Below are 144,179 nucleotides of genomic sequence, written 5' to 3'. Positions count from 1 at the left end.
AGCCCTTGAGCCCTTTTCATCGTATTTTCTTCCTGTTCCTCTTTGAGAAGGGGGAGTGAGAGAGTGGTTGTGGTGGAGCTTGGCTGCCCACCCGAGTAAAACCACCACAGGTAGTTACTGTTGCTTTTCCAACGTCTTCATCTTCCTGTTCCTCTGATGGCCCGGCCTTGTCTTCTCTACACTTGGTCTTAGAAGAAGTTTCTCTGCCTTCTAAACGACCTGACTCTCTGTGGTGCAATTGCCTAAAGTAACTTGGAAATTAAAACTAATATTCACATTTAAAAAAAAATGTACAGCATTGGAGAGGCTTTCAGGGTAGGGTGTAGCTGCATTACCTGAGCGTTCTCTAGGCTTCCAACCTTAGATGCTATCGTACTGGGGGAACCTGGTGTGCTGACTCTAAGGAACAGTACGGAGCCTAGAGTGGAATGGAGACACCACGGCTAGGCTCTGTGACCAGGTGGGGACTCAATTGTTCTTGTGCACACCGAAACCGATAAGCCGCACTTTTTGCTACCCTGAGCCAAGGACCTGTCATGTTTTGACAAATGCTGTACCCTAGTGTACTCTTGCTCTTTATAATATCATTATAATACCAAAACACACCTCCATCCCAAAAGCTACCCACCTCCAAGGTGCGACGACCCTTCACTGAGCATGCGCTCTGAATTTCTCGGAGCCTATTCCTTTAAATGGAGACGGGAAAACTTTTCACCAATCATAACTCAGATATGCTTGACTAGAGTCACTCAAGCTCTACCTAACAGATAGAAAATAATATAAATTGGCCTAAGAGAGAGGGGATGTTGGGGAAGATACCATTGTTCGGGAAGATACTGTTGTTAGGGAAGATACCGTCATCAGGGGAGATACCATTACAAGTGAATATACCATTACGATTGGACCTCCTGACTCCTGGGATCAGTCGACGGGCTGAGCCTCTCTTCCCCCCCCACTGGGACACCTTTGGGTGAGACTTGAACACCTGGCTATACTGGGTGTCCCCACAGAAACGTAGGAGTCTCTATAGAGTCTTTGTGCCTTTTAATGGGTTAGTTTCCAGGCTGCACACCTGTATATTTCATGCATGCTATCTTGCTTTTGCAGACATTAACTATCGCCAGCAATCCAAAGAACCTATGTACCTCTTGCTGTAATAAATTGCACTTAACTGCATTGTTCCTAGCCGTGATAGAGGAACTCTTTTGAGTGGGGCCCCGAGCAACAACAGGCCTTTGAACGAATCAAACAAGAAGTAGCTCTTGCAGTAGCCCTTGGGCCTGTCCGTACCAGACCAGCTGTGCAAAACATACTTTACACTGCAGCTGGGGAGCATGGCCTCACCTGGAGCCTCTGGCAGAAGACCCCAGGAGAAACTCAAGGTCAACCTCTGGGGTTCTGGAGCCAGGGCTATCGAGGATCAGAAGCCAATTACACTCCAACTGAAAAGGAAATATTAAGAGCATATGAGGGGATTCGAGCCGCTTCAGAAGTTGTTGGGACAGAAGCACAACTCCTCTTGGCCCCACGGCTACCTGTGTTACATTGGATGTTCAAAGGGAAAATCCCCAGTACACATCATGCAACCAACACTACGTGGAGTAAGTGAGTATCATTAATTAAACAGTGGGTTCGAATGGGGAAACCCAATCACCTGGGAATCCTGGAAGAGATCATGGACTGGCCGGAGGGCAGGGATTTCAGAGTACCGACAGAAGAGGTAACCCGTGCTGAAGAGGCACCACCATACAATGAGTTGCCAGAAGACAGAAAGCAGTATGTGTTGTTTCCTGACAGATCCTGCCGTGTGGTAGGGGCCATCGGAAAGGGAAAGCTGCTGTGTGGAGTCCCACACGACGAGTTGTGGAGGCCATGGAAGGGGAAGGCGAACCAAGTGAGTATGCAGAAGCGAAAGCTATACAACTGGCCCTAGAGACTGACAAAAGAGAAAAATGGCCAGTACTGTATCTCCACACTGACTCATGGATGGTGGCAAATGCTCTGTGGGGGTGGCTGCGGCAATGGAAACAGAGCAACTTGCACATTTGGGTCTCATGGAAACTATCTTTTAGAGAATATTCAGAACTACACTGCCTTCCTTTCCTCATCTGGATGTCACTTTATGAATAATATGAGGAATGGTACCTCCTCCTTCTTTCACAGTGAGCTACTTACAACAGTTTTTGAGTATTTTGAATATCCTTGTGTAACCCATATATTGCTATTTCTAATTTTGAATAACGGGTTTCCTCTTCTCTCTAAGATTAGTCAATTGTTTAGAATGCTTACCCAGGAATCTGTCCCAAAACAGTCTGGTGGCGAGTGGCAAGGTGTGTGGGAGGATATAGGCAGGTGCCTGTTACAGGTGTCTCCTCCAATAGTTTTGAACTTCACCCCTGAGCAAGTGCTAAATCCTAAAAACCTGGTAGAATGTTTGAGAGTTGTATGTCCTGACCCTGATAATGCCGGAGAACGACAGCTTGCAGCATTGTGCTGGGTCCTGGCTTACTCCTATCAAACACTGTTTAAACACTGTTCAAACACTGTGTCCAGCACCTTGAAGAGAGGAAGGAAGTCTCTGAGTCTGATGACCAGATAACACATGCTGTGGCTGACCCAGAGGACCAACCAACTATGGTATCAGTCGCCCCCATAGTCAAGTCAAAACAATGGAAATGGAGGTCAGCTCGTTTAGTAAGGGAAGAAGGCTCTCCTAAGAAGGAGGGAGAAGGAGAAATGGCAGGCACCTCTAAAGCACAGCCATCACAAAAACAAGAAGAAGAAGATTATGAATATCATAAAGGAAGCAGAAACCACTCGATCCCTATCCCTGACTGAGTTGCGAGAAATACAAAAGGATTATTTTTGACGTCCAGGTGAACGCATCCTGATTGCAGGATCTCGGTAATTCACTTATTTGTGGTAACACATTTGGTGCTGCTATGTTTATTGTTTGAAAATGAATACTCACAGGTGGGTCTTCTCAGTTACCAGTCAAACATAAGTGATTCAAGACAACCAATGCCTCGGACAATCGCTCATCGGTGTCCTTGATTTCTTTTAATCTTGCTAATTGTTCCTTTGAAACTTGATGTGATCGCTCGACCATCGCTTGGCCCGTGGGAGAATATGGAATACCTGTGATATGCTTTATTCCCCACATTTTCATAAATTTTCTAACCTTTTTGCTAACATGCGCTGGACCATTGTCCGTCTTCATCTGCTGTGGCACTCCCATAACGGAAAAACACCGTCACATGGTGTATTGTTTCTCCCCCCTGCACCGTTATCCATATGAATCTTGAAAAAGTATCAATACTCACATGCACATATCTTTTAGTACCAAATTCCAGTACATGCGTTAAATACATTTGCCATACCTCAAGTGCTTTAACACCCTGTGGATTAATACCCAAACCTAACCCTGGTTCATGGTGACTACAAGAAGGGCACGCTCTTACTATTCCTTTCGCCTCTGTCCAGGTAAGTCCAAACAGCCTCCGCAGACCCTTTGCATTCTGATGGAACATTTTGTGTGACACTCACGTGCACACAAAATCACTCTCAGGCCCTGCTGTGACCATACTCACCAACTTATCTGCATGTGCATTACCTTCTGCTAACCCAATTGAGAACTGATGACTATGCATATGGACAACACAGTAAGGTGCAGATCTCCCCTGAATGGCATCTCGTAGCTGCAGAAATAATGACAACAATCTATCCCTCTTAGTTTGCCGTATCAAGGCATCCTCTATCCAGTTTACCACGTTGACTACATACAGAGAGCCTGAGATGATATTAATCGGCTCATGCATCCAGCATTGACAAGCCCAAACAACTGCTGACAATGCCAATGCTTGTAACGAATCCCCTGTCTCCCCCGGAATTATGTATTTTTCCCAACTTCCGTTCTCGCACCACACACATGCAGCCTTCCTACTTGCTGCACCTGCATCAGTGTATACAGTGAGACCCACCACTGGTCGGGATGAGAGTCGTGGTACTACCTGCCATTTATATGATCTTATAACTTGCCAGAGAGGCCCCTTTGGAGTTGGGGGGTGTACCAATCCCGGTTAACCTAACACAGCTTCTTGTAGCAGTATGGATTGCTGTAAACACCATTCCAAATGATCCTGAGTCATCGGCAGAATAATATCTCCTGGTTCCTGCCCACTGATCTCAATACTCCGAGAGCGACCCTCACGTACTAACTCTGCGATAGCTTCCGCCCGTGTTTGAACACTCATTTTTGGCTGAATCGGTAGGAAAATCCATTCCAGAACTCGAAAATGCTGCCCTATCATTCCATCCTTGTTATCACCTGTGTCACTTATACTACTCCTATTACCCGTGCTGTTAGTGTCAGTGGCATTCTCCTGATACTGTTTCTGTCTTTGCCGTCCCTTACTCTCCCCCTTTTCTTTTTGCCACTGACCAAGCACCGCAAACGGATGAGACACGATTGCTTACCAGTAAGGAGAGTGCAACTTCTGCTATACGTCTACAAGCAGCACCAGCTGCAACCTTAGAAGCTATTTGTGACAGAGCCTGCTGTTGGTCATTTGTTAGTGTAATCTGCTGCTCTGCACTCCTGCCCCGCAATAAAGGTAGTAATATAGCTAAGTCGTCACTAGTAATCCGTACCATGTGGCGACCGCACTGAATATTGCCCAGGAACATTTGCACATCTGTCAAATTACGTAACCCTGTAGATATATCAACTTTCTGGGGACGAATAGTAGAGTCAAATATTTTCCATCCCATGTATAGCCATAGCTGTTTCTGTTGAACCTTCTCTGGGGTATCTTTAACCCTTTTGCTTCCAAAGTATCCCAAAGAAACTTTAAATATGAATCCTGGAAGCATTCTGGCCTACCAAACCGAATGTTATCCATATAATGGTAAATAATTACGTCACACCACGCTTTCTGAATTGGTTCTAATGCCCAGGCCACATACAATTGACATAATGTAGGGGAATTCTTCATCCCCTGCGGAAGCACTAGCCATTCATAGCGCTTTGCCGGGGCCTGTTTGTTAATGGAGGGTACCGTAAAAGCAAATTTCTGACAGTCCTGTGCCACCACATCTCGTTGCCTGGAGTGATCAGCTCTCTGTACCCATTCCAATATGTCCTGTACCGGCACGGTTCTCGGCAGTGTGACTAAGATGTTTTGAGTTTTTGGGTTTGCATTATCAAACGCAAGGATTTTAAACACACTGCTTTTAGACTCCACTGTTAGATCAGGATGATCAGGAATTGCTGCCCACAACCAATCAATACATTTATCATATGGTTCCCCAGGGGCCTGTTCTACTGATGCGAATGAAGGTGCTTTCTTTTTCCCTGGGAGACTAAGAAGAGCCCTCCGTGCGAGCTGTGCAGCTGTTTGGTGAATAATCACAGGGAACTGCAACTGAATCTGGGTATTGAGATAAGGACCCGTTCCCTTTAACATCTCTGCAGTAATCCCATACAGAAGGTCCCCCGGTTGACGCAGTTGACCTGCTTCCCCCTGTGCTAACTGCAACCTTTCCCTTTCAAAAAATAACAATGGGGAAGGAGCTAACAATAAGTGCACCAAGTTTCGACAGTCGAGTGGACACACTGTTTTTGCCTGAAAAATCCATTGAATTATCTGTCGAGCCACCTGGGATTTTTATCCATAGTCCAAAACCGTTTTTCGAGCTTGTTGTAAAAGTTTGCAATCATGTGGCTGCCACAACCCGGTGCCTTGCACAGGGTCGATAATAATAGGGCTGGCCAAGGATGTAGCATGCCTATTCCCTTCTATGAAAGCATCATGTATGACATCGGAGCACCTGTCCCTCCTTGGTGCCAATGGTGTTATAGCGACGAATAATGAGGGAGTCGGCTCTGGTGCGGCAGACGAGAGAGGAAGCTCCTCCGAATCCGTAATTTTTAAGTTCTAGAATTTCACTAGCAGTTCTTAGAACAACTCCTCCGGTGAAGGTGGATTTTCGCAAGCTGCTGCTTCACCTCTCATTGGTGAAGCATCCCGAGTGGATTTAGTGCTGCCTGGCAGCGACACAGATGCTGGCAGCACAGCTTTATCAAGATTTTTCCAAAGTATACAGGTAGACTTTACTGAGTCTACCAAGCTACCAGGACGACTATGAGAAGTTCCCATGACAGTGTTCCCACATCGCCGCATTGAGGAATTTAGAGAAATATTGTTGCCAGCAGCTGGCTTTAAGGACAAGATCTATGTGACTTCTAATCACAAGGGGGTTGTTTTCTTGCAGGTGGGGTTGTTTTCTTGTAGTTGTTTGTCTGAGTGCTTTTGACCAATAATCTTGTGTGAGACCCTATCCACCCCTGTTAAGTTCACTATAAAAGTCAGGCTATTCGGGTAATAAAACGGAGCATGATCTGACCATACTAGTGTCTGTCATATTTTCGGCCGTTCTTCCTGCAACGGGGGGGAATTATGTCTATAAGTATGTTTGTTTACAGGGAAAGAAATGGGAATGTCAGGAGGAGAGCTGCTATACAAGAATGGGAAACAGCTCATCCTCCAGGACCAGGGGTAATACCGGCAGGGCAGAAATACCCACTTGCCGATCCTGGCTGGAATAATAATAGTGTGCAACGCAGAAATCATATGAGAGACTTGGGGTCAGAATGAGAAAGTACTCGGGGATGAATCCTGAGGACCCGGTATCCCAAAGGCTCTTGAAAGTTCATTTTGTGATTAAAGGGGGAGGACAGCCTGCTCCACCAGGGGCCTCTCCACTTATCGCAGGGGGGCTTTGGCTCTGGTGCCTGGAGTGCCTCCTCCCCCTCCTTCTGCGCTGGACTTTTGTGTCTGTGGGGAGGTTTCTTGCTCCTTGCTCTCCCAGCTGCTGTTGAGCAGCAGAGTTGGTTTTTTTTGTTTGTTTGTTTGTTTGTGGATGTGCTCTCACAGAGGCATGGACTGTGTTGCTCATGGCTTTGCTCTGGGCAGCAGTAGGCCCCTTTGGGGCTGCCTGAAATTGTCCCTTATCTGCCACAGTGAAGGCTTCTGGATTTTTCTCACGGGGGCTGCCATTGCAGGCCCCCCCCCCGCAGAACCTTGCCATTGAACCCAATACACTGGGGCACCTAGGTCATTACTGGCCTGTAAAGTATCAGGGATTAAATTAACTAATGAAACCCTAAAAAGTGATGGGGGTAGAAGGGGCTGGGATAACAGTGCCACTTTTGGGGGATACCAAGCTGAGACTAGGGGATAAAATGATCACTGGGCAATTATTGTACGTACCCAAGGCAGGGACTAACTTGTTGGGAAGGGATTTGATGATGAAATTAGGCATTCAAATAGTAAATTGTTAGACTGGAATAACAGTGTTATTAATGGAGTGCTCTCAGGCCCTGAGAGCAAACATATATTCACCTCTGACTGGAAAGACCCTGAAATGGGGGCGGAAGCAGCAATACAGATGGACAGTTTTACCTCAGGGGTTTAAAGGGACACCAATTTATTTGGTCAAGTTCTAGAACAGATTTTGGAGCAATTCCAACCTCCCGAGGAGGTATTACTGTTACAAATATGTGGATGATTGTTTATTGTTAGGACAGGAGAAAACAGTTGTGAAGGAAGCTACTAACAAGCTATTCAACTTTCTGGGAAAGCAGGGCTTGAGAGTATTATAAAATAAATTACAGTATGCAGGAAGAGACGTCAGGTATATAAGGCATCTAATGTCTGAGGGAAAATGAAGAATAAATCCAGAGAGGATTCAGGGGATTGTTGAAAACTAAGAAAGAACTAAAAAGTTTTAAGAGAAAGGTTTTTTTTTTAAGGAATCAGGAGCCATGAAGTCTGAAGGATAATGGATACTCCCTGATGGGAGAGAAATGCTGAATAAAGCACCAATGAGGCAAATCTTAATTGTTTTACATCAAGAGTCATTGGGAGGTGCAAGCAATGTGTGATGTTGTGCTAAGAAAGTATGTCTGGGTAGGAAAATACACTTTAGCAAAGCAAATATGCTGAGGATATACCATATGTCAAAAGGTAAATAAAAAGGTCATCCGTAACCCACCTAGAGGGGGACGGTGGCCAGGGATTCGACTTTTCCAAAGTATACAGGTAGACTTTACTGAGTTACCTAAAGTAGAGAGACTTTACTTGTTTGTCCTAATTGACCACGTGACTGGATGGGTGTAAGCTTTCCCCTCCATATCTGCCACTGCGAACATGGTGGCTAAAGTATCACTGGAGCAAATAGTCCCTAGATATGGGAGAGTTGAAAACATTGATTCAGATCAAGGAAGTCATTTCACTTCACAAGTACTGCAAGGGTTAACGCAGGCCTTAGAGATTGAGTGGGATTTTCACACCCCCTGGCACCCCTCCTCTTCTGGGAAGGTAGAGCGAATGAACCAGACATTAAAGAAGCAATTAACTAAACTAGTGTTAGAAACCCAACTTCCTTGGATACAATGCTTACCTTTAGCACTCCTACAGGTTCAGCACCAAGCTGAACAGCACCAAGAAAGGATATAGGTATTTCACCATATGAGATGCTGTTTGGATTCCCCTATCTGGGCAGAAGGGATGAAATACCACAGTTCGAAACGAGAGTTTTCTTAAGAACTGTATTCTGGGGTTGTCCTCTTCTTTGTCATCTCTCAGGACCCATGGGCTGTTGGCTCAAGCCCCACCTTTGTTGTGGTTTAACTGTACTGGCAAATAAACACCACACAGCCGTTCACTCACCCTACCCCCTCCCACTCTGGGATGGGGGAGAGAAAAAGGAAAGTGAAGCCTGTGAGTTGAGATAAAGACAGTTTATTAAGACAGGAAAATAATAATAACAATACTAATAATAACAACAATGATGATAATAGCACTACTCATAATAATGTGTACGAAACAAGTGATGCACAATGCAATTGCTCACCACCCGCTGACCAATGCCCAGCCTAACCCCGAGCAGATGGCCCCCCCACCCTGGCTAGCCACCCCTTCAGCATGATGTCAGATGGGATGGAATACCCCTTTGGCCAGTTTGGGTCAGCTGTCCTGGGTCTGTCCCCTCCCAACTCCTGCTGCACCCCCAGCCTGTTTGCTGGCAGGACAGAGTGAGAAGCTGAGAAGTCCTTGGCTTGGTGTATGCACTGCTCTGCAACAATTAAAATATCAGTGCGTTATCAACACTCTTCTCATCCTAAGCCAAAACATAGCACCCTGCCAGCTACTAGGAGGAAAATTAACTCTGTCCTAACTGAAACAAGGACATATATCCACCCCTTATTCCATACCACTTATGTCATGCTCAGGTTACACTCTTTCCAATACATTCTAATTAATCACCATTTTCATCTAGGGTATATAGTGATGGTGGATAGTCAGCTGAATATGAGCCAGCAGTGTGCTCAGGTGGCCAAGAAGGCCAACGGCATCCTGGCTTGCAAAAGAAACTGTGTGGCCAGCAGGGCTAGGGAGGTGATCGTCCCCCTGTACTCGGCTCTGGTGAGGCCGCACCTCGAGTCCTGTGTTCAGTTTTGGGCCCCTCGCTACAAGAAGGACATTGACGTGCTCGAGCAAGTCCAGAGAAGGGCGAGGAAACTGGTGAGGGGTCTGGAGAACAAGTCCTACGAGGAGCGGCTGAGGGAGCTGGGCTTGTTCAGCCTGGAGAAGAGGAGGCTCAGGGGCGACCTTATCGCTCTCTATAGGTACCTCAAGGGAGGCTGTAGCGAGGTGGGGGTTGGTCTGTTCTCCCATGTGCCTGGTGACAGGACGAGGGGGAATGGGCTAAAGTTGCGCCAGGGGAGGTTTAGGTTGGATGTTAGGAAGAACTTCTTTACTGAAAGGGTTGTTAGGCATTGGAACAGGCTGCCCAGGGAAGTGGTGGAGTCACCATCCCTGGAAGTCTTCAAAAGACGTTTAGATGTAGAGCTTAGGGATATGGTTTAGTGGGGACTGTTAGCGTTAGGTCAGAGGTTGGACTCGATGATCTTGAGGTCTCTTCCAACCTAGAAATTCTGTGATTCTGTGATATAGTAGTCATGGTAGTGATGACATACAGTATTATATAATAATAATTAACATGATACAATTCAACTCATGGGCTATTCTCACCCAGTATTAAATCCCCTTGAGGTACACACCGGACCTCCCCATTCTTTTGCATTACCCACCAAGTGCATCCAGGACCCTGAGCAAAAGCTATTCCACGAATGGGTTTGCCTTTTCCTGAGGCAGGAGTAGCCCACACTGTTTTACCCAGCATGTTTCTTACGTGCACTACAGGAACTTTATCCCCTTCTATAGTATGTAACAGGTTTGATTGGGCAGGTCCAGCTCAGTTGGCAGATCCCCTAGTGTTGACTAACCAGGTGGCCTTTGCCAAATGCGTATCCCAATTTTTGAATGTCCCAGCGCCCATTGCTTTCAATGTAGTCTTTAACAGTCCGTTGTATCGTTCAACTTTCCCGGAGGCTGGTGCATGATAGGGGATGTGATACACCCACTCAATACCATGTTCTTTGGCCCAAGTGTCTATAACGTTGTTTCGGAAATGAGTCCCATTGTCTGACTCTATTCTTTCTGGGGTGCCATGTCGCCACAGGACTTGCTTTTCAAGGCCCAGGATAGTGTTCCGGGCGGTGGCGTGGGGCACAGGATATGTTTCCAGCCATCAGGTGGTTTCTTCCACCACTGTAAGTATGTGGCGATTGCCACTGTGTGTTTGAGGGAGTGTGATGTAATCAATCTGCTAGGCCTCTCCATATTTATATTTCAGCCATCATGAGCATCTACAGGGCATACCTTTACAACCAGGTTCTCTACCCGAGCAGCAATATCTTGCCACAATGAAGCAGCCCAGATGGGTTTTCCCTTTCACTGCCAGTTGCTCTGCTTCCATTGCTGTAACCACCCCCACAGGGCATTTGCTACCATCCATGAATCAGTGTAGAGATAGAGAACTGGCCACTTTTCTCATTCAACAATATCTAAAGCCAGCTGGATGGCTTTCACTTTTGCAAACTGACTCGATTCACCTTCTCCCTCAGCAGCTTCTGCAACTCATCCTGTACGACTCCATACAGCAGCCTTCCACCTCTGATGCTTTCCCACAATACGACAGGACCCATCAGTGAACAGGGCATATTTCTTCTCATTTTCTGGTAGCTTGTTGTACAGTGGGGCTTCTTCAGCACGGACCACCTCCTCTGATGATGATATCCCAAAGTATTTGCCTTCTGGCCAGTCCATAATCACCTCCACGATTCCTGGGCGACTGGGGTTTCCTATTCGAGCCTGCTGAGTAATCAGTGCAACCCACTTGCTCCGTGGGTTGCACATCATGCAACATGATCAGTTGCACATCATGCAACTGATGCTTCATGTTGCATCAGTTGCATGATGTGTAGAGGGGACCCTTCCTTTGAACATCCAGCCCAGTACCGGCAGTCGGGGTGCCAGGAGGAGCTACGCTTCAGTACCGACTGCTTCTGAGGCAGATCGAACTCCTTCATATGCTGCTAATATCTCCTTTTCGGTCCTCTGTATCCCCGACTACAAAACCCCAAGGGTCGACCTCGCTTTTCCCGGGGCTCTTTCTGCCAGAGGCTGCAGGTGGGGCCATTCTCCCCAGCTGCGGTGTAGAGCACATTCCTTACATCTGGTCCTGTTCGAACTGGCCCAAGGGCTACTGCATGAACTATTTCCTGCTTGATTTGTTCAAAGGCTTGTCGTTGTTCAGGGCCCCATTCAAACTCATTCTTCTCACGGGTTACTTGGTAGAGCGAGTTTACAATCAGACTGTAATTTGGGATGTGCATTCTCCAAAACCCCATGACACCTAGGAAAGTCTGTGTTTCTTTTTTGCTAGTTGGTGGAGACATAGCTGTTATTTTGTTGATCACATCCATTGGGATTAGACGGCGTCCATCTTGCCATTTTATTCCTAAAAACCGGATCTCTCGTGCAGGTCCTTTGACTTTATTTTCTTTTGTGGCAAAACCGGCCTTCAGAAGGATTTGGACTATTTTCTTCCCTTTCTCGAAAACTTCCTCTGCTGTGTCACCCCACACAATAATATCATCGATGTACTGCAGGTGTTCAGGAGCTTCCCCCTGCTCTAGCGCAGACTGGATCAGTCCATGGCAAACGGTAGGGCTGTGTTTCCACCCCTGGGGCAGCCAATTCCAAGTATATTGGACTCCCCTCCAAGTAAAAGCAAACTGTGGCCTGCACTCTGCTGCTAGAGGGATGGAGATAAATGCATTAGCGATATCAATTGTGGCGTACCACTTGGCTGCCTTCAATTCCAGTTCGTACTGGAGTTCTAGCATGTCCAGCTCCTGCAGCCGCTCCAGCTCCTGTGACTGGACAACCAACCCCCTTGTGAGATGCCACTGGCCCCCGGGTGCACCGGTGGCCCCCCCGTGATCCCCGGCGGGCCCCCAGTGCAAAGGCGGACCCACCCCTTCAAGCAACGGTGGTCCCCTGGTGCGACGGTGGACCCTGCCCCCCGGAGCCCTGGCGGGGCACCCTGAGCGACGTTGGAACACCCCCGCGATCCCCAGCGTGGCACCAAGCACGCCGGTGGACCCCTGCAGTGGGTTTATGTGGCAAGGTTTTGGTAACAGGGGGCCATAGGGGTGGTTTCTGTGAGAAGGATCTAGAAGCTGCCCCATGTTTGGGAAGGGCCCCGTTGTTGACCCGAGCCGAGCCAATAAGCGATGTTGTTTTGCACCTCGGTGAGAGCATATTTAAGACAGGGAAAAAAACGCTGCGCCACACAACAGCTGGGAGAGTGAAAGGAGTGAGGAACAGCCTTGCAGGCGCCAAAGTCAGTGCAGAAGGAGGGGGAGAGGTGCTCCAGGCGCCGGAGCAGAAGTCCCCTGCGGCCTGTGGTGAGGACCATGGTGAAGCAGGATGTCCCCCTGCAGCCCATGGAGTACCACGGTGGAGCAGGGTTCCACGCTGCAGCCCGTGGAGGAGACCATTGTGGAGCAGGTGGCCCTGCACCGACGGAAGGGAAGACCCCTGCCGGAGCAGATTCTGGGCCAGACCTGTAGTCCGTGGAGAGGAGCCCACGCAGGAGCAGGTGACCTGGCAGGAGCTGCTGCCAGTGGGAGAGCCAGGTTGGAGCAGTTTGCTCCTGAGGGATGGACCCCGTGGTACGGACCCATATCTGGCGCAGTTCTTGAAGAGCTGCTGCCTGTGGGAAGCCCACACTAGATCAGTTCATCAAGAACTGTATCCCGTGGGTGGGACCCCACAGCACAGGGGACAAGAGTGACCGAGAAGGAGCGGCAGAGAAGAAGTGCTGTAGACTGACCTTAACCCCCATTCCCCCATTCCCCTGCGCCGCTCGGGGGGAGGAGGTGGAAGAGGGTGGATGGGGGGGAAGGTGCTTTTGGTTTCTTTCCTTTGTTTCTCACTTCTCTAGCTGTTTAGTAATAAGCAATAAATCTTACTATCACCTTATGCCGAGTCTATTTTGCCCGTTACAATAATTATTGTGTGATTTTCTCGTCCTTATCTCAACCCTTGAGCCCTTTTCACATATTTTCTCCCCATTCTTCTTTGAGGAGGGGGAGTGAGAGAGCGGCTGTGGTGGAGCTCGGCTGCCCACTCGAGAAGAACCACGACAACCCCCCCCCCACCCACGAGCTCCCGGTTGCTACCTTTGCGTCCCCCCTGCGAGTACTGGCGGGCTCATGGGCATGCAGGTGGACCCTTCCCTTCAAGTGTGCTCCCTGTAGCTCCGGTAGACCCCCCCCTTCGCGATCCCCGTTGGGCCCTGGTGCTCTGGTGGACCCCCCTTGCGAGGCTCTGCAGGCCCCCGGGTGCACCGGCTCACACCCCCATGCAAACCCAGGTGGGCTTCCACTGTGGCGGCGGTCCCCCCCACTGTGGGCCACAGCAGGGCACCGGTTGCAGTGGTAGACCCCCCCCCCCCCTTGAGAGTCCCTGCCAGCCCCCGGGCACACCGGTGGACCCGCCCCGTGAGGCTCTGCAGTCCCCTGGGTGCAACAGTTCACACCATGATGCGAACCCAGACAGGCCCCCGCTGCAGCAGCAGTTCCCGCGCCAGGGCTACGAAACCCTGGCGGGGAGCAGGGCGTCCCAGTGGATCCCCTGCTGCGAGAACCATCAGGCCCACAGGAGTGGTGGCAGACCTCCACCGGCGAGCCACGGCTGTCCCCCAGCCCATCAGCAGACTCCATCCGGTGATCCCCGGCGAGCCCTCATGCCTAGTGGCGTACCCACGGCGCCCTCTCCCGGTGATCTCCCCAGATCTGTTACCCAGTTCTGTTGACACCTGCTCCTAGACAAGTACCCACACCCGGTCATGGTACCAAGACCTGGGTCCCAGATCATGTCCCCACACCTGCTCCCAGACCTGCTGACCTGATCTGCTCCCCAGAAGTGCTCCTCGGAACTAGTTTCCACACCTGGTCCCAAGATGTGCTCCCCCAGGACCTGCTCCCTACACCTTCTCCTCTCACCACAGATCTGGTCCCTAGACATGCTCGCTAAAGCTGGTCCCCAGGTACCCTACAGCTGGTCCCCACCTACAGGAGCATAGGCACGGTCTTGTGTAGCATTGTTATTCTGCCCCACCACTCTGATATCTAACAAAGTAATACTTTCTGGATGTTGTCTACGAATTCTTTCCTTCCTTGTGTAAGAGGTCGATGTGCGTGTTGCCTAGTTTGTCACAGAGCGTCGCTGATGTACTGTTTTATTTGTATTTGTGAAGACAGCAGAATCAAAGATAGCAGCTCGGTGACTCCCACCAAGATGGTCATTAAGATACAGCAGTGAAGTTTCCAGCATATAGGACTTAGCATAGCTTGTAGGAAAGTGTGCTGGAAAGAGATGTTATTTGACAGCAAGCATGAAAATGTCATCTTTTTACCAAGAACGATGAGACTGATGTGTCTGTCCTGTGTTTGGATAGGTCAGTGAGTTAAGAGGAGCTGAGTGTAGAGTTTGCAGGGGTATTGGGAAATGAATGAGATAATTTAACCTCTTTTCCATGCAAGCGTGTTTTTGTTTTGTTTTATTTTTTTTTTTTACTTTTGTTATTATCCAGAATTTTTAATATAACTCTCTATTTTTACTGGTTCGGGTTTATGGATAGCAGCTAACTATGGGAAGAAATAAGATCCTGAAGTGTCCCTGGAGCCGCTAACTCTACCTCTTTATCTCTTCCCTAAGAAGACGCCCTGGATTTAAAGACATTGTGTATATTATATGAAGTATGAGAAGAAACAGCTTCTTTGGACGCTCCTGCGCTCCTCTTCTTCAGATCGTGCAGAAGGATGACAGCCTGTCTCACTCTCGTCAGTGCTATCCCACCAGCTCCTTTAGGAGCTCAGCACCGCGTTTGGCCTGTTGCGATCTTCCCGATCCCCTCATTTCTGTGCTGCAACGCCACCATCCACGAGAAGTCAGGTAGGATCTGAAGACCTCTGACACTGCTAAAGAATCAGCTGTCAGTTGTAGCCCTTTGTACTCCAGACGTTTGCTTTCCTGGACGATGGTTTCGTTTTTGATTTTGTAATGCATTACTTGTAGACGTTATTTTAAACAGACAACTAGGTAGCCTCCTTCCCTTGGTGGATTTGTGCGAGTTTTAGCTGAGCTTTGCACATCTGAGCGATTGCCCAGTGGCAGTTTTGGTCTTGACGCACCTCTAAAACCTTTGTCTGCCTCGCCTCTCCTCTTTGTGTATTAAGATGCATGTTTGCGCAACAAATTATGTACGCCGTGCATAAGACACCCCAGTGGTTTTGGGGCATCTTCAGCATTTCAGATAAAGCTCCGTGTTTACTTAATCACTTAAGCGTAGTCCTGGCTTTAAGTGTAGGTGTAGCTAATGATTGTCACTCAAGTGGTTATAAAGTTCCAAATGTTTGTTTGCTTATATATGTATATAGAGAGAGAAAGATACATACACATATGTACATGTATGTATATACATAAATGAAACTGAGTCTGTGGAGTAAAAGACTTTTCTGCTTGTTGCATATACTCACGTATCAGCAGACTCATAAGCAAGCTGATCCAAACTGGGTGCCAAGCTGTGCCTGTTTTGTCGCCTGGAATATGCAATCTGCACCTCAGGTGTACTTTGTCTATTAACTATCTCTGACATTGTGCCACCCCATTAATATCAGTGGATGTACCCAGCACTGCCTTGGGGCTACATAGAACGTGGAAATTTCTAGTATGTTAATGTTACTCTGTTAACAAAACTGAATGTACTAGCCGCTTGCTGTTTCAATTTTATTTTTCTTTTCAGTAGTCTCCTCGGAAGTTGTTGTGGACACGTTGTGTATCTTTTCTGTTCTTCCAGGAGTCATTCATCAGGAAAGACGACCAGGAAATCCGAGGGCTCGGCCCGTCGACTGATCCCAGAAGTCAGAAATGTATCCTTTGTGATGGCATCTTCCCTAACATCCCCTTTCACTTAAGCCAATCGACATTACCTGCCAATCTGTTCTCTTCAGTTACCAGCGATAGGACCCGCAGGAATGGTGCCAAGCTGTGGCAGGAGAGGTTCAGGCTAGACATCAGGAAGAAGTTCTTCACCGAGAGGGTTGTCGCACACTGTAACGGTCTCCCCAGGGAAGCAGTCTCTGTACCAAGCCTGTCGGAGTTTAAGAAGCATTTGGACTGTGCACTTAGTCACATGGTCTGAATTTTAGGGTTGACCTGTGCAGTGCTGGGAGTTGGGCTCGATGATCCTTGTGGGTCCTTTCCAACTCAGGATATTCTATGATTCTGTGAATACAATGAATGCAGAACATCTCTCGAGTTCCATCTCAAAATAATTGTTGGATTTGCACCCACATGCCTATAAAGACTAAAAAGGCCTTGTCCCTGATTGCTATTACCAGCAGCAACTGTGTCTGGATACTCTAGATTTCTAAAAATCGCAGAACATATTCAGTCCTGGGAAGGAACAGATTTTGAAGTTGAGCTGCCTGCACATAATCCTGGCTACAACATGCTGTGTTATCGAAGGTGCCTTTTAAACAACATTGATAAAAACTCAGGGGGGCGATCGTACTGACCCTGGGTGTGGAACTATCCATACAGGGAATAATCCATAATGTGCCAAATATGGTAGCCACGGGAATGCTAATATACGTAGTGCACACCAGATGCAACATGAGAATCCTGTAACCGGATGGCCTGTCCCAAATGGCAAGGGGTGGTACTGGCTATGTGGCAATAAAGACAGGAAGGTGTTGCCCCTGTGTGGTGGTTTTACCGTGCTGGGCAGCCACCCAGCCACCCAGTAGTTGCTTCTACCATGGTGAGTATGTACCGTTTGCCTTGGCGGGTTTGTGGGAGTGGTCCGATATAGTCAATTTGCCAGGCCTCACCATATTGAAACCCTAGACATCTCCCCCTGTTCCAGGGAGATTTTACCTTCATGGCCTTCTTGATTGCAGCACAGGTCTCACACTCATGGGTAACCTGTGTGATGGCCTCAATGGTCAAGTCCACCCCTCGATCACGAGCCCATCTGTAAGTGGCATCCCTCCCCAGATGTCCTGATGTTTAATGGGCCCATCGAGCTACAAACAGCTCACCCTTACGTCCCCAGTCTAGGTCCACCTGAGCCACTTCAATTTTCGAAGCTCGATCCACTTCTTTGTTGTTCTGATGTTCTTCAGTAGCGCGACTCTTGGGCATGTGGGCATCTACATGACGTACTTTTACATCCAGGTTTTCTACCCGAGCAGCAATATCTTGCCACAGGGTAGCAGCCCAGATAGGTTTACCTCCGCGCTGCCAGTTGTTCTGTTTCCACTGCTGCAGCCACCCCCACAGAGCATTTGCCACCATCCATGAGTCAGTATAAAGATACAATGCTGGCCATTTTTCTCTTTCGGCAATCTCTAGGGCTAGTTGTATGGCTTTTACTTCTGCATACTGACTCGACTCGCCTTCCCCTTCCATGGCCTCCACAACTCGTTGTGTGGGACTCCACACAGCAGCTTTCCATTTCTGATGGCTCCCTACCACACGGCAGGATCTGTCAGGAAACAACGCATACTGCTTTCTGTCTTCTGGCAACTCATTGTATGGTGGTGCCTCTTCAGCACGGGTTACCTCTTCTGTTGGCACTCTGAAATCTCTGCCTTCCGGCCAGTCCATAATCTCTTCCAGGATTCCTGGGCAGTTGGGTTTTCCCATTTGAGCCCGCTGTGTAATTAACGCTATCCACTTACTCCACGTAGCATCAGTTGCATGGTGTGTAGTGGGAATTTTCTCTTTGAACATCCAATGTAACACAGGTAGCTGTGGGGCCAAGAGGAGCTGTGCTTCTGTACCCACAACTTCTGAAGCAGCTCGAACACCCTCATATGCTGTGAGTATTTCCTTTTCAGTTGGGGTGTAATTGGCTTCTGATCCTCGATAGCCCTGGCTCCAGAACCCCAGAGGTTGACCTTGAGTTTCTCCTGGGGTCTTCTGCCAGAGGCTCCAGGTGAGCCCATGCTCCCCAGCTGCAGTGTACAGTATATTTTGCACAGCTGGTCTGGTACGGACAGGCCCAAGGGCTACTGCACGAGCTATGTCTTGTTTGATTCGTTCAAAGGCCTGTTTTTGCTCGGGGCCCCACTCGAAATAGTTTCTCTTTCAAGTCACTCGATATAGAGGACTCACAAGCTGACTATAGCCTGGCACATGCATTCTCCAGAATCCCACAAGGCCTAGGAAAGCTTGTGTTTCTTTTTTGCTAGTTGGCGGAGACATTGCTGTTATTTTATTGATCACATCCATTGGAATATGGTGACGTCCATCCTACCATTTTACCCCCAAGAACTGGATTTCCTGTGCAGGCCCCTTGACCTTACTCTGTTTAATGGCAAAACCAGCTTTCAGGAGAATTTGGATTACTTTCTTCCCTTTCTCAAAAACTTCTTCTGCTGTGTTGCCCCACACGAGGATGTCGTCAATGTACTGAAGGTGCTCAGGAGCTCCCCCTTGCTCCAGTGCACACTGGATCAGTCCATGGCAAATGGTAGGGCTGTGTTTCCACCCCTGGGGCAGCCGATTCCAGGTGTATTGGATGCCCCTCCAAGTGAAAGCAAACTGCGGCCTGCATGCTGCTGCCAAAGGGATGGAGAAAAATGCATTAGCAATATCAATTGTGGCATACCACTTGGCTGCCTTTGACTCTAGTTTGTACTGAAGTTCTAGCATGTCCGGCACTGCAGCACTCAGCGGTGGCATGACTTCGTTCAGGCCTCGATAGTCCACTGTTAGCCTCCACTCGCCATTAGACTTTCGCACTGGCCATATAGGACTATTAAAGGGTGAGCGAGTCTTGCTGATTACTCCCTGACTCTCCAGTCAGTGAACCAACTCATGGATGGGAATCAGGGAGTCTCGGTTTGTGCGATATTGCCGTCGGTGCACCGTTGTATTAGCAATTGGTACCTGTTGTTCTTCAGCCTTCAGCAATCCTACAACAGAAGGGTCTTCTGAAAGGCCAGGCAGGGTAGACAGCTGCCTAATCTTCTCTGTGCTCAAAGCAGCTATGCCAAAAGCCCACCGGTATCCTTTTGGATCCTTGAAGTACCCTCTCTTGAGGTAGTCTATGCCAAGGATACATGGAGCCTCTGGGCCAGTCACGATGGGATGCTTTTGCCACTCATTCCCAGTTAGACTCACTTCAGCTTCCAGTACAGATAGTTGTTGGGATCCCCCTGTCCCTCCAGAGATACAGATGAGTTCTGTCCCTTGGTAGCCTGATGGCATTACAGTACGCTGTGCGCCAGTGTCCACTAGAGCATTGTATTCTTGTGGTTCTGATGTGCCAGGCCATCGGATCCACACAGTCCAATAAATCCAGTTATCCCTCTCCTCTACCTGGCCAGAGGCAGGGCCCCTCTAGTCCTGGTTGGAGCGTCTGCCACTTAATTCTTGCAAATGAGAAGCAGAAGTCCCTTCATCAGGGTCAAGAATAACATCAGCCCTTCTACTGCCTCTGGGGTACTGCCCAATGGAAACTGGAGCAGCATTTCTCTTAGGAGCCCCTCTTTTTGCTGCTGTATTTCCTTTCAGTTCACGTACCCGAGCAGCTAGGGATGAAGTAGGTACACCATCCCATTTCCTCCTATCTTCCCCATGGTCACGCAGATAAAACCACAAGGTGCCACATGGTGTACGTCTTGGGTACTCTCTCTCTTGAGCAGGCGAATGCTGATTCTTAGTGGCTGAAGTATCACTCTGTCTAAATGAGGGGGAATATACTTGTTCCACGAGCTTGTCAAGTCCTTTAGACAGTTTCTCCACAGCTGAGACACAGGACTGTAGCGGAGCAGAGAGATTGTCTTCATATTGTTGAAGCTGGCAGGACACATCATACATTGTTGGTCCCATCCCCTCCTCCCAGCGAATTGCTGCCAGGGTACTGGCATGTGCTGATGGTGCACTCCGCACAAATTTATGCCACATGGATGTTGTGCACTGGACTTCATTGGGGTCTTGAGGTGTCTGGGCATTGTCCAAATCACTATAAATCATCTCCCGCACAGCTAATTCCCGCAGATGCTGGAGACCTTTATCCACAGTGGTCCACTTGCCTATGTGATATACAATATCTCCCTTATGGGGATATCTTTCTCTCACAGCTGCCAGGAGTCGTCTCCAGAGGCTGAGGGCCTGTGCTCCTCTCCCGATTACTTTGTCGATTACCCTTTCTCTAGAGAAGGATCCCAGCTGCTTGGCTTCATTGCCTTCTAATTGTAGGCTACTGGCCCCAGCATCCCAGCATCGGAGCAGCCAAGTGAGGATGTGTTCACCTGGGCGTCGACCATAATCCTTTCGTATTTCTCGCATCTCACTCAGGGATAAGGATCGAGTGATTTCTGATTCCTTTATGATTTCCGTCTCGTCTTCCTGCTGTTTTTGTGATGGTCCTGCTTTAGAGGTGCCTGCCAATTCCCCTTCTCCCTCCTTCTTAGGAGAGCCTTCTTCCCTTACTAAACGAGCTGACCTCCGTTTACATTGTTTTGACTTGACTATGGGGGCGACTGATACCATAGTTGGTTGATCCTCTGGGTCAGCCACAGCATGTGTTACTTGGTCATCAGATTCAGAGACTTCCTCCAGCTCTTCAAGTTGCTGGATGATGTTAAACAGTGTTTGATAGGAATAAGCCAGGACCCAGCACAATGCTGCAAGCTGTTGTTCTCCGGCATTATAAGGGTCAGGACATACAACTCTCAAACATTCTACCAGGTTTTTAGGATTTAGCACTTGCTCAGGGGTGAAGTTCAAAACTATTGGAGGAGACACTCATGACAGGTATCTGCTAACATCATCCCACACACCGTGCCACTCACCACAAGACTGTTTCGGGACAGATTCACAAATAAGTTTTCTAAACAATCGACTAATCTTAGAGAGAAAATGAAACCTGTTATTCAGAATTAGAAATAGCAATACATGGGTTACAGATGGATCTTCAAAATATTCCCAAACTGCTGTAATTAGCCCACTGTGAAAGAAGGGAAAGGTACCATTCCTGATATTATTAATAAACTGGTGTCCAGATGAGAAAAGGAAGGCAGTGTAGTTCTGAATATTCTCTGAAAGATAGTTTCCATAGGACCCAAATGATAACAGCGCAGAGCCTGAATTCCAGATTAAACCCAAGGTCAGTGCTTGGCAGCACAGCGAATTAAAAAAAGTGAACACAGACTGTAGCACTTTGTCGGATCAGATATATAGGAGAAAGGAGAATATGACATGGATTGCATGACATATGAACAAAGCTATTATTAACAGGACACTGAACATGGTTACTAGCAAGCAAGTGTGTTAGTTGTATGGGTTTAATCAATTCTATTGTTATCTCAACCCTTCGAGCCCCACGTTGGGCGCCAAAAAGGACTGTGGTGGTTTTACCGTGCTGGGCAGCTAAACCCCACAACCGCTCTCTCACTCCCCCTCCTTTAGATGAGGAGGGGGAGAAGTAAAGCAAAGAACAACTCACGGGTTGAGATAAGGATAATTTAATTAAAGGGAAATAATTATAATAATTAAATAAAGACTACCATGAACTAAACAATTTAACTAAGGGGAAATAAAAGGGAAAAGGGGAAAAAGGGAGGAAAACAAACAAACAAAATAAATGAAAGCTATATGGAAGTGCAGAGGAAAGAAATTACTCTCTACTTCCCACAAATGAGCGATGATTGACCACGTCCTTGAAGCAAGGCCTCAACGCACGCAGCCGGTGTTCGAGAGGAGGACCGACGTTTTCCCAAAGAGAGCCCACCCCTCCCCTCTTCTTCCCTTCTAATTGTAGGCTATTGGCCCCAGCATCCCAGCATCGAAGCAGCCAGGTGAGGATGTGTTCACCTGGGTGTCAACTATAATCCTTTACGGTGCCGCTTCCCTGTGAGAAAGCAACCCTGACATTGCTCATGTTGCTTTTTTTTTTTTTTTTTTTTTAAAGGAGGTCCGGGTATTCATTCTCGTCAAGTATAGCTGCGAGAAAAATCTCAAATAGCTTCACAGAAGATCCTGTCTGAAGAAAATTATTTTATTCGCGATTGTGGTGGCAGGCATCCTGCCAATTAGGAGCGCATTATAGTAAACAAAGCCTAACCTTTTATTCCCTGTTGTGTCCTGGCCAGGCGGTCTGTAATAGACTCCCACAACTACATCCCCTTTATTCGTTCGTCCCTTGATCCTTACCCAGAGGCTCTCAACTTTGCCATCGCCGACCTGAAGTTCCACACAGTCCAGCCCCTGCTTCACATACATCGCCACCCCACCACCTCGCCTACCCTGCCTGTCCCTCCTGAAGAGCCTGTAACCATCTATCGCAATCTAATAGATCTAATTCTAAAACTAATCCTAACCCTAACACTAAACCAAATCCTAACCCTTTCGCTAACCCTAACGCTAACCCTAAACCTAACCCCCACGGACCTAAACCTAAACCAAATCCTAACCCTAATGTTAATCCTAACCCCCACGGATCTAATCCTAAACCTAATCCTAACCCGAAAGCTAACCCTAAAGCTAATACTAATCCAACCTTAACCCTAACCCCCGCGGATCTAATCCTAAACCTAAACCTAACCCTTTCACTAACACTAACACTAACCCTAATCTAAACCCTAACCTCCGCGGATCTAATCCTAAAACTAACCCTAAACATAATGCTAACCCTAACGCTAACCCTAACCCTAACCCTAACCCTAACCCTAACCCCCCTTGGATCTAATCCTAACCCTAATGCTAAACCTAACGCTAAACCTAAAACTAACACTAAATTTAACACTAACCCCCGCAGATCTAATCCTAACCCCTAACCGATCTAAACCTAACCGATCTAACCCTAACCCCCTAACGATCCTAACCCAACTCTAACCCCTAACCCTCTAACCCTCTAACCGTCTAACCGTAACCCTAACCCTCTAACCCTAACGCCTCACCCTAACCCTAAAGCTGCACCCTAATCCTTACATGCCCTCCTGCCCCCCTAACCCCCTAACCCTAACACTAAACCCAACCCCCCCCCCATATTAATTGTTCAGCATGACGTCAGATGGGATGGAATATCCCTTTGGCCAGTTTGGGTTAGCTGTCCTGAGTCTGTCCTCTCCCAGCTCCTGCTGCACACCCAGCCTGCCCGGTGGCAGGACAGAGCGAGAAGCTGAAAATTCCTTGGCTTAGTGTAAGCACTGCTCTGCAACAATTAAAATATCAGCATGTTATCAACACTCCTCTCATCCTAAAACCCTTCCCAATAATTGGTGCTTTAATTTTTTACTGTGACTTGTGCCCATTCTTTAACTAAGTTTTTCCCAGATCTGTCTCCCAGATCTGTCTGTCACTTTTTCTCCTGCATGGACAGATGCAAGGACCTTCCTCAGTCCATCTCCTCAATCCCCCCGTCTGGGTCCTGTGGAGGAGGCAGCATACAAATCAGGTGAATGATTGTCTGCATAGCTGGTGACATGATCAAGGTTTTGGGTTCTATGATCTCGGGCATGCTTTTGAGAGACCAGGCATGCTGACAGGGGGTGGGGTGCACCTGACCAAGTGGGACAAGAGCGTTTTGGGCAGCAATCTGGCTGGACTTATTAGCAAGGCTTTAAACTAGATTCCATGGGTAAAGGGGATGTACCTGTAAGTGACTCAAAAGAACCACTGAATGCCAGTACTTTAAAAAACAGCAGGGAAATACCTGTTAATAGTCCCATAGGAATTAGGAAGGACTCCTCCAACAAGGCAATACAGCACATAGCCCAGTTGACGTGCACCCTGGTGACCTGAACGTGCCTTTTGACCCAGGCCTATTGGCCTTCACAAGGAGATGGACATGCTTTTTTTTGGGTCTGGGAAGAACGGGATACATAAGGCCTGAAGACCGAGTTGCTTAACAACTTAAAGTGAGACATATTGTTCACACGACTAACCCTGGAATTATGGAAAATGGAGACTGTTGTTTGTAATCAGGAAAATGGAGACTGTTAAGTTATGGAACTTAAAGGATTGTTTGTTACCTATCCTGATTGTATGTATGTAAAGGCATACTCAGGTTATTATGTAAAGCAATGTTCTGTATACATGTATTTAGAATGTTTGATGTGTGTGTGTGCATGTTGATGGAGCGTAGACTCCCCGCACACCCAGCGCTGTTTACTTGCCTTTTATACCTTTTATAGCTTTTATACCTTTTAGAAATATTTGTTTTATAAATATTACAAAATTCAGATTGACTTGAGACCTCATTTATAACACTTGTAACTAATCAGCTTTATTTAGAATTAGATAAATATGTTTAAACAGATTGAAAAAAATGTTATTTTAAAAATTGAATATGTTAAAAAGGATTGAAAACCATGTTTAGAAGAAATTCAGTGTTTCAATTTGAAGAAAAATCAAAACCTATTTAAGAGGTTAGATGAGCTCAACATCCAGTTTATTGGGCTGAATGAATTCAGCCCAGTAAAAAGGTTTTCAAAAAGCAACAACTAATATTAGAGAGCCAATGGATTTCCTGTAAAAGTACACAACACTTAAGTCAAGATTCTCATCTTAAAGATTTGGTCTATATAGGAAAGTTTTAGTGCCTTTTTTTTTTTCAAAGTTCTTTGTGTGAGAAACAATCTGCAGCCTATAACACAGGCTCAGGTGAGTATCTCACTGAAATAGCATTTTTATTTGCGATTGCAATAGCAGGCATCCTGCAAGCAGGAGTGCACAGCGGAAATGTATCATAGCCCTATATTCCCTATTACCCGACCATTGATTCCTCCCGTTTTCTCACTGGCTGAGTACTACAGGTTCACAACCTACCCAACGCTTGTTATTATGCCCTGCATGTACAGTTTTATTTGACTAACCTTTAATTTCTCCTCTTTTTTTTTTTTGGTTTGTTTTTTGGTTTGTTTTTTTTGTTTGTTTTTTGTTTTTGTTTTTTGCTGTTCTGTAACTGCTTATCTTGTTTTTCTTAGCCATCCTCCTTATTTTCGGACAGTGGGATTTTCCACTGTTCCCTTATTTGCTTAATATACCCCCCACTGCTATGCCTGTGCAATCACTTTTGAATGTGCAAGGTTAGTGGAATTTTCCACTGCAAAAACACAACTTCAGTTCTTTCGAGTGTCAATTAATGATTTTATTTTTTTCTTTTTATCAATAAAATTCTTCACTTTTACCAGTGTGCTTACATCCCTTTTGTAAATGTGTCAAGGAATGATAAACCACTGAAGAGGAAGAGTCTAATAAAAGACTCTCTGCTTGGGGCCCGTATTCGTGACATCACAAAGAGGCTACCGAGTTTGGTTAAGCCAGAGGACTATCACCCATCCCTGCCCTTTCACATAGGGACAACTGAGGCCATGACAAGGAGACTCCAAAACATCAAAAGGGACTTTATGTTTCTTGGAAAGATGCTGAAGGGATCAGGAGCACACCTTTCCTTTCCTTTCCTTTCCTTTCCTTTCCTTTCCTTTCCTTTCCTTTCCTTTCCTTTCCTTTCCTTTCCTTTCCTTTCCTTTCCTTTCCTTTCCTTTCCTTTCCTTTCCTTTCCTTTCCTTTCCTTTCCTTTCCTTTCCTTTCCTTTCCTTTCCTTTCCTTTCCGTCCTAATAAACTGTCTTTATCTCATCCCATAAGCTTTCACTTTTTTTTTTTTTCCTGATTTTCTCCCCTGTTCCACAGTGTCCTGGTTTCAGTTAGCACAGAATTAATTTTCTTCCTAGTAGCTGGTGGAATGCTGTGTTTTGGCTTAGAATGAGAAGAGTGCTGATAACACCCCGATGCTTTAATTGTTGCAGAGCAGTGCTTATACTAAGCCAAGGACATCTCAGCCTTTGCTCTGTCCTGCCAACGGGCAGGCTGGGGGGTGCAGTAAGAGCTGGGAGGGGACAGACCCAGGACAGGTGACCCAAACTAGCCAAAGGGGTATTCCATACCATCTGACGTCATGCTAAACAATATATAGGGGTGGCTAGCCGGGGGGAGGGGGCCGGACTGCTCGGGGTTAGGCTGGGCATCGGTCAGCGGGTGGTGAGCAATTGCATTGTGCATCACTTGTTTGTACATACTATTATTACTTTCGTATTATCACCATTGTATCATCATTATTATTATTGTTATTATTATTTTTGTTATTTTTTTTTCCTGTCTTATTAAACTGTCTTTATCTCAACTCACGGGCTTCACTTTCCATTTCTCTCCCCCGTCCCAGAGAGGGAGGGGGGAGGGTGAGCGAACGGCTGCGTGGTGTTTAGCTGCCGGTCGGGTTAAACCACGACAGTCTTTTTGGCGCCCAACGTGGGGCCCGAAAGGTTGAGATAATGGCCTGGAAAGAGGATGAGGAACCCACAGTGGGTGAAGCGGCTAAACAACTCCGGCAGTACGAAGAAAGTCTCTCCTCTTCCTTACAGGCCTGCGTCTCAGCTGTGGAGAAACTTTCTGAAAAGGTTCACCAACTTGAAGAGAATCTATTGTCCTCCCCACCTGAACCAACCAGTGCCCACCGACCAAAGGAGAACACTTGGGAGAAACTTTCTGAAAAGGTTCACCAACTTGAAGAGAGATTATTCTCCTTCGCACCTGTACAAAGCAGTGTCTCAGCTGTCAGGGGTAGGCGTTCACCCACACAAGGAAGACGATATGGTGGGTACTCACCCCGTGCCACCCTGTGGTTTTACTTACGAGACATGAGAAAATGGGATGGAAAATCTACCGCGACCCTAGAGGCACGGGTACGTGAGTTGCAAAAGAAAACAATCAGGAAAAAGGGATTCTCCGAAAAGTTTGCTGCTCCAACTTCCAGCAGACAGTCCTTCAAACACAGAAACGAGGAAGATTCTGACCAGGATTAGGGGGGCCCTGCCTCCAGCCAGGGGGAGGAAAGGGACAATCGAGTTTATTGGACTGTGTGGATTCGATGGCCTGGCACATCACGCGCACAGAAGTATAAGGCTTTAGTAGACACCGGTGCACAATGTACTATAATGCCATCGAGCTATAAAGGACCAGAGCCCATCTATATTTGTGGAGTGACAGGGGGATCTCAGCAGTTGACTGTATTGGAGGCTGAAGTGAGTCTGACTGGGAATGAGTGGGAAAAGCACCGCATTGTGACTGGTCCGGATGCTCCATGTATCCTTGGCATAGACTATCTTAGAAGAGGATACTGCAAGGACCCAAAAGGGTTCCGGTGGGCTTTTGGTATTACTGCCTTAGAGACAGAGGGCATTAAACAATTATCTACCTTGCCTGGTCTCTCAGAGGACCCTTCTGTTGTGGGGTTGCTGAGGGTCGAAGAACAGCAAGTGCCAATTGCTACCACAACTGTGCACCGGCGGCAATATCGCACCAACCGAGACTCCCTGATTCCCATCCATAAGCTAATTCGTCAATTGGAGAGCCAAGGAGTGATCAGCAAGACTCATTCACCTTTCAATAGTCCCATATGGCCAGTGCGAAAGTCTAATGGCGAGTGGAGACTAACAGTGGACTATCGCGGCCTGAACGAAGTCACGCCACCACTGAGTGCTGCAGTGCCGGACATGCTGGAACTTCAGTATGAACTTGAATCGAAGGCAGCCAAGTGGTACGCCACAATTGATATCGCTAATGCATTTTTCTCCATCCCTCTAGCAGCAGAGTGCAGGCCACAATTTGCCTTCACTTGGAGGGGAGTCCAATATACTTGGAATAGGCTGCCCCAGGGGTGGAAACACAGCCCTACCATTTGCCATGGGCTGATCCAGTCTGCACTAGAGCAGGGGGAAGCTCCTGAACACCTGCAGTACATCGATGACATTATTGTGTGGGGTGACACAGCAGAGGAAGTTTTCGAGAAAGGGAAGAAAATAGTCCAAATCCTTCTGAAAGCCGGTTTTGCCATAAAACAAAATAAAGTCAAAGGACCTGCACGGGAGATCCAGTTTTTAGGAATAAAATGGCAAGATGGACGTCGTCAAATCCCAATGGATGTGATCAACAAAATAACAGCTATGTCTCCACCAACTAACAAAAAAGAAACACAGACTTTCCTAGGTGTTGTGGGGTTTTGGAGAATGCACATCCCAAATTACAGTCTGATTGTAAACCCACTCTACCAAGTAACTCGTAAGAAGAATGAGTTTGAATGGGGCCCTGAACAACGACAAGCCTTTGAACAAATCAAGCAGGAAATAGTCCATGCAGTAGCCCTTGGGCCAGTTCGAACAGGACCAGATGTAAAGAATGTGCTCTACACTGCAGCCGGGGAGAACGGCCCCACCTGGAGCCTCTGGCAGAAAGAACCTGGGGAAACTCGAGGTCGGCCTCTGGGGTTTTGGAGTCGGGGATACAGAGGATCTGAGGCCCGCTATACTCCAACTGAAAAGGAGATATTGGCAGCATATGAAGGAGTTCGATCTGCTTCGGAGGTGGTCGGTACTGAAGCGCAGCTCCTCCTAGCACCCCGATTACCGGTACTAGGCTGGATGTTCAAGGGAAGGGTCCCCTCTACGCATCATGCAACTGATGCTACATGGAGCAAGTGGGTTGCACTGATTACTCAGCGGGCTCGAATAGGAAACCCCAGTCGCCCAGGAATATTGGAAGTGATCATGGACTGGCCAGAAGGCAAATACTTTGGGATATCATCAGAGGAGGAGGTGGGTCGTGCTGAAGAAGCCCCACTGTACAACCAGTTGCCAGAGAATGAAAAGAAATATGCCCTGTTCACTGATGGGTCCTGTCGTATTGTGGGGAAGCATCGGAGATGGAAGGCTGCTGTATGGAGTCCTACGCGACGAGTTGCAGAAGCTGCTGAGGGAGAAGGTGAATCGAGTCAGTTTGCAGAAGTGAAAGCCATTCAGCTGGCTTTAGACATTGCTGAACGAGAAAAATGGCCAGTTCTCTATCTCTACACCGATTCATGGATGGTAGCAAATGCCCTGTGGGGATGGTTACAGCAATGGAAGCAAAACAACTGGCAGCGTAGGGGCAAACCTATCTGGGCTGCTGCATTGTGGCAAGATATTGCTGCTCGGGTAGAGAACCTGGCTGTGAAAGTACGCCACGTAGATGCTCATGTGCCCAAGAATCGGGCTACTGAAGAACATCAAAACAACCAGCAGGTGGATCAGGCTGCTAAGATTGAAGTAGCTCAGGTGGACCTGGATTGGCAGCATAAAGGTGAATTATTTATAGCCCGATGGGCCCATGACACCTCAGGCCATCAAGGTAGAGATGCAACATACAGATGGGCTCGTGATCGAGGGGTGGACCTGACCATGGACGCTATAGCACAGGTTATTCATGACTGTGAAACATGTGCTGCAATCAAGCAAGCCAAACGGTCAAAGCCTCTTTGGTATGGAGGACGATGGCTGAAATATAAATATGGAGAGGCCTGGCAGATTGATTATATCACATTCCCTCAAACTCGCAATGGCAAGCGCCACGTACTTACAATGGTGGAAGCAACCACCGGATGGCTGGAAACATATCCTGTGCCTCATGCTACCGCCCGGAACACCATCCTGGGCCTTGAAAAGCAAGTCCTATGGCGACATGGCACCCCAGAAAGAATAGAATCAGACAATGGGACTCACTTCCGAAACAACCTTATAGACACTTGGGCCAAAGAACATGGTATTGAATGGGTGTATCACATCCCCTATCATGCACCAGCCTCCGGGAAAGTTGAACGATACAATGGCCTGTTAAAGACTACCTTGAAAGCAATGGGCGCTGGGACGTTCAAAAACTGGGATACGCATTTGGCAAAGGCCACCTGGTTAGTCAATACTAGGGGATCTACCAACCGAGCTGGACCTGCCCAATCAAACCTGTTACGTACTGTAGATGGGGATAAAGTTCCTGTAGTGCATGTAAAAAATATGCTGGGTAAAACAGTCTGGGCTACTCCTGCCTCAGGAAAAGGCAAACCTATTCGTGGAATTGTTTTCGCTCAGGGACCTGGATATACTTGGTGGGTGATGCAAAAGAACGGAGAGGTCCGGTGTGTACCTCAAGGAGATTTAATACTGGGTGAGAATAGCCCATGAACTGAATTGCACCATGTTAAATAGTATATTATACTGTATGTTATCACTACCATGATTACTATAGGTGACTAATTAGAATGTATGGAAAAGAGTGTAACCTGAGCATGACATAAATGGTATGGAATAAGGGGTGGATAGATGTCCTGGTTTCAGTTAGCACAGAATTAATTTTCTTCCTAGTAGCTGGTGGAATGCTGTGTTTTGGCTTAGAATGAGAAGAGTGCTGATAACACCCCGATGCTTTAATTGTTGCAGAGCAGTGCTTATACTAAGCCAAGGACATCTCAGCCTTTGCTCTGTCCTGCCAACGGGCAGGCTGGGGGGTGCAGTAAGAGCTGGGAGGGGACAGACCCAGGACAGGTGACCCAAACTAGCCAAAGGGGTATTCCATACCATCTGACGTCATGCTAAACAATATATAGGGGTGGCTAGCCGGGGGGAGGGGGCCGGACTGCTCGGGGTTAGGCTGGGCATCGGTCAGCGGGTGGTGAGCAATTGCATTGTGCATCACTTGTTTGTACATACTATTATTACTTTCGTATTATCACCATTGTATCATCATTATTATTATTGTTATTATTATTTTTGTTATTTTTTTTCCTGTCTTATTAAACTGTCTTTATCTCAACTCACGGGCTTCACTTTCCATTTCTCTCCCCCGTCCCAGAGAGGGAGGGGGGAGGGTGAGCGAACGGCTGCGTGGTGTTTAGCTGCCGGTCGGGTTAAACCACGACACACAGGGGGGTTGAGGGAGGGTGAGTGAACTGCTCTGTGGTCCTTAGCTGCTGGATGGGTTAAAACACAACAGTGATTACTTAAATTATTTACTCAAAAATTAATTTATTCTGAGCTTTGGTATCCTTTGTTTTCTTGATTTTTCAAAGGCCAGGTTGGAGACATTTTATAAAGAAGGTTATTATTTTTTTTCACTGTTAGCAGATGCAATTCTAGACATTATATTAATTTCTAATACATGGAGCAAGTCAGAGTAGATCATAAGGAAGAGGTTCTTCATTGAGAGGGTGTTTGCACACTGGAACAGGCTCCCCAGGGAAGTAGTCACTGCAACAAGCCTTTCAGAGTTTAAGAAGCGTTTGGACTGTTGTCCTGGTTTCAGTTAGAACAGAATTAATTTTCTTCCTAGTAGCTGGTGGAATGCTGTGTTTTGGCTTAGGATGAGAAGAGTGCTGATAACACCCCGATGTTTTAATTGTTGCAGAGCAGTGCTTATACCAAGCCAAGGACATCTCAGCCTTTTGCTCTGTCCTGCCAACAGGCAGGCTGGGGGTGCAGTAAGAGCTGGGAGGGGACAGACCCAGGACAGGTGACCCAAACTAGCCAAAGGGGTATTCCATACCATCTGACGTCATGCTAAACAATATATAGGGGTGGCTAGCCAGGGAGAGGGGGCCGGACTGCTCAGGGTTAGGCTGGGCATCGGTCAGCGGGTGGTGAGCAATTGCATTGTGAATCACTTGTTTGTACATATTAGTAGTAGTAGTACTATTATCATCATTGTATTATTATTATTATTATTATTGTTATTATTATTTTCCTGTCTTATTAAACTGTCTTTATCTCAACTCACGGGCTTCACTTTCCATTTCTCTCCCCCGTCCCAGAAAGGGAGGGGGGAGGGTGAGCGAACGGCTGCGTGGTGTTTAGCTGCCGGCTGGGTTAAACCATGACAACTGTGCACTTAGTCACGTGGTCTAAACTTCTGGGTAGACCTGTGTGGTGCCAGGAGTTGGACTCGATGATCCTTATGGGTCCCTTCCAACTCAGAATATTCTATGATTCTATAAATGTTACTACCTCTGTAAAATCCCTGGATACTCTGTAACAAGTGCACCATCATCATATGCCAGCTCATTGGCAATAATGGCCTGGAAAGAGGATGAGGAACCCACAGTGGATGAAGTGGCTAAACAACTCCGGCAGTACGAAGAAAGTCTCTCCTCTTCCTTACAGGCCTGCATCTCAGCTGTGGAGAAACTTTCTGAAGAGTTCCACCAACTTAAAGAGAATCTATCTTCCTCTCCACCTGAACCAACCAGTGTCCACCAACCAAAAGAGAACACTGTGGAGAAACTTTCTGAAAAGGTTCACCAACTTGAAGAGAGATTATTCTCCTCCGCACCTGTACAAAGCAGTGTCTCAGCTATCAGGGGTAGTCGTTCATCCACACAAGGAAGACGATATGGTGGGTAGTCACCCCGTGCCACCCTGTGGTTTTACTTACGAGACCACGGAGAGGACATGAGAAAATGGGATGGAAAATCTACCGCAACCCTAGAGGCACGGGTACGTGAGTTGCAAAAGAAAACAATCAAGAAAAAGGGATTCTCTGAAAAGTTTGCTGCTCCAACTTCCAGCAGACAGTCCTTCAAACACAGAAATGAAGAAGATTCTGACCAGGATTAGGGGGGCCCTGCCTCCAGCCAGGGGGAGGAAAGGGACAATCGAGTTTATTGGACTGTGTGGATTCGATGGCCTGGCACGTCAGATGCACAGAAGCATAAGGCTTTAGTAGACACCAGTGCACAATGTACTGTAATGCCATTGAGCTATAAAGGACCAGAGCCCATCTGTATTTGTGGAGTGACAGGGGGATCTCAGCAGTTGACTGTATTGGAGGCTGAAGTGAGTCTGACTGGGAATGAGTGGGAAAAGCACCGCATTGTGACTGGCCCGGATGCTCCATGTATCCTTGGCATAGACTATCTTAGAAGAGGATATTGCAAGGACCCAAAAGGGTTCTGGTGGGCTTTTGGTATAGCTGCCTTAGAGACAGAGGGCATTAAACAATTATCTACCTTGCCTGGTCTCTCAGAGGACCCCTCTGTTGTGGGGTTGCTGAGGGTCGAAGAACAGCAAGTGCCAATCGCTACCACAACTGTGCACCGGCGGCAATATCGCACTAACCGAGACTCCCTGATTCCCATCCATAAGCTAATTCGTCAATTGGAGAGCCAAGGAGTGATCAGCAAGACTCATTCACCTTTCAATAGTCCCATATGGCCAGTGCGAAAGTCTAATGGCGAGTGGAGGCTAACAATGGACTATCGTGGCCTGAACGAAGTGACGCCACCACTGAGTGCTGCAGTGCCGGACATGCTGGAACTTCAGTACGAACTTGAATCGAAGGCAGCCAAGTGGTACGCCACAATTGATATTGCTAATGCATTTTTCTCCATCCCTCTAGCAGCAGAGTGCAGGCCACAATTTGCCTTCACTTGGAGGGGAGGCCAATATACTTGGAATCGGCTGCCCCAGGGGTGGAAACACAGCCCTACCATTTGCCATGGACTGATCCAGTCTGCGCTGGAGCAGGGGGAAGCTCCTGAACACCTGCAGTACATCGATGACATTATTGTGTGGGGTGACACAGCAGAGGAAGTTTTCGAGAAAGGGAAGAAAATAGTCCAAATCCTTCTGAAAGCCGGTTTTGCCATAAAACAAAATAAAGTCAAAGGACCTGCACGAGAGATCCAGTTTTTAGGAATAAAATGGCAAGATGGACATCGTCAAATCCCAATGGATGTGATCAACAAAATAACAGCTATGTCTCCACCAACTAACAAAAAAGAAACACAGACCTTCCTAGGTGTTGTGGGGTTTTGGAGAATGCACATCCCAAATTACAGTCTGATTGTAAACCCGCTCTACCAAGTAACCCGTAAGAAGAATGAGTTTGAATGGGGCCCTGAACAACGACAAGCCTTTGAACAAATCAAGCAGGAAATAGTGCATGCAGTAGCCCTTGGGCCAGTTTGAACAGGACCAGTTGTAAAGAATGTGCTCTACACTGCAGCCGGGGAGAACGGCCCCACCTGGAGCCTCTGGCAGAAAGAACCTGGGGAAACTCGAGGTCGGCCCCTGGGGTTTTGGAGCCGGGGATACAGAGGATCTGAGGCCCGCTATACTCCAACTGAAAAGGAGATATTGGCAGCATATGAAGGAGTTCGATCTGCTTCGGAGGTGGTCGGTACTGAAGCGCAGCTCCTCCTAGCACCCCGATTGCCAGTACTAGGCTGGATGTTCAAGGGAAGGGTCTCTTCTACGCATCATGCATCTGATGCTACATGGAGCAAGTGGGTTGCACTGATTACTCAGCGGGCTCGAATAGGAAACCCCAGTCGCCCAGGAATATTGGAAGTGATTATGGACTGGCCAGAAGGCAAATACTTTGGCATATCATCATCAGAGGAGGTGGTCCGTGCTGAAGAAGCCCCATGTGGTGGTTTTACTCAGGTGGGCAGCCGAGCTCCACCACAACCGCTCTCTCACTCCCCCTCTCCTCAAAGAGGAAGGGGGAGAAAATACAACACAGAGAACTCGAGGTTTGATATAAGAAAGGTTTAATTAAAGGGAAAGGGAATGGGAGGAAAAAAAACAGAGACAAAAGAAGCAATCAGTCCGCGCGGAAGCACAGAGAGAGGAAAAATTATTCTCTACTTCCCATCAGCGAGCGGTGTTCGGCCACGTCCTGGGAAGCAGGGCCCCAAACGCGTAGTGGTTGTTCAGGAGGAACAGCCCCCTCCCCCATGAGAGCCCCCCCTTTTATTGCTGAGTGTGACATCAGGTGTTATGGAATATCCCTTTGGTTGGTTTAGGTCAGCTGCCCCAGCAATGTCCCCTCCCCATCACTTGCCCACCCCCAGTCTGCTGGCTCTTGGGGGCTTGGAAGGAGTCCTGATGCTGTGCCAGCACTATGCAGCAATAGACACAACACTAGAGTGATATCAGTGTTGTTCCAGCTACGAGTGCAGAGTACAGCACTGTGTGGGCTGCTGCAGGGAAAAGGTGACTCCAGCTCAGACAGACCCAACACAACTTCCACCCCTTATTCCATAACATTTGTGTCACAATCAGGTACAGTTTAGTATATAGATGTTCTCATCACCGTTGTTTTCTGTCCATTGAAGCATTTTTATGTCTGTACTTCTCTTTATTCTATAGGTCTTTTCCCAAAATGCTCATAAAAACTGTTGATGGTTTCGCCTTCATCTGTCAAAGTGGTCACTCAGGGCAGGCGAAGTTGGTTTTCTTGACACCAGCACCAGCTTAGCTCACGTCAGTGTTGCACTTGCCCGGTTCCTTGCAAAGTTGACCTGTCATTGGTTCTGCAGTGTCCTCCTACAACACATAACTTGGATGACAGATTAATTTTCTCCCAGTGTTAAATCTCCTTGAGGCACACACTTGATATCCCCATCTTTCTGCATTACCCACCAGGTATACCCTGGTCCTTGGGCAAAGACAATCCCACGAGTGGGTTTGCCTTTTCCCGAGGCAGGGGCAACCCACACCGCCTTCCCCATCCACTTCCCCACACGCACTACAGGGACTTTAGCTTCTCCCACAGTGTGTAGGGGTTTTGTTTCAGCAGGACCAGGACGGCTTTCAGACCCCCTGTTGTTAACTAGCCAAGTGGCCTCTGGTAGATTTATATCCCAATGTTTCCATGTCCCAGCACCCAATGCTCGCAGCATAGTTTTTAACAGTCCATTGTACCTCTCAACCTTCCCAGAGGCTTGTGGGTGATAAGGGATGTGATACACCCATTCAATGCCATGTCTCTTGGCCCAGGAAGTGATCAAATTGTTTCGGAAGTGACTCCCATTGTCGGACTCTATTCTCTCCGGTGTACCATGTCGCCACAGCACTTGCCTTTCCAGGCCCAAGATAGTGTTTCGGGCGGTGGCATGGTTTACAGGGTATGTTTCCAGCCACCCAGTAGTTGCTTCTACCATGGTGAGTATGTACCGTTTGCCTTGGCGGGTTTGTGGAAGTGGTCCGATGTAGTCAATCTGCCAGGCCTCACCATATCGAAATCCAAGCCATCTCCCCCTGTTCCAGGGAGACTTTACCCTCATGGCTCGTTTAATTGCAGCACAGGTCTCACACTGATGGGTAACCTGTGTGATGGCCTCAATGGTCAGGTCCACCCCTCGATCACGAGCCCATCTATATGTGGCGTCCCTCCCCAGATGTCCTGATGTTTCATGAGCCCATCGAGCTACAAACAGTTCACCCTTACGTCCCCAGTCCAGGTCCACCTGAGCTATTTCAATTTTTGAAGCTCGATCTACTTCTTCGTTGTTCTGATGTTCTTCAGTAGCACGATTCTTAGGCATATGGGCATCTACATGACGTACCTTTACAGCCAGGTTTTCTACGCGGGCAGCAATATCTTGCCACAGGGTAGCAGCCCAGATAGGTTTAACTCTGCGCTGCCAGTTGTTCTGTTTCCATTGTTGCAGCCACCCCCATAGCGCATTTGCCACCATCCATGAGTCAGTGTAGAGATACAGTACCGGCCACTTTTCTCTTTCAGCAATTTCTAGGGCCAGTTGTATAGCTTTCACTTCTGCATACTGACTTGACTCACCTTCCCCTTCCATGGCCTCCACAACTTGTCGTGTGGGACTCCACACAGCAGCTTTCCACTTCCGATGGCTCCCTACCACAAGGCAGGATCCATCAGTGAACAACACATACTGCTTTCTGTCTTCTGGCAACTCATTGTATGGTGGTGCCTCTTCAGCACGCGTTACTTCTTCTGTCGGTGCTCCGAAATCCCTGCCCTCTGGCCAGTCCATAATCTCTTCCAGGATTCCCGGGCGATTGGGTTTCCCCATTCGAGCCCGCTGTGTAATTAACGCTACCCATTTACTCCACGTAGCATCGGTTGCATGATGTGTAGTGGGAATTTTCTCTTTGAACATCCAATGTAACACAGGTAGCCGTGGGGCCAAGAGAAGTTGTGCTTCTGTACCAACAACTTCTGAAGCTGCTCTAATCCCCTCATATGCTGTTAATATTTCCTTTTCAGTTGGGGTGTAATTGGCTTCTGATCCTCGATAGGCCCGGCTCCAGAACCCCAAAGGTCGGCCTCGAGTTTCTCCTGGGGTCTTCTGCCAGAGGCTCCAGGTGAGCCCATGCTCCCCAGCTGCAGTGTACAGTATGTTTTGCACAGCTGGTCCAGTACGGACAGGCCCAAGGGCTACTGCACGAGCTATTTCTTGTTTGAGTTGTTCAAAGGCCTGTTGTTGCTCGGGGCCCCACTCGAAAGAGTTCCTCTTTCGAGTCACTCGATATAGAGGACTCACAAGCTGACTATAGCCTGGCACATGCATTCTCCAAAATCCCACAAGACCTAGGAAAGCTTGTGTTTCTTTTTTGCTAGTTGGCGGAGACATAACTGTTATTTTGTTGATCACATCCGTCGGAATGTGGCGACGTCCATCCTGCCATTTTACCCCCAAGAACTGGATTTCCTGTGCAGGTCCCTTGACTTTATTCTGTTTAATGGCAAATCCAGCTTTCAGAAGAATTTGAATTATTTTCTTCCCTTTCCCAAAAACTTCTTCTGCTGTGTTACCCCATACGATGATATCATCGATATACTGCAGGTGTTCAGGAGCGTTCCCCTGTTCCAGTGTCGTCTGGATCAGTCCATGGCAGATGGTAGGGCTGTGTTTCCACCCCTGGGGCAGTCGATTCCAAGTATACTGAATGCCCCTCCAAGTGAAAGCGAATTGTGGCCTGCATGCTGCTGCTAGAGGGATAGAGAAAAATGCATTAGCAATATCAATTGTAGCATACCACTTAGCTGCCTTTGACTCTAGTTCGTACTGGAGTTCTAGCATGTCTGGCACTGCTGCACTTAGTGGTGGTGTGACTTCATTCAGGCCCCGATAGTCCACTGTTAGCCTCCACTCGCCATTGGACTTCCGCACTGGCCATATAGGACTGTTAAAAGGTGAATGAGTCTTGCTGATCACTCCTTGGCTCTCCAGATGGTGAACTAACTCATGGATAGGAATCAGGGAGTCTCGGTTGGTGCGATATTGCCGCCGGTGCACAGTTGTAGTCGCAATTGGCACTTGCTGTTCTTCAATCCTCAGCAATCCTACAGCAGAAGGGTCTTGTGAGAGACCAGGCAGGGTAGACAGCTGCTTAATCTTCTCTGTGCTCAAGGCAGCTATGCCAAAAGCCCACCGGTACCCTTTTGGATCCTTGAAGTACCCTTTCCTGAGGTAGTCTATGCCAAGGATGCACGGAGCCTCTGGGCCAGTCACGATGGGGTGCTTTTGCCACTCATTCCCAGTTAGACTCACTTCAGCTTCCAATATGGTTAGCTCTTGGGATCCCCCCGTCACTCCGGAGATAGAGATGGGTTCTGCCCCTTGGTGGCCTGACGGCATTAGGGTACACTGTGCGCCTGTGTCCACTAAAGCTTTATATTTTTGCGGTTCCGGTGTGCCAGGCCATCGAATCCACACAGTCCAGTAAATCCGGTTGTCCCTCTCCTCTACCTGGCCAGAGGCAGGGCCCCACTAATCCTGGTCGGAGTATCTATCAATTATTTCTTCCAAACGTGAAGCAGAAATCTCTTCATCAGGGTCAGGAGTAATACTATTCCTTCTACTGCCTCTGGGGGACTGTTCAACAGAAACTGGGGCAGCAATCTTCCTAGGGGCCCTCTTTGTTGCTGTTGTATCTTTCCGTAGCTCACGTACCCGAGCAGCTAGGGCCGAGGTCGGTTCACCATCCCACTTCCTCATATCTTCCCCGTGGTCACGTAAATAAAACCACAAGGTACCTCGCGGTGTGCATCCCGGATTCTCCCTTGTTTGAGCCGGGGACTGCTGGCGCTTGATGGCCGAAAGATTTTTCCGTTTAGGTGAGGACGAAGCTATGTGTTCATCTAACCGTTGGGACAGTTTCTCCACAGCTGAAATGCAGCCCCGTACTGGGGGAGAGAGATTTTCTTCATATTTATGAAGCTGGTTGGACACGGTATCCACAGTTGGCCCCATCCCCTCGTCCCAACCCATGACTGCCAGTGTGCTGGCATGTGTTGGGGGTGCAGCTCGTACAAACTTCCGCCACATGGACGCTGTGCATTGCACTTCATCGGGGTCTTTAGGTGCCTGGGCGTTGTTTAAATCACTATAAAGCATCTCCAACACAGCTAATTCCCGCAGCTTCTGGAGGCCCTTATCCATAGTGGTCCATTTGTTTACTTGGTAGACAATATCCTCTTTGTGGGGATACCTTTCTTTCACTGCTGTTAGGATTCGCCTCCAGAGGCTGATAACTTGTGCCTCTCTTCCAATTACTCTATCAATGAGTCTTTCTCTAGAAAGGGATCCCAGCTGCTTGGCTTCGTTGCCTTCTAGCTGTTGGGTATTGGCCCCACTATCCCAGCATCAAAGCAGCCAAGTGAGGATGTGCTCACCTGGATGGCGACTGAAGTCTTTCCGTATTTCTCGCAGCTCACTCAGAGATAGAGACCGAGTAGTTTCTGATTCATCTATGATTTCAGTCTCTTCTTCGCGATGTTGCCGTGATAACGCTGCTTTAGAGCCACTTGCCTTTTCCTCTTCTCCCTCATCCGTAGAAGGAGCTTCTTCCCTTACTAAACGACCTGATCTCCGTTTCCACTGTTTCGTCTTTACTACAGGGGCGACTGATACCATAGATGGTCGGTCCTCTAGGGTGGTCACAGTGTGTGCTGTCTCATTATCAAATTCAGGAACCTCCCTATCCCCTTGAGGGTGCTGGGCAATGTTAATTGACATCTGATAGGCGTAAGCCAGACCCCAGCAGAGTGCAGCCAGCTGGTGGAGTTCTCTAGTATTGCCAGGGTCAGGGCATACGTCTTTCAAACATTCCACCAGTTTTCTTGGATTTTGTACTTGTTCAGGGGTGAAATTTAGAACCATTGGAGGAGAAAACCCTGATAGGTACCTGCCCAAATCCCCCCACACACCTTGCCACCCACAACTTTGTCTGGGGACAGGTCCTTGAATAATATTCTTAATAAATTGCTTTACTTTGGGGAAGATGACAAACACTAGACCTAGTGATAGGAGGATAATATCTGACCAGGGGTATCCAAGATACTGAAAGGCTGCTGTAATTAGCCCACAGGGAGAAAAGTAGAAGGCACTGTAATTCCTAATATTTTCAATAAGATAATCTCCAGGAGACCAGGAGGATAACAATGCCGGGTTTGAATACCAAACAAAACTGAAGGCCAGTATGTTACAGCACAACATGATAAAAAAAACAAGCACAGACTTCAACACTTTCTCCGATCGGATGTAAAGGAAAAAAGAAAACAGAGAGTGGGCTATATACAACATATCCACACAGAAAAGTATTACCAGAAAACCGAGCATTATGACTACCAATATGTTAGTTGTAAATACTTCAATCAATGCTATTGTTATCTCAACCCTCGAGCCCCACGTTGGGCGCCAAAAAGGACTGTGGTGGTTTTACTCAGGTGGGCAGCCGAGCTCCACCACAACCGCTCTCTCACTCCCCCTCTCCTCAAAGAGGAAGGGGGAGAAAATACAACACAGAGAACTCGAGGTTTGAGATAAGAAAGGTTTAATTAAAGGGAAAGGGAATGGGAGGAAAAAAAACAGAGACAAAAGAAGCAATCAGTCCGCGCGGAAGCACAGAGAGAGGAAAAATTATTCTCTACTTCCCATCAGCGAGCGGTGTTCGGCCACGTCCTGGGAAGCAGGGCCCCAAACGCGTAGTGGTTGTTCAGGAGGAACAGCCCCCTCCCCCATGAGAGCCCCCCCTTTTATTGCTGAGTGTGACATCAGGTGTTATGGAATATCCCTTTGGTTGGTTTAGGTCAGCTGCCCCAGCAATGTCCCCTCCCCATCACTTGCCCACCCCCAGTCTGCTGGCTCTTGGGGGCTTGGAAGGAGTCCTGATGCTGTGCCAGCACTATGCAGCAATAGACACAACACTGGAGTGATATCAGTGCTGTTCCAGCTACGAGTGCAGAGTACAGCACTGTGTGGGCTGCTGCAGGGAAAAGGTGACTCCAGCTCAGACAGACCCAACACACCCCACTGTACAACCAGTTACCAGAAAATGAAAAGAAATAAGCCCTGTTCACTGATGGGTCCTGTCATATTGTGGGGAAGCATCAGAGATGGAAGGCTGCTGTATGGAGTCGTACAGGACGAGTTGCAGAAGCTGCTGAGGGAGAAGGTGAATCGAGTCAGTTTGCAGAAGTGAAAGCCATTCAGCTGGCTTTAGACATTGCTGAATGAGAAAAATGGCCAGTTCTCTATCTCTACACCGATTCATGGATGGTAGGAAATGCCCTGTGGGGGTGGTTACAGCAATGGAAGCAAAACAACTGGCAGCGCAGGGGCAAACCCATCTGGGCTGCTGCATTGTGGCAAGATATTGCTGCTCGGGTAGAGAACCTGGCTGTGAAAGTACGTCACGTAGATGCTCATGTGCCCAAGAATCGGGCTACTGAAGAACATCAAAACAACCAGCAGGTGGATCAGGCTGCTAAGATTGAAGTAGCTCAGGTGGACCTGGATTGGCAGCATAAAGGTGAATTATTTATAGCCCGATGGGCCCATGACACCTCAAGCCATCAAGGTAGAGATGCAACATACAGATGGGCTCGTGATCGAGGGGTGGACCTGACCATGGACGTTATAGCACAGGTTATTCATGACTGTGAAACATGTGCTGCAATCAAGCAAGCCAAACGGTCAAAGCCTCTTTGGTATGGAGGACGATGGCTGAAATATAAATATGGAGAGGCCTGGCAGATTGATTATATCACACTCCCTCAAACTCGCAATGGCAAGCGCCATGTACTTACAATGGTGGAAGCAACCACCGGATGGCTGGAAACATATCCTGTGCCCCACGCCACCGCCCGGAACACTATCCTGGGCCTTGAAAAGCAAGTCCTGTGGCGACATGGCACCCCAGAAAGAATAGAGTCAGACAATGGAACTCATTTCTGAAACAACCTTATAGACACTTGGGCCAAAGAACATGGTACTGAGTGGGTGTATCACATCCCCTATCATGCACCAGCCTCTGGGAAAGTTGAACGATACAACGGACTGTTAAAGACTACATTGAAAGCAATGGGCGCTGGGACATTCAAAAATTGGGATACGCATTTGGCAAAGGCCACCTGGTTAGTCAATACTAGGGGATCTGCCAACCGAGCTGGACCTGCCCAATCAAACCTGTTACGTACTGTAGATGGGGATAAAGTTCCTGTAGTGCATGTAAGAAATATGCTGGGTAAAACAGTCTGGGCTACTCCCGCCTCAGGAAAAGGCAAACCCATTCGTGGAATTGTTTTCGCTCAGGGACCTGGATACACTTGGTGGGTGATGCAAAAGACCGGAGAGGTCCGGTGTGTACCTCAAGGAGATTTAATACTGGGTGAGAATAGCCCATGAACTGAATTGTACCATGTTAATTACTATATAATACTGTATGTTATCACTACCATAACTACTATAGGTGACTAATTAGAATGTATGGAAAAGAGTGTAACCTGAGGATGAAATAAATAGTATGGAATAAGGGGTGGATAGATGTCCCGGTTTCAGTTAGAACAGAATTATTTTTCTTCCTAGTAGCTGGTGGAATGCTGTGTTTTGGCTTAGGATGAGAAGAGTGCTGATAATACCCCGATGTTTTAATTGTTGCAGAGCAGTGCTTATACCAAGCCAAGGACATCTCAGCCTTTCGCTCTGTCCTGCCAACAGGCAGGCTGGGGGTGCAGTAAGAGCTGGGAGGGGACAGACCCAGGACAGGTGACCCAAACTAGCCAAAGGGGTATTCCATACCATCTGACGTCAGGCTAAACAATATATAGGGGTGGCTAGCCGGGGGGAGGGGGCTGGACTGCTGGGGCCGTGTTAGGCTGGGCATCGGTCAGCGGGTGGTGAGCAATTGCATTGTGCATCACTTGTTTGTACATATTAGTAGTAGTAGTACTATTATCATCATTGTATTATTATTATTATTATTATTGTTATTATTATTTTTCTGTCTTATTAAACTGTCTTTATCTCAGCTCACGGGCTTCACTTTCCATTTCTCTCACCCGTCCCAGAAAGGGAGGGGGGAGGGTGAGCGAACGGCTGCGTGGTGTTTAGCTGCCGGCTGGGTTAAACCATGACAACTGTGCACTTAGTCACGTGGTCTAAACTTCTGGGTAGACCTGTGTGGTGCCAGGAGTTGGACTCGATGATACTTATGGGTCCCTTCCAACTCAGAATATTCTATGATTCTATAAATGTTACTACCTCTGTAAAATCCCTGGATACTCTGTAACAAGTCTTGTATGTGTCTGCACTGTAATCTATTTTTAAAGTGCTGTGTGGAGATATCACAGAATCACAGAATTTGTAGGTTGGAAGAGACCTCAAGATCATCGAGTCCAACCTCTGACCTAACACTAACAAGTCCTCCACTAAACCATATCACTAAGCTCTACATCTAAACATCTTTTAAAGACCTCCAGGGATGGTGACTCCACCACTTCCCTGGGCAGCCCGTTCCAATGCCTAACAACCCTTTCAGTAAAGAAGTTCTTCCTAAGATCCAACCTAAAACTCCCCTGGTGCAACTTTAGCCCATTCCTCCTTGTCCTGTCACCAGGCACGTGGGAGAATAGACCAACCCCCACCTCACTACAGCCTCCTTTAAGGTATCTGTAGAGAGCGGGTCACCCCTGAGCCTCCTCTTCTCCAGGCTGAACAAGCCCAGCTCTCTCAGACGCTCCTCATAAGACTTGTTCTCCAGACCCCTCACCAGCTTCGTCGCCCTTCTCTGGACTTGCTCGAACACCTCAATGTCCTTCTTGTAGCGAGGGGCCCAAAACTGAACACAGTCCTCGAGGTGCAGCCTCACCAGAGCCGAGTACAGGGGGACAATCACTTCCCTAGACCTGCTGGCCACACAGTTTCTGATACAGGCCAGGATGCTGTTGGCCCTCCTGGCCACCTGAGCACACTGCTGGCTCATATTCAGTCGACTATCCACCATCACTCCCAGGTCCTTCTCTGCCAGCTCTGCTTGGGGTTATTGCACCCCAGGTGCAGGACCCGGCACTTGGCCTTGTTAAACTTCATGCAGTTGACCTCAGCCCATTGGTGCAGCCTATCCAGATCCTCCTGTAGAGCCTTCCTACCCTCATGCAGATCGACACACGCACCTAACTTGGTGTCACCTGCAAAGTTACTGAGGGTGCACTAGATGCCCTCATCCAGATCATCGATGAAGATATTAAAGAGGACTGGCCCCAGTACTGAGCCCTGGGGGACACTCTGCTAACAGGTGCTTGCTAGGTTCTGCACTATGCTTGCCCTATAATGGTCTTACACTTCCTGGTTAGAAGTTACTGCAATATATTGCCAGTTTGCCTGCTTATTTAATGGATGTGATTTAACCTGTCAGACGGTTAAATACTACACGCTTGTTTGCTTCCCCCCACCCCCAAGTGGGATAGGGGAGAAAATTGAAAAGTGCAAGAACTCATGAGTTGATAAGGATAGCTTAATAATAAGAAGGAGGGGAATAAACCAAGTGATGCACAATGCAATTGCCCAGGCAGCCCCCCAGCAACGGTCCCCTCAATTTTTATTGTTCTGTGTGACATCCTATGGTATGGACTATCCTTTTGGGTCAGCTGTCCTGGTTCTGTCCCCTCCCAGCTTCTTGTGTACCCTTAGCCTCCTTGCTGGCAGGACAGCATGAGAAGCTTGAAAAGTCCTTGATTTAGTGTAAGCACTGCTCTGCAACAGCTGAAACAGCGTGTCGCCTGCATTATTTTTCTCCTAAGTCCCACACACAGCACCGTACCAGCTACTAGGAGGAAAATTAACTCTATCCCAGCCAAAACCAGGGCATTATTGAAATCCTTCAGGAGTGAAGGAGGGTGAAATCTGTAACTGACAGTTCTGGTGGCAGGAGTCCTTTTTCTTTTTTCCTCCTGGTGAATGGGGGGGTGGTGGTAAGATTTTTATATATTCAAGAAAATGCAGAAGTCTTATTAAAAAGCCACCTAGCATTTTCAGAATGGAGGAAAAGGAGGAAAATTTTCGGGGGGTGGGGGGGGGGGGGCGGGGGGGTTTAGTCTCATGGTCACCACCTAAGGGAAAAATGACTTAATTGCAATGTTATATTTGTGTGCATGTATTTGTGTAGTTAAACAGTTTCATGTATAACAATTCTTAATTTCTGGCATTTAAGCATAGTAGGAATTGACAGATTTGAATATTCGAAGTCTTAAAGTTGTTCCAGAATCCTGTTCTTCTGATCTTCAAAACCCCATTTCCAGCTGTGTTTTTTTTTTTAATTATTTTTTTTTTTTATTGTCATTTTGTGGTGTTTTGGATTAAAACACCTCTTTTCTCAGTGGAATTTACTCCTTCAGATGTTTATGACCAATGGTTAAATATATCTTAGTTCCTCATTTTGTGAGGCAAAGCAAGCAGAGAAGTTTTCTTAGAGGCTTCTTTTGTCCATGATGACTGAAGTAGTTTGCTATTGCCCTTGGAAAAATTTTGAATTGATGACGGTATTCCAAATGTGGCCTTACTTGTATTTTGTTTTGTGATGATATAAAAAAGAAAATGTTCAGGGAAGAACGACTGTGCTGTTTAACATTTGTTTGTTTGTTTGTTTTTAATTAATTTGGTAAGCCCAAGCTAAAGATAGTTGTTTTAGTTCCATCTTTTTGTTGTGTTTTTTTTTTTTTTTGGTAATGTGGAGTTCTGGGAGTTGACTCTAGATGATGTTTTTCTTAGCCTTTTCACAGAAGTCTTGACTTCTGATTCATGCGGTTGCTTTCAATTTCCCTTTTCTCAACACGTTACTACTCTTTCTAAAACAGAGGCAAAATATATTAAGCTTTCCTGAATGCTGTTGTGCTAAGACAACTTTGTTTTAAAAGTGTCTCCAGCTACTTTAAAACTGATGAAAAATACTTTGTCACAAAAGGACCCTATCAACTCCATCATGAAAAAAAAAAAAGACAAACTGACCTTTTTGATTGTTTGATTATACGGTGTAGTGTTCTCGCTTCAGCTGCTAATGTGGCTCAAAGTGGGTGACTTATCTTTACGAGATCAAATCTCTTCACTGTACAGTGTTTGGAACTAGCTGTTCGTTTTTACTTGGTGTTCGCTGCCTTATTGATGTTCAGACCTCACAAAACAATAGAATTAAATTTTCAGTAATTAAATACTGGAATAATTTTTGCACGTTACCTGAAACAAAATTCTTTACAGACTTCTTAGATGACCCTCAAGAAAAAAAAATGAATTAATTTTTTCTTTGCTGCAAGCTATTCTACTATCCACGTGCATAGCAAAACATACATTTTGTGAAGATTTTAATCTAAATCTATACCAATGGAAGGCTTTTTTATGAAGTCACTATGCAGAACTTGAATCAGACATCAGAAACTATTGCTACCGTGAGACTTAATCAGACTGCTAAAAATGTTCAGGAAACTGAAATGCATTTGAATGTTAATAGTAAGAGGATAGCAATATTTCAGTATCCTTTTATTGCCTTTTTAGAATTTTACAGCTCTGTTTCAGTGATGGGCAACCTAAGCCAAGTTAGCTTTCAGGATACTTTTACTAAAGGCAGGTATGTTTTGAGTTTGTGCTACTAAAGAACGATGAGTTCATCGTGACAAATTTTGGGCTTAATCTTTTGTTACCAAGACAGCTTCTGAAAACAGTAGAATCACCGTATTCAGATCTATGGAGCTTACCTCAATACATTTCTGATAGCCGTTTTTTAATGTTGGGAGTACAACTGTTTTATCATGGAATCATGGAATGGTTTAGGTTGGAAGGGACCTTAAAGATCATATAGTCCCACCCCCACACCCCCCCATGAGCAGGGATGCATTCTACCACCTTCCGCTAGACCAGGTTGCTCAAAGCCCTGTCTAACCTGGCCTTGAACAATTCTAGGGATGGGGCATCCACAACTTCTCTGGGCAACCTGCTCCAGTGCCTCACCACCCTCTGAAGAATTTCTTCCTAATATCTAATCTAAATCTATCCTCTTAGTTTAAAGCCATTACTCCTTGTCCTATCGCTACATTCCCTGACAAGGAGTCCCTCCCCAGCTTTCCTGTAGGCCCGGTTTAGGTACTGGAAGGCTGCAATGAGAACTTCCTGGAGCTTTCTCTTCTCCAGGGAACAACCCCAACTCTCTCAGCCTGCCTTTCTAGGAGAGGTGCTCTCTGGTCATCATTTATCAATGTTAATGAACAGTGATTGATCTGGTGTGTATATATAAGAGAAGGCTTGCTAGGAGACGAGTTCTTCATGGTCTGTCATTATAACTAAATCACTCTTGTTAATGCTTGTATGGGCGCATACTACTTATTTTCATTCTATCCAAATACTTAAGGTGTGAATTTTTAGTTAAATGTGGGACAGTCCTGTATTTCTCAAAGGCAGAAATGTTCTTCTGAGATGCTTATCAGTGCTACCTATTTGCCTTAGGCTCATCAGTCTTTGCAAAGGTAACTGTTTGATGTCAAGCTGGAAGGATATATCAAGTGAACTAAATAGGTCTCTTCATTTTTTTTATTAACATCTGCAATAATGAAATAGAGCATACTTATTAAATATGTAGGTAGTACAAATCTGAATAGAGGTTGCAGTCGCTTTGGGGGGTACAGAATGCAGAAATGTCTCTGACTGCTGGGGATAGGTGAAGTAAATGACTTGAATAGCAGGGGAAAAACAAAAATGGTCAGATCTTTTAGAAGAAATCTTTGAAACGATGTAAGAGCAATTCAGTGCTGGAACGTGTTGCAGAAGAAAGTGGTAGTCTAACTTGTTGGTGTAACTTAATTTGAAATCAGCCAAAAATCAAACTGATGTTTGGCAACCAAACTGACTGTAAATGGTTTAGGCATAGAAAATCTTGCCTGAGGTGATGGTAGTCTTGCTGGCGACAAGTTCTCACTTGGCGACCTGTTTTCAGTTTGCCAATAATATTTTCCTGGGGATGAAGAGTACTCTAGTGTTGATACTTGTAATGAAGCAGAGCTCATACTTGCAATGAAAACATTTTCTGTATTAAAATACATTCTAAGGCAAGCTTGTTGGCAACATCAGAAAGGTAGCAACTAAGAATATTTATGGAGCCTGGTAAAACATGGGGTTGGTAACTTAAAGCTGGATAGGCTGTATATTCTAAAATGTGGTTTAAAGAAAAGCTAACCAATCAGGTGGATGATTAGTTGCGTGGCACTAGCCACGCTCAGGGTTTTGGGTTCTACAATCTCAGGTGCACTTTTGACCAGCCATGTTGGCACTGGATGGTGCACACTTGACCAGGTGGTGCAAGAGCATTCTGGGTAGCAAGTTGGCAGGATTTATTATCAGAGCTTTGAACTAGATTTAGCGGAGGAAGGAATGTACCTCTTACAGAAAAGAACTAGGGACTGCTGAAACTTTAGGAAGCAACAGGGGAAATAGTTGTGAGTTGCCACAAAGGAAGGAGGAATTGTCACAAATTGTCACAAAGAAACTGTCAGAAATAAGAGGGCTCCTATAAAAAGACCTGGTGGATGAGATACACTGGAACACTGTCCTTAGCTCTGTTCATCTCCTTTGTCCCTGGCAACTCTTTAAGGATGTTTTTCTTAGAGTGCAAGAACTCTCCACCCCCCTGTGTAAGAAAGAAAGCAAGCAGGGAGGGCAGGAAACTGGGATGGCTGTGCAAGGACCTGCTGGTCAAACTGAGGCGCAAGAAGGAAATGCACAGGCAGTGGAAGCAGGGGCATATGGCATGGGAAGAGTACAGGGATGCTGCCTAGACGTGCAGGGATAGGATCAGGAAAGCTAAAATGAAAGAAAAAACAAACAAAAAAACCAGCTTTAGTATGAATTCATGGCATAAAAAAAGAAGCAGCAACTCAACTAAGTGGTGCAGTTTAATACTTACAAATTTGCTAAACTTCTTTTTAATTGTTGAAATTTCTCTTGCTGGAAGTCTGCAGTAGCCCAATTCAGGCCAAAATGCAATAATAATTATCAGTTACCTAGTTCAGATTCCACAGTGCTTGTTAAAACTTATCAAATTACAGCAGTTTTAGATTAAAGTGACCCACGTCTGTGTTCACTAACAGATTTGCACTCTGTTGTGCATAGGCATGAAATACGTTTATTTGCTTTTCCCTATAGCATGCGCTTGGATGTTAATTACGTTTTCACTACATGAATTTCTAATAACGTGTATCATACTTAAATATTTTTGAGTCATTGATAATTTTGCGGTATCCAGCCGTAGAGCATGATTCCCTTATAATTCAGGTAGTGTTTCATCCATTTCTTTCCTTTCAGTGCTATTGTTCAGCTTTAAGCAATAGTTTATATTACCTTGCATTCTCTTGTTTACTGAGAAATGTTTCTCTGCCTGTGGGGAGAACAAGGGGTAGAAAAAGTACTCTCGGGTTTTGCCTTAAGCCATTACCTTCTCTTGCCCATGTTCAAACTAGTGAATTTTACTGGATTTTGGCAGTATTTCTGGATATTCAGGCTCTGTTTCCATTCAATCGAGAGGAAAGTACGGCGTTCTTGGCATCTAGTTTTCTCATGAGGAATCTTAATGTGGCCTCTGAGATTAACTTTCAGGGGCGAATTTGGGAAATCAGCTTCTTCTAAGAAGCTAGTGAAATAGCTTCTATAATCCATTCTAGACAGTATCAGAAAATATTTCAGTGAGATATTTTTGCCACAGCTTTCTGATCAGACATCACGCAAGATGATTCATCCAATTTGCAGGAGGAAATAAAGGAATGAATATTAGTTCTAATTTTATGATCTTTTTGAAATATTTGATTAATGTGACACTTTGGTAATAAAAAGACAAATGTGACGCTGTAATGAGATAAGGCTAGCTAGATTACAAATCATATCTGTTTGAGACAACAATACCAGACAACAGAAAGGAGGTAGTGATTATACCACAAGCATAATGTTCTTGAAATGAGTAGTTCTTAGATGTTTATCTTGTTTTTCCAATTACAGGGACTTGCCATGGGGTGCTGAAGCCTTGTCTCATTGATTCAGAGACCTAAATGGCGCAGCATGACTTTGCTCCAGCCTGGCTTAATTTTCCTACTCCACCATCATCAACAAAGGTATGTTTTTGCTGTTCTGATCAGGCAGCTTCAATATTACAGAATCACAGAATCACAGAATTTTCTAGGTTGGAAGAGACCGCAAGATCATCGAGTCCAACCTCTGACCTAACGCTAGCAGTCCCCACTAAACCATATCCCTAAGCTCTACATCTAAACGTCTTCTGAAGACTTCCAGGGATGGTGACTCCACCACTTCCCTGGGCAGCCTGTTCCAATGTCTAACAACCCTTTCGCTAAAGAAGTTCTTCCTAAGATCCAACCTAAAACTCCCCTGGCGCAACTTAAGCCCATTCCCCCTCGTCCTGTCACCAGGCATGTGGGAGAATAGACCAACCCCCACCTCTCCACAGCCTCCTTTAAGGTATCTGTAGAGAGCAATAAGGTTGCCCCTGAGCCTCCTTTTCTCCAGGCTGAACAAGCCCAGCTCCCTCAGCCGCTCCTCGTAGGACTTGTTCTCCAGACCCCTCACCAGCTTCGTCGCCCTTCTCTGGACCCGTTTAAACATCTCGATGTCCTTCTTGTAGCGAGGGGCCCAAAACTGAACACAGTCCTCGAGGTGCAGCCTCACCAGAGCCGAGTACAGGGGGACAATCACCTCCCTAGCCCTGCTGGCCACACTGTTTCTTTTCCAAGCCAGGATGCTGTTGGCCTTCTTGGCCACCTGAGCACACTGCTGGCTCATATTCAGCCGACTATCCACCATCACTCCCAGGTCCTTCTCTGCCAGGCAGCTTTCTAACCACTCATCTCCTAACCTGTAGCTCTGCTTGGGGTTATTGCACCCCAGGTGCAGGACCCGGCACTTGGCCTTGTTAAACTTCATGCAGTTGACCTCAGCCCATTGGTGCAGCCTATCCAGATCCTCCTGCAGAGCCTTCCTACCCTCGAGCAGATCAACACACGCGCATAGCTTGGTGTCATCTGCGAACTTACTGAGGGTGCACTCGATGCCCTCGTCCAGATCATCGATGAAGATATTAAAGAGGACCGGCCCCAGCACCGAGCCCCGGGGAATGCCACTAGTGACTGGCCTCCAACTGGACTTGACTCCATTCACCACGACTCTTTGGGCCCGGCTATCCAGCCAGTTTCTAACCCAACGAAGCGTGCGCCAGTCCAAGCCAAGAGCAGCCAGTTTCTTGAGGAGAATGCTGTGGGAGACGGTGTCAAAAGCCTTGCTGAACTCAAGGTAGACCACATCCACAGCCTTTCCCTCATCCACCCAGCGCGTCACTTTGTCATAGAAGGAGATCAGGTTCGTCAAGCAGGACCTGCCTTTCATAAACCCATGCTGACTGGGCCTGATCGCCTGCTTGCCCTGCAAGTACTGTGTGATGACTCTCAAGAGGATCTGCTCCATGAGCTTCCCTGGCACTGAGGTCAAACTGACAGGCCTGTAGTTTCCCGGGTCTGCCCTCCTGCCCTTCTTGTAGATGGGCGTCACGTTTGCTAGCCGCCAGTCAACTGGGACCTCCCCCGATCGCCAGGACTGCTGATAAATGATGGATAGTGTCTTGGCCAGCTCCTCTGCCAGTTCTCTCAGTACCCTTAGGTGGATCCCATCCGGCCCCATCGACTTGTGCACATCCAAGTGCCGTAGCAGGTCACCAACCAGTTCTTCATGGATAATGAGGGCCACATCCTGCTCCCCATCCCCTTCCACCAGCTCAGGGTACTGGGTATCCAGAGAACAACCGGTATTGCCGCTAAAGACTGAGGCGAAGAAGGCATTGAGCACCTCCGCCTTTTCCTCATCTCTTGTAACTAAGTTTCCTCCCGCATCCAGTAAAGGATGGAGATTCTCCTTAGCCTTCCTTTTTGTGTTGATGTATTTATAGAAACGTTTTTTGTTATCTTTAACGGCTGTAGCCAGATTGAGCTCCAGATGAGCTTTGGCCTTCCTAATTTTGTCCCTGCACAGCCTCGCAACATCCTTATAGTCCTCCCTAGTGGCCTGCCCACTTTTCCAAAGATTATAAACCCTCTTTCTTCTCCTAAGATCAAGCCACAATTCTCTGTTGAGCCAGGCTGGTCTTAAAGAAGTCTAAGGAAGTCTAAATGTCATAACATCAATCATAATAAAAATAATAATAAAACATAATAAATATGGGAAGGTGTTGAGGGAATCTGGAAACAGCATAGATCCCACGGCCTGCTGCAGCTGAGCAAACCAAGATACCAGGATAACTGTGAGAAGCTCCTATGACAGTGTTCCCACATCGCCCAACTGAGGAGTGCAGGAAAATATTGTTACCGGCAGCTGATACTAAGGACAAGGTCTACGTGACTACTAATCACAAGGGGATTGTTTTCTTGCAGGTGGGGTTGTTTTCTTCTAGTTGTTTTTCTGAGTGCTTTGACCAATAACCTTGTGTGAAACGCTGTCCACCCCTGTTAAGTTCTCTATAAAAGTTAGGCTATTTGGGCAATAAAAAGGAGTATGATCTGACTCTGCTGGTGTCTGTTGTGCTTTCGGCCGTGCTTCCTGCAACATATGGCGCCCAAACAGGCTGAGACCTGAACAGGACCCGAACAGGACATCGCAGCGGTGCCGGGACAAACATCGCAGCGCAGCGGGACACTAGCGGCGCCGGCACATCAGAACGCAGGGGGACCAGGAAACCAGCAGCGCCGCGACCTCGCCGCGCCGCTGGGACATCGGAGCGCCCATCCGACCGGCGCTGGAGCAGACCAGACACTGACCCGGAAACACTGTACACAGGCCTCACGGTGAGACGCGGTACTCCCAGTGAGAGACATGGGAAACGGTGGGATACGGGGTCTCGCGGCGGGACGCGGTACACAGAATCGCGGAGGGATGCGGAATCGCGGTGGGACGCGGAATTGCGGTGAGACGCAGGAAACAGAATCGCGGTGAGACACGGAATCGCAGAGGGATGCGGAATCGCAGTGGGACGTGGAAAACGGAATCGCGGTGAGACGCAGAATCGTGGAGGGACGCAGAATCGCGGTGAGACACGGAATCACAGTGGGACGCGGGAAACGGAATCGCGGTGGGACGCGGAATCGCGGTGAGACGCGGGAAACGGAATCGTGGTGGGATGCGGAATCGCGGTGGGACGCGGAATCGCAGTGGGACGTGGAAAACGGAATCGCGGAGGGACGCGGAATCGCGGTGGGATGCAGAAAACGGAATTGCAGTGGGACGCAGAATCACAGTGGGACGCGGAAAATGGAATCACAGAGGGACGCGGGAAATGGAATCGCGGCGGGACGTGGAATTGCTGGGGAACGCGGGAAATTGACGTGATCACGGTGCGACGCAGGCCGTCCGGGATCGAGTTGCTACGGGAGATAATAGGCGTCACCGAACAACAGCAGGGCGGAGATCGCGTAACCATGGAGGCGGAGGCGGCCGTGCAGCTTCTCTCTAACATTCTCACTATGAGAGGCGTGGCTTGCAATACGAAAAAGGTTAAATCCTTGATAAATTGGGCCCAGAAGGAGGGTTTTCTGAAGGAGACCCCTCAAACTTTTAGCCCAGATGAGTGGCAACTCATAGGAGACCGTTTATGGCAGACAAGTACCACACGTGGAAAGTTTGATAAGGATTTATGTAAAACCTGGCGTTTGGTGATTGATGCCCTGAGCGGTCTGAATGCCAGGTTGTCATGGCGGCGACACAGGCTTTGTCCGTGCAGTCTGGGGCTACCAAAACATCGACTACGAAATCCAACACCTCATTGTCACGATTATTTCTGTCGGGTCCTATACTGACCCCAGTTCGAGGCATGACCTCTTCAATAAAGGACTCAGCAGCAGCCATTGCTAAGGGACTGTCTGAGCCCGGTACGGATGCGGCCTGTGAACTGCCCTCTTCGCCTCCTGCACCGGAAAATCTCGACACGATGCCCCCAGCATCTGCGCCGCTGCCAGAGAACCATAAATCCACCCAGGGTGTCTCTCCCTCGTTATCTGCCACCCCAACTCCATCAGCACCGATATCAACCAGGTGGTCGGGTATCATACGTGACGCCATTCTCGAGGGAGATTGGCACGCCTCCTCCTCCTTGGCCTGCCCAGTTATTGTCAACTCTGGGCAAGGCACCGGGTCGTGGCAGCCACATGATTGGAAGCTTCTACAACAAGCTAGAAAAACAGTCACGGATTATGGCTTACACTCCCAAGCGGCACGACAGATAATTCACTGGATCTTCCAGGCAGATTTGATGTGTCCCTTCAACTGTCAAAACATAGCCCGTCTGTTGTTAACTCCCTCTCAACTGTTGATTTTTGAAAGAGAATGGCTACGGTTGGCACAAGTGGAAGCGAGTCGACCGCATCAAATGGGGGACCCCCTATATGGCACCACAGTTGAAATGCTAACAGGGACAGGCCCGTACTTCGATCCTCAGCTTCAGCTGCAGTTCCCTGAGATTGTTCATCGAACAGCTGCACAGCTTGCACTACGAGCTCTTTTTGCCCTCCCTGGGGAAAAGAAAGCTCCTCCATTTGCTTCAATCCACCAGGCCCAAGGTGAACCTTATGCCAAGTTCATCGATCGATTGTGGACAGCGATCATGGATCATCCTGACCTGACACCAGACTTGAAACGGAGCATGTTTAGAATGCTTGCTTTTGACAACGCGAACACAAAAACCCAAAGCATCCTAGCTACGCTACCAAAAACTGCTCCCATCGAAGAAATGTTGGAGAGGGTAGAGCGTGTTGATCAGTCCAAGCAAGCAGCTGTGATGGCTCAAGCTTTTGCATCAGCCATTGGTGATCCTTTGGCTGCCATAGTGTCCCGATCCAATGGTGGTCCCTCGAGACGTAACCCCCAGGAGCAGTGGCGATGTTATCGATGCGGGAGGCTTGGCCATACAAGAAGACAGTGTACAGCTACCCCCTGGTGCGACCTATGCCGATCTGATACACATGCTACACCGATGTGCAGGGCTCAGGGAAACTCCAAGAGGAGCGCGTTCGGCCGCGCGACGACAACAGTAGCCGCAGTACAGCCAGACGGGGCGGATTTCTTGACAACAATGCCCCAGCCACCAGAGGAAGCCTTGGGGTGGACCTGGCAACAGCAGTAAGCGTCACGCTTTCCGATAAGTCTGTAGCGGCCATTCCTACGGGGATACAAAGCCCACTATCAAACACACCATTAGGCGGCTTGTTATTAGGTAGATCCTCTATAGGCCTTAAAGGATTGATGGTCATTCCGGGGGTTATCGATGCTGACCACGTAGGAGAAATTAGAGTCATGGTGTACACTCTCAACCCACCCTTGTTTATTCCGAAAGGTACCAGAATAGCCCAACTTGTTGCACTCCAAAATTATCAACCCTGTGCGGGAGCACAGGTCGACCGAGCAGGAGGTTTTGGCTCCACGGACCGTGTTATCTGTTTTACCAGATCTCTGGCCTCCCGACCTATGATGAATGTGATATTATCCATCGGATCACACCAAATTACTGTCACCGGCATGATCGATTCTGGTGCGGATGTTACGATCTGCAGCACCACGATATGGCCAAAACATTGGCCACTAACATCTCCAGCCACTGGAATTACGGGAGTTGGCGGCAGCTCAGCGACATATCTCAGTGCACAGGTTGTGACGTTAAAATTCCAAGAGAAAACGATTTCAGCTAGACTGTACGTGATGGCACTGCCCGCAAATCTTCAAATGTTAATCGGGAGGGATATACTTTCTCAGCTTGGGGCAGTGATTACTACCGACAGCAAGGATTTTCCTTAGTGGCCACTGCTGAGCAACCGCCCACCCTGGCCTTGACATGGCATTCTGATCGGCCTATCTGGGTGGAGCAGTGGCCGTTGACGACAGACAGGTTGCAGCAAGCACAGACTTTAGTTCAAGAACAGCTCCAGGCAGGACACATACACCCATCCACGAGTCCCTGGAACACACCGATTTTTGTGATTCGAAAGAAATCAGGAAAGTGGCGACTCCTACAAGATCTCAGAAAAGTAAATGACCAAATGCAATCTATGGGAGCCTTGCAACCTGGTTTACCATCCCCGACCATGCTGCCTGAACATTGGTCCCTTTTGATCATAGACTTAAAAGACTGGTTTTTTACAATTCCCTTAGCAGACAAGGACTGCCAGAGATTTGCCTTTACGGTACCTGCCATTAACAAGCAAGCCCCGGCAAAACGCTACGAGTGGCTCGTGCTTCTGCAGGGTATGAAGAACTCCCCCACATTATGTCAACTATATGTAGCCTGGGCCTTGGAGCCAATCCAAACAGTGTGGTGTGATGTCATTATTTACCATTACATGGATGACATTCTGTTTTGCAGGCCAGATTGCTTCCAGGATTCTGATCTACAGTTTATTCAGAATACCCTGGAAGCAAAAGGACTAAAGATAGCTCCAGAAAAAGTTCAGCGGAAATGGCCCTGGCTATACTTGGGATGGAAGATATCAGACTCTACCATCCGACCACAGAAGGTCGATATATCTACTACTTTGCATAATTTAACGGACGTCCAAACATTCTTGGGCAATATTGAGTGGGTCAGGCGTATCGTGGGAATTACTAATGATGACCTGGCTCTATTGTTACCTTTGTTGCGGGGTAGGAGGGCAGAACAAAGCATTACACTGACGAATGAACAACGGCAGTCCCTTTCCCGCATATCTTTAAAGATTGCAGCTGGCGCGGCTTGCAGACTCATCACAAAACTTCCACTCTCTTTAGTAATAGTCAATCATGTGTCTCACCCATTTGCAGTGATTGGTCAGTGGCAAAAAGAAGAGGGGGAAAATAAGGGGCGACAAAGACAGGAACAGTGTGAGGCGGATGCCACTGACCCTAAAAGTAGAAATGATATAACTAAAATAGATAATTATGAAGGAAGGATGATAGGGCAACATTTTCGAATTTTGGAATGGATTTTTCTATCAATACAGCCAAAAATGAGTATCCAGACCCGGGCGGAAGCTATCGCGGAATTAGTACGTAAGGGTCGTTCTCGGAGTATTGATATCAGCGGCCAGGAACACGGGGATATTAGTCTACCGATAACTCAGGATCATTTGGAATGGTGTTTACAGCAATCCATTCCTCTACAAGAAGCCGTGCTAGGATTCCCAGGATTGGTACATTCCCAGGCCCCAAAAGGGCCTCTATGGCAAGTTATAAGATCGTATAAATGGCAAGCAGTACCACAACTTTCGCCTCAGCCAGTAGTGGGTCGCACAGTCTATACTGATGCCGGTGCAGTAAGTAGGCAGGCAGTGTGTGTGTGGTATGAGAATGACACTTGGGAAAATCACCTAATTACAGGGACAACAGGGGATACATTACAAACACTAGAATTGTCCGCAGTTGTTTGGGCTTGCCAACGCTGGATGCATGAGCCAATTAATATCGTTTCAGATTCTCTGTATGTTGTCAATGTAGTGAACCGGATTGAGGACGCCTTGATACGGCAAACTAAGAAGGACAGATTGTTGTCATTGTTTCTGCAACTGCGAGATGCCATTCAAGGAAGAACCGCACCTTACTGTGTCATTCACATACATAGTCACCAGTTCTCAATTGGATTAGCAGAAGGTAATGCGCAAGCAGACAAGTTGGTGAGTGTAATCACAGCAAGACCAGAAAGTGACTTTATGCGTGCACGTGTGTCGCATGAAATGTTTCACCAAAATGCTAAAGGTCTTCGGAGAATGTTTGGACTTACTTGGGCAGAAGCTAAAGGAATAGTAAGAGCATGCCCCTCCTGCAGTCATCATGGGCCGGGGTTAGGCTTGGGTATTAATCCACGGGGTGTTAAGGCACTCAAGGTATGGCAAATGGATGTCACACACATGCCAGAATTTGGTACTAAAAGATATGTGCATGTGTGTATTGATACCTTTTCACGATTCATATGGGCAACAGCACAGGGAGGGGAAAAGGCACTCCATGTGTGCAGGCATTTCACAGTGTGCTTTGCCATCATGGGGGTACCACAGCAGATCAAGACAGACAACGGCCCAGCGTATGTCAGCAAAAAGATCAGCACGTTTATGAAGATGTGGGGAGTAACACATATCACAGGCATCCCATATTCTCCCACGGGCCAAGCAATTGTCGAACGATCACATCAAGTCTTAAAGGAACAGTTAGCAAGGTTAAAAGAAATTAAGGATGTTGATGAGCGACTGTCCAAGGCGTTATTCGTCTTGAATCATCTATGCTTGACCGGTGACCGAGAAGATCCTCCTGCAAGTATCCATTTTCAAACCATGAATAAAGCAGCACCAAATGTGCTGCCGCAAATAAGAGTAAGTTACCGAGATCCTGCTACAGGAGTCTGGAAGGGTCCAGTTCCTGTCTTGTTCATTGGCCGGGGATATTTCTGTGTCTCTACAATGGCCGGACCAGTTTGGGTGCCAAGCCGGATCGTCAAGGCCGTCCAGAATGTTCCAACGGACGGGGAAACTACTGACGGAGATTCTAATATTGTCAGCAATGCTTGCACTTGCGACCAAGATGAAGCAACAACAAAATCTGTGAGTGCCGGAGCTGGTCAGAACAGTATACTGTCACCCTGTCTGTCCCGGGCATCACCTACTCCAGAAGAGTAGTACATGACAGAGACTCAAAATGATATCGGTTCTTTCAATTAATAGCTCGATGATTTGTTTGAAACAAGGTGTAGATGGTTGCTGGATTTAGTCACAAGGGGATTAAGGATTTGGTTTATGGTGGTGGTAATCATCGTGGTGTGTTGTAGGTATAGCTAAAAGAGTTACTTGTAAAACTGCTTTGTTGGGCTTGGTTTGCTCAAAAGAAGAAGGGGGAATTGTTGAGGGAATCTGGAAACAGCATAGATCCCATGGCCTGCTGCAGCTGAGCAAACCAAGATACCAGGATAACTGTGAGAAGCTCCTATGACAGTGTTCCCACATCGCCCAACTGAGGAATGCAGGAAAATATTGTTACCGGCAGCTGATACTAAGGACAAGGTCTACGTGACTACTATTCACAAGGGGATTGTTTTCTTGCAGGTGGGGTTGTTTTCTTCTAGTTGTTTTTCTGAGTGCTTTGACCAATAACCTTGTGTGAAACACTGTCCACCCCTGTTAAGTTCTCTATAAAAGTTAGGCTATTCGGGCAATAAAAAGGAGTATGATCTGACTCTGCTGGTGTCTGTCGTGCTTTCGGCCGTGCTTCCTGCAACAGGAAGGGTGATAACAGATGATATATATCATGTCTTGCTGTCATGATTTAAATAGTTGAACCTTGGTTCTCCAGCTCATATCTCTAGTAGGGGGTTTCTGCTTGAGCACCTGAGTTCATGGAAAGAAGAATGCAGAAACATTGCCAGAGCTGTTGTTAGATTAAAATTTCCTTCATCAGTAGCTCAAAATGAATTATTGTATTGCTGGAAAAACTGAGAGGTATGTGCTTGATGTTCTTGCTTCTGATTTTGCTTTGTCCTATACATTTTAGAGAATATTTCTTCTTATTCCATCATCCAAGTGATCAAAAAAATTCTTTTGAAAATAGACCTTCTGAAATGTCTCATCAGTTACTGGTGGTAGTGTGTGGTGCTTTCAAATAGTTGTGCTGTTTCATATAGACTACGATTACTTCATTTATGAAATGGAAAAGTTAGTTTGAGAACAAGAAATAGTGGTCCCTAGAATACTTGGAAAACAAGGATTCAGAAGGTCTTGAATATGTTTCTTGTATAAATGTTTTTGTTTTTGTTTTTTATCCTAGCATATCCTTCTACTCCTTCCTAATTTGTGTGAATGCAGAAGCAAAGGCAGCACTGGATATTTCAGACTCCTATTATCTGTTTTATTTTTTCTATTTGTAGACCTACCTTCTTTCCTTCTTTGTTCTAATCTTTTTGAATGCAGTATCTGTATCTACAGCTATGAGAGTGGTATTGCCTTGCTTTAATGTATTTAAGTTTCTTGCTGTCTTCATGTCAATGGAAAATACTTAGCCTTTATAAACTTTGGAAATGAGCTTGTGCTATTGTTCAGTGCATAGTCAGCAGTCAGTATTAGTTGACTCCATTGCTTTACTTATGCATCTGCACACACATGCATGCATGCACGTTTTTATTCAGGTAATTGAATATTTTTATTGCTCTGTTTATCTTCTACGCTGAACTAGCTAGGTTGTTTATTGCAGTCTATCAGCAACTGTCAGTTGCTATTACGGGAATGTTAGGCTCATCTGTACCTGAGACCTGTATGTTTTTAATCTGCTTGATTTCTGAGATATTCAACTCTTTGATCTGCTTTTTCTAATTTAATACACTTTCAGTAGGAAAAGTAATTAGAGCTTATTTTAATGTAGCGTCCCAATTATAAAACGATTTTATCTGTGTGTTTCATGAATCTGCTGGAAGGGACTTACCTGCATACTTAAAATGCCAGTACAGCATGATAAAAGCAAGTTCCAGCATTGCCCAAGTACTATTCAAATATATCTGAGGTGTGAGTTTTTTTTGATGCCTCCTTCCTGAATTGTGCAAAGCTTCATTGCAAACATCTGTCTTCCATGAATCTTTACCTGAAGGAATTTAGATAAGCTTTCATTTCTTCCAAAAGCTTTGTAGTTGCATGCTTTCTCTGTTACAGTCCTTGTGCTTCATTGTCTGTATTGCAGCTTATTTCCTCGTGTTACCTCTTCCTTTAGTGATGGGCATTTTGTGATACACAGCCCATTTGGATGTTAAGCACTTAGTCTTTTTGGTCCTACCCATGTGTAGTAATTCCTAATTTACGTCATAAGGCTTGTTCTGTCCTTCACAAGAAAGATCTCAAATGTCGTGGCCCCCTGCGTGCCCCCCCCCCCCCAACACTTCCTAGAATAGGTGTTTGTTTCTGCTTCCCATATCTGAACAAGGCAGCTGAAGAAAAGAGCCAGATAAGAGGGATAGAGATGAAGAAAGAAGGGAAGGCATCTCATGTTTCATGCAGAATGGGGCTGGGATGAAGCTGTGGTATCAACAACATCTAGATTGGAAAAGGAGAAACTGAACTCTGACCTGTTTCCCTGAAGAGGCCCCTTTATGAACCGTATCTTCAGGAGTTTGGCTCCCTTTCAGTGCCGCGCAGCTGAGGCTTTCCCTCATGTAGGTAAAGGTTAGTATTAGAAAAACCTGATACAGGGAATCTGGGAATGTGAATGAACTCTCATAATGTGACTGAAATGAATTACATCTAGATTAAAATTCAATTCACCTATTGCTCCTGGTTTCCTTTTAAGGTGAAGCTTTTGATAAATAAGTGATAGGGAGGTGATATAAAGCTGGGTAGCCACTGCTGGGCAGCTTTAGTTGAGGTCTGGAACTATGTTGTGGTTTAACCCAGCAGGCAGTTAAGTTTCCCTCCCCCAGTGGGATGGGGGAGAGAATCAGGAAGAAAAAGTAAAAGCTCATGGGTTGAGATACAGTTTAATAGGACAGGAAAGGAAGAGAAAACTGAAGTTCAACAAGGCCAAATGCTGGGTCCTGCACTTGGGGTGCACCAACCCCAAGCAGTGCTACAGGCTAGGAGATGAGTGGTTAGAAAGCTGCCTGGCAGAGAAGGACCTGCGAGTATTGGTTGATAGTCGGCTGAATATGAGCCAGCAGTGTGCTCAGGTGGCCAAGAAGGCCAACAGCATCCTGGCTTGTATCAGAAACTGTGTGGCCAGCAGGGCTAGGGAGGTGATTGTCCCCCTGTACCCGGCTCTGGTGAGGCTGCACCTCGAGGACTGTGTTCAGTTTTGGGCCCCTCGCTACAAGAAGGACATCGAGGTGCTTGAACGGGTCCAGAGAAGGGCGACGAAGCTGGTGAGGGGCCTGGAGAACAAGTCCTACGAGGAGCGGCTGAGGGAGCTGGGCTTGTTCAGCCTGGAGAAGAGGAGGCTCAGGGGTGATCTTATCACTCTCTATGGGTACCTTAAAGGAGGCTGTAGCGAGGTGGGGGTTGGTCTATTCTCCCACGTGCCTGGTGACAGGACAAGAGGAAATGGGCTAAAGTTGCGCCAAGGGTGGTTTAGGTAGGAAAAACATTTTCACATAGTAGTACATTTTTCACATAGCTACAAAAGCAAAAATGCACAACAATTAGGGCACTAGAGAATGTTTGATTTCTTGCACATGCGCAATACAGTGAGCTCAGCGCACAGTAAGTCTGGTGCTGGAGGGAAGGGGAAACTTTTTGCTGTTATTGGGAGATGCGTGGCACGTAGAACAGTAAGACAGCATTATTTTTGCAGAAAGAAAAGTTATTCTTGAATTTTTAAGGTGTAGTAGCAAAAGAAATGCTATAGTGTTAAAATAGCATTATTTTTGCACCTTTACAGTCATCACTGTTATAAATGAGGTCTCAACTCAATCTGAATTTTGTAATATTTATAAAACAAATATTTCTAAAAGGTATAAAAGGCAAGTAAACAGCGCTGGGTGTGCGGGAAGTCTACGCTCCACCAACACGCACACACGAACATCAAACATTCTAAACATATAGAACATGGCTTTTACATACTAAACCCTAGTATGCCTATATATAAGTACAATCAGGAAAGGTAACAAACAATCCTTTAAGTTCCATGACTTAACAGTCTCCATTTTCCATTCCTTTTCTTGATTACGCACAAGTCTCCATTTTCCATTCCTTTTGAACAATATGTCTTGCTTTAAGTTGTCAAGCAAATCGGTCTTCAGGCCTTATGTATCCCATTCTTCCCGGATCGAAGAAAAGCATATCCATCTCCTTTTCAAGGCCAATAGGCCTGGGTCAAAAGGCGCGCTCAGGTCAACAGGGGGCGTAACAGCAAAGGCCTTCGATGGCTGTAGCAGCAGAGGTGCCAATGGCATAGCAGTCGGATCAGTAAAGGAGCCTGCAGCTCCCTCACTATCTGGCAAGCCACACATTTGTGACTGCGGTCCCACATTACTCACTTAAAGCTGAGGCACACGCGGCTTTCAGTACTCACTCAAAGCTGAGGCAATGGCGGATTGCAGTATTCAAAGCTGAGGCAAAGGCGGCATTCATTACTCACTCACAGATGAGGCAAACGCGGCTTTTAGTACTCACTCAAAGCTGAGGGAAATGAGGCTTTCAGTACTCAAAGCTTAGGCAAAGGCGGCTTTCAGTAGTCAAACTGAGCCAAAGGCGGATTTCAGTACACTCAACTGAGGAAAAGGAGACTTTCAGTATTCAAAGCTGAGGTTAAGGGGTCTTTCATTACTCAATGCTGAGGCAAAGACGGCTTTCAGTACTCAATGCTGAGGAAAACGCTGCTTACAGTACTCATTAAAAGCTGAGGCAATGGCAGCTTTCAGGACTCATAACTGAGGTAAACGCGGCTTTCAGTACTCACTTTAAGCTGAGGCACAGTTGGCTTTCAGTTCTCAAAACTCAGGCAAAGGCGGCTTTCATTACTAACTCAAAGCAAAAGCTCTTTCTGAACAACCCTAAATATATCCATAGGCGGAATCTGAGAGGAATTTAAAAACAGGTCTCCGGAAAGGCCAGTCCCCGAGCCGGCGGACGACTGCATCCCGCTTCACTGCAAGACCGACACCCACGCTGCTCGTTGCCGGACAACCGTGTCCTAGGAACACTGTCTCCCGAGCCGCCCGAGATGGCACCTGGACCCCGGTGCGGCTAGCACACACTTCGCACAGGACCAGAGCCCAGGGGTTCGGGAGAGCTGGTCACCGCTCTGCACGGGACACAACCCCCGGTCTCCGGGACAGCCAGTCCCCGAGCATGCGGACGACAGCCACCCGCTTCACGGCACAGCCTGCACCCGCGCTGCTCAAGGACAGACCCTCGGGACATGGGACAGCTGGCCCCCCGTGAAGCCCGTGGCCGAACTCCCACAAAATGGAACGACCCTCTCCGAACCAGTCGAGGTCAGCCCTGGACAACGATGCGGCTAATACACGTGTCGCCCAAGACTGTAGCCAAGGGTCTCGGGACGGTTTGATCCTGCACATGCAGATGGAGGACACCGGGAGCTCGGGAAGGCCGGGCGCCGCTCCGCACGGGACAGTAACCCCGTCTTCCGTGACATCCAGTCCCCGAGCTGGCGGACGACAGACTTCCGCTTCACGGCATGGCCGGCACCCAAGGCGCCCGAGGACGGACCCCCGGGACACGGGAAGCCAGCCCCAGCGCAGCCCGTGGCCGAACTCCCGCACCCAGGACCACCGTCCCCAAGCCGCTCTAGGTCGGCCCCGGACCCCGGTGCCGCTAGCATACGCGTCGTACAAGACAATAGCCAAGGGGTTCGGGACGGTTGGATCCCGCTCCTGCGGATGGAAGACACAGGGAGCTCGGGAAGGCTGGGCGCCACACCACACAGGACAGTAACCCCGTCTTCCGTGACGGTCAGTCCTCGAGCCGGCGGAAGACAGACTCCCACTTCACAGCACGGCTGGCACCCACGGCACCTGATGACGGACCCCCGGAACATGGGACAGCTGGCCCCCGCGCAGCCTGTGGCCCAACTCCCGCACACGGGACCAACGTCCCCAAGCTGCTCTAGGTCAGCCCCGGTCTCCGGTGCGGCTAGCACATGTGTCGCACATGACCATAGCCAAGAGGCTCGCGACGGTTGGATCCCACTCCTGCGGATGGAGGACACAGGGAGCTCGGTACGGCCGGGCACCGCACCGCACATTACAGTAACCCCGTCTTCCGTGACGGCCAGTCCCCGAGCCAGCGGAAGACAGCCTCCTGCCTCTCGGCATGGCCAGCACCCACGGCACCCGAGGACATAACCCCGGAAGACGGGACAGCCGGCCCCCGCGCAGCCCGTGGCCCAACACCCGCACACGGGACCAACGTCCCCAAGCCGCTCTAGGTCGGCCCCGGTCTCCGGTGTGGCTACCACACACGTCATCCAGGACCAGAGCCCAGCAGTTCGGTACGGCCGGGCGCCACTCCGCACAGGAGAGAACACTCCGGTCTCCTGGATGGCCAGTCCCCCAGCTGGAGGAAGACAGCCTCCCACTTCACGGCACGGCCGGCACCCATGGCACCCGAGGACGGACCCCCAGAACATGGGACAGCCAGCATCCACGCAGCCCGTGGCCCAACGCCCGCACATGGGACCAACGTCCCCAAGCCGCTCTAGGTCGGCCCCGGTCTCTGGTGCGAGTAGAACACACATCGCCCAGGACCGGAGCACAGGGGTTCGGGACAGCTGGCCAACGGTCCGCACGGGACTGAACGCCCCGGTCTCCAGGACAGTCAGTCCCCGAGCAGACGGGAGACAGCATCTCACTTCATAGCAAGGCTGACACCCACGCTGCTCGTGGCCGGACACCTGTGTCCTGGGATCACCGTCCCCGAGCCACCTGAGATGGGACCCGGACCCTGGTGCATCGGACAGCCCCCGTGCCGCCCAAGACCAGTCCGCAGATTGCGGGACCACTGGTCCCAAACCGCCCAAGAGCAGCACTGTGGTTCAAGGCATGGCAAGCCCCGAGCCTTGCGTGGCCGGATCCCGTGCCCTTCCATCGCCATCCCCAAGCCGCCCAAGGTCCGCTCCGGACCCCTGGGCCCCTACCACTCGCGTCACCCAAACAAGAGCCCAGGGGCTCAGGACTTTTGGCTCCCGCGACTCCAGATGGAGGCACCCGGTGTTAGGGACAGCCCTCCGCCGCTCCGCATGGGAACGAACCCCGGTCTGTGGAACGGCCGGTCCCCGAGCCGGCGGACGCCAGCTTCCATCTTCACGGAAAGGCCTGCCCACACACTGATCAAGGCCGGACCCCCGGGACAAGGGGTAGCGTGTGCCTGTGATGCCTGAGACAAGTCCGTAGATAGCTGGACCGCCGGTTCCGAACCGCCTGACAGCAGCTCCGCGGTCAAGGCACTGCCAGTCTCCATGCAGCCTGAGGCCAGACACCCTGTCCCAGGGACTGCCGTCCACGAGCCGCCCAAGGTCATCCTGGGACGCAGGTGCGGATAGCACTGGGGTCGCCCAGGGACTCGGGACAGTCGGCTCCCAGACTCCGGATGGAGGCACCTGGTGTTCGTGACGGCCGGCCGCATCTCCCCACGGGAACGAACCCCGGTCTCCAGGACGGCCAGTCCCCGAGCCGGCGGAGGCCAGCCACCCTCTTCACAGCAATGCCGGCCCCCCTGCTGATTGAAGCTGGACCCCCAAGTACAAGGGGTAGCGTGTCCCTGTGACGCCCGAGAGAAGTCTGCAGATAGCTGGACTGCCGCTTCCCGAACCGCCCGACAGCAGCATCCCTGTTCAGGGCACTGCAAGCCCCGCGCCTTACGTGGCCGGATCCCCTGCCCTTCCATCGCTGTCCCCTTGCCGCCGAGGTTGGCAACGGACCCTGGGGCCCCTACCACTCGCGTCGCCCAAACCGGAGCCCAGGGGCTCTGGACGGCTGGCCGCCGCTCTGCATGGGACCGAACCTCCTGTCTCCGGGACAGCCAGTCCCCGAGCCCGCGGACAACAGCCTCTTGCTTCCCGGAAATGCCGGACCCACGCCGCCCGTTTCCGGACACCCGGGTCCAGGGATCGCCGTCCCAGAGCCACCTGAGGTCAGCGCCGGACCCCGGTGCAGCTAGCACACAAGTCACCCATGACCGGACACCAGGGGCTCGGGACGGTCGGATCCCGCGCAACCGGATGGAGGCACACGGGAGCTCGGGTCGTCCGGCCACCGCTTGGCACGGGACCGAACCCCCGGTCTCTGGGAAGGCCGGTCCCCAAGCGCCCAACAGCAGCCTCCCGGTTGTAGGAATATAAATGTTGTTTTTGCAGAGTTACATTGTTTAGAAGGAGGGAATGTGGTACTGAGATATGCTTACAGTGATAAGAAAGCTTAGCAGGCAACCATGTAAAATGCAGACAACCAGACTCCTTAGGACAATTAGGTGAAAATCACGGTGTCAAGTCAAGTCAGATAAGTGAAGAAACATTACCACTTCAAGCAGTAAAAATGTCAAAAGAAATTTGAAATTTAACAGGCCAGCGACTGAAGGCCATGCATTGTTTGTGAAGCATCAGATAGATTGTGAACCTGGATTACCCACTCAGTGGGGAAACAGGGGAGGGTCCTGTCATCAAAAGGTATTTTGGAGCTAGTAGATGTGTTTTGGAACTAGTAGATGTGCTCTCTCCTGCTTGTGGGGCGCCCGCCATTGCAATCGTGAATAAGTTACTACTTCACTGAGATCCTTGCCTGAGCCTAAGTTATTGGCTACGGAGTGTTTCTCACACGGTTTAAGGCAGGGCTAGTACCCATGCAGCCCGAGTTCAGACCCCCTGAACACGGGACAGCCGGCACCCTTGCCGCTCGAGACCAGACACCTGGGCCCTGGGATTGCTGCCCGAGGTCAGCACTGGACCCTGTTGCATCGGACAGCCCCCATGCCGCCTGAGACCAGTCCTCAGACTGCGGGACTGCCGCTTCCCGAACAGCCCGGCAGCAGCATCCTGGTTCAAGGCATGGTCAGCCCCCACGCAGCCCGAGGCCGGACACCCGGTCCCAGGGACTGCCATACATGAGCCGCCCTAGGTCGGCCCCGGACGCAGGTGCGGCATGTACTCGCGTCACTCAAACCGGAGCCCAGGGGCTCGGGACGGTCGACTCTCGCCCCCATCGAGGCCGGACCCCCGGAACAAGGGACAGCATGCCCCCATGCTGCCCGAGACCAGTCTGCAGATTGCGGGACTGCTGGTCCTGAACCGCCTGACTCGGACACAGTAAAACTGAGCCTGCTACAAACATCTATACCCTTACCTCCCTCTAAAATTACTAATGTTCTGCAATATCCGTTGCCAGCAGCAGCACTTATGGGGATTGACGGGGTGGTAACAGAATTGGAAGAAAGAGGCATTATTAAAAGGACCCATTCACCTTATAATTCACCAATGTGGCCAGTAAAGAAACCAACTGGGCAATGGCGCTTCAATGTGGACTACAGACAGTTAAATGCTAACACCTCACCTTTAACTGCTGCAGTCCCAAACATAGCAGAAATAGTGACATTAATACAAGGTGCTGCCCATCCTTGGATGGCTGCTTTGGATGTTAAAGATATGTTTTTTTATGATTCCTCTCCTTGAGCAGGACAAAGCTCAGTTTGCTTTCACCTGGAAAGGAATCCGATATACTTTTAATAGGCTTCCACAAGGATACAAGCATTCTCCCACAATTGCCCACAATACTTCGGCTAAAATTCTAGCAGAGATTCCTATTCCATCGGATAACACAGTATATCAGTATATAGATGATATCCTGATAGGGGGAAAGGATCAGGAAAGTGTAAGAGACACAATGGAAAATATCCGGAAGACACTGACTGATTTAGGATTGGAAATCCCTGACTCAAAGTGCCAAGGGCCTGCACAGGAAGTTAAATTCCTGGGAGTATGGTGGGTTGATGGAGCTGCCTCTATTCCTCAGGACACGCTGGAGAAAATAGAACAGAGACAAAGACCTTCTAGTGTAAAGGAATTACAACAAGTATTGGGTGCTTTAAGTTATTGGTGTAAACATATTCCAGGTTTTGCTATCATTGCGCGTCCTCTGTATAACTTGCTTAGGAAAGGAAAATCATGGGAGTGGACTGAACAGCATACTAATACAATAGAATTATTAATAAAGGAATTGAGGTTGTTCCAACAGCTTGGCCCCATACACCCTACTGACCCTATCCATGTGGAATGGGGGTTCAGTGAACATGGCTCTCATTGTAACTTATGGCAAAGGGGGCCAGAGGGACCCGAGAGACCACTTGAATTCAGCTCCCACTCTTTCAGTGATACTGAAATGAGATATTCGGATCTTGAGAAGGGATTATTGTCTCTAGTGCGAGCAGTGAAACAGACAGAGCAATTAAGGAGAAAACAGAATGTGATTGTCCGAGGACCTTTCCGTATCCTGGATGTAGTCCGTAAAGGAACAATACCACCTTCTGGCATTGCTCAGAAACCCACGGTTCGTAAATGGTATGCCTATCTAGAAGGTATTAATGAGATTATGCCAATCACCGAGGGTAATACTAAAATATCCAAACTACAAAAGGACATAGGTAGTACCCTCCTATTTCAGCCTCCACCGACCAAACCATCCCCGATCCAGGAAGCACCTCCTCTAAAGGAAGACAGTGATCTTACAGGGGTGTGGTTTACAGATGCCTCGTCTCATAGGGAAAACGATAAGTGGAAATACAAGGCTTTGGCATTGGAAGTAGCAACAGGAGAAAAACTGATTGAAACCGGTGAAGGCAGTGCACAGGTAGGGGAACTCAGAGCAGTTTTATTAGCTGCACAACATGGTGCTACCCATATCTATACTGACTCATATGCTGTTTTTAAAGGAGCTACCGAGTGGATCGGTCACTGGGCAGTTAATGATTGGCAGGTGAATAGAGTTCCAGTCTGGCAAACCGAAAGTTGGAAACAACTGTTAGAGATAGGAAAGCAGCGAACACTACATCTAGGATAGGTAAAAGGACATGATCAGTCAAACACTGTAGCTGCCCAATTCAATCAGCAGGTAGACAGCCTCACACGGTTGCAACACATTGATGTCACTAATGATAACCAAGAGTGGGAACGATTGCTCGAATGGTTACATGTTAAGCGTGGCCACACCGGACGGGCTGACTTATACCAGGAAGGTATAGCTCGAGGATGGCCTGTATCAGTCAAACTGTGTGAACAGGTGGTGACTGCCTGTTCCCAATGTCGCTTACGGCTTAACAAGGACCATCCGAGTAAGGCACCTGTCTTGCACATTCGGGACAGGAAAACATTGTGGCACTCCTGGCGGATTGATTACATCGGCCCATTGCAATCATCGGGGGGAAGAAGTATGTTCTAGTAGGAGTAGAGGTAATATCTGGTCTCACTATTGCTGCTGCTTTTGCATCAGCTACTGGGGAAAACACAGTAAAGGGACTAAAAGGATGGTTCAGCACACTCCCCCTACCTGAGGAAATTCAAAGTGATAATGGCTCACATTTTACAGCTGCAGTGGTACAAGACTGGGCCAGAGAGGAAGGGATACGATGGGTATTCCACACCCCCTATTATCCTCAAGCGAATGGTATTGTGGAACGCACTAATGGATTGGTCAAGCGTTTCGCAGATACTCATGAATCTGGATGGCATTTGCGGTTACATGACACCATCTATCAATTAAATAATAGATGGAGTGGAGATGGCTGCCCCAAAATGAAAGCCTTCTGTGCATCTTCTACCACAATCACTCCAAAGCACTATACTGAAATAGAAAAGCATCATACTAAAATAGAAAAGCACCCTGTAGGATTTTCTCCTGGACTGCCTGTGCTGGTAAAAATGCCTCAGATTGGAATAGTACCCATGATACTAACTACTCCCAAAAATCCCTATGCATGGGAAGCTAAAGATTGTTCAGGAAAAGTACACCGGATCAGCACCCAGTGGATATCACCCTCTTTCTAACCCTGCCGGTTGAATACAACCTTTCTTTCTTTTTATGTTTACAGGAACCCTGAGCGAACTGTATATGGACAGCTGGAAGATGATGAATCAACAGTTTGGATTAATAATGCTATGCTCCACCCTGACCTTGATGCAATCGCTACTGGTTTACAGCCAAGGAGACCCAGGCTGACTGTGGTCCCAAGCCTATGTTAAATACACTGGGATTTTGGGAACACAAGCCTTAAAGGAAAAATTAAACTTAGCTACAGTGGTTATGCATGGAACTGAGGTGTTTTTGAGACATGAGTGGGGCTGGGATAAGAGATGGCTTCTACTCCTAAAAGGAAGGACAGGAGAAGAAATCCGGGTGGGGTGTAGAATGGTTGATGGCTCAACTCACGAGAAAGCCACATTAATAACAATATCTGGAAACCAAGTGACAACAAAGTCCTGTACTACAGATGAGTGGGATTGTTGGTATAATTTTACTCTGCTAGAACCCACTATTGTAACTTGTATATGGCAACAACACTGCTCAGGTTCAGGCCTGTCGCTGTCACGGTGTACAGGACTACTATTTAGATTCAAAATAGATGTGGTTGAACCTGATCCAACTACACCACCTGACCTAACTCCATACATTGCATTCGATATACTGCAGTATGGAATTAGAAATATACCCAGTGTCACCATAGCACCTTATGATGATCCTTGGAATCATGCATTATCATGGTATAGTGCAATCATTGGAACACCTCAGAACAAAAGGGGTCTAAATCTATCTACCTTAGTTCTACATGGAGACAAAATATTTTTGAAAGATGAATGGAGTTGGAATGATTCTCTAAAAATGGCTGAACTTCAAACCATATCTGGCCAGACAATACAAATTGGTTGTCGAATAACTAATGGATCCACTTATAATCGGCCGACTGAAATTAAGACAGTATACTGTCTTAATTCTACCAAACCACAAAATTATAGTACTGATTGTACCAAAATAACTGAACCAAATTTTGATTGCTGGTAAAATTTTACTTTCACCAAACCTATAGTAGTGTACTGTCTTTGGGGTCACAGAGGCACACAATTATTATTTGAATTCATGGTTAATACAGAAACATCATCGACTACAAAGGATAAGAAGCCTCTGCCTCCGCAGATACTTGAAAACGATCCGACTCAGACTCCCATTGGTCTAACTCCTTCCATCTTCAACACAGGACCTTACATAATTAAAAATGTGGGACAACAACAAATTCTCTTTAACCCTAGTTGGTCCCTAAAAAGGGTAGAGCTAGCGCTGCACATTAATATCTCTGAAATTAACTCAAAATGTACCACCTTTTTGAGAACTGTCTACACCGGCTGGTTAGCATGGTTACATGGACGTTCTCTAAAACAATCTCAGCGCATGCCAGGGGATGCAACTGGGTTATTGGGAACAGGATTAGGTATATTAAATAGCACTGATGCTGAGGTCCTAATGAGTAGAATAACTGCTACTACAGATGACCTAAGAGCATCAATTAATTGTAAATGCCCTTGGAAAAACCCAAGGCAATACCTCCCTTGCCTTGAGCTGCATCCAAGCGCAGTTATGGATACAATCTGTAGCAGCAGCTTTTATTAGAGAGGGAGAAGGAGGAACTTTGCCCACTGAAATTCAAAAACTGATTTGGGATAATGATTCAGAATTTGAAAAAGAATTTCAAGCTTAGTGGCAATTAGTCAGCTTTACCCATTATGCAGAAAATGATAAAATTGTTGCCTTTATACTTACCATAAGTAATGCCACCGTATACAATGTATATCCAATCATTGCATTAGGACCCAATCATAATGGAACTATACTTTATCCTAAGGAGCATAAAGTATGGGCCCATCAAAAGGGAGGAAAGTGGCAAACAATTGATGTAAATGCATGTATTGTGCGTGAACAAAAAGGTTTCACCTGTGAAAGTAACACGCTGGAATCCCAAGACATTTGTCTTGACACTGAGCAAAATATTTGCCACTTTGAGATACATCCTAATGAAACCCTTGAAACTGTACTTGTATATATTGGGAAAGGTTGTGTTTGCATGAGAACTCATTGTGATTCTATAGTCGTAGATAATACAGTGGTAGATACCAGTAATCACTCTAATGTTTGTGTTTGCAATTTTACCAAAATTCTAGGATGTGATTTTAGATACTCAGCTCCTGTCACTTCTTATCAACTTATTGCATCTAATTATATTCTGCTTCATGAACTACTGCCTACTCCTATTGGAATGAACCTCACCTAGGTGAAGAAATTGCTGGTACATGAGGACCTGAAGCGGCTTATGACACAAGTTCAAGAAAATGGACAAAAGACTCTGATTACTGTTCATCATGATGTACAAGAAATACATCGAGTGATGGAAAGAGTAAAGAGAGATGAGAGACACCGTTGGTGGGACACTTTGTTTGGATGGTCACCAGCTGCCATGGGAATCTTCAACAAGATGTGTCACCCTGTTACTGTTTTGCTAATACTCACTGTATTAGGTTTTATACTGACAATTAGTTTGTATGTTAAACTCTGGTTTATGATGAAACGTTTAGCATCCCTACACACTGTACATACACTCGATAAACCTCATCCCGAGAATGTATGTGATATCCCCGACATATTCCAACTGTCGTGAAGCTTGAGTGACTATAGTCACAGGGTGGATTATGTGGTGTAATTGCCTGAAGTAACTAGGAAAATAAAACTAACATTCACATTTTTTAAGGAAAATGTACAGCATTGAAGAGGCTTTCAGGGTAGGGCATAGCTGCATTACCTGAGCGTTCCCTAGGCTTCCAACCTGAGATGCTATTGTGCTGGGGAAACTTGGTGTGCTAGCTCTAAGGAACAGTACGGAGTGTAGAGTGGAGTGGAGACACCACGGCTAGGCTCTGTAACCAGGTGGGGACTCTATTGTTCTTGTGCACACCGAGACCGATAACCTGCACTTTTTGCCACCCTGAGCCAACAACCTGTCATGTTTTGACAAATGCTGTACCCTAGTGTACTTTTTGCTCATTATAATATCATTATAATACCAAAACACACCTCCATCCCAAAAGCTACCCGCCTCCAAGGTGCGACCACCCCTCACCGAGCATGCGCTCTGAATTTCTCGGAGCCTATTACTTTAAACGGATACGGGAGAACTTTACACCAATCATAACTAAGATATGCTTGACTAGAGCCACTCAAGCTCCACCTAAAAGATAGAAAATAATATAAATTGGCCCAAGAGAGAGGGGATGTTAGGGAAGATACCACCGTCAGGGGAGATACCATCCCGAGGGAATACAACATCCTTAGGGCCTCCTGACTCCTGGGATCAGTTGACGGGCTGAGCCTCTCTTCCCCCCCCCCCATTGGGACGCCTTTGGGTGAGATCTGAATACTTGCTTATAAATCTCTATAGAGTCTTTGATCCTTTTAACGTGTTTATTTCTAGGCTGCGCACCTGTAACACCTGTAACACCTGTGCATTTCATGCATGCTAGTTTGCTTTTGCAGACAGTCACTATCGCCGGCAATCCAAAAGAACCTGATTATCTGTTGCTGTAATAAACCATACTTGATTGGATTGTGATAGCTCTCATTAAGTGCAACTAGGGTAAGGGTGGTTATCCATGGTAGTTCAGTGTTCTGAATCTAACCAGACCCCCAGACGGTTAATGCGTTGTTGGTGAATGTCTGACTGGACCCCCAGATGGTTAACACGTTGTTGGTGAATGTCCGACTGGTTCAGTACCCTGAATCCGACCGGGCCTGTAACGGTTAATCAGCTACACCCCTTAACGCAACACCCATGCGTCCGAGATTACAGCAGACCTGCACAGGAAGAGGAAGCCATGCAGACATGGACCGCTTTCCCAAGCCTCTCCTCCTGCAGAGGCTGCAGAAATGTACATGGGGCTTGCTGTAACACGGACACCCCCTGCAAGAAGGTAATGCATCCAGCTCCATCTTCCAGGACATCCCTCTGCGTCACCCTGCCGCTTTACCTCCGCTTTGAGGCTGAAGAAGGTCGCCTCCTCAAAGCAGTCTAACACAGTTGCTGTCTTCCCCATGGAGTTCCTCAGGACCTCCACTTCGTTGAGCTTCATAAGGGCCTTTGAGCAAGCACACAGGCAGCAGGTGAGCATCGGTGCAGAGCCCCCGGCCAGCTCCACCCTTCCCTCTTGCCTCCTGTGGCACCTGCCTTAGGAGGGCCCACATCTCCCCACGTGATCCCTTCCCTAGCACAGTGCCCCGTGGGCTCAGAGCTCAGGCACCAAGGGAGCCTTCAGACTGCCTCCCAGGTAATGCAGCTTGTGCTGACGGGCCTGTTTCAGTGCTCCGCGTCTCTTGCTGTGGGAGAGACAAAGCGCAGGAAACAGTCCGGCTCTGCCCCCACTGTTTCTTTTGGGAGGCCCCTCAGCAGGCATGTCCTGTTGCAGTGGACTCCAGGTGCAGTGCGTGCTGGCAAGCAGGGTCACTCACCATGTAGCTGTTGGAGACGTGCAGGTAGGCAGCCGCACACTCCAGCAGGTAGTAGAAGGCTCGGGAAGCATTGCCTGTTGCCACATAGTGGTGAGCCAAAGGCACAAGCACTGATTCAATGACAGCTTCGCATTTGCAGGAACACTGGCCACCATCCTTCTCTTTGGTCCCGCTGGGCTGTGCAGTTGTCCATTTGCCCTCTGGTGGAAACCGCTCTGACGCTCTGGTCAGAGGCAGGTTGCCAGGAAAAGAAGAGAGCAAAGAGCAGATGAGCATCACCTGAAATGATCCTGCTCTCCCTACAGGTAGCAACAAAAGCCCTATTTCCTGCTGTCTCATCCCAGCTCCCACCCCACAGCCAGCCTCCTCCTCCCAAAGCTGGAGTTCCAGCCAGCAGCCAAATGGCAGAGCTCCATCTGTCTCCTCTGGAGCTCGCTCGTTTCCACAATCATCATAACCTTGTCTCCTCACCTGAACTCCTCCTCTGAGAAAGCCTGCTGCGGCTGCAGGGCATTTGCACTACCTGGGAAGAAGAGAGCATGTCAAGGGACTCTCCACGTAGCCAGGGCTAAGAGCTGCAGGCTTGCAAGGGTCCTGCCGAGCAGACCCAGGGCACAAGAGCTGTGGTGATCATCCTCGTCCCCTGGCTTATCCCTGGTGCTGGGGACCCGGTGGGCCCCAGCCCAGCCTGCATGGGCCTGGACTTCCAGAGGGAGGGGGCTCCGCAGCACAGCACACAGCCTACCCTCAGGGGTGTGAGTCCTGTCCTTCTTCAGCTGTTCTCCAGCGAGCACCAAGGCCTCCCAGCTGTGCCAGTCATCCTCGTCAGCAGAGCCCTGGCAGTTTTCCCCGTCCTGGGGACGGGGGACAGCGAAGTGGTGGAAGGCCACAAAGTCCCCTCCGTGGCAGCTCCGGCATTTGTGCGTGTGCTTCTCCAGGAAGGCAGCACACTTGCGCTGCGTGCTGGCCCTCTGTCTCTTGGGCCACAGCTCGTAGGCTGCCTCCCGCAGCAGCGGGACACAGAAGGCCAGGACGCCAGCCTGCTGCTCCATGGTCTCCTTGCTTGTAGACGGCCTCTCCACCCCTGCAAGGCAATGGATGGTGGCCTCAGCCAGAGTGGTAGAGGCATTCCCAACAGCCGCTGGGAATTTCCCTTTGCACAAAGCTGGTGGGGGAAGGCCTCCTTCAGCTACAGCACTCCTGGGTCTACGTTTCTGCCACCACTTACCGCTCCCTGCCTGCTGAGAGGTGGCCGGCCCCTCTCGAGCATCTTGGATGTCTCTGGGCACCCCTGTGTCCTTCAGCCACTTAAGGATGTTGTCACTCACAAGCATGTCCAACAAATAATTCATCTGATGCCTGGTGCAAGTGGGAAGGATGTGAGCCAGCAGCTGGGTGGTAAACACTGGCCCTATGATGGCTGCAAACTTCAAAACCATCTGCTTCTGCAGCGTGATCCGGTCCAGCTCAGCCAGCGCAATCTCTGTCAAGAAGAAGCAAAACATCTCTCTCTTTTGTGTCCCGGAGCCTGAGCTTGGAGAGTCTGGATAGTACCACCACAGGAAACAGGGTAGACTTTGGCCTCTCTTCCTCAGGATGGCACCTGCTGGGCAATTGCAGCTCAGGGGAATGTCTTCAAGATGGCTCCACTCCTCTTGCAACCACAGGCCACAAGGCCCAGGGATAAGAGAGGCTCAAGCGCACAAGCGCTCCTCCACCACGGATGGGGAGGGCACGATCCTGCGGGTACACGCGACCCATGATGCGACCTACCAGAGCTGAACTAGGCTGACGCCCAGCAGCGCACACAGAGAGCAGAGAGCGCTTTCACCACCTCAGAGCTGGACTTGGAGCTCCCCACAACTGCTGTGGGCCTCACAGCTGGCCCACAGCCCGGAGGGAGACATCTGTGCCCTTAAGCACAGAGCTCTTTCTGCTCAGACCAGAGTCGCCTTCCTGACAGGGCCCCCCAGGCTGAGAGGGTGCCTCTGCAGCATGCCGATGCCCAGCCCCTCTCTCATGTGCACCCCAGGAAAGGACCCCAGCACAGCCGCAAACTCAGCCCCTCACCTTTCAAGGCGGCCGGCAGCACGGTGGTCTCCAGGCTGACGTCTGCTCTGATGGTGCAGACCCTGCCACTGTTATTCCCAGCACTGGAGCTTGAGGTGGCTGAGACAATGGGTGAAGCCTCGACTGCAGAAGCTGGGAAGAGAGAGAGAGAGCATGAACAAGGTGGGGCAAGTCCAACCTGTCACGGTTGGGTGCGCTTCATGGCCCGCACCGAATGCGGTCAGTGAGCAGAGCAAACCGGTTTCCACTGCAATGGTTTTGTCTGCATTGCCCTTGCAACTCTTTTTCTGCCTTCGGACCAGCTGTCCAGCTGTACTGAATGAATATCCCGCAACAGAACGCAGTGGTTGCTACCTTTGACAGCACTCCCTCCCACAGCCAGGGAAATTGCCAGTGATAATCCAAAAGGCAAAGCCCATGCAGGCTATCCCCAGGGCAACAGCACTCTGCTTGGCATTGCTCTTGCAATTACTGTTACTTGGCAGTAACAATTACAAGTTACTTGGCAGTAACTTGTGTTACTGCCAAGCTTTTCAGTTCCCAGCGCCTTTGCGGGCATTTCTGGTTTTGGATTACACTTTCCCAGGTCTGACTCTCTCCTGCAGAAGGGCTTTCTTCTCGAGGGAGCTGGTGGCTTGCCAAGGTGACAGCAAGGTGTGCAGGAGCCCACACCTCAGCCAGATCAAGTTCTGTCCTGCTGCCAGATTGGACTCTGCCCAGACTCACTGGAAAGCCACAGGACACGGTTGTGCGGGGGGGGGGGGGGGGGGGGGGGAGGAAGCGACATGCAACAGCATCTAGCCAGTCCGCAACAAGAGTGCTTACCGATCAAGCCCTCCCAGTTGTCCTCTACTTTTTTGTCCTGCCTCCCAGTGCTGAACAAGAGCATGTTGTTGCGACACAGGCAGTGCAGCAGTTCCTCACAGTAATATGGGATGCCAGAGCTTCTTTGGATCAGGAACCTGGGCAGGAGCAGACCCAGCAGTGACCAACACCAGGGAAGTATGGTGCAACACAGTTCTGATGGGCGGGTGGCGAGTCACTCAGGCCTCACAGGGTAACCAGCCTCTTTGTCACAGCTACGGCTCACTTCAGAAGGGGGCGGTCCTCCTACTGGCTTGGGCGTTTGGGACCCCTGACCCTACACTGTTTGCTGGAGTCCGAGGGAAATGGTTGTGGGCAATGTCCAAAGCACAACACAGCAAGCCTGATCTTCCCTGTCCTTGGGAGCCCAGATCTGCTCTGGCAGCTGGCTGGACCCCTGCTCCTGGGAATCCCTACTGCAGCCTGGCTACATCGGTCAAAGCCTTTTTCACACCTCAGCCACGCTGAGGCTTGGGTACCCATCTCCCTCTGCTCTCCTCTCTCCTCTTCTCTCCCCTTTCCTCCCTGCCTTGCCCTTCCTCCTCTGAAACAGCAAAGGGCTGTCACTGCCCACGTGCTGCATCCTGGGAGCTGCCTATTCTTAGCTCACACCTGCTGTGGTGAGTCTTAAGGAGAAACCCAGGCCCTTGCTGGAGTCAAGGATGCTGCCAGAAGGCCCCGTGCTTCCTTTCCTGCGGGGCGACTTCCTTCCGTGGCAGCATAGGTCCAACCCCTCCAGAAGAGCTCGGTGGCCTGCAACATACCTTGCTAGATCCCTGGGGATGCTGACCACTCCAATGTCGTGGCAGACTTTCTGCACCACAGCTGCAGGTTTCAGCTCTTCCAGATGAAGACAGCTGATTCTCTGGGACGTTGTGCTGTCTGCTGCAGCTTTGAAAAAGCTCTCCGTTCTCTTGTGGCCAGGAGCTAAGCTCATGACCATAAAGAGCGTGACGCTTTGGAGCACGGGCCACATGACAGTCCAGGAGGCAGGGTCGATGAAGTGGATGTTGTCAATGACAAATATGCCAAATTCTCCTCCAAGGGTCTGAAAAAAGCAGATGGATCTGTGTGGAGTCTGGTGGATTCTCAAGTGTCCTCTAGGGGAGGAGATGTAGCCTCTCTCTCCGGAGACGGAGAATACTCAGAAGTCTCTCCCCAGCTGCTTCCCTCTTCAGAAGCTTACTGGCTTTTCATTTCTGCGAGACTTTAAGGCCTCCTCGAACATCACTTGCCCTTCTGAAGAAGGGAGTTTGGGCAAAGGAATGCAGAAGGCATCAATCCTCCTCCAGGGCACATACCCTCCAACTTAACAGGAGGCTAGCTACGAGGCATATGGGAGGGGCATGAGAGGGGCTTCTGGGAGGAGGGACTCCTGGCCCTGAAGGGCGGTGACCCTGGCACATCATCCTGTTGCCCACTCAGGCTGTTCTGATGTGGAGCCTGCAGCAGGCAGGGTTGTTTTCTTTCTCTGACCCAGGTAGAAGGAGGAACGCTCACCTTCTGTAGCACTTTCCTACAAGTCTTCTGCAACTCCCTTTTCCTTTGAGTGTCACGCATCTTGCAAACCTTGTATGGGACGGCAAACTGGACAGGAAAGCAGAGTCAGAAAGAAACATCATCCTGCGACCAGGCATGCCTATCCACCAAGCTGGACGGCAGAGCAAAGCGCCTCTGCTTTAGCATGAGGTCAGCACAAGCCTCTCTTCACTGGCCTTTCCAGGGTGCTGACCAAGACACCTGGCACAGGCACAGGACATGAAGTCACCACAGACAAGGAGCCTCCCCGGACCCAGGAATCAGAACGGGGTGCTATGAGCACTGCAACTCCCAGCCCAGCAGAACACCCAAACAACAACCAGACTACCTCAGGACGCCTCCCTCTCGCTCTCACCTTGACGAGGAAAATGTCATTGAGGAGGAAGTAACTGCTCTCTTCTATCGCCCCTTGGAGCTTGGCCTGCAGGGTGCGCTGCCGGTCCTCGCACGTTTCACCTGCCTGCAGTCCCAGGGCCTTGGCCAACAGCATACGGATGGCAGAGAAGGACTGCCTCACGTTGGCCTCGGTCAGTTCCACGGTGACAACCCTGCGGTGCAAAAGCAAAAGGCACTTGAGCTGCAGAAAAGGCCCCCAGTAGTCCACGCCTGCCAAGACAGGAGAGTTAGAGACTCACGCCGCCTGGTTCTTACTGCAAAGGAACGCAGGGTGCACAGTCCCGCGGGTGGGGGCGGAGGGCCAGGCACAGGGCAGAGGCATCACAGTCTTCCACGAACGTCAGGGGACGGGCACGGGAAGGGTCTCAAAAAACCCACTTACCTGTGCCCAGTGGCCTGGCCCAGAAAGGCCAGCTCAGTAAGTAAGTGGCTCTTTCCAGAGCCCAGAATGCCTGTGTACGCCAGGATGTGTGGCTGTCCCAAAGTCTCGTAGGCCTTCAAGCTGCGTTCAAAGAGGTCAATCTCCACCTCCCAACCTGTGAAGACCAACCAGGAAACAAGCTGTTTCAGCATGCTGAAAAGCAGGGCAGAATTCCCTTTTGCTGGCACGGCGGCTTCCCTCCACCCACATCAGCAAGCCTGCCTACACCCAGGCCTCCTTCCAAGCCCCTCATCTCATCTTTGGCACCACTGCCTTCCTTAGAGCACTAACAGAGCTGCCTGCCCACTGGCCACACAGCGCAGCTCCTAGGAGCTCTTTCCCCTCCGCTTCTCCTCCCACAGGCAACGAGATTCAGCCAGCTGGACGCAGCTCCCCACACTGATCCAGCCCAAGACTGGAGGGCACACTTTGAGGCACTGCAGGCAGCTGCGCCCAAAAGGCATGCCAAACATCTCACTGCACCCTGAGCCCCAGAGCTCTTGCCAGCACCCTGTAGCTAAGGTGGCGTCTTTGGGCCTGTTGTGGTTTTGGCTGCGATACAGCTCCTTGTCTTCACAGGAGCTTGGAGTGTGCTGTGATGTGGTGGACTTGCCACCAAAGGAACGCCAAGAACACACTGAACTCTTGCCGAGCAGTGCTGGCACAGTGTCAAGGCCTCTACAGTTTCTCATGTTGCCCCACCAGCCAGCAGGCTAGAGGAGGGAGGAAGGGAGCGAGCGGCTGTGTGGGGCTCAGCTGCCTACCAGGGTTAACCTCCAGCAAGGCGCACAGCTTTGGGCAAAGGGAAGCAGCTGGGGTTCTGAAGAGCGAGGACTTCTCTACCTACCCAGCAAGGGGCCATAGTCCGACCTCTCCTTGGTAAGACCCATGTCAAAGATGCTAGAAGAGAAGACAAAACATGAGTTTCACTTAGTTGGTCAGAAGCCAGGGAACGTAGAGCCTGCTGTGTTAGGGGAGGAGACCCTCCGCAGATAACTGCTTTTCTTTCCAGCAGCATGCTGCCCGGAGCATGCTCCCCGGCCAACGTTCGAGTGGACATGCCAGGACAGCTTCAAGCACGAAGAAGGCCAGCAGCCATGGTGGGACAGCAGAAGGTGTTGGGAGTCCCTCGCCAGAGGCCAAAACCAAAGAAATCCCAGATGGGGCAATGAAGCCAGGGTGTGCTGTTGGCTAGTAGACTGCTCTGCCACCCTGGACAAGCAAAAGAAGCCTCTTGGAAAGGAGGACCTGTGTCACTTAGTGGCTCAGGACACCAAGCACCTGGCACCTTTGGCTCTAGTCTCTTGATAGTTTTCAAGAGACAGCAACGTTAACATCCAAAAGGTCCTCCAACCCTGGCCCAGAGGGACAGCTGAGAACTGAGCAGGCAGACAGGAGGAAGAGTGGCCCAGTGGCCCACCTTTCCCCAAGGCGACATGACTGACCCAAAGCTTCCTGCACAGAAGGAGCTGGGAAAAAATTCCTCCTTGCATCAGAATGACCTCTGCCTTAGCCTTGCACATAGTGGAGCAAACACAGGGCAGGGAGGGAGCCCAGCAGAAAGCCACTTGGACAAAGCCTGCATGGCTAGCGTGCGTCTCCAAAGCCAGGACAACCTTCCGCACCCCACTGGCATCACTCCCAGCTCTCTTAGCAGCAGGAGACACAAGGGCAGAAAGGCACAAAGCAGACCCATGACAGGCCTTTGGATCTTCTTGGCCACAGGGATGGGATGTCTGTGGGAGACCAGGCTGGTCTCTTGCTGCACAGCTCCTCTTTACTGGTCAAGGTTGCACCCTTGGCTTCCCCTTGTGCCCCCATCCAGATGGCTCGGAAGACACTCACCACTTGTCGGTGATCCCCACATATTGATAGATAGGGCCGGGATCTGTAACACCTTTCAACTTTGTCTTCGGCAACTCCTTGAAGAGGTAACTGGGCAGGCGAGAGTCCTTGTAGGTGTCTTCATCACAGGACACCAGCCTGGGGTAGTGCACCATCAAGCGGGCACCCAAATTCACCTTATGGCCAATCACTGCCATGGAGAGAGAACACATTGACATGGTTAGGAAAGCAGCCTTGCCCCACCCTTCAAGGCCAAGGGCTACTTCCCCTTGTTGTCCATAGGTGCATGTCCATTGGTGCATTGCACCAATAAGCACACAGAGCGAAGATCTTTTAATTAAATAATTCATTATATAACTCTGCAGAGTCAGGTGCTTGGCGATCTTCCGCAAAGCCAGAACACCTCTGACTTGAATCACTGTTACTTATACACAGCAAACTTGTGAAAGCTATCTCTTTGGGTACTTTTGATTGGCTATTACAGCTCGCCTAACTTATGTCTCCTGAGTTTGCACATTACAGAGAAAGAGTGGGGGACAGGGGAGCGGGGACACACCAAATCCCACATTAGCATACGTTAGCATTTTGATGGGTATGCTTTTGTCCTGGTTTCAGTTAGAACAGAATTAATTTTCTTCCTAGTAGCTGGTGGAATGCTGTGTTTTGGCTTAGGATGAGAAGAGTGCTGATAATACCCCGATGTTTTAATTGTTGCAGAGCAGTGCTTATACCAAGCCAAGGACATCTCAGCTTCTTGCTCTGTCCTGCCAACGGGCAGGCTGGGGATGCAGTAAGAGCTGGGAGGGGACAGACCCAGGACAGGTGACCCAAACTAGCCAAAGGGGTATTCCATACCATCTGACGTCATGCTAAACAATATACAGGGGTGGCTAGCCGGGGGAAGGGGGCCGGACTGCTCAGGGTTAGGCTGGGCATCGGTCAGCGGGTAGTGAGCAATTGCATTGTGCATCACTTGTTTGTACATATTATTATTAGTAGTACTATTATCACCATTGTATTATTATTATTATTATTATTATTATTGTTGTTGTTGTTGTTGTTGTTGTTATTATTATTATTATTATTATTATTTTATTATATTTTATTATTATTATTATTGTTATTATTATTTTCCTGTCTTATTAAACTGTCTTTATCTCAACTCACGGGCTTCACTTTCCATTTCTCTCCCCCGTCCCAGAGAGGGAGGGGGAGGGGGAGCGAACGGCTGCGTGGTGTTTAGCTGCCGGCCGGGTTAAACCACGACAGCTTTTTAATAAGTTTACGACCCTTAATGAGCAAAAGCTTACTACAGATTAGTCTGGAGCTGTTGTGCTCCTCCTTGTTTTCACCTTTTATCCCTTATGTCCCTTGCTTCTGCTAGCTCAAGGCTACCTGTCTCTCTGTTCCCTTATTCTCTCACCTAAAAGACTATACAAGCTATAGAAATACTACACAAGCTACAGGCCTCCTTCTATTCTTCAAGGTTTCCTTGTTTTTTTTTCCCAGCTTTGAGACTACACCCTCAGGCACAGGTCAGCCCCGCAGCAGGGCAAGCGGACCCAGCGGGAACCGCAAGTCTCTGAGCCCATTCTCCCACCTCAGGTCGAGACCCGTGACATCTGGGCCGCTCCCGGCAGGCTGCAGCATATGTGTTTGCCCCAGCCTTCCCACCTCTTCATGACTGACATGCTTAAGCACACCCACGCCAGCGTCACACTCTTCAGACTAAGGTGCAGTACCTGTATGTTCGGCCCTCTCAGGATGGACACAGAAGCCGCAGAACACCGTCCCACTGGTGACCCCAATAGACATTGCCCTGGCACACAGGGAGAGAAGTGCAAATTCAGTGGAGCCCCAGGCGCAGTCCTGCTCGCCCGCTCTGCCACTTCCCACGTCTCCCCATGGCACCAACCAGTTCACCACAGCCGGTGCGTGCCTTGGGGACTTGGAGAGCTCGGGGCACCACACAGCCCACCCAGAAGAGACGTGGGGAGGGTGCACACAAGATGGCTTGGACCCTTCCCCTGAGGCCCGATGGCTGCGACCTGCAGCAGGCCACAGCCCCTCTCACTAGTGGAGGAAAGCAGGTGCTACCCACAGAGCACCTACAATGCCAGCGACTTTGAGATTAGGCCCGAGCCCTGTTCCTGGCAGGCTCTGCTTGGAGGGACTGCGCCTGTCTGCCATGAGCTAAGCCCAGGGGCCACCTGCTGCCTCTCAGGGTGCTGCCTCAATCCTGCCAGGGGCAAAGGAGGCCAAGCCAGGAGGCCACGTCTCTTGCTGGTCAGCCCCCTTGCGCTGTCCCAGGCAGCACGCATGCCCTGTAACACCGCCACACACTTACTCAAATTTCCTCAATGACGTGGAGCACGTGCTGAAGATCTGAAGAGCACTTTCCAAGGCACGGGTGCTCTCGTGATGCAGCTTTGCTCCAGACATTCCGAACACACAGAGGAATGTGCAGCCCTGCAGAGGACAGATGCAACACATCTGGTTACAGTGCTTATGGCCAGCAGCTAATGCCGTTCCATTGCAGTCACCAGGGAGACCAGTACAGCTGCAGGTCAACACAAAACCACAGAGGACTGATCCCACCAGCAAGGCAGAGCTGCTCCTCAGTCCCTCTCCACTAAACAGACACAGGCCACCCTCTGGGGGTGGGATTGCTCCCCTACGCTCACCTTATCAAACAGAAGGCCTTTGTTGATTTTGCCCTTGTGAGGACTGACGATTGCTGAAATCATCCTGTTGGCATCACAGAGGCCCCTCCAAAGATCCAGTAAGTTGGCCTCTGCAGAAAACTGCAGCTGGATAAAGAGGCTGGTGACTGGCCGTAGCTCAGACCACAGGTGCAGCGGCATATCCACGTCCAGCTGGAAGTGAAGAGCACGACAGCTTTGCCAGCCTGTTCTCCCGGCAGTTCCTCTGGGCCCGTGCCACGTACCAAGGGAGAGCAGGCATGTTGGCAATACCAGGTACTACTGGAGGAAGAGTAAGTCCTCTGCTCGGTGCAAATCGCAGGCCAGCCCGCGGCAGGCAGGTCATAGCACAGTCATAGCACAAACGACAGAGGGGAATGTTCCAGCAACACTCCATCCTGTGGCAAGTACGGACGCGAGGGGCGACCCTCTGGCACGTCCCAGGGACTTGAGCAGACTTGCCCCCTTGTCCTCACCTCGTGCCCACAGCATGTCCAGAGCAAGAGTCATGGAAAAGACAGAGGGAAGTCCACCTCCCGCCACCCGTGCCTCTTTGAGGAGCAGCACAAAATGGGCAGTTGCCTGGCACATGCGGCACCAGTAGTCCTGGCATCAGGTCCCCTGGGTTCCCGCCCCAGGGTGCTTTTTCTTCCATTTGTCTGTTTTCACGAGAGCTCCACCCATGCAATGCACACCTTCTTCTGCCCTCCCAAAATGCAGCCTCCAGCAGCAGTGGCCTTACCTTCCTGAGAGCAGCTGCTGGTATGTGCTTGTTCATCTTTGCTGCCACTGTAGGATCACTGGACATGAGCAAAGCTGGCTTTCGGTGCCCTAAGGGAAGCAAACGCAGGCCTTCACTGGCAGGACGGGACTAGAAGGGGGTTGAAAGATGGGGCTGGCACTGGGAAAAGCAGAGCAAAGATTCTTTGGCATTTCCTCCTGCTCCCCTCTGCAGCTGCTCGGCCAGAGCTGTCCCCTGGAAGGAGGGGGTGGCCGCGACAGCCTCAGCTGAAGCACAGGAGGGACAAAGGCACGAACGCTGACTGAAAGGTGGAAGAGGGCAGGGGGAGTTCCTCCCTGGAACTCTGAAGCAGGCAGGCCCCATTTTTCCAGCCAGTCACAGAACAGGGTGAAGCAGGGACTCACTTATCCTTTCCAAACGCTGCATCTTTGCGTGTTGGTCAAACTGGCCTGCAGCATCTTGGCGTTCTGATCCAGACGTTCTCCATCCTCTGAAGCTGCAGACACGCAGAACAAAAGTACTGCCGCTGGCCTCCCCAAGGAGCCCCGGGAGACACAGCCTGCCCCTCCACTCTCACTTTCCAGAGAAGGGCAGAACCTCTTGGTGCAGCAAGCCCACCTCTCTGGATTTTCAGCTGTGACAGAAGTGCCTCCTCAGAAGGACCAGAGACACGCAGGCATCACCCAAGCATGCCCCAGCTCTCAAGGACAGCTGCGCGACCCACGGGGGACATTGCTGGTGGGGCCCACACCCTTCCCATGCTTCCCTCAGCCCCTCACACCAAGCAAGCACTACCCAGAGTTACCCCTGAGATGGAAGGGCGACTGCTTCAGCTCTCTACCAACCCTTATAGCTACAACTCTCTCCACATCCAGTGCCTCAGCCTTCTAGCTGCCTCCTTCCCTCTCAGGTGCGGGTCTTCAGAGAGGCTCTAGAGGCCAACCCGTCCACCTACCTTCAGAGCCCATTTGCCACCAAGAAGCTTGGTCTGGATCTGTTCCTGCTCACACAGCTTCCAGCAGGTGGGTGAGACAATCACTTCACTTTTAACCGCAAGGTTTTGGGCCTCCATAACTTCATCCAGGGCCTGGCTGCAGATGAAGTACTGCTGATGGTACCTGTCTCCAGCAGCCAGTACGGTCATTTGCCCTGCGGAGATCCCTGGGGAGAGAGCAAGAAGCATTCAGCAGCTTTGATGATCTTCTCTGTACACACGCAAGCAACTCAGACATCCTTCTCGTGGTCAGGGGCCCCAAACTGAATGCAATATTCGAGGTGTGGGCTCACCACTGCCGTGTCCAAGAGCTATCACTTCCCTAGCCCTGCTGGCCACACTAGTTCTCATGCAGGCCAGGATGCCATCGGCCTTTCTAGAGACCCGGACACGCTGCTTGCACATGTTCAGCTGGCTGCCAAGCAGCAACCCCACATCCTTTTCTACTGGGCACATTTCCAGCCACCCTTCCCCAGGCCTATGTGGCTGAATTAGGTTGCTGTGCGCCAAGCGCAGGACCCAGCACTTAGCCTTGTTCAGTGGCATGTGACTGGACTTGGCCCAGCCTACCTCAGCAAAGCCTTCCCACCCTCAAGCCAGTCAACCATCCCGCCTAACTTGGAATCGTCTGCAAACTTACTGATGGAGGGTGCATTCAATCCCCTCCTCCCTCCTGGTCACTGATGAAAATGTTAAACAAAAAAGGCCCTAGTAGAGTGCCCTGGAGAAGGCCACTGGTGTCCAGACACCAACTGGATTGAACCTGGATTGAACTCCACTTGCTAGGATTCCTTGAGCCCAGCCATCCAGCCACTTCTTTACTCAGCAAACAGTATGTCTGCCCAAGCCCTGAGCAGCCAGTTTCTCTGGGAGAATACTGTGGGCAGCAGTGTCAAACGCTTTATAAAAAGCCAGGCAGACAATGACCAGACCCTCTCCCTCCTCTACCAAGTGGGTCACCTTGTCATAGGAGATCAGGGTAGTCAGGAGGGACCTAGCCTTCAAAATCCCATGCCAGCTGCTTCTGATCCCTCCATTGGAGGCATGTGCCATGTCACAGCACTCAGGATCACCTGCTCCGTAACCTGCCCTGATACTGACATCAGACTGACGGGCCTGTAATTCCCTGGAAAGTCCTTCCAGCCCTTCCTGTTGCCTGGAGGCACGCCTGCAGTCCACTGGGGCCTCCCTCATCACAGTGGGCAGCAGAAGAGACCTGCTGCGCTCCTCCCTCGCCACGGGATCCCCACGGCTCCCACTGTCCCCCCAGGCCACAGTGAGCTCCACAGCCCTTCCAAGGAGGCAGGAGCAGGTGGTACAGGAAGGCTGCCTCTGCCCTCCACAAGCAACCTCAGGGCCCAATATACAACAGCCTGGCAGCATGGCTCTTACCCTCCAAAATGTCGCTCATGTAGTCATTGAGCGTTTGTGCCAGCTTGTCAGCACCTCTGTCTGTGCCGCTCTGCTGGACACACTTCTCTGACAAAGCAGTGAAACCTGCAGGAAGAACAGGCAGAAATCAGGACATGTCTACGTGGGCCACAGGACCTGGCAGCCAGTCCCGTGCTGCCAAGCCTAAGCGCCTGTCAGTCGCTGCATCACAAGAGAAGTCAATCCGTGCTCTCTTTAGCCATCACAGCAGGAGTCCTCAACGGCAACAAGATAGCTGTGCCATCTATGGGCCAGGGCCCCCGAGGGCCTGGTGTGTCCCAATGGCTCGTTTCCGGGGAGGCTCTACCATGCCCAGCCCACCTGAAAAATCCGCTAAGAACAGCACTCCCACGATAACCTTGGGGATCAGGCTGTCCTAGGTGAAGTCCTCAGAAAGGAGATCGGGGAGAAGCACGCTCCTTTTCCCCATCTCAGAGTACAGGTACTTCCTCTCCCAGGCAGATGCCATGGTCAGTGCCCTGTGGTACCGGGGTACCTCAGCAGAAGACAACCATGCCCAGCTGGGAGGGAGGAGATGAAGACCCCTCAGCACCAGACGGTGCAGTGAGCCTGGGGCCTTCTTGAAGGACAGTTTGGTCTCTGCCACCATGGGTCATCACAATCACCTGGCTGTGATGTCCTTCATAGGTCATTGCTTATTGGCTGCCCTCCAGCAACACGGTGGGCTAACAGTGCCATCCTCCATAGATCAATGCCTGCTGAGCAGCAGCCACTGTGACCCCGTGCAAATATATAGAGCTACTTCTTCCTATGAGGTTATTAAAAAAAAAGAAAAAAAGTACAAATAGGTTTAAGACTGGAAGAGGGTAAAGAAAATTCATATATTCATGACAACGTTAATCACCAGAACCTTCCAGAATGGTTGCTCAGTTCTTCTGTTCTGGGGGGGAAGTTAGGGGCTGGTGGCAGGGAATGGAGGCTGCTGGTCAGTTAAGTCAGTGGACCACTGACACAACCAGAATGAAAAATGCTAATACATTAATAAAATTCAGAAATTATTCTATTCTGGCTAGAAAAGTTGTTTCATGTTGTTCCATCCATCCAAGAAGAAAGGTTGAAAACAACAAACAGTGACAACGTGAAGTTTAAGAGAAGAGATAAGGAGTGAAGGATAGAGGATGAGGATGGTAACATAAGCAGCAAACGGTGGTTAGTAATTAACCTCTTAGAAGATCACTAAAAAGGAGATATTTAAGTAGGAGATTTTTTTTGTTTTGAAAACACTGGCTTGTGCTTTTAAGGGTCACCGATTATCTGAACTGTTTGCAAGGTCACTGCTTGAAAACTGGAAAACTTGTTCAATAAAATTAACAATTCTGTATTTTGAAAATGATATGGTTTAAATATTAAACTTCATAAATGTTATAATTCGTGTATTACATTTATGAATCCAGTAGTTCTTGGTGTAGTTCTTCCAGTAGCGCTTGGTGGATGAGGGAAAGGCTGTGGATGTGGTCTACCTTGACTTCAGCAAGGCTTTTGACACTGTTTCCCACAGCATTCTCCTCAAGAAACTGGCTGCTCTTGGCTTGGACTGGCGTAAGCTTTGTAGGGTTAGAAACTGGCTGGACAGCCGGGCTCAAAGAGTCGTGGTGAATGGAGTGAAATCCAGTTGGAGGCCGGTCACTAGAAGCATTCCCCAGGGCTCGGTGCTGGGGCCGGTCCTCTTTAATATCTTCATCGATGATCTGGATGAGGGCATTGAGTGCACCCTCAGTAAGTTTGCAGATGACACCAAGCTAGGTGCGTGTGTCAATCTGCTCGAGGGTAGGAAGGCTCTGCAGGAGGATCTGGATAGGCTGCACCGATGGGCTGAGGTCAACTGCATGAAGTTCAACAAGGCCAAGTGCCGGGTCCTGCACCTGGGGCGCAATAACCCCAAGCAGAGCTACAGGCTGGGAGAGGAATGGTTGGAAAGCTGCCTGGCAGAGAAGGACCTGGGAGTCATGGTGGATAGTCGGCTGAATATGAGCCAGCAGTGTGCTCAGGTGGCCAAGAAGGCCAACGGCATCCTGGCTAGTTATAAGAAGCAGTGTGGCCAGCAGGGCTAGGGAAGTGATCGTCCCCCTGTACTCGGCCCTGGTGAGGCCGCACCCCAAGTACTGTGTTAAGTTTTGGGCCCCTCGCTACAAGGACATCGAGGTGCTTGAGCGGGTGCAGAGAAGGGCGACGAAGCTGGTGAGGGGTCTGGAGAACAAGTCCTACGAGGAGCGGCTGAGGGAGCTGGGCTTGTTCAGCCTGGAGAAAAGGAGGCTCAGGGGCGACCTTATCGCTCTCTACAGGTACCTTAAAGGAGGCTGTAGCGACGTGGGTGCTGGTCTGTTCTCCCACGTGCCTGGTGACAGGACAAGGGGGAACAGGCTAAAGTTGCGCCAGCGGAGTCTTAGGTTGGATATTAGGAAGAACTTCTTTACTGAAAGGGTTGTTAGGCATTGGAACGGGCTGCCCAGGGAAGTGGTGGAGTCACCATCCCTGGAGTTCTTTAAAAGACATTTAGATGTAGAGCTTAGGGCTATGGTTTAGTGGGGACTGTTAGTGTTAGGTCAGAGGTTGGACTCAGTGACCTTGAGGTCTCTTCGAACCTAGAAATTCTGTGATTCTGTGATAGGTCCTTAGAAACAAAGACTGTTCTGGTAACCTTACACCTTATTCTCCTTCTGAACAATCGGACAGTTTATGATCCTGAAATATGGGACCAAATTGAGGTCAAGGTGTGGGACTCTGCAACTAAATACAACAAGGTTGCAGTGGGATTGCTCGGCACCTGGCGAGCAGTCTCTGAGGCCTTAAAGAGCCATGTGGGGCCACAATCAGAAACGTGTGGTTTGCCAGATAGTGAGGGAGCTGCGGGCTCCTTTACTGATCTGACTGCTATGTCATCGGCCCCCCCACCGCTACTGCCATCGAAGGCTTTTGCTGTTACGCCCCCTGGTGACCTGGACGTGCCTTTTGACCCAGGCCTATTGGCCTTGAAAAGGAGATGGATATGTTTTTCTTCGATCTGGGAAGAACAGGATACATAAGGCCCGAAGGCCGAGTTGCTTGACAAAGCGAGACATATTGTTCAAAAGGAATGGAAAATGGTGACTGTTAAGTCATGGAACTTAAAGGATTATTTGTTACCTTTTCTGATTGTATAGGCATACTCGGGTTTAGTATGTAAAAGCAATGTTTTGTATATTTAGAATGGTTGATGTTCGTGTGTACATGTTGGTGGAGCGTAGACTCCCTGCACACCCAGCGCTGTTTGCTTACCTTTTATACATTTTATACCTTTTATACTTTTTATTAGTATAAATATTACTAAATTCAGATTGAGTTGAGACTTCATTTATAACATTACTACGCCCATGGCGTAGCAGTCGGATCAGTAAAGGAGCCCGCAGCTCCCACACTGTCTGGCAAACCACACGTTTCTGACTGTGGTCCCGCATGGCTCTTTAAGGCCTCAATGATTGCTTGCCACGTGCCAATCAATCCTGCCACAACCTTGTCATTTTTAGTAGCAGAGTCCCACACCTTGACCTCAGTTTGGTCCTATGTTTCAGGATCATAAACTGTCTGATTGTTAATAAAGGGAATAAGCTGTAAGGTTACCAGGACAGTCTTTGTTTCTAAGGCCATATGATTCCCCATGGTACGCAACTGCTTACCTTCAGCCAGAGAGGGGCAGTTGTGTGCGCAGGTCCACTTCTCTCAGCTTGAGCTTCCCTTCAGCTCAGGTGCGCTTCCTTTCAGGGACTTTCAGTATGAGCTTCTCTGAGGGGTTTGGTGAGTTTGGCTGAAGCTATCTTCATGAGGCGATCAGTTTCCTTGTTCCTGTCCTGGTCCTTGTTCCGTTAGCATGTCTCTGTTTATTCATTTTTTGTTTTTTGTCCCTGTTCTGCTAGCTTGTCCCTGCTCATTCAGATTGTCCCCGTTCTTCATATCCGTGTTCGGGCGCCATTTGTGGCAGAATGACCACACGGACACCAGGGTTCCTTTCAGGGATCAATAACTTATACTTCTGTTATAAATGAAGTCTCAACTTAATCTGAATTTAGTAATATTTATAAAACAATATTTATAAAAGGTATAAAAGGCAAGTAAAAAGCACTGGGTGTGCGGGGAGTCTACGCTCCACCAACACACACACACGAACATCAAACATTCTAAATATACAGAACATTGCTTTTACATACTAAACCCAACTATGCCTATACAATCAGAAAAGGTAACAAACAATCCTTTAAGTTCCATGACTTACTAAACTCGAGTACACCTATACGTATGTAAAATCAGAAATGATAACAAACAATCCTTTAAATTCCATGACTTAAAAGTCTCCATTTTCCATTCCTTTTGAACAATATGTCTTGCTTTAAGTTGTCAAGCAACTCAGCCTTCAGGCCTTATGTATCCCCTTCTTCCCAGACTGAAGAAAAGCATATCCATCTCCTTTTCAAGGCCAATAGGGCTTGGGGCTAAAGGCACGTGCAGGTCAGCAGGGGGCAAAAACAGCAAAAGACTTCAATGGCTGTAGCAGCAGAGGGGCCTGTTATAAATGAAGTCTCAACTCTGAATTTAGTAACATAAAAGAATATTTATAAAAGGCAAGTAAACAGCGCTGGGCACGTGGGAAGTCTATGCTCTACCAACACGCACACGCACCCATCGAACTTTCCAAATATATATAGGACATTGCTGTTACATATTTACAAGAAACCCAAGTACGCCTATACATATGGATATCCTATCCCCGCTTCATATTATAATTCTCTTTGTGGTGGTCGTTGTGGGTGAAAGGCTCACGGTTTCCCCATCACCATTAGCAACCTTTTGTTCCAGACTGCAGGAGCGGCTTTGACTGTCTCCCTCTTCTGCACATGCTCTGCCCACCACAAGGTTCCCGAAAGTAACAAAACGTGATTGCTTTTCCCGCCTTTCGTTAACCCTTGAAATCACACTAATATTATTATCATATAACATTAAACAATAAATGTTAACAGTTCTAACCAGCAATGCCCCCAGCAACTTCCGTGCCTTAACAGAGGGGAAAACAAGCAACCCCAGACGGCAGGGCGTCGCCTCAATCACCCTTCTTTGTTTCCTCTAAACTCTTTACATTCCTGATGACCTCATCCTTAAGAGTCTGATGTTATCACCAACCATGAGGCTTTCCGACCCCCATCGCTACATTCCCAAATCTCCCCCTTCTTTATTAATATCAACCATTTTTCTGACACGAATTACCACTCCATATATAACAGGCCCATGGCGTAGCAGTCGGATCAGTAAAGGAGCCCGCAGCTCCCTCACTATCTGGCAAACCACACGTTTCTGATTGTGGCCCCACATGGCTCTTTAAGGCCTCAGAGACTGCTCGCCAGGTGCCAAGCAATCCCACTGCAACCTTCTCGTTTTTAGTTGCAGAGCCCCACACCTTGACCTCAATTTGGTCCCATATTTCAGGATCATAAACTGTCTGATTGTTAAGAAGGAGAATAAGCTGTAAGGTTACCAGAACAGTCTTTGTTTCTAAGGATGTATGATTCCCCATAATGTGCAACTGCTTACCAGCGAGAGGCAGTTGTGTGCTTCTCTCAGCTTGAGCTTCTCTCCAGCTCCAGTGTGCCATTTCCAGTGACTTTCAGTACAAGCTTCTCTGAGCAGTTTGCTGAGTTTAGCCGAACCTATCTTCATGAGGCGACCAATGTGCCTGTTCCCGTCCTGGTCTCCATTCTGCTAGCCTGTTCCTTTTCATTCCTTCTTTCTGCTTCTTTATTGATGACATAACTTCATCACATCGTGTTGCCTTTTTTTTTTTTTTTTTCTTGAGGGCAGGCTCCCCTCTTATACCCTTCTCTCCACAGCAGCTCTTTTCAAAACAACTTTTCATTGGTCAAACAACTTTGCAAATAACAACAACAGCAAACACCCAGAAACTTCCATGCCTTAATGGCTGGAGAACAAGAAACTGGAGACTGCAGGGAGTCTCCTGAATCACCCTTCTTTGTTCCCTCCAAACTCTTTTATATTCCTGATGGCCTCATAGTTAAGAGTCTAGTGTTATCTCAACCACGGGGCTTTCCGACCCCCATGGCCACACTCCCACATCTCCCCCTTCTTTATTAATATCAACCATTTTCTCGACACGAATTACCACTCCATATATAACACTTCTTTCTGATGACATAACTTCAACTCTCTTTTACTGAGGACAACTTCAACTTCAACTTTACTGAGGACAGGCTCCCTTCTTATACCATTAGCTCTACAGCAGTACTTTTCCACTAACTTTTCATTGGTCAAACAACTTTGCCCAGCAACATCAAACACCCAGCGACTTTCATGTCTTAAGGGCTGGAGAATAAGCAGTCCAAGACAGCAAGGCATCTGCTGAATCACCCTCCTTTGTTCCCTCTAAACTCTTTACATTCCTGATGGTCTCATTGTTAAGAGTCCGATGTTATCACCAACCATGGGGCTTGTCAACCCCCATGGCCATACTCCCACAGAGGTGCATTGAAAACCACTTAGTAGCAGATTGCCATTATACTGCTGCTTTTGGCTGTGTTCCTAGGCTCTGGTTGCACTGCGTGGATTAGGTGTGCATAGGGAGCTGCATTAGCTCTTGCACTCCAATAGGTACTTTAAAGCAATGCAAATCCCCATATGCATGTTGCTAAAAGTCCTGGCCTACCTCTGCTAGGCTGGGCTGTGGGTGTGTAAAATGTAGGTGGTATTTGTTGGCTCCTCATCATCCCTTACTGGGGTGCAAGGCAGTCCCAGGAGCTGACCTCCTGTCATAGGGCACCACCGAGAAGGGCCTGGCTCTGCCTTCTTAACAGACATCTCTACACACTGATAAAATGTGAGCCCCGAGCCTTCTCTTCCCCAGGTGAAACAGTCCTAACTCTCTCAGCCTTTCCTTCTAGAACAGGTGCTCCGATCCCTTATTCATCTTTGTGGCCCTTTATTGGATTTTCTCAGTGTTTCCTCATCTCTCCTGTAGAAGACAGTCATCTTTGTGGCAAGGCTCCTGTTCAACTTAGGACCCCCAGGTCTTTTTCTGCCAAGCCATTTTCCAGCTGTGTTTTTCTGACCGCCTGGAGACAGGGTGCCTGGACAAGCAACATCAGCAGGTCTGTTCCCATCAGTGTCTGTGGCCACATTGCTTTTCATCATCTCATTTTTATGAACAAAAGCAGAGTGGAAAAATCCGTTCCATCACAGAGCATGCAAGGGGTCTGTCACAATCTTGCACTTGTTTGCTGAAGGAAATAGTTTTGGGTTTATATAGAGTGGACCAAAAGCCAAGCTGGTGTAGGCTGCTTCTTCCCCTTCATTTTGGCCTGTGTGGTGTAAATGCCTGAAGTAACTAGGAAAATAAAACTAACATTCACATTTTTTAAGGAAAATGTACAGCATTGAAGAGGCTTTCAGGGTAGGGCATAACTGCATTATCTGAGCGTTCCCTAGGCTCCCAACCTTAGATGCTATCGCGCTGGGGAAACTTGGTGTGCTAGCTCTAAGGAACAGCACGGAGCGTAGAGTGGAGTGGAGACACCACGGCTAGGCTCTGTAATCAGGTGGGGCCTCGATTGTTCTTGTGCACAAAGCTGCACTTTTTGCCACCCTGAGCCAACAACCTGTCATGTTTTGACAAATGCTGTACCCTAGTGTACTTTTTGCTCATTATAATATCATTATAATACCAAAACACACCTCCCAAAAGCTACCTGCCTCCAAGGTGCGACCACCCCTCACCGAGCATGCGCTCTGAATTTCTTGGAGCCTATTACTTTAAACGGAGACGGGAGAACTTTACACCAATCATAACTAAGATATGCTTGACTAGAGCCACTCAAGCTTCACCTAAAAGATAGAAAATAATATAAATTGGCCCAAGAGAGAGGGGATGTTAGGGAAGATACCACTTTCAGGGGAGATACCATCCCGAGGAAATACAACATCCTTAGGACCTCCTGAATCCTGGGATCAGTTGACGGGCTGAGCCTCTCTTCCCCCCCCCCCCCATTGGGACGCCTTTGGGTGAGATCTGAATACTTGCTTATAAATCTCTATAGAGTCTTTGATCCTTTTAATGCGTTTATTTCTAGGCTGCGCACCTGTAACACCTGTAACACCTGTAACACCTGTAACATCTGTAACACCTATAACACCTATGTATTTCATGCATACTATCTTGCTTTTGCAGACAGTCCCTATCACCGGCAATCCAAAAGAACCTGATTATCTGTTGCTGTAATAAACTATACTTGATTGCATTGTGATAACTCTCATTAAGTGCAACTAGGGTGAGGGTAGTTATCCGTGATAGTTCAGTGTTCTGAATCCTACCAGACCCCCAGACGGTTAATGCATTTTTGGTGAATGTCTGAACGGACCCCCAGATGGTTAATGTGTTTTTGGTGAATGTCTGAACGGACCCCCAGACCGTTAATGCGTTGATGGTGAATGTCTGATGGGACCCCCAGACGGTTAACGTGTTTTTGGTGAATGTCCGACTGGTTCAGTACCCTGAATCCAACCGGGCCCATAACAGTTAATCAGCTACACCCCTTAACGCGACAGCCTGTACAAATTCTCTAGAGAAAGCTGTTATTTGACTTTCCTCTGCACAACAACTGGCAGTGTTTTCTCTAGCAAATGGCTATCAGGAATGCTGGAGAGGAAAGCTCGGCTCTGCTGTTCGTCTCCCTCTCGTGGTATGTTTTTGGCACAGCAACATGTGCATTACAAAAATCAGAGCAAATATTGAGATGTCGTTGAGATGAAGTTTTAGAGGCCTCATAAACACCTGTTCCCTGGTGCTGGCTTGGCCAAATCTTCCCATGCTCAGGGCTTGTGTAAGCCTCTGGACACTGATGCTGATGTATGCTCCAAAAATTAAGTAGTTCTCATAGTGCATGCACACCACTTCCCTCCCTGCCCACCTGCTCTGGAGCCCCACTGTCTACTCTGTCCAGCCTGACCTGCTTCCAGGGCTCAACTTCTCCGTCCATGGAGCATCAAGGGTGCATTGAAAGGGAGATAAGAGAATCTTAGTAGATGGGATACTGATTAATGAATACCTAGATTGCTGTATTGAATTAGCAGATGTTGCTGGTAACTATTGTACAAATTAATTGAAGCAAGAAGTTTTGGGGCCCCTCACAAAGGGTAACTCCTAATGAAGATAGAGAACCTGTCTCAAGAACCAGCTGAAACAGCTCCTGTGGTTTGGACAAGAACCCAAAGTACAAGAGCCAGAAAAAAATGTGAAAAGTTCAGATATGAGGAAGAGGAAGGAAGATCCTTACTTCATCTCAAGAGACCACCTGAGATGACCACCAGAGAGCAGTACACTCTGGACCACATGTAGATTAGTTCTTGGAACTAATTATAATATGAGATGGGCATATGTTATGCATATGTATAAGCACATTACAAAAGCCATGCATATGTAAACTTACACTGTATATAGCTAACAGCAGGTGTCGCCGTACATCACGCGATTTCTCGGTGGCATGCCTCCGAGCAACAGAAACCTCCTAGCAACAGAATACAGCCTGCCTGCACTTTGTTATTTTCTCATTGCCTAAGATTAAGCAATTTCATGGTAGCACTTATATTACAGTCTTATATAAAACAGTCTTTTGGTGCTTTCCCGAATCCCTCTTAATCATCACGTTCCCAGGACTTTCTGCCGACCAAAGTGATAAGACTTTGGTGGCTATCCAAGTTCGTTTATGCCTCTGGCCCCACATCTCCCCCTTCTTTGTTCTGTTGGACTATCAGGGCCGTTTTCAATGATTTTTCTACCATCCTCTGCACACATTGCAAAAAGCCTCTGGCCCTAGACAGAGCAGCCCACCTGATCCTGGAGATACTACAGAATACCCACCCCCACGCCATGCCGTTCCTTTCCTCCTTGCTCTCCCACCCTGGAAGCCAAAGCACCTGGCCAGAAGCCCACAGCCCAAAAAACACAGCTCCCAGCACGCTGTGGGTCACGACACTCCAAGACACTCAACCCTGTGCAGGCACTGGAGTCAGCCCCGCACTTACAGAGCAGCTGTGCAGCCCCACCTCATCCCAGGGGCCAGCTGGGCACCCCAGCCCTGCAGCTCCCTCGCTGCTGGAGCTTTCCCTACCCCAGCCACTGATCTCACGGGACCCAGCCTCCCCGACGCTCTGATTCATTGAAAAACTCTACAACTCAATGCAAATGAGTTATAAAGTAGGCATGTGGTTTATTTTGGCACCAGGCACATGCAGGATAGCTCCCAAAGGCATGTGCACCTCAACACGGCAACTTGCCTTGGTTATATGCAGTAAAGAGTTACATGTGCATGAAGTTTCCCAATATGCCTATACATATGTATAACCTACCCCTGCCTCGTGTTAAATTTAGTTCTAAGAAGTCATCTCCATAAACTCCTGTCTGCACTTGCACAGTGCCTTCTGGTGGTGGTCGCCAGAGGTCGTGGGGATGAAGGCTGATAATTCTTCTTCACCACTAGGTGACCTCCTGCCTTTGTGCAGACTCAGCTGCTCCTTGGCTCTTGTCCAAACCACAGTGTTGAGGGATTTTTGAAACAGCAAGGAGGCCATGACTTGCTTCAGCTGAGCAAACCAAGCTACCAGGATGACTATGAGAAGTTCCCATGATAATGTTCCCACATCGCCCAATTGAGGAATTATAAAATATTGTTGCCAGCAGCTGGCTTCAAGGACAAGATCTACGTGACTGCTAATCACAAGGGGATTGTTTTCTTGCAGGTGGGGTTGTTTTCTTGTAGTTGTTTGTCTGAGTGCTTTCGACCAATAATCTTGTGTGAGACACTATCTGCCCCTGTTAAATTTGCTATAAAAGTCAGGCTATTCGGGTAATAAAGGTGAAGGCATGATCTGACCATACTGGTGTCTGTCGTGTTTTCGGCCGTCCTTCCTGCAACAAACAGTGCCCGAACAGGCTGAGACCTGGTGAGACACGGAGAAAGCTGAGAGACCTGAGACGCGGAGAGACCCACAGAGACGCGGGACACAGAGAGGCGCAGAGAGACGGTGGTGGTTCCACTCGAGTGGGCAACCGAGCTCCACCACAGCCACTCTCTCACTCCCCCTCCTCAAAGAGGAACGGGGAGAAAATATGACAGAAAGGGCTCGAAGGTTGAGATAAGGACAAGGAGATCACTCAGTAATTATTGTAACGGGCAAAACAGACTCAGCATAGGGAGACAGTAAGATTTATTGCTTATTACTAACAAGCTAGAGAAGTGAGAAACAAAGGAAAGAAACCAAAAGCACCTTCCCCCCCCATCCACCCTTTTCCACCTCCTCCTCCCGAGCGGCACAGGGAGACAGGGGAATGGGGGTTATGGTCAGTCTACAGCGCTTCTTCTCTGCCGCTCCTTCTCGGTCACTCTCGTCCCCTGTGCTGTGGGGTCCCACCCACGGGATGCAGTCCTTGATGAACTGATCCGGTGTGGGCTTCCCACAGGCAGCAGCTCTTCCAGAACTGCTCCAGATATGGGTCCGTACCACGGGGTCCACCCCTCAGGAGAAAACTGCTCCAACCTGGCTCCCCCACGGGCAGCAGCTTCTTCCAGGTCACCTGCTCCTGTGTGGGCTCCTCTCCACGGGCTACAGGTCTGGCCTGGAATCTGCTCCGTCAGGGGTCTTCCACAGGCGGCAGCCTCCGTCGGTGCCGGTCCACCTGCTCCACTGTGGTCTCCTCCACAGGCTGCAGCGTGGAACCGTGCTCTACCGTGGTACTCCATGGGCTGCAGGGGGACATCCTGCTTCACCATGGTCCTCACCACAGGCTGCAGGGGACTTCTGCTCCTGTGCCTGGAGCACCTCTCCCCCTCCTTCTTCACTGACCTTGGCGCCTGCAAGGCTGTTCCTCACTCCTCTCACTCTCCTGGCTGCTGTGTATCACAGTGTTTTTTTCCCTGTCTTAAATATGCTCTAACAGAGGCACAAAACAACATCGCTTACTGGCTCGGCTGGGTCAGCAGTGGGGCCCTTCCCAAACATGGGGCAGCTTCTAGATCCTTCTCACAGAAGCCATGGCTCCCTGCTACCAAAACCTTGCCACGTAAACCCACTACAGAGACACAGAACGTGGAGAGACACGGAGAGACGCAGAGAGACTAGGAACAGAGACACGGTAACACGCAGGATGCGGACAGACTTGGAGCACAGACCCGGAGAGATGCGGATAGGCGCGGTGAGACGCGGAGTAGTATTGCAGTGAGACGTGGAGCAGTTTCGCGGTGAGATGCAGAATAGTGACGCGGAGAGACACGGAATAGTGATGTGGAGAGACGCGGAGAAGTGTTGCGGTGAGATGCGGAACAGTGACGTGGTGAGACGCGTGACATCCGGGGTCAAGTTTCTACGGAAGATCAGAGGCATCAGTGACAATGGCAGACGAGTGCCTCTGTGAGGCCAGTTGGCACACAGCAGAGGGGTGAGGATCACGACCCTGCAGCTTGTCCGACGTAACCATGGAGGAGGAAGCAGCTATCCAGATTCTCTCTAGTGTTTTCTCTAAGACAGGTGTATCTTGCAATGTAAATAAGATCAAATCCTTGGTGCACTGGGCTCAGAAGGACGGTTTTCTGAAGGAAATCCCTCTAATGTTTAGCCCAGAAGAGTGGCGGCACATAGGAGATTGCTTCTGGGATAAAGCCATCTCAAGTGGAAAGCTAAATAAAGATGTAACAGGGACGTGGTGCACAGTGATTAATGCACTGTGCGGTATGAAAACCAAACAGCAGCTGGTGATGGCGGCGGTGCAAGCTTTGTCAGTACCGTCTGGGACTGACAGAAGGCCGAGTGCAAAACCTGACACCTCAGAAACGTGTCTGGCACGATTCTTTTCGTTGTTTCCTGCACCCACCCTGGTTTGGGGTATGACCTCTTCAATAAAGGAATCAGCAGCAGAAATAACTGAGGGACTATTGGAGCAGAGTGCTGATGGGGAGTGGGGGTTGCCCTCCCCACCCCCCGTGCCGTAAAATCTTGATAAAGCAGTGCTACCAGCATCCATGCCGCTCCCAGGCAGCAATAAATCCACTCAGGATGCTTCGCCAATGAGAGGTGCAGCAGCAGCTTACAAAAATCGACCTTCACTGGAGGAGCTGTTCCAAGAACTTCTAGAGAAATTGGAGAAATTAAGAATTATGAATTCGGAGGAGCTTCCTCTCTCATCTGCCGCACCAGAGCCGACTCCCTCATTATCTGTCTCTACACCACCGCCAGCACCAAGGAGGGACAGGTGCTCCGATGTCATAAGTCATGCCATCATAGAAGGCCATTGGCATGCTACATCCTTGGCCTGCCCTATTCTTATCGACCCTGTGCAAGGCACCAGGTTGTGGCAGCCGCATGACTGCAAGCTTTTACAACAAGCTCGAAAAATGGTTATGGACTACGGTTTATAATCCCAGGAGGTTTGACAGATAATCCAATGGATTTTCCAGGCAGAACTAATGTGTCCACTTGACTGTCAAAACTTGGTGCGCTTATTGTTAGCTCCTTCCACATTGTTATTGTTTGAAAGGGAATGCTTGCGGTTAGCACAGGTGGAAGTGGGTTGACTGCGTCAAACGGGGGACCTTCTGTATGGGATTACTGCAGAGATGTTAAAGGGAACGGGTCCTTATCTCAATACCCAGATTCAGTTGCAGTTCCCTGCGATTATTCACCAAACAGCTGCACAGCTCGACCTGAGGGCTCTTCTTAGTCTTCCAGTGGAAAAGAAAGCACCTCCATTCGCATTTGTAGTACAGGTCCCTGGGGAACCATATGCTAAATTTATCGATGGGCTGTGAGCAGCAATCCCTGACCATCCTGATCTAACAGCGGAGTCTAAAAGCAGCGTGTTTAAAATCCTTGCGTTTGATGATGCAAACCCAAAAACTCAAAACATCTTAGTTACACTGCTGAGAACTGCACCGGTAGAGGACATGTTGGAAAGGGTACAGAGAGTTGATCATTCCAGGCAACCAGATGTGGTGGCACAGGACTGTCAGAAATTTGCTTTTATGGTACCCTCCATTAACAAACAGGCCCCGGCAAAGTGCTATGAATGGCTAGTGCTTCCACAGGGGATGAAGAATTCCCCTACATTATGTCAATTATACGTGGCCTGGGCATTAGAACCAATTCAGAAAGCGTGGTGTGACGTAATTATTTACCATTATATGGATAACATTCGGTTTGGTAGGCCAGAATGCTTCCAGGATTCAGATTTAAAGTTTATTTGGGATACTTTGGAAGCAGAAGGGTTAAAGATAGCCCCAGAGAAGGTTCGACGGAAGCAGCCATGGCTATACTTGGGATGGAAAATATCAGATTCTACTATTCGTCCACAGAAAGGTGATATAACTACAGAGTTACATACTTTGACAGATGTACAAATGGTCCTGGGTAATATTCAGTGGGGTTGCCACATTGTACGGATTACGAATGACGACTTAGCTCTATTACTACCTTTATTGTGGTGCAGGAGTGCAGAGCCGCAGATTACACTAACAAATGACCAACAGCAGGCTCTTTCACAAATAGCTTCTAAGGTTGCAGCTGGTGCTGCTTGCAGACATATAGCAGAAGTTGCACTCTCCTTACTAGTTAGTAATCATGTGTCTCCTCCAATTGAGTTGCTTGGTTAGTGGCAAAAAGAAAAGGGGGAGAGTAAGGGGCAACAAAGACAGAAACAGTATCAGGAGGATGCCACTGACACTAACAACATGGGTAATAGGAGTAGCATAAGTGACACAGGTGATGATAGGGCAGCATTTTCGAGTTCTGGAATGGATTTTCCTACCGATTCAACCAAAAAAGAGTGTTCAAACACAGGCGGAAGATACTGCAGATTTAGTACATAAGGGTCTTTCTCGTAGTATTGAGATCAGCGGGCAGGAACCAGGAGATATTAGTATGCCGATGACCCAGGATCATTTGGAATGGTGTTTACAGCAATCCATACCAGAAGAATCTGTGTTAGGTTACCTGGGATTGGTACATTCCCGAACTCCAAAGGGGCCTCTCTGGCAAGTTATATCACAGAATCACTGAATTTCTAGGTTGGAAGAGACCTCAAGATCATCGAGTCCAACCACTGACCTAACACTAACAGTCCCCACTAAACCATATCCCTAAGCTCTACATCTAAACGTCTTTTAAAGAACTCCAGGGATGGTGACTCCACCACTTCCCTGGGCAGCCCGTTCCAATGCCTAACAACCCTTTCGGTAAAGAAGTTCTTCCTAACATCCATCCTAAAATTCCCCTGGCGCAACTTTAGCCCATTCCCCCTTGTCCTGTCACCAGGCACGTGGGAGAACAGACCAGCACCCACGTCGCTACAGCCTCCTTTAAGGTACCTGTAGAGAGCGATAAGGTCGCCCCTGAGCCTCCTTTTCTCCAGGCTGAACAAGCCCAGCTCCCTCAGCCGCTCCTCGTAGGACTTGTTCTCCAGACCCCTCACCAGCTTCGTCGCCCTTCTCTGCACCCGCTCAAGCACCTCGATGTCCTTCTTGTAGCAAGGGGCCCAAAACTTAATACAGTACTCGAGGTGTGGACTCACCAGAGCCGAGTACAGGGGGACGATCACCTCCCTAGCCCTGCTGGTCACACTGTTTCTTATACAAGCCAGGATGCCATTGGCCTTCTTGGCCACCTGAGCACACTGCTGGCTCATATTCAGCCGACTATCAACCAATACTCCCAGGTCCTCAGCACAGCCTCACAACATCCTTATAGTCCTCCTCAGTGGCCCGCCCTTTTTTCCAAAGATTATAAACCCTCTTTTTTCTCCTAAGCTCAAGCTGCAACCCTCTGTTGAGCCAGGCTGGTCTTCTTCCACGACGGCTTGTCTTTGGGCACGTGGGGACAGACCGTTCCTGCGCCATTAAGATTTCCTTCTTGAAGAGCGCCCAGCCTTCCTGGACTCCTCTGCCCTTCAGAACCGCCTCCCAAGGGACTCTTCCAACCAGTGTCCTCAGCAGCACTAAGTCAGCCCTCCGGAAGTCCAATACAGCGGTTTTACTGGTCCCCTTCCTGGCCTCGCCTCCACCATTTCATGGTCACTCTGCCCAAGACAGCTTCTGACCACCACATCTCCCACCAGTCCTTCTCTGTTTGTGAAGAGAAGGTCTAGCGGGGCGTTACCCCTGGTAGGCTCTCTAACCAGCTGTGTCAGGAAGCTATCTTCCACGCTCTCCAGAAACCTCCTAGACTGCTTTCTCTTGCCTGTATTGTGCTTCCAGGATATGTCAGGGAAGTTGAAGTCCCCCACGAGAACAAGCGCCGACGATCTTGCAACTTCTGTCAACTGCCTGTAGAGCTCCTTATCCGTCTCCTCATCCTGGTTTGGCGGTCTATAACAGACCCTGACCAGGACGCTAGCCTTGTTGGCCTTCCCGCCGATCCTAACCCAAAGGGACTAACCCGAAGGGACAAAGGGATTATAAGATCATATAAATGGCAGATAGTACCACGGCTTTCGTCCCGACCAGTGGTGGGTCGCACTGTATACACTGATGCAGGTGCAGCAAGTAGGAAGGCTGTGTGTGTGTAGTACGAGAATGCAAGTTGGGAGAAATACATAATTCCGGGGGAGACAGGGGATTCATCACCAACATTGGCATTGTCTGCAGTTGTTTAGGCTTGTCAGTGCTGGATGCATGAGCCGATTAATTTCGTCTCAGGCTCTCTGTATGTTGTCAACATGGTAAAATGGATAGAGGATGCCTTGATACAGCAAACTAAGAGGGACAGATTGTTATTATTTCTGCAGCTGCGAGATGCCATTCAGGGGAGAACTGCGCCTTACTGTGTTATCCATATATGTAGTCATCAGTTCTCGATTGGGTTAGCAGAAGGTAATTCACAAGCACACAACTTGGTGAGTATAGTCACAAAGAGGCCTGAGAGTGATTCTGCACATGCGTGAGTGTCACACAAGAGTGTGCCCTTCCTGTAGTCATCATGGACCAGGGTTAGGTTTGGGTATTAGTCCACGGGGTGCTAAGGCACTTGAGGTATGGCAAATGGATGTAACACGTGCCAGAATTTGGTACTAAAAGATATGTGCATGTGAGTATTGATACTTTTTCAAGATTCATATGGGCAACGGCACAGGGGGGAGAAAAAGCACTCCATGTGTATAGAATTCTGATGGTGTGTTTTGCCATTATGGGAGTGCCACAGCAGATCAAGATGGACGATGGTCCAGCGTATGTTAGCAAAAAGGTTAGAAAATTTATGAAAATGTGGGGAGTAAAGCATATCACAGGTGTTCCATATTCTCCCACGGGCCAAGTGATGGTTGAACGACCACATCAGGTTTTGAAGGAACTATTAGTGAGATTAAAAGAGATCAAGGACATCGATGAGCGATTGTCCAAGGCATTGTTTGTCTTGAATCACTTATGTTTGTCTAGTGACCGAGAAGACCCTCCTGCGAGTATTCATTTTCAAACAATAAATAGAGAAGTACCAAATGTGTTACTACAAATAAGAATGAATTACCGAGATCCTGCTACAGGAAATTGGAAAGGGCCATACAGGTAAAGAAATACAAGTAACACCTGTGGTTGCAATGACACTGCTAGGCAGGGTTTAGGGGCTTATGGCACGGAGACAAGGGGTAACAACTATAGCGTTTGGAACAATCGTACAGCTATGGCCTTACCTCCTGATGTTTTTCTGATTTGTGAGGATAGGGCCTGGTAAGGTATCCCTGCAAATGCTATCAGATGTCCATGTTACATAGATAAACTCATTGTATTTGCTCCTAGCTTGTTACAGTTGCATGAGAACACCGGACATAAATGGGCATTGCTCCCACCAGATTGCAATGATAATGTTGAGTTGCTTGGCGTTGCAGCTAGAGTGGCATTGGCAATTTTCGTGCCAGGAGCGGCATCTGTGGCAGCACTTAATAATTTAGAAAATTTGGTATGCTGGGCCGAGAAGCAAGCCCATGCCACGACAGAGATACTTGAGGAGATGTTACCAGATCAAAATAGTCTGCGACATGCGCTCTTACAGGATTGGGCTGCTATTGACTTCTTGCTTTTGGCTCAAGGGCATGGGTGTGAGGACTTTGAGGGAATGTACTGTTTGAACCTTTCTGATCATAGTGAGTCAATTCACAAATCCATTACTTTCCTGAAAGAGCACATGAGAAAGATTCAATATGAAATCAATCCTTTCAACCAATGGCTGTTGAGGGATTTTTGAAACAGCAAAGATCCCATGGCTTGCTGCAGCTGAGCAAGCCAAGCTACCAGGACGACTATGAGAAGTTCCCATGACAGTGTTCCCACATCGCCCGATTGAGGAATTTAAAAAATATTGTTGCCAGCAGCTGGCTTCAAGGACAAGATCTACATGACTGCTAATCACAAGGGGGTTGTTCTCTTCCAGGTGGGGTTGTTTTCTTGCAGTTGTTTGTCTGAGTGCTTTCGACCAATAATCTTGTTTGAGACACTATCTGCCCCTGTTAATTTTGCTATAAAAGTCAGGCTATTCGGGTAATAAAGAGAGAGCATCATCTGACCAAACTAGCATCTGTCGTGTTTTCGGCCATTCTTCCTGCAACACTGTCGTATTGTGGGAAAGCATCGGAGATGGACGGCTGCTGTATGGAGTCCTACACGATGAGTTGCAGAAGCTGCTGAGGGAGAAGGTGAATCGAGTCAGTTTGCAGAAGTGAAGGCCATCCAGCTGGCTTTAGATATTGCTGAACGAGAAAAGTGGCCAGTTCTCTATCTCTACACTGATTCATGGATGGTAGCAAATGCCCTGTGGGGATGGTTACAGCAATGAAAGCCAAACAACTGGCAGTGCAGGGGCAAACCCATCTGGGCTGCTGCATTGTGGCAAGATATTGCTGCCCAGGTAGAAAACCTGGCTGTAAAGGTACACCACATAGATGCTCATGTGCCTAAGAATCGGGCTACTGAAGAACATCAAAACAACCAGCAGGTGGATCAGGCTGCTAAGATTGAAGTAGCTCAGGTGGACCTGGATTGGCAGCATAAAGGTGAATTATTTATAGCCTGATGGGCCCATGACACCTCAGGCCATCAAGGTAGAGATGCAACATACAGATGGGCTCGTGATCGAGGGGTGGACCTGACCATGGACGCTATAGCACAGGTTATTCATGACTGTGAAACATGTGCTGCAATCAAGCAAGCCTTGCCTTTTAAAACTTTGTCACGTTTATGTTTCAACTGATACCTTTTCTGATTGTACATATGTAATTCAGGTAATTCAAGATGTTGTGGGTATAGCATATACTATCTTATCTCTACCAGAGGTGGCACTCCGCCTATGAGGTTTTGGGGTCCCCAAATCCTTCTATTAGGGCCTTTATATGAGTTTCCAGTGATCGCTAATATTCTAATCAATACAAGATTTAATATACATACAATTAGCATCCAAAGGGTAGGTATGCCCTGATATACTTCAAGTTCTTTTAAGCTTAACTTTCAGATGTCCAGGAGTAGACTCAACCTTCCAGGTTCCTGTTACAGGTCCCTTTACTCGTGATGCATGTGTACGCCCCTTTTCCACCATTCTTATAGCTGTTTCTTTGGTAGTTCAGTAAAGTCCACCTGTATCCTCTCAAATGGTTGATATGCAATCCTTCTTCCTCCAGCAGGTGCTTGCCTAATCGCTTTCTTATTTACCTTTTGACACATTAAGCATCCTTGGATGGTTTGTTTGGCTATCTCATATATTCCTACACACCCATAACATTTTAGAAATTCATCACTCAATGCTTTTGTTCCCCAATGGGTTTGTAGGTGTAACCATAAAAGTACACGCCTAGTTTGTTCCTTTGGCAGTATTTCTCTTCCATCAGGCAGAATCCATTTTCCTTCTTTCAGTTCTGCTCCTATGGTCTTTATGATTTTTATTTCTGCTTCTGTATACTTTTTCTCTTGTGTTCCTTTTCCGTTATCCGTTTCTTGTAGGGTTAGGACTACATCATGCTTCCTAAGAGCTGCTTCCCTAGCTTCTCTATCCGCTAGGTTATTCCCTCTTATGTGGAAGCCAGTTCCCTTTTGATGTCCTCTGACATGTACCACAGCAATCTCCCTAGGTCCTCTCAACGCCTGCAATATTTGAGTAACTAAAGTTTGGTGAATCAGCCCTTTTCCCTGGGTGCCTTTCTTCCCAAATTTTCCCAAATGTGTGGACTATTCCATAAGCATATTTAGAGTCTGTATAAATAGTGCCACTTTTTCCTTTCAATAGTTCCAGGGCTCGTAATAATGCATAAGGTTCACATGCTTGAGCGGACCAGGCAGCGCTGAGTGGTCCCGATTCTATTAGGACCATATCCCCATTTACGATGGCATACCCTGATCTTCTTTTTCCATCTATTACTTTGGATGATCCATCAATAAATAATTTTTCCCCTGTCTCTAATTCTGTCTCCTCGAGATCGGGTCAGATTTTGGTTTGCAATTCAATCACTTCCACGCAGTTATGTTGTAGTTCTGTTAGGGGTTCCCCATATAGAAATTGTGCAGGACTCTGTGCAGCAGTTACTTTTAGTTCTAAATCAGGGTAGTCGATCAGGATGGCCTCATACTTCAGCATCCTACTATCAGTTAACCATTTCTCAGCCTTTTGCTGGAGTACTCCCCTAACATTATGTGGAGTATATACCTTCAGAGGTGCCCTAAAAGTGACTTTTCTAGCTTCCTCAATCAGTAAGGCAGTAGCCACAATTGCCTGTAAGCACACTGGCCACCCCCTACTCACAGGGTCTAATAGCTTGGAACAATATCCCACAGGTTTTTTGATTCCTGCCCATTCTTGAGTTAGTACTCCATATGCAGTTTTCTTAGAAACATTTACAAATAAATAAAAGGGTCTTTCTAAATCTGGGAGGCTCAGCACTGGAGCTTCTATTAACATTTTCTTGATCAACCTCAACTTTTCCTCATCTTCCTCATTCCACTTAATTTTTTCTCCAGTCAGTTTTTCATATAAAAATTTTGCCTTTTCACTAAACCCTTCAATCCAGGACCTACAATATCCCAAGAGCCCGAGCAGTTGCCTCACTTCCTTCTTCGTTTTGGGTGATGACAGGGCTAAAATCCCAGATACCCTGTCAGGATCCAATTTTTTCTTCCCTTGGCTAAGCCAATGTCCTAAGTACTTGTAGTGGGTTTACGTGGCAAGGTTTTGGTAGCAGGGAGCCATAGGGGTGGTTTCTGTGAGAAAGATCTAGAAGCTGCCCCATGTTTGGGAAGGGCCCCATTGTTTTCCAGATCCGAGCCAATAAGCGATGTTGTTTTGCGCCTCTGTGAGAGCATATTTAAGACAGGGAAAAAACGCTGCGCCACACAGCAGCCGGGAGAGTCAAGGGAGTGAGAGAACAGCCTTGCACCAAGGTCAGTGTAGAAGGAGGGGGAGAGGTGCTCCAGGCGCCGGAGCAGAAGTCCCCTGCGGCCTGTGGTGAGGACCATGGTGAAGCAGGATGTCCCCCTGCAGCCCATGGAGTACCACGGTGGAGCAGGGTTCCACGCTGCAGCCCGTGGAAGAGACCTCGGTGGAGCAGGTGGCCCTGCACCGACGGAGGCTGCCGCCTGTGGAAGACCCCTGCCGGAGCAGATTCCGGGCCGGACCTGTAGCCCGTGGAGAGGAGCCCACGCAGGAGCAGGTGACCTGGCAGGAGCTGCTGCCCGTAGGGGAGCCAGGTTGGAGCAGTTTTCTCCTGAGGGATGGACCCCGTGGTACAGACCCATATCTGGAGCAGTTCTGGAAGAGCTGCTGCCTGTGGGAAGCCCACGCCGGATCAGTTCATCAGGGACTGCATCCCGTGGGTGGGACCCCACAGCACAGGGGACAAGAGTGACCGAGAAGGAGCGGCAGAGAAGAAGTGCTGTAGACTGACCATAACCCCCATTCCCCGTTCCCCTGCGCCGCTCGGGGGGAGGAGGTGGAAGAGGGTGGATGGGGGGGGAAGGTGCTTTTGTTTTTTTTTTCCTTTGTTTTCTCACTTCTCTCGCTTGTTAGTTGTAGGCAATAAATCTTACTATCTCCTTATGCCGAGTCTGTTTTGCCCGTTACAATAATTATTGCGTGATTTTCTCGTCCTTATCTCAATCCTTGAGCCCTTTTCACATATTTTCTCCCCATTCCTCTTTGAGGAGGGGGAGTGAGAGAGCGGCTGTGGTGGAGCTCGGCTGCCCACTCGAGCGGAACCACGACAGTACTTTACTTCCTTTTCCACGAACTGTAATTTAGATTTTGAGACCTTCAACCCTTTTTTCCCTAAGAAATTAAGTAATTCAGTAGTGGTTCTCCGTGTCTCTTTTTCAGTCTCCCCAGCTATTAATAGGTCATCCACATATTGCAACAATTTCACTTCCCCCTTTACCTCAAAAAGTTGTAATAATTTTTCTAAGGTTTGGCCAAATAAATTTGGGGATTCAGTAAATCCCTGAGGAAGTACAGTCCTTCTGAGCTGTTATTGTCTTCCTGTTTCAGGGTCTTCCCATTCAAAGGTGAAGTAACTCTGAGACCCTTCACTTAATGGGCAGGCCCAGAAAGCATCCTTCAAATCTATTACACTATACCATTTATGCTGAGGTGTTAGGTGGTTTAATAAAGTATATGCGTTTGCCACCACTGGGAATTTGGTTATGGTTTGCTGATTCACAGCCCTAATATCCTGAACCAACCTATATGATCCATCAGCCTTTTTTTTTTACCAGCAAAATGGGGGTATTATATGGGGACATACACGGTTCCAGCATCCCCTTTTGGAGCAACCTGCCTATAACTGGTTTGAGTCCTCTTCTCCCCTCCAATGGGGATATTGCCTAATGGGGATATTGCCTAATCCTTATTGGCTGTTGTGGATCCACTATTTCTACTACCAAGGGTTCCATATCTAATTTTCCTGAATCTCCCTCTTGATACCATACCTGTGGGTCTATTTCTCCCTCATCTTCTTGGGTTAGGGTATATCGCTGAATTTTTAATTCTCCCCCCTGGCTCTTGATTTCCAACCCTAATCTTATTATTAAGTCCCTTCCTAATAGATTGTGCTCAGCTTCAGGCACCAGCAATAGGTCATTGAGACACAGTTTCTTTTCTGATTCTATTTCTACATTTTCCAATATAGGAACCTTAAAGGGCTCCCCTTCCGCTCCTACAACCGTGGTATTCCTCTTCCCTTCCTTAACCCCTTTTGGTAATTTTCTAATAGTTTATTTCTCCACCCCAGTATCTACCAAAAATACACCTCTTCCCTCTGGGGACTTATTAATAATTTTATCAAGGGCTCATTTGGTGTTCGTGTCCCCAAAAGATATAGCCCCTGACACCCCTAGTTTTCCTTAAACATTTCTTCACCCTGTTTCTTTTTTCTACAGTTCCTCTGATGATGCCCCTTTTTGCCACAATAGTAACAGATAGGGATTCTATCTTGTTGTCCTTTCCATTTATCCATGGGTTCTCTTTCACCCTGCTTTTTTCCTGATCCTTCCCTGCTTTCCTGTCCACTTGGTTTTTGACTTTCCCTTATCGCTGCCACAAAAATCTTTACTTTTGCCTTCTGTTTTTCCCTCTCTCTCCTCACATAGACCTTCTGCGCATCCCTCAATAATTCTTCTAATCCTTTTTCCTGCCAATCATCAAGTTTCTCCAATTTCTTTCGGATGTCTGTACTGTGTCTGGCTGGGATGTTAAATTTCCCTGCAGCAGCCGATACAGTGCTGTACTCTGCACTTGTAGCTAGAACAGCAGTGTTCTCACACCAGTGTTGTGTCTACTGCTGAGCAGCACTGGCACAGCATCGGGACTCTCTTTAACTCTCCTAGGGGATGGGCAAAAAAAAAAGAAGAGAAACATCACCAGGGCAGCTGACCTATTCCATATCGTATGATGTCACACTCAGCAATAAAAGGTGGAAACAGGAAGAAGAGGGGAGGGGTGGGCTCTCTTTGGGAAAACGTCGGTCCTCCTCCCGAACACCGGCTACATGCATTGAGGCCCTGCTTCAAGGACATGGTCAAACATCTCTCATTTGTGGGAAGTAGAGAGTAATTTCTTTCCTCTGCATTTCCACATAGCCTTTATTTGTTCTGTTTGTTTGTTTTTCCTCCCTTTTTTCCCTTTCCCCCTCCCTTTTCCCCTTTCCCTTTTTTCCCTTTAGTTATATTGTTTAGTTTATTATTGTTATTGTTGTTGTTGTTGTTGTTGTTGTTGTTGTTATTATTATTATTATTATTTCCCTTTAATTAAATTATCCTTATCTCAACCTGTGAGTTGTTCTTTGCTTTACTTCTTCCCCTCCTCATCTAAGGAGGGGGAGTGAGAGAGCAGTTGTGGTGTTTAGCTGCCTAGCACGGTAAAACCACCACAACGTCTTCCCAGGATTTTGCTAAAACAGCAAGCAATTTGAAAATTCTTTATATGTTAAACACTCAGTTCAAGTATTAACATGTCCTTCTATGATACCCCAGTCAGATACAAATTTCCCAAATGACCTTGCGATAGTCATTTGGTGAGATTCATTGTCCCTCTCCCTCCATATATGCAGTGCAGCTGTTTGAGTTGTCTGTCTTTCCCATTGCAGACAGCAAATGCAACAGAGTTTACAACATGATTTATCTGTACAGGTTGGGAGGGGATGAACCATGCTCTAGATCCATATATTGACCAGCTCTTCATCACTGTAAAGGTAAGGTGTTCAGATGAAGTTCCTTACACTGGAGATCCCATGGCTAGTCAGTTAGGAGACCTGTGGTAAGGAAGTCAAGCCCTCCTTCTGCACTGTCACATATGTATGCATATGTACAGTCCCTACAGAAATGGTATCAGCATGCTGCCTACCCAAGATGCTAGGACAATCCATCAGATAAATTCTGTGCCTCCATTGGGCAGGTTGGGAGATGCTGCTGCAACAGAGAGAAATGAAGAAGCAGTAAAGAAAAGTATTGCATTACATAATACACAAATCGAGAATGGAAGATACAGAAAGACTCCAAGACTATATTATAACAGCCAAGCATCTAAATCCGGATGTAACAGTCATATGCAGCCCTGTAACTTAAACTATCCTGATTGCTAACTATTGTGTGGCAGTTGTGTTTGCACGGATATGATGGAACTGCTCTGGAAAGTGGCTTAATTTAATGCCTGTGAAAGGAAACAAGCTTACCTGAGTGCTGTGTTTCTTTTGGGTCCACTTGTTAGTTTGCTTTGTTTTGTTTATTTAAAGGGCGGTGGCTAAGTGTTTTGTACCTCTGTGACTGCACTGCATTCAGCTTCCATGACTGTTCTGAAATAACCTGCTCTGTTCATTCATTTCAGTGTCACAGACTGATCCCTGGTACAGCTCTGCTTGGTAAAGTCATTACGACTCAGCCAGGCATTCTGTCACCATCCCAAAATTTTGCCCTCTAACTGTACACATTTTTTTTTTCTATTTCTTTATGGTTTCTTGTGAGACCAATATGCTTTTTACAAACTTCTTTTCAAGGCCTTTGTGAGGCCATTTCCCTTGAAGTAAACACTTCTCTGATCACCTCTGTGCTTTCAGCTTTCCCTGCTTCCCTGCTGGCTCCCTTTAATTTCCACACACCAGAGCCAGGTGACAGGAGACTCAAGCTAGAAAGAACTGAAATTTTGTAGTGGTTTAACCTTGTGGGCAGCTAAGCACCACAAGCTGTTCACTCACCCTCTCCCTACCCTCTCTGGGATGGGGGAGAGAAACGGGAAAGTGAAGCCTGTGGGTTAAGATAAAGACAGTTTATTAAGACAGGAAAGTAATAATAATAATAATAATAAGAAGAAGAAGAAGAAAAATAAGAATAATAGTATTAAGAATAATAATGTGTACAAAACAAGTGATGCACAATACAATTGCTCACCACACGATGACCGATGCTCAGCCTATCCCTCAGCAGATGGCCCCCCCACCCCGGCCAGCCACCCCTATATATTGCTTAGCATGATGTCAGATGGGATGGAATACCCCTTTGGCCACTTTGGGTCAGCTGTCCTGGGTCTGTCTCCTCCCAGCTCCTGCTGCACCCCCAGCCTGCCTGCTGGCAGGACAGAGCAAAAAGCTGAAAAGTCCTTGGCTTAGCGTAAGCACTGCTATGCAACAATTAAAAAATCAGTGTGTTATCAGCACTCTTCTCATCTTAATCCAAAACATAGCACCCTACCAGCTACTAGGAGGAAAATTAACTCTGTCCTAGCTGGAACCAGGACATATATCCACCCCTTAATCCATACCATTTATGTCATGCTCAGGTTACACCTTTTCCAATACATTCTAATTAATCACCATTTTCATCTATGGTATATAGAATGTCCACTGAGTTTGCATAGTCCATGACCGACTTCAGGCTCCATCTGTCACAGCAGTCTTTCAGGGCAGAAGAGATGGTGTGTGATATGGTTTAGTGGATGACTTGTGTTAGGTCAGAGGTTGGACTAGGTGATCTTGAAGGTCTCTTCCAACCTAGATGATTCTGTGATTTTGTGATGTTGGATTGTCATATGTTGAGGCCTGTTCTCGTTCCATCACATCACTGTGTTTGTCCATTTCTATCAAAATTCATTCATTATTTTCTGCGTGGCTGTTGCTGTGATACCATTGTTATATATGGAGTGGTAATTCGTGTCGAGAAAATGGTTGATATTAATAAAGAAGGGGGAGATTTGGGAGTGTGGCCATAGGGGTTGGAAAGCCCCGTGGTTGAGATAACATTAGACTCTTAACTATGAGGCCATCAGGAATATAAAAGAGTTTGGAGGGAACAAAGAAGGGTGATTCAGGAGACTCCCTGCAGTCTCCAGTTTCTTGTTCTCCAGCTGGTTTCTTGTTCTCCAGCCATTAAGGCATGGAAGTTTCTGGGTGTTTGCTGTTGCTGTTTTATGCAAAGTTGTTTGACCAATGAAAAGTTGTTTTGAAAAGAACTGCTGTGAAGAGAAGGGTATAAGAGGGGAGCCTGTCCTCAGAAAAAAGAAAAAAAAAAAAAGGCAACACGATGTGATGAAGTTATGTCATCAATAAAGAAGCAGAAAGAAGGAATGAAAAGGAACAGGCTAGCAGAATGGAGACCAGGACGGGAACAGGCACATTGATCGCCTCATGAAGATAGGTTTGGCCAAACTCAGCAAACCAGTCAGAGAAGCTCGTACAGAAAGTCGCTGGAAATAGGCGCACCGGAGCTGTGAAGAAGCTCGAGCTGAGAGAAGCGGACCTGCACACACAACTGCCCCTCGCTGGTAAGCAGTTGCGCATTATGGGGAATCATACATCCTTAGAAACAAAGACTGTCCTGGTTTATGATCCTGAAACACAGGACCAAATTGAGGTCAAGGTGTGGGACTCTGCAACTAAAAACGACAAGGTTGCGGTGGGATTGCTCGGCACCTGGCGAGCAATCTCTGAGGCCTTAAAAGCCATGTGGGGCCACAATCAGAAACGTATCCCAGCCCAAATTCTCAGTTCTCTGCACCTTCTTGTGCTTCCTAGACCTGGACAGACATCCCTAATGGTCTGTCATATTTAAGATCCCAGGTGGATGACCTTGCCTAGGAGAACTGCTCTGGGCACCGTGATGCACATGTGCCCCGTGAGCTGGGAGGCAATGGGGATATTGCTGTCTCATGTTAAGGCCACCTGGGTTGTGTCACGTGTTGTCTGAAAGTTCAGTCCTCCCAGTGGACACATGTGATGTTATCTCCAGGTGCCAAACGGGCTCCTGATTGAGGACTTCAGACAACACCAGAATCTGCCTTTTGTTTTCCAGAGACTGAGTTATGGACTTAGAAACAGGGTTATGGTTTGTGACTTTTAGGGCTGCACATCCCAGTTTATTGATTTATTTGTCCATGCAAAGGGCATTTTTTTACCAGTTTGTCTTGGCTATTGTGGGAGCTGGGGCGAGGGAGTATGAACACGGAGTGGGGTTAGTGCCCTCAGTGCAGGGGACAGATGAGACTACGGTTTGTGCAGGGATATATTTTAGCTGAAGCACTGATGCTTGTGAGGAAAGGGATGGGTCAGAAAGACATAAGAGCATTTTGCCAGACCTTCTTCTGTGTTTCATTTGCAAGTGTGTATACTGCAAAGAGCCCAGCCAAGGGCTGGAGATGTGTTCAGGCTGGGCTTCCAGAGAAGAAAAGCTGGAAAGCCAGGCTTAGGTCAAAGCTCAACTCATGCAGAGGAAAGCAAAAGAGGGAGTGGGAGTTAGAGTCCTGATCAGTTATGGCATGTGAACAGGGAAGCAGGGCCAAAATCATGGACAGTTTCTGCAGTTCATACTCAATTATTCAATTGGAAAGAGGTGGAAATGTGTTGGTGTCTGAGATGTGTTCCCAACTTCACCCCATGTGTGTGAATAACACCCCGTTCTTTCTCGGTGCTGGGTGGGTGAGCCAGTTTGGGTCTCACCCCTAGGCTGGGCAATTTTGTGGTGAGTTGCACGTACTGAAGAGATTTGGAAGAGCATGGCAGCAGGTCTTGGGAATTTTAAATTTAATTTTATTTGTTAAAAGTTATTTAAAAATTAAAAAACATTTTGAAGTTTTAGAATTTGTTCAGGACATATGTTCAGGATCTGTATGTTTTTAAAATAAAATGCTATATTCCTCATTTTTCGTTATCAGTGTGTGCCTGTAAGGAAACAGCCTTCAGGTGGGGTTCTGGTTGTGAAAAATATTGCTGCAGAATGAGAAGTAGAGCTGAATTTTATTGATCTCACTTGATTTGGTTGCTTTATTGTGAATTTGTGCTCAATATGTGTTCTTAACAGAGACTGGTCTTAAATTAGGGATAACCTTTATGAAACTGGTGATTACAGAGCTAAGGTTATTTTCAAATGTTCTTCTCCTATGATGGAGAGTATCGGTATCATTTTATTTGAATACCTTAAATTCAAGTTTTCTGTGGTGCTTTATGCCTTTTTCATTCCCTATATTATTGTTCAAGTTACTTTTACAGGACTTGAAATAAGCATTGAAGATCCAAGCTTATAGCTGAACGTTGGCATGACGGTGTGTTGTGGTTTAAGCCGGCCAGCAGCTAAACACCACACAGCCGTTCGCTCACCCTCCCCCCTACCTCTCTGGGATGGGGGAGAGAAATGGGAAAGTGAAGCCTGTGAGTTGAGATAAAGACAGTTTATTAAGACAGGAAAATAATAATAACAATAATAATAATAACAATAATAATAATAATACAATGATGATAATAGTACTACTACTACTAATGTGTACAAACAAGTGATGCACAATGCAATTGCTCACCACCCGCTGACCGATGCCCAGCCTAACCCTGAGCAGTCCGGCCCCCCTCCCCTGGCTAGCCACCCCTATATATTGTTTAGCATGATGTCAGATGGTATGGAATACCCCTTTGGCTAGTTTGGGTCACCTGTCCTGGGTCTGTCCCCTCCCAGCTCTTGCTGCACCCCCAGCCTGCCTGTTGGCAGGACAGAGCAAGAAGCTGAGACGTCCTTGGCTTAGTATAAGCACTGCTCTGCAACAATTAAAACATCGGGGTGTTATCAGCACTCTTCTCATCCTAAGCCAAAACATAGCATTCTACCAGCTACTAGGAAGAAAATTAACTCTGTTCTAACTGAAACCAGGACAATCATGATAATGTAGATCTTGTCTTTAGCAGTCAGCAAAGCCACTTACAGAACTGCAGCCTTTATACAGCTGGAGATATCTCAGCTGTGTCACTGGAACTCAAGGGCAGGAAAACCTTCAGGGATTTATTAACAGAGCAATTTTTCTTTGTTCTGAAAGCCTCTTTCTGCAGCATATACCGTCTTTTATCTCTGGACATTCTGATCATGTTTCATCTTCCATTGCCTAAGGCTTCAGTTGGCTCTAGAAACTGCCTCATCCTTGCCTTGGAAAGGCATGTTGAAGTGCCTTGTTTTCTGTTTTACAGGTAGGGAACCTGAGAGTAGGACCATTTAAGGCTGGCATGTTTGCCAGTGATTATGGAAATATCTGTAATTGCACATCTTAACAGTTAGTGTGATTTTATGATGTATGCCTGTTGTTTTAAGTCAGTTGAAGTCAGCAGGAGACAGGGAGGCTTAGAAAGGAGGAAAATCAAGCCACACGTCTTGGGGTAGGTGTAAGGATCAAATGCCCCTATTTCAGCCTACTGACTTCAGTCTCTCCGTGATTCAGTCCTTCCCTCTGCAGAGTGAAGCCACAATGATGCTGCTGAGAGCTAGGGACGGGACCTTGGCGGGTAAAGAGCTCTTCAACCATTCTCCTCCATCCTGGCCACCCGCTACAGCACCCCGGGAAGTGCCTTCTGCCTGGGATCACCATGCCCGCCGGCTTCCCCAGCAATGATGGTGATTCATCAAGCTATAGGGTTGGGCTGGTAGTAGGTGCGGCCATAGCCAGACCCTGACATGGGCCGCCCTACCTGGGGTGGGCTGATGCCAGCTAGCCCTTCCCACTCTGCCCACTCAGACCCAGAGTTTCTTCTCATTTTCACATCCATCTGTGAGTTTTGGCCATGCGCTCAGTCCCTCCTACAAGGCTGTTCCCATATTTACAGCGTATTTCTGAATCGCAGAAAAAGTAGCTGGTGAAATTTGCAGAGGGAAGCAGAGATAAGTGTCCTATAAAAGCCCTGTTTTAGAAACTTAAGCAGGGTTAAAGCATCCGAGCAGTCTCATGTAAAAAATGGAGTTACTGGAATTTCAGTATTGCTATTGGTAAAATAAAATGGATTTCAGGTCTTTATTATGCAATCAAAATACTCAAATCACCATTTGAACTAAATGAAAGTTTACTGTGTAGGCATGGAATTGTTTTTCCTGCTACCTATTACTTGATTGCGGTTGGGTAAGGTTAGCAAAATAATTACATTAATTTTCTTTGAAAGTTATGCATTATGAAGTAAGAGGTATAAAAGTTACATTGCACATGGCAAATGTCCCGAGGGTTTGGTTTATAGACTTGTTTATATTTTCATTTTAATATTTATTACTTTCTCGGTGTCATTTCCACTTTTGTATCTCCATACTCATTACACTTTTATTATCTCTTTTATAAAATCAGTGGCTGCAAACCAGAGAATTTTGTTGTTGTAATAAATAGATCCGAATATATCTATCCATAAATTAAATATAGTGGCTGTGAAAATGAGTTTTCTGAAGTCATCAAGCTTAAACTGAAGGCAATTAGTAGCTGACCTTTCATTTTTATGGACCATAGCATGCAGCACATTCATCTGACTTGGCAGATTTGAAATTATCTGAGTGATAGCTGAACTGCATTGAAAAATACATTAGTAAAATTAGTGCTCATGAAAGGCAACAGATCGACAGCCTCAGAAATCAAATGCTCACAAGCTAGATGCAAAACCCACTGAAGTCATTTATAAGTCTCTTGGCTTCAGCGGGTTCAGGATGAGGGCCTTTGCCACTGTAGTTTATACAGCCTTTTCAGGGGCTGCAGAAATTTCAGCTAGCGGTTGTTCACGTAATTCAACTGATGCATGCTCCCAAACATGCCGTGAGATCTGTGGGTGAAAAGTGTTGTCACGGAGCAAGGGAGACCTGATCACAAAACCCAGCAAGTCAAAGAGATGAGAGGACAAAGGAGAGCCACTGGGCTATCTCGGGAATTTGGTGAAAATGGAAACGCTGCCTTAGCCGAAGTGTGTCCAAACAGTCACCCTTGCCAGTGTAGTGGGTTTACGTGGCAAGGTTTTGGTAGCAGGGAGCCATAGGGGTGGTTTCTGTGAGAAAGATCTAGAAGCTGCCCCATGTTTGGGAAGGGCCCCATTGTTTTCCAGATCCGAGCCAATAAGCGATGTTGTTTTGCGCCTCTGTGAGAGCATATTTAAGACAGGGAAAAAACGCTGCGCCACACAGCAGCCGGGAGAGTCAAGGGAGTGGGAGAACAGCCTTGCACCAAGGTCAGTGTGGAAGGAGGGGGAGAGGTGCTCCAGGCGCCGGAGCAGAAGTCCCCTGCGGCCTGTGGTGAGGACCATGGTGAAGCAGGATGTCCCCCTGCAGCCCATGGAGTACCACGGTGGAGCAGGGTTCCACGCTGCAGCCCGTGGAGGAGACCACGGTGGAGCAGGTGGCCCTGCACTGACGGAGGCTGCCGCCTGTGGAAGACCCCTGCCGGAGCAGATTCCGGGCCGGACCTGTAGCCCGTGGAGAGGAGCCCACGCAGGAGCAGGTGATCTGGCAGGAGCTGCTGCCCGTAGGGGAGCCAGGTTGGAGCAGTTTTCTCCTGAGGGATGGACCCCGTGGTACGGACCCATATCTGGAGCAGTTCTGGAAGAGCTGCTGCCTGTGGGAAGCCCACGCCGGATCAGTTCATCAAGGACTGCATCCCGTGGGTGGGACCCCACAGCACAGGGGACGAGAGTGACCGAGAAGGAGCGGCAGAGAAGAAGTGCTGTAGACTGACCATAACCCCCATTCCCCGTTCCCCTGCGCCGCTCGGGGGGAGGAGGTGGAAGAGGGTGGATGGGGGGGAAGGTGCTTTTGTTTTTTTTTCCTTTGTTTTCTCACTTCTCTCGCTTGTTAGTTGTAGGCAATAAATCTTACTATCTCCTTATGCCGAGTCTGTTTTGCCCGTTACAATAATTATTGCGTGATTTTCTCGTCCTTATCTCAATCCTTGAGCCCTTTTCACATATTTTCTCCCCATTCCTCTTTGAGGAGGGGGAGTGAGAGAGCGGCTGTGGTGGAGCTCGGCTGCCCACTCGAGCGGAACCACGACAGTCTTTTTTGGCGCCCAACGTGGGGCTCAAGGAATTTGAGATAAGTATGATAGTTAGTAGAAGTAACGGGCAAAAATATGTGCAGGATGATTGTTAGGAATGTACAAGTTGTGAAGAATTTAAGAAAGCAGTAACTGTGAGATGTTAGTGTGGTGAAGGGACGAGGGGTGGTGTGTGTGTAAAATGTCCACCCTGTCGGTGCTGTGATGATGTTATGTTTATTTTGGTGTGGTGAATTCTTTTTCTTTTTGATGTAAGTGAAGTTTGTGAAGGTTGTTGTGATAATTGTAAAGTGATAGTATGTTGTGAGTAGTCTTAAATATGCTTTTAACAGAGGCGAGGGGTGGAATGTAGTGGGTTTACGTGGCAAGGTTTTGGTAGCAGGGAGCCATAGGGGTGGTTTCTGTGAGAAAGATCTAGAAGCTGCCCCATGTTTGGGAAGGGCCCCATTGTTTTCCAGATCCGAGCCAATAAGCGATGTTGTTTTGCGCCTCTGTGAGAGCATATTTAAGACAGGGAAAAAACGCTGCGCCACACAGCAGCCGGGAGAGTCAAGGGAGTGGGAGAACAGCCTTGCACCAAGGTCAGTGTGGAAGGAGGGGGAGAGGTGCTCCAGGCGCCGGAGCAGAAGTCCCCTGCGGCCTGTGGTGAGGACCATGGTGAAGCAGGATGTCCCCCTGCAGCCCATGGAGTACCACGGTGGAGCAGGGTTCCACGCTGCAGCCCGTGGAGGAGACCACGGTGGAGCAGGTGGCCCTGCACTGACGGAGGCTGCCGCCTGTGGAAGACCCCTGCCGGAGCAGATTCCGGGCCGGACCTGTAGCCCGTGGAGAGGAGCCCACGCAGGAGCAGGTGATCTGGCAGGAGCTGCTGCCCGTAGGGGAGCCAGGTTGGAGCAGTTTTCTCCTGAGGGATGGACCCCGTGGTACGGACCCATATCTGGAGCAGTTCTGGAAGAGCTGCTGCCTGTGGGAAGCCCACGCCGGATCAGTTCATCAAGGACTGCATCCCGTGGGTGGGACCCCACAGCACAGGGGACGAGAGTGACCGAGAAGGAGCGGCAGAGAAGAAGTGCTGTAGACTGACCATAACCCCCATTCCCCGTTCCCCTGCGCCGCTCGGGGGGAGGAGGTGGAAGAGGGTGGATGGGGGGGAAGGTGCTTTTGTTTTTTTTTCCTTTGTTTTCTCACTTCTCTCGCTTGTTAGTTGTAGGCAATAAATCTTACTATCTCCTTATGCCGAGTCTGTTTTGCCCGTTACAATAATTATTGCGTGATTTTCTCGTCCTTATCTCAATCCTTGAGCCCTTTTCACATATTTTCTCCCCATTCCTCTTTGAGGAGGGGGAGTGAGAGAGCGGCTGTGGTGGAGCTCGGCTGCCCACTCGAGCGGAACCACGACAGCCAGCATTAGGGAAATTTTGTGTCTGGTCAAGCAGCTAGGGACGTTTGTTATTGTTCCTATTACAAAAATATTAACTGGCTGTAGAGACAGACAGAATGAGGAAAAGGTGTTTATGATCAACTGTTGAGGGATTTTTGAAACAGCAAGAATCCCATGGCTTGCGGTAGCTGAGCAAACCAAGCTACCAGGGCAACTATGAGAAGTTCCCATGACAGTGTTCCCACATCGCCCAATTGAGGAATTCAGGAAAATATTGTTACCAGTAGCTGGCTTCAAGGACAAGGTCTATGTGACTTCTAATCACAAGGGGGTTGTTTTCTTGCAGGTGGGGTTGTTTTCTTGCAGTTGTTTGTCTGAGTGCTTTTGACCAATAATCTTGTGTGAAACACTGTCCTCCCCTGTTAAGTTCACTATAAAAGTTAGGCTATTCGGGCAATAAAAAGGAGCATGATCTGACTCTACTGGTGTCTGTCGTGCTTTCGGCCATGCTTCCTGCAACAATCAACGCTGTGAATTGGTAGCTGTTGTACCCATGATTAAAGGAGATTTATGTTTTATATTGCCAGGGAAAGTTCTGTTAATGTCTAGCCAAAGTGGGATTCAGCTAGTCGGTGTAGGAAAAGCCCCAAACATCTGTCAGATCTGTAACATCACATCCAGGCAGCCACTCGATGTAAATGTGAGGATTTGTGGTAATGCAGAGTCCACGTGATCCTGGGTATCTACCACATCCCAGGGGGCTGGGCCAGGAGACATGACAAGAACAGGCACAACCCAGCAGGAACTTGGCCCTCAATGAACTCAGCTCCGAGGGACAGACAGAGACTGCTTCATATTTCTCCTCAGTCCCTCCACGTTTCAGTTCTCCTCCTTGCTTATGAAGGCCTGTGGTTCCTTCCCCAACTAGATATTAGACTGAAATTTCCATGGCTTCAAACCATAGGTAAAAATAAGATGGTCATACTCCTTTTTCACACCAGAGCTGAGTTTGGGCTGCATGACTTGACTTTATAGTTTCATGAGTGCCAGTGTTAACATGGGTACTCTAATTCTGTTATTTAGATTTATTTGTGGAGTTTGCTAAATACTTGAGGAGGTGTGAGATGTCTCACCAGAAACGAGTGACTTTTCTGGTGTGCTTAAGAGACTTGAGTTGGAGTCCCCTTTCAGGGATGCCTGTCAGAGGAGCGAGGTGGTCCTGCCCCTCTCCTCCATCCTGATCTTGCTTCTGGAGCAGGCTTAGTCTCTTGCAAATTTGTGCTTCTCTTCAATGTAAAGTGAAGCAAATCTCCAAGGCAAACTTAAGTTTGTACATTCAAAGCTAATGGGATGGAGACCCCGTAATTCACTCCAGTATTTCAGAAGTACCATTCCCCTGTCCTTACACCATCAAATCAGTCTCCTGGTTGCCATCAGGCAACCCCAGACCCATCTTTGGGCATCTGAGGACCAGCCAGGTGCCAGGTTTCTTCTGGTGTTTTCATGGAAAGGCTGTTCTAGAGCTTCATCACATTTGATGTTAATTTGTTCCTTCTTATTTTGTCTTTTACCTCTCTCTGCCAGTCTTTTCCAGGCTTACTAGGAAAACGAGGTGGTGGTGAGGAAACTAAATGCCTTATGAGAAGTAAGTGAGCTGCAGGAAATTAGCCCAGTGGTCTGAACAGTGAAATGTAGCATTTGGTAATGATCAGGCTTCTGGTGTGTTGAGATCTTGCCTATTCAGCTGACCAGTATTGCATTGTACTGTGCTCATGTTTTCCCATCTGTTCGTCTGTATCAATCTTTTCTTTTATTTCATGTTTCAATCCAAAGCTACTTTGGAGTCAGGCCATCTTTTTGGCTTGAATATATATAACATCAGTCCCAGTGGGATTTATGATTATGACTTCCATAAGGAACACAATATGAATAATAGTATGAATAAAACTAGATAATATAGATATAGATGTAGATATAGATAATATAGATATATAATATATCTTGCCATAGAACATCTAATACAAATCCTATATTTAAAAATAGGATGCCACAAGCAAGAGAGATGTTCAGATTCATTTTGAGTGATTATTTTTTTTTTGGTCACTGGTATTTACAAGCGGATGCGAGAACTATATTTCAACAAACTTGCCTTTCCACTTATAAATATTCTAAACTGGATTTTTAGGAAATAACTGTTGAACTGTGCCCATCCCTGCTACTCCATAATGAACCTCCTAACGCATATTAAGCAGGATGCCAGCAATGATGTGGTCTTGTAGTTTTGCCTGACAAAACAGAGAAAGCTTTGAGATCTAGCTCCTTGTGTGGTGGACAAAGCATTTCATTCATTTCATTACATTTAAGCAATGAGCACAGTGTTCCTTTTTAACAGTCATTATTGTTGTTGGAGAGGGAGAAGAAAGATTGTGATCCAACACATCACTCACCTTAAATGGGTTTTGAAGTAATGAATAGCTGTGGTTGTTGGTAGTGACAATTTATGGAGCCGTTGGCTATTGCTGCGGATCCTAATGACCAGTATTTCGCCAGGTAGTATTATTTGCATAGTGGTAGCACTCTGTGTGCTGATCATGGAGCTGGACACTCTGGAAGATGCCGCACAAAAGATCATTTCTGCCCCCAAGAATTTACAGCCCAGTTACAGTAAGGTCTGTTCCTTACTGTAAGGAATGTGGCAACGGACAGCTAGGTAGGAAGGGTGGTCTGTTGACAGCCCAATGGTCCAAGTGAAATAAATTAAGGGTTCAACTGAGACAAGTGGCTTGGGAACTTTATTTTGGAATTATTAACCTTAAGTATTATCAAGTTTGAGTTCTGTTTTGAATGTAGGAGTGTTTTGCTTCCTTATTTTTGCCTTGGTGGTGGTCTGAAATTCTAAAAAAGAGGAGCACAGGGAAGACTGTAAAGATTTGTTAAAGCTTCATGATCTACTTGAAAACACTAATCAAGTAAAGAGTAGTCTCTTTTGAGAAGAAATGCTCTGCGTGTGTAACTGAGGAGATCTGCTGGGCCTGACCAGAGGATGAGACTACAAAAAGGACATATCTCTCCAGCCACTAGAGAGATGGGAAGAAGGAAAAATAAATCATCTTTTTCAGAGGTAAATAGGATCCTGGTTTGACAAAAAGACTTAAATCCAAGTTCAAACCATGCAGAAACGGGGAGAGAGATGAGCCACAGAAGTGCATAATATCATTCTTTTATCTGGACTTTGGTTTGTTGTGTAAGTAAAGGATGAGAGTTAGAGACCTTTGCAAGGTTTTTGGATTGCATTCCTCACTTCGATGGCATCTCTGGAAGCAATCTGTAAATCAGTGCTCATGAGGCTTGGGTGAGACTTACACAACTGGGGAGTTAGGGAGAGCTGGTGCTGTCTGGCAGGATACAATGTCTTGGTCAAAGGTGGTAACGAGTGCTCTTCGGAGCCTGATGTTAGCTCCAGTTTACATTCCCTCCTGTCTCAGGAGGCTTTGGAAGGGCAGGGATTCATAAGCATGCACATCACTCACTGTCACCCAAGGGAGCCCTGCACAGGACATGTCCTCTGGTGTGTCCCTGTTAAAAGGGTGGCATGTCCTGTGCTGATGGCTGTACCCAGCAAGGGCTGGGGTTGATTAGGATGAAGCCAAGAGCCTTCCAAATTTTCTTTTCTCTCAGCTTGCTTACTGGCTATCCAGTAAAATATCCCTAGACCATTTTCTGCTTGTTCCCTTTGAACAGCCTTCCTTGATAAAATGCAGAGCTGTAAATGCACGCGTCCTGTAGCTGCCACTTTGTATATTGAATTAGTAAAGCTTAATAAGTCCCCCATTAGTTTGTTGCACTATGGAGAATACAGGTGCTTTTCTGCATAAAATTTTCACACAACACAGCAGGAGTTGCACTTTAAACCTAAATGGCATGCACTTAGTTATCTAATTTTTTCACGTTAATCCTCTCAAGATGTCTGTTAACATAAACCTCATAAATTAATCTTCCTTTAGCATCTGCAAATATATTATAAGTGTTTTAAAGGAAAATGGAAGACCACAGAGTATTGTGTTATGACTCATAATATCAATACCATTTAAAGGCATATGAAATAGCTTAGCTGACTCCTTGACATTGTGGCAAATGGCACAGAAACACGCCACCCTCCAATCAAAAAAAAACACAAGTCTTATCTCTGCTAACTGCACGTGTACTTATGTTCTTAGACAATCACAGCTATAGCAACATTTTGACAATTGTCTTCATGTGAATGTGTTTTGTTAAGGAAATAATGGGATTCTCACTGAAAATAAACATCTAAAAAGGCATGGAGGTCTGAATGAGACCCACTAGACTTGCTTTTTGATCAACAGAGATAAGCAGGCAGCTCCAGAAGGTAACTCACCTGATCACAAGCTAAGAGAATTCACATCTAACCCTTATGCAAACACCAGTGTTGAAACAAGCTTGAGTTTAAAGCTTTATTTAGCAAAAAGTGAGTTCTTAAGGGACTTGTGGCATTCCTTTGCCTTTCTTATTCTGAACAGGAAATAGCAAACAGCCTATTGCCTCTGTTTTGGCATGTCTGAGGCCAGAAAATGTGTCAGAGGTGCACTGTGGTACCGAAATTCAAGCTTTTATCTCCATTCCAGAGGGATCTCAGATTTTTAAGCAAATGGCCAAACTTCTGGATATTTCTTTTGCAAAGCAAATTCCAATTCCATTTTTTTCTAGTGCTTGCAATAGTACCTTCCATCAGAAGATGTGAGCCCACTTAATAAGATCAAACCTTTACCAATAGAAAACTTACACAACAGAAATTGGAAAGATTGTACCAAAAGTATGATGATATATTCATGTGTCATCACTGTGCATTTCTACTCAAAATCTTAAATGTTATCCATGGATGGGATGGAGCAGACTTGATGGAGATCATGAAGAGAAAAGGAAGCACATTATAAATGCTTTTGCTCAAGAAGGCTGGAGTTAAATCTCCTTTGGACAAACTTAATCATGGATATACAACTTAAATCCTCCCATTAGCAATATTGTCTTAAAACTTGTGGGTTATTTATTGCTGGTAAAGTTTTTAACAGAAGGGCTGATTAGCTGTTGGAGCAAACTACTAGGGAAAGCAGTGGATTCCTCTTCTTAAGTCTTCATCTCAAAACTGGAAGTCAACATCACTATGCTCAATACAGCAGCTACAGGATGAAATTTACAGTCTATATTACATGAGCTGAATGCTGAAATGTACCTTCTGGCCTGAACATTTATGAATTTCAGTGTTTCTAAAGTGCCTACAGATCCTTGAATAAAAGGAACAATTGGAAGTACAGCATGTTTTATGGGAGAGTTCCATCTGCCTTGTGTGGCGGTAAAGAAAACCTCACACATTTGTACAGTGAGCTCAGGTACATGCACGTTTTATTGAACTTGTTACAAAATTTCAACCAAGTGGGTGCCTAGACATAAATAAGCAAGGCCAGACTAGTTTTACTAAAATACATATTTTTCTCACCTTGATAGGCATGCAAGAGGCTGCAATTGCCTGTGTATCAAGGACAATTTTAACAGCAAGACCATTCACCTCAGGGGACCACTCTCACTTTTTTATTTAAAAAAGGAGAAAAGAAACCCTAGCTTAAACATATGATGGCTTTATTATGTGAAATCCAATAGGAAATGAAGTAAGAATATCAGCTTGCTTTCATTTGAGTAGTTTCCTAGCAAGGGATTTTGTTTTAACTTGGAAGAGGGAAGTTGTGTCGGAGGCTCGCTGCCCTTCACCTAAACATCAGGACCTCAAATTTAATTGTACGAAGGTCGTTGGGTAAGCTGGGTGGTATGAAAGGTAGAGTAGGCTTGATGGGAACTGTCTTCCAGGGTTTGATTCAGGTTCTGCAACTTTGGAGGGGAATATTCAGCTGTAGAAGCAGAGGGAAAAGACCCCTCTGAAAGACTGCAGCACATCTATTGGCTTGCTGCTCATGTGCACATGGATGTGTGCGTGTGTGTCTGTGCACACTCGCTCTATAAACCAGCTAAAATCCATTTTCATGGAGAGTTCAATGGAAAGTTAGCTTAAAAATGCAGTATATCATATTTCATGAATTTAATAGGGTTTTGATGATTTTACAAAGTGCTTCAACCAGACACTCATGGCTGGAGGCTGCACAGTAGGAGACCTGAAACACTGCATCTTTGATTTTCAACTCTTGCCAGAATCCATTGAATTTGATCCGGAATGACTATGCATCTTTGGAATGTACATTCACTTTTCTCTTGCCTTATCCAAATAAAAAAGGGAGGGGAAAAAAAGAGTCCTATGAGAATTCCATATGGAAACACTAAACTAGCATTATAAAGGTTTTCCTATAAACAAAATTACGGTCACTAATTTTGGACCCTTTGTCTCCCTCTTTTTAATATTTTACATACACTTTTTAAAAATAGATATATATATAAGCACAGGTGCACTTATACACATGAAAAATGAATTTATGTATTAGTTTGAGGTCCATTTGCAGTCTTTTTTTTTTTTTTGAGTTTGCAGAACTCCTAACACAAGCAAACTTTCATCGTTCTGTGCACTAAATCCCCTGAAAATAAATATCCAGGGCAACTTCAAAAGCCCTTAATTAGAAACACATGTGTGGTGTTACAAATTTCTGGCTGAGGCGGCTGAGTTGTAATTTAATGTTATGATCTGCCATAAATATTATCCATAATAAGCAGACTTCATGTTGCACTTCTGTATGTCAGATAACTGCAATATTTTTGTCTGCTTTTGTTTAGTCACTAAACCTTAAGTGACATTTAAAATTAGGAAGGAAGGAAGGAAGGAAGGAAGGAAGGAAGGAAGGAAGGAAGGAAGGAAGGAAGGAAGGAAGGAAGGAAGGAAGGAAGGAAGGATCAGTTCTCCCACCAGGGAACTGAACATTTTTGTCTTCCTAGCTGTAAAGAGAGCTATTGATTTTGTTCTGTTTTCTTTGTTATACTTTAAAAATGTGGTAAACAGATAATAAAGTGGAGATGATGGGGGAAGGGGAATAATAGGGATGGGAGGTTAGTGAGATGACTGCCGTTTTTGAACATGTTTCTGATAGCAGCTTCCTGGAATAAGTGCTGTGTTTCCTTCCCCAAACCCCTCACAACTCATTACTGCACGAAAACCCAGGTCATTTCTGTCCCTGTGCTATGCCTGACTGTCCTGGTTTCAGTTAGAACAGAATTAATTTTCTTCCTAGGAGCTGGTGGAATGCTGTGTTTTGGCTTAGGATGAGAAGAGTGCTGATAACACCCCGATGTTTTAATTGTTGCAGAGCAGTGCTTATACCAAGCCAAGGACATCTCAGACTTTTGCTCTGTCCTGCCAACAGGCAGGCTGGGGGTGCAGTAAGAGCTGGGAGGGGACAGACCCAGGACAGGTGACCCAAACTAACCAAAGGGGTATTCCATACCATCTGACGTCATACTAAACAATATATAGGGGTGGCTAGCCGGGGGGAGGGGGCCGGACTGCTCGGGGTTAAGCTGGGCATCGGTCAGCGGATGGTGAGCAATTGCATTGTGCATCACTTGTTTGTACATATTATTAGTAGTAGTACTATTATCATCATTGTATTATTATTATTATTATTATTATTATTATTTTCCTGTCTTATTAAACTGTCTTTATCTCAACTCACGGGCTTCACTTTCCATTTCTCTCCCCCGTCCCAGAGAGGTAGGGGGGAGGGTGAGCGAACGGCTGTGTGGTGTTTAGCTGCCGGCCGGGTTAAACCACGACAGTCTTTTTGGCGCCCAACGTGTGGCTCGAAAGGTTGAGATAACGGCAGATCTGACCAGAGTGTGTTAAACTAAAATTGGTGTAAGTATTAGACCTGCTTAATAGTCACTTGTCATAATGCTGATTGCTTTAATCTCAACTCTGCTGCGCCTGTTTTCCAAATTGAGTATTATAGTACATTATTTTCCGTATTTGCTCTCTGTCATGTTGTTTATCCTCTCCGGACCCTGGTTTCAGATCATTATGGTACTGAGTGTTGTAGCAATGGCTTATGAGACGATGAGATATCTGCTCATGACTCTAACTTGGTATTTGTACTCAGTAACATCGTCGACTCTGTACTTTGGAAACTGTATCTTGGAAACTATTAGCAATTATACCTATTGTTTTTCTCCATTAGGGAGTCAATCTGTGGAGGGGAAAGGAGAAGATATTTTTTCTTACTTGATTACTCTCCCTTTCTCCTTCACCACCCCTGTATCCTCCTGGATCACTATGCCTTCCTCCTTCACCACCCTCTTACCCTCCAAGCTTGCTACAATAGCTCTCCAAGATATTGAATATCCTTGGGATACTCAGACCAGCATAGTCTTGTTGTTCTGCCTCCTGAATGCACTTCAGATTCTGCTTAAAGTTAAACAACTACTTAGGAAGCTCATCCGGAGATCTGCCCGGAGGCAGTATAGTTGTGGGTGGCAGGGAGTATGGGAGGATATGGGCAGGCATCTAGAGCAGTTGGCACCCCCAGTGTTTTGGAAATTCACCCCTGAACAACTGCAAAATCCTCAAAAACTGGCAGAATGCTTGAGAAAAAGGTGTCATGATTCTGGCAGTTCCAAAGTAACACAAATCATTGTAACATGCTGGGGCCTGGCTCATGCCTATCGAGCTGCCATTGATACTGCTATCAACTTAGTGACAGACCCTGCAGCCACTCCAAGCCCTGTGACAGATCCAACGGCCACTGTGACCCCTACGGTGGACTCTGCAGCCGCTCCAGTCCCAGCTCCTGCAGCCACTTCAGTCCCAGCTCCTGCAGCCACCCCAGTTCCAGCTCCTGCAGCCGCTCCAGTCCCAGCTCCAGTTCCAGCTCCTGCAGCCGCTCCAGTTCCAGCTCCTGCAGCTGCTCCAGTCCCAGCTCCTGCAGCTGCTCCAGTCCCAGCTCCTGCAACTGCTCCAACTTCAGTTCCTGCAGCCACTCCAGCTCCAGTTCCTGCAGCTGCTCCAGCTCCTGCAGCCACTCCAGCTCCTGTGGCTGGGTCAGAGAAAAGAGCTGTAGCAGTGCAAGTTGACCCTGCAGAGGGTATTCCAACCCCTGTGGCAGACCCTGTAACGGGGTCAGAGAAACGAGCTGTAGCAGTGCAAGTTGACCCTGCAGAGGGTATTCCAACCTCTGTGGCAGACCCTGTAACAAGGTCAGAGAAACGAGCTGTAGCAGTGCAAGTCAACCCTGCAGAGGGTATTCCAACCCCTGTGGCAGACCCTGTAACGGGGTCAAAGAAACGAGCTGTAGCAGTGCAAGTTGACCCTGCAGAGAGTATTCCAACCTCTGTGGCAGACCCTGTAACAAGGTCAGAGAAACGAGCAGTAGCAGTGCAAGTCAACCCTGCAGAGGGTATTCCAACCTCTGTGGCAGACCCTGTAACAAGGTCAGAGAAACGAGCAGTAGCAGTGCAAGTTGACCCTGCAGAGAGTATTCCAACCTCTGTGGCAGACCCTGTAACAAGGTCAGAGAAACGAGCAGTAGCAGTGCAAGCTGCCCCTGTAGAGAGTATTCCAACCTCTGTGGCAGACCCTGTAACAAGGTCAGAGAAACGAGCAGTAGCAGTGCAAGTCAACCCTGCAGAGGGTATTCCAACCTCTGTGGCAGACCCTGTAACAAGGTCAGAGAAACGAGCAGTAGCAGTGCAAGTTGACCCTGCAGAGAGTATTCCAACCTCTGTGGCAGACCCTGTAACAAGGTCAGAGAAACGAGCAGTAGCAGTGCAAGCTGCCCCTGTAGAGAAGGTGAAAAAATGGTATAGAGATTCAGGTCGTTTAGAACGCAGAGAGTCTTCTGACAAATCTAGGTATAGAGACGACGGAGACGACGACGACGCTGGGCCATCAAGGGTTCAGGAGGAGGAAGATGAGGATGCCGAAAAATCAACAGTAACTACCCGAAGCCTAAACGAGCGTGAGTTACGAGATGTGCGAAAAGATTTTGGTCACTGTATAGGTGAGCAGCTTGTCACCTGGCTGCTCCGATGCTGGGACTCTGGAGCCAATTGTGTGGAATTAGACGGCAGGGAAGCCAAGCGACTGGGATCCCTTGCTAGAGACGCAGGCATTGACAAAGCAATTGCAGATGGAGCACAATCTCACAGCCTCTGGAGGCGTCTCCTCTCAGCTGTGAGGGAAAGGTATCCCTTCAAGGAAGAACTTTTATGTCTACCAGGCAAGTGGACCACTATGGAGAAGGGAATCCAGTACCTGAGGGAATTAGCCGTACGGAAAGTGATTTATGAGGATCCAGACCTCAGACAAACATCCAAAGATCCAGATGAAGTCAGGTGTACACGACCCATGTGGCGGAAGTTTGTACGGAGTGCACCATCATCATATGCCAGCTCATTGGCAATAATGGCCTGGAAAGAGGATGAGGAACCCACAGTGGATGAAGCGGCTAAACAACTCCGGCAGTACGAAGAAAGTCTCTCTTCTTCCTTACAGGCCTGCGTCTCAGCTGTGGAGAAACTTTCTGAAAAGGTTCACCAACTTGAAGAGAGATTATTCTCCTCCGCACCTGTACAAAGCAGTGTCTCAGCTATCAGGGGTAGGCGTTCATCCACACAAGGAAGACGATATGGTGGGTACTCACCCCGTGCCACCCTGTGGTTTTACTTACGAGACCACGGAGAGGACATGAGAAAATGGGATGGAAAATCTACCGCAACCCTAGAGGCACGGGTACGTGAGTTGCAAAAGAAAACAATCAAGAAAAAGGGATTCTCTGAAAAGTTTGCTGCTCCAACTTCCAGCAGACAGTCCTTCAAACACAGAAATGAAGAAGATTCTGACCAGGATTAGGGGGGCCCTGCCTCCAGCCAGGGGGAGGAAAGGGACAATCGAGTTTATTGGACTGTGTGGATTCGATGGCCTGGCACGTCAGACGCACAGAAGTATAAGGCTTTAGTAGACACCGGTGCACAATGTACTCTAATGCCATCGAGATATAAAGGACCAGAGCCCATCTGTATTTGTGGAGTGACAGGGGGATCTCAGCAGTTGACTGTATTGGAGGCTGAAGTGAGTCTGACTGGGAATGAGTGGGAAAAGCACCGCATTGTGACTGGCCCAGATGCTCCATGTATCCTTGGCATAGACTATCTTAGAAGAGGATATTGCAAGGACCCAAAAGGGTTCCGGTGGGCTTTTGGTATAGCTGCCTTAGAGACAGAAGGCATTAAACAATTATCTACCTTGCCTGGTCTCTCAGAGGACCCCTCTGTTGTGGGGTTGCTGAGGGTCGAAGAACAGCAAGTGCCAATCGCTACCACAACTGTGCACCGGCGGCAATATCGCACTAACCGAGACTCCCTGATTCCCATCCATAAGCTAATTCGTCAATTGGAGAGCCAAGGAGTGATCAGCAAGACTCATTCACCTTTTAATAGTCCCATATGGCCAGTGCGAAAGTCTAGTGGCGAGTGGAGACTAACAATGGACTATCGTGGCCTGAACGAAGTGACGCCACCACTGAGTGCTGCAGTGCCGGACATGCTGGAACTTCAGTACGAACTTGAATCGAAGGCAGCCAAGTGGTACGCCACAATTGATATTGCTAATGCATTTTTCTCCATCCCTCTAGCAGCAGAGTGCAGGCCACAATTTGCCTTCACTTGGAGGGGAGGCCAATATACTTGGAATCGGCTGCCCCAGGGGTGGAAACACAGCCCTACCATTTGCCATGGACTGATCCAGTCTGCGCTAGAGCAGGGGGAAGCTCCTGAACACCTGCAGTACATCGATGACATTATTGTGTGGGGTGACACAGCAGAGGAAGTTTTCGAGAAAGGGAAGAAAATAGTCCAAATCCTTCTGAAAGCCGGTTTTGCCATAAAACAAAATAAAGTCAAAGGACCTGCACGAGAGATCCAGTTTTTAGGAATAAAATGGCAAGATGGACATCGTCAAATCCCAATGGATGTGATCAACAAAATAACAGCTATGTCTCCACCAACTAACAAAAAAGAAACACAGACCTTCCTAGGTGTTGTGGGGTTTTGGAGAATGCACATCCCAAATTACAGTCTGATTGTAAACCCGCTCTACCAAGTAACCCGTAAGAAGAATGAGTTTGAATGGGGCCCTGAACAACGACAAGCCTTTGAACAAATCAAGCAGGAAATAGTCCATGCAGTAGCCCTTGGGCCAGTTCGAACAGGACCAGATGTAAAGAATGTGCTCTACACTGCAGCCGGGGAGAACGGCCCCACCTGGAGCCTCTGGCAGAAAGAACCTGGGGAAACTCGAGGTCGGCCCCTGGGGTTTTGGAGTCGGGGATACAGAGGATCTGAGGCCCGCTATACTCCAACTGAAAAGGAGATATTGGCAGCTTATGAAGGAGTTCGATCTGCTTCGGAGGTGGTCGGTACTGAAGCACAGCTCCTCCTAGCACCCCGATTGCCGGTACTAGGCTGGATGTTCAAGGGAAGGGTCTCTTCTACGCATCATGCAACCGATGCTACGTGGAGCAAGTGGGTTGCACTGATCACTCAGCGGGCTCGAATAGGAAACCCCAGTCGCCCAGGAATATTGGAAGTGATTATGGACTGGCCAGAAGGCAAATACTTTGGCATATCATCAGAGGAGGAGGTGGTGGGTCGTGCTGAAGAAGCCCCACTGTACAACCAGTTACCAGAGAATGAAAAGAAATATGCCCTGTTCACTGATGGGTCCTGTCGTATTGTGGGGAAGCATCGGAGATGGAAGGCTGCTGTATGGAGTCCTACATGACGAGTTGCAGAAGCTGCTGAGGGAGAAGGTGAATCGAGTCAGTTTGCAGAAATGAAAGCCATTCAGCTGGCTTTAGACATTGCTGAATGAGAAAAATGGCCAGTTCTCTATCTCTACACCGATTCATGGATGGTAGGAAATGCCCTGTGGGGATGGTTACAGCAATGGAAGCAAAACAACTGTCAGCGTAGGGGCAAACCCATCTGGGCTGCTGCTTTGTGGCAAGACATTGCTGCTCGGGTAGAGAACCTGGCTGTGAAAGTACGTCACGTAGATGCTCATGTGCCCAAGAACCGGGCTACTGAAGAACATCAAAACAACCAGCAGGTGGATCAGGCTGCTAAGATTGAAGTAGCTCAGGTGGATCTGGATTGGCAGCATAAAGGTGAATTATTTATAGCCCGATGGGCCCATGACACCTCAGGCCATCAAGGTAGAGATGCAACATACAGATGGGCTCGTGATCGAGGGGTGGACCTGACCATGGACGCTATAGCACAGGTTATTCATGACTGTGAAACATGTGCTGCAATCAAGCAAGCCAAACGGTCAAAGCCTCTTTGGTATGGAGGACGATGGCTGAAATATAAATATGGAGAGGCCTGGCAGATTGATTACATCACACTCCCTCAAACTCGCAATGGCAAGCGCCACGTACTTACAATGGTGGAAGCAACCACCGGATGGCTGGAAACATATCCTTTGCCTCATGCCACCGCCCGGAACACTATCCTGGGCCTTGAAAAGCAAGTCCTATGGCGACATGGTACCCCAGAGAGAAGAGAGTCAGACAATGGAACTCATTTCCGAAACAACCTTATAGACACTTGGGCCAAAGAACATGGTATTGAGTGGGTGTATCACATCCCCTATCATGCACCAGCCTCTGGGAAAGTTGAACGATACAATGGACTGTTAAAGACTACATTGAAAGCAATGGGCGCTGGGACATTCAAAAACTGGGATATGCATTTGGCAAAGGCCACCTGGCTAGTCAATACTAGGGGATCTGCCAACCGAGCTGGACTTGCGCAATCAAACCTGTTACGTACTGTAGATGGGGATAAAGTTCCTGTAGTGCATGTAAGAAATATGCTGGGTAAAACAGTCTGGGCTACTCCCGCCTCAGGAAAAGGCAAACCTATTCGTGGAATTGTTTTCGCTCAGGGACCTGGATACACTTGGTGGGTGATGCAAAAGAACGGAGAGGTCCGGTGTGTACCGCAAGGAGATTTAATACTGGGTGAGAATAGCCCATGAACTGAATTGTACCATGTTAATTACTTTATAATACTGTATGTTATCACTACTATGACTACTGTAGGTGACTAATTAGAATGTCTGGAAAAGAGTGTAACCTGAGCATGACATAAATGGTATGGAATAAGGGGTGGATAGATGTCCTGGTTTCAGTTAGAACAGAATTAATTTTCTTCCTAGTAGCTGGTGGAATGCTGTGTTTTGGCTTAGGATGAGAAGAGTGCTGATAACACCCCGATGTTTTAATTGTTGCAGAGCAGTGCTTATACCAAGCCAAGGACATCTCAGCCTTTTGCTCTGTCCTGCCAACAGGCAGGCTGGGGGTGCAGTAAGAGCTGGGAGGGGACAGACCCAGGACAGGTGACCCAAACTAGCCAAAGGGGTATTCCATACCATCTGACGTCATACTAAACAATATATAGGGGTGGCTAGCCGGGGGGAGGGGGCCGGACTGCTCGGGGTTAGGCTGGGCATCGGTCAGCGGGTGGTGAGCAATTGCATTGTGCATCACTTGTTTGTACATATTATTGTTACTTTCCTATTATCACCATTGTATTATTATTATTATTATTATTGTTATTATTATTTTGTTATTATTATTTTCCTGTCTTATTAAACTGTCTTTATCTCAACTCACAGGCTTCACTTTCCATTTCTCTCCCCCGTCCCAGAGAGGGAGGGGGGAGGGTGAGCGAACGGATGCGTGGTGTTTAGCTGCCGGCCGAGTTAAACCACGACACTGACCAAGGGGCAGTTGTCTATCATACTGCAGGAAGTTGAGGATTGAGGAGAAAATTTTGTATGCTAGTTTTAAGCATTGTTTGTGATTTGGTTCTGCAGCCTTGTTATGGCCTATCTATGAGTGTGTATATATATATGTGTGCGTGTGTGGAAGGAGAGGGTAACAAACCAGCTGGTAAATTTACAGTACAAATATACAGCTGTAAGGATTATGCACTGGTTTACTAAATGTGTGTGCAATGATGCAGAAATAGCATGGGGCCATGGAACAAGTCAACAGCCTCATGTATAAAAAGGCAGTGCAGTTTTGGACTTCGACCAAGAGCGCAGGCTGCATGGTTTTTCTCTTTGCAGAGTGTTCTGCCCCCCCCCCCCCCCCCCCCACACACACACACCTATTTAAAATGACAAGGCTTATCTGGTGCTCATGACTTCAGGTATCTGAGCTGTGCTTCAGCAGGCTTTCTGTGCAGCCACATCTTTTAGCCATGTGCAGGAAAGCTGCTCCCTCCCAGGCTCACGATCCTAGACAGAAGACGTTGTGTGTCCTCAGCCTACGCTCCCTCCAGCAGTCTGAGCATCTCCCACATTTTCTCCCACTCAAACAAACTTTTGGGTTGGAAACTGCTTTTATTCCTGATCCAAAAAAACTACTGCAAGAATGAGCAAAAGTCTCCGTCAAAGAGCCCAGGGTGTGGACATGTCTCCTTTATTGACTGCAGCGGCTCGACAGAATATGTGGCTCCTGCAGCTACATGCTGACAGAGCTATTCAGAGCAGGAAAGTGGTGAGCTTAATGGCTTCAAGCTGCAGGCACTATGGGGCCAGATAGAAGGCAAATGAATAGCTGGAAACAGCACACCCTGTGGGCACGATCGCGAGCAGTCATTTGGCAGCATGGCATGGCTCCCTGTCTGTTCAGCTTTCACCAGGCTCTCTGAGTGCCTGACTGGCTGTGGCTACTGCTGCAGGGCAGACACTGGGGTGCCTAGGGCAGCATTTCCTCCCAGAAGATGTCAAGCCCTCATAGGAACAGCAGTTGATTCCCATGGCAGCAGGAGGAACTGCAAATCCAGCTCTCCAGGGTTTCCTTTGCAAGATCCTCTGTCTCAGCTCTGCCCCTCATTCCTGGGATGCCTATATGCGATTTTTGCCTATGCTGTTGCAAAGTCTTGAGTTGGATCACATCCTATCAGGTCATTTAACTCACATCAGATACAGCAAATTGCAGGTCAGATTTGTTCCCTGTGCTAACTCTCCTCAGCCCAGCCAATTTACACAGTGATGAATTTGGCTACCTCCTTTTCCTCTTTAGGTGCTACAGAGCAGAAACAAGGCATGAGGATGTAAACCTTCCAGGTGATAGGTAATCTCTGAAAGTCTGCCAAGCTACTTTGTAAACTTCAGCTATATAGGAGAGAAGTTAAAAGCTATAACGATGCCCATCAGTTCCCATGATGGATATGCTGCTCCATTTCTGACTGTGTTGAATGTCTCCAACCAAACCTTTTATTAAAGTCCTGGAAATAAAATACCTCTACATCCCCCTTACCCCTTCCATCTTCTACTTTCTGGAACTAGAAGTGCCAAGATATGGAGAGACTGATGTCGAGACATTTCTCCCAGAAGTGATGGAAATACCCATTTCTATGTGACTGCCAGGATCAATTTGTAGGCTGGGAGTGTTCAGATAATGCCTAGAGACCTGCAGAGCTGCCAGTGCTTCTCTGAATGTAATCAGCACTCAGAGTCATCTCCAATAAACACTTACAGAGGCACTGTGTGTTTCTTTGGGCCATGTACCAAACAAACTGTAAACCTAGTACTTAAAAATATATCACTGGGGAAGAGTTTCTAAGTCCTCGTTTCATTGAGTTATTTAACTCTTCACAAGTGCCTTCCAGCCAGGGATCAAGAAATTATTTAAAAATATTAATCTTTCCAGTGTTTCAGAGCAACTTTCCAAAGTCTCCCACTGCCACCCCCCAGCTCTGGCTGACTGCTGGGCTGCAGGTGAATTCCTGGACTGGAGCAACATGACACTTTTGGAAGCCGAACTTCTCTCCCATGTGTCTTCTTTTGCAATCAATTATTTGGGTGACTGTGGCTGCAGGTAGGATGAGGATTACCTGGCACATCCCCCTACAAGGAAACTTTGAAAAGCTATGTGTGAAAGACAGGTTGAGAGACACAAAGCGAGAAGGTGCTTTTTTCAGCCAAGGTCAAATGCTCATAGAGAGTTTGAACTAAATGGGAGCTCTGATTTCTTGTGGCCTGGCCCTGTGCCCCCTACTCCTCTGCCTGCTCCTTGTCCTGTCCAGAGCTGAAAGAAGAGCCAGCCATGGAAGTGCCCCAAGTACAAGGTCTGTGGGACTGACCAGCTATGCTCTTCCCAGGGAAAGAGCTACCCAAGTGTGGCTGTGAGAGGCTCATCTTAGTCAGGAGGTGAACAGGACTTTGTGGCAGGTTGTCAGATGTCCGCCAGCTGTTCCCTCTCGCCCTGGCTCCACCCATAACCATGTACGCATTTCACTCAGAATTTTGAAAGAGCAACAAAAAAAATGATTATTTAGGAAGAACCTCACAATTTGAGATTTTACAGCTTTGTGATTAGTCTCTGTTGGCCTACAAAGGCTTTTCACAATGAAGGGAGGGAAAAAAAAATCTGAAACAGCAAATTTATTCCACTGGCTACTCGTTCTTTCATCTTCATTGCTTCACATCTCTGTAGTTTGTCTTTTCTGCCACCAAAGTCTTAGTAGGCTTTTGGTCAGATGTGAAACCAGGCCATCCTGGATACTGTTATGGTGGTGGTTCTTCCTTTGGGTTGGCTTAGATTCAATTTAGCAGGAGCACAGTTGCTAGTGCTGCCATAATCCAAAGCAGAATTTCTATTTAAACGTCATAACATATGGTTTGTCTTGACCAGCTGTCCTGAAACCACAGAGATTAGTCATGCCCCTCACCCTGCTAAACTGCACATTGTCTGGCAAAAGGGTCACTTGTGTGCATGCACAAGACTGAGCGATGTGCTCCACGTGGACTGCAGAGACTTGCTATCCCCAAACACTCTTTTTTTAGGACACCAATAGGTGGAGCTGAAAAACAACGCAGAGCACACAAGTGAATGCATACACGGGTTGGTTTGCTTTTCTGTGGATCTGGAAGGGACTGAACTGGTGGAATGACAGACATGTAATTGTATAGGGCATACGGGACACAGGACTGCTCCAGAGTAAGGTGAAGGAGCATTAGGAAAATAATTAGATGCATGGAAATTTTCATCTGGGGCAAAATATCTTTTCTCAGTCTACAGAACTCTCCACAGTATGTTCATTTGATTTAATTTCTACATGTACAGTACCAAAATATTAAAATATATATATATATATATTTTCTTGGTAAATCACCTACAGAATGAATTTTATGATACAATTTTGCATACCTAGTTTAGACTAGACAATCATTGGAGTGCTTCGTGCATCAGAGATGTCCACCTTGGCATGATCTAGATCTCAGTTACAGCAGGTCAGTCAGGTGTATTTAAAATCTCCCTCCAGCTAAGTAGATCATTTTGTGAAAAGAATCCTTAGTATTCCATGTAAATAAGGATTCTCATGTCATGGTTTGCTTAGTCTACTAATCAAAACATGTAGCTCTGAGCACTTTGCATTTAGTGCAGCTTATGAAAATCAAGCATCATTATTGCCATCTGATACATTATCACCAGCAGCCATATAATGGGCAAAATGTTCCTGGGTTGGAACGAGAGCAATTTATGATTCTAAATTATTATGCATAAAGAAGGAAAAGTGCAGCTGGATATTCATTAGATGCATTCAGTTTAATGTATTGAAAACAGTAAATAATATGTTTTAATTAATAAGCCAAACGTACATGGCATGGAATCTGTAAAGAGCCCACAGAGCTCTGCTGTGCTCTTGTACCTATGGGAACTGAGACGGCAAAGCTCCTCTCTCAGGGGGGAGTCAGCCTGCATTCATGCACGGACCAGAATTCACCTACTTCTCTTGTTTCTGTTTTATTGCCAGAGGTGGCTGATTCTGTCCTTCAGACCCACTAGAGACACAAAACACATCTAATGTTTTTATGTGCCTCAGCGTTTGGTCATCCAATCTGCAAATCATTACTGACTTTAGTTTCAGGAGGAAGATAGATAGTGTGTTCCAAAAATCAGGACCTTTGCTCAAATTGTTTTAAGAAATGGCAATTAAGAATCATTAAAAAGACATTAAAAACATTGTGAGCCTTGCCTGTGCTGCAGTGTTGGAAGGAATGAATAGGAAAAAGCAGGACATTGACAACCGTGGAGGAGTTCAAGTCACAAAATGACCTTCGAAATTAAAACCCCATCACTGAAATTTCCCTTAAGAGTTTGAAAATGAACTGAAGATATCTACCAAATTTATTTCTTGTGAGGGGTTCCTAAAAAGACCCTTATTGGAAGTGTGGAATAATGAACAACTATTAAAGTTACTGTTGGAACTGAAACTTTCATTCTAGTTCAAAATGTTTTTTGAAGGATTTTTTTGTTACCTGGAGTTAACCAAGTTTGCTATAAGTTTGCAGAGAGTGAATCACCTTGGAAAGTCTGAGCAAAATTTCCATGGCTGCCATCATGCAAGGGCACATGAAATGTATTACCAAATTATAAGATTTTTTAACATAGTTTTTATCTCACAGCAACTAGCTCAAAATCACTCAGTGCTTGCAGTTTGTAATATGAGTTGAATCTTCTTGATTTTTCTGATGTTTAGTTATTTGAAATAAAGGAAGGGGGGTGGGTTACAGTTTTATATTCTTTATATTCATAGTAGCCCTCAGAGTCCCTCATCAAAACCAGGCTTCATTAGGCATGGCCTTTCCCCAAAAGTTCCACGAGCCAGGTGTGAAATGTAGCAGCATTTCTGACCATCAATCCCAACGGACTGAGCAGCACAATTAATGAAACTGTGTTTCTTGTGGATGGATCTCAGGTTTGAACCCTCTAATCAAAGAAGCGCACCAACCGAAGCTTTTCCATAGTTGCAATATGAATAATGTCTCTCTCCAGCATGGATTCTCCAGTATCTGATAAAGGGTAACAGGAGCCTGTCTTATTCTGGCTGGTGCAACTAATCAAGCCCTGTCTTCCCCCAGGTTGTAAATTTTCATTAAACCTGTACAATTCTATCAAATTGTGTTGAAAAAGGTTCAAAAGTTGTCAGAAGGACACAAAGAGATGAGCTGATGCACACATAGCTGGGATTGTGTAAGTCCTTTTTTTTTCTTTGGAAAGCAAGATAGGAATATTCTCAGCAGGTGGATTTTAATGCAGAAAATGGCTCTTTATAGAAATCTTTATGCTCTTTTGTATCTTATAAAGAGATGCAACTTGGCTTTGCTCTTCTGTATGATTTATAACTTATATGGGAATGAGTGTTTAAAAGTATCCTGCCAAGGATTTTCAACAGTCGCCCTTCTTCCCTTTACAAGTTTTCTAAATTTTTGATGAACAAAAGCTCACTGAAAGATTTATATTTTTTATCTCTAGTATTTTGCTGCTTGTTCTTGCTGAGACTTTTCATGAAGAATCTTTGAGCTGTTTCACAAAGACTGTGTGAATCAGTTTGTGTTAGTGTTGAAATTTTAAAACAGGCTTTCTAAAGATTAGTTTTACTTAACACTCATGTTAAGTAAATGGTTAACAAAGGTTCCCCTTTCAGTTACCCTTCACTAGATAGTCCTCCAGCCTAGTCATAACCTATATTGCAAACATATTGCAAACATATATTGCAAAACCACAGAATGGTTAGGACATTGTCATTCATCAACACTAGCTTCTCTCCTACATTGTTCCTTAAACTTCTGATGATTGTTTTTGCTTGTTGTTTGTTTGATATTATCTCTGTTCTGCAGTACGTTTTGCACCTATGTTCTCTCCAAAAACTGCAGTGCTGGACCAACCTCCTTCACTGACTTCTTATTTGTCACACTCAGCAATAAAAAGTGGAAAAGGGGAAGGAGAGAGGGGGGCTCTCTTCGTGGAAGCGTCCATCCTCCTGAATAACCGCTACACGGTCCTTCCCAGGACATGGCTGAACATCGCTCATTGAAGAGAAGTAGAGAGTAGCTGCTTTTTTTTTTTTTTTTTTCTCTCTCTGTGGTTCCATGAGGCCTTTGCTTTTTTGTTGTTGTTGTTGTTTCTTTTTTTTTTTCTTCTTTTTTTTTTCCTCTACCTTTTTCCTTTAATTAAATTATCCTTATCTCAAACCTTGAGCTCTCTGTGTTGTATTTTCTCCCCCTTCCCCTTTGAGGAGGGGGAGTGAGAGAGCGGCCATGGTAGAACTCGGCTGCCCACCTGAGTAAAACCACAACACTATTGGGAAATGCAGGCTCAGCTAGGCCGCATGCTGAGGCAGTGGTGGAATCAAACCCTTGCACTGGTGTAAGACCCCGTGGGACCTCAGGGCAACATGGCAAAGACAAGGTATTTCTCAGTAGTCTTCATTTCTCAGCCTAGGATTATCAGCTATTTCTAGACTCCACTAGTGACCATCTCCTCCACAGCATACACAAAGCTGACAAACTGGAGAACTCTAGGCAATTTTGATGGAGGTTTTTCATGAACCATAGCTATTGCTTTTAGTAAGGGACTAACAACTAGGGCAACTTGTGACAGCTGTGAGAGCAAGAACATGCAGGAATGCTTTTTTGTGCATAGTGCTTGTAGAAAAAGGTAGGCATGGATCTCT

General features: G+C 47.6%; 2 protein-coding genes across 2 annotated transcripts; one reads left to right on the top strand and one right to left on the bottom strand.

Annotated features, from left to right (window-relative positions):
• Positions 1-27,215: 27,215 nt before the first annotated feature.
• LOC311426267 (uncharacterized protein) lies at positions 27,216-122,934 on the top strand. Its single transcript, XM_084502508.1, has 2 exons — positions 27,216-31,289; positions 122,879-122,934. Exon 1 carries the CDS (start codon positions 27,492-27,494, stop codon positions 30,543-30,545), a length of 3,054 nt encoding a protein of 1,017 aa, XP_084358634.1. The 5' UTR covers positions 27,216-27,491; the 3' UTR covers positions 30,546-31,289; positions 122,879-122,934.
• Positions 75,923-94,961, bottom strand: LOC311426481 (adenylate cyclase type 10-like; the record flags this gene model as incomplete). Its single annotated transcript, XM_084502856.1, has 18 exons — positions 75,923-75,978; positions 76,201-76,539; positions 76,684-76,938; positions 77,526-77,657; positions 78,351-78,487; positions 79,154-79,437; positions 79,890-79,976; positions 80,284-80,476; positions 80,707-80,860; positions 81,593-81,645; positions 82,591-82,780; positions 84,333-84,409; positions 84,938-85,059; positions 85,275-85,466; positions 86,035-86,163; positions 86,990-87,195; positions 88,421-88,525; positions 94,940-94,961. The coding sequence occupies 18 exons, from the start codon at positions 94,959-94,961 to the stop codon at positions 75,923-75,925; spliced, it is 2,733 nt and encodes a 910-aa protein (XP_084358982.1).
• Positions 122,935-144,179: the final 21,245 nt, after the last annotated feature.

Source organism: Aythya ferina, assembly GCF_964211825.1.
Source record: "Aythya ferina genome assembly, chromosome: W".
NCBI classification, from domain to species: domain Eukaryota; kingdom Metazoa; phylum Chordata; class Aves; order Anseriformes; family Anatidae; genus Aythya; species Aythya ferina.
Note: the sequence above shows the minus strand (reverse complement) of the source record. Positions and strands in the feature narration are given on the sequence as shown.

What these genes read in the sequence shown, in the direction of transcription:
- LOC311426267 (XM_084502508.1), top strand. Translation starts at nt 27,492, where the DNA reads ATGCCATCGAGCTATAAAGGACCAGAGCCCATCTATATTTGTGGAGTG.